The sequence below is a fragment of the Sorex araneus genome, chromosome 1, assembly GCF_027595985.1.
Source record: "Sorex araneus isolate mSorAra2 chromosome 1, mSorAra2.pri, whole genome shotgun sequence".
Taxonomy (NCBI): domain Eukaryota; kingdom Metazoa; phylum Chordata; class Mammalia; order Eulipotyphla; family Soricidae; genus Sorex; species Sorex araneus.
Window position 1 is genome coordinate 446,929,727 of NC_073302.1, and position 144,179 is coordinate 447,073,905.

A 144,179-nucleotide genomic window follows, 5' to 3' on the forward strand; every position below is an offset into this window, starting at 1 on the left:
GGGGAAAAATTATGTACATGGAACAGTGGGACGCTGGTGGAATCTCGAGCCGGAGCCGATACCAGCGCAAGACCTTCGGTTCCAGAAACTGCTTGCAGACACTCTACTAGTCTATCAACTAAGCCAGAGCCCCACGCCTGCTGATGACGGGAAATAACCATCCTTTTCGTTTTTTTTTTTCCCTTGTCAGGCAGCGTGGCGATTACTAAACAGGCATGAACTCGGTGGCGCGGGGCAAGGGGGAAAAAGAAAAGTTATGTAACAAACAGCGGGACTTAATATCTCTATATTCTTAGCAGTGGAGAACTATCAAATGCCTCCTTGGCAATAGGACTGTCTTTTTCTTTTTGGGGGGAAACCCCAACAACGGTAGTGAGTTGTGTGTTGAAACATGGAATGTAATCGAGATAAGGCGTAAACGAAGTGAAACTTATCACTTACAAGGGTAACTGGGGAGGTGGGAGGGGGCGGCAGGTATACTGGGGGGGTTGGTGATGGAAGATGGGCACTGGTGAAGGGAAGGGTGTTTGAGTATTGTATAACTGACATAATCCTGAGAACTATGTAACCCTCCACATGGTGATTCAATAAAATTTAAAAAAAAAACATTAAATTTCTACATGATAAAAAAAAAGAAAATAGAACCTAGAGGTGAGATATTCACAGGAAATATCAAACCACCCATCTTCTATCCCACAAACGACTGATCACTATAGGATCAGTTCATGTCCCATTTGTCCTCACAAAGTAACAAAGTGACAAAGAAAATTTTTCCCCTTTGGGTTTTATTACATTAAAATTATGGAAGTAAAATGGATGACATGGAATTAACATAAGACTTTTTACATTAATTAATATAAAACTTTTGCAGCTATTTTGTTAAAAAGCAAATCCAATTCCACAGATAATAGCTAGAGGGATAAAGACAGATTGCAGAGAACATGTAAAGACGTTCAGCGTCCATGAGTGAAAGCAAAGTTAATTAAAATAGCCAGGCAAATTAAAATGCCAATAAGGAGAAAAGCAGAAAGCCAGACATGAGACGCCATCCAGCTCTGGATTCTGCGGAGCCCGTTCCTCACGCAGCTTCCCTGGGCCGCGGCCACCGCCCGCCTCTGCTTCTCCAGCTCGCCCCGCACCAGGCCCAGGTAGCGCGCGCGCTGCTCCGCGCACTCGGCCCCCGCGCTCCGCTGCTGCAGCAGCAGCTGCGCCTCCCGGGACAGCTCGGAGCTCAGGAAGCCGCCCTGCAGCTCCCGCTCCAGACTCTCCACCTGGCCCATGAGCTCGGCCAGCTGCCGGCGCTGCTCGGCGCCCGTGGCCCGGTTGTTGAAGCCGCAGAACCTCCTCCCGCACTCCCGCAGGAGCCCGGGCAGCCCCGAGTCCCTCACGCTGCCCAGGTAGTCAGCCAGGGGATCGCCCCCCAGGTCCTCCTTGTGGGTGAAGAGGACGATCACGTGTCTCATGGCCCGTGGCCCAAAGACCTCCTTCACCCTCCTGACGGCCTCGGCGTCGTGAGCGGTGAAGCGGCCCAGCTGAGTGACCAGCAGCAGCACGTGGGGCCCGGGGGCGGCCAGCAGGTAGCAGTCCCCGATGTTCTTGTACAGGTCTGGAGTGGGGGGCCCGGCGTCGAAGATGGGGGGCGTGTCCACCACCAGGATGCTCCTCCCTTCCCAAGTGCCCCTGGCCTCCTGGCACTGCCTGGTCACGCTCTGGGCCCCCACGTGGGACTCAAACGCTGGCCGACAGAGGATGCTGTTCCCGGTGGCGCTTTTCCCGCTGCCTGATTTGCCCACCAGAACGATCCTCAAGGAGGATGAAGCGTCAAATCCGGCACCTGCTCTGCTGCCTGAGGACACAAAGTTTTGTACCTATGTCCAAGCTTCTAAATTTCCTTCTAGGAAAGTTACCCACTTTCCTTCCCAAAAGATGGGGATATACACGGCTTAAGAAGACCACACTGGATGCCCAGCTTGCACCTTGAGTCAAGAGTTAGAAGGGCTGTCCCTGCAGAGGGGGTGCCTCGCACTTCTTTTTGACAGGAGAGGGCAACCTGAGAGGACACAGTGCCCATGATATCGGGAGGGACTGAGACATCACAGCATGCTCAGTAAGAGGAAAGGGGAAGCCACAAAGGGGCAGACAGCAGTGCCACCCCCTACATCCACAGACTCTGGGCCACACTGTGGAAGATGCCCCACATTCACAAGGCCTGGGGGGCAGGAGGGTCTCAGGTATTGGGGTTCTGGTTTATCACCAGGCCCAGCAGAGTGTTGCCGGGTCCCTGCTCTCTGGGAGGGGGGTGTTGGGGAATGGAACGCTTGGGATTGGGAGATGGAAGGAGGTGGTGAAGGTCAAGGTCAGAGTCTTGGGATGAGCTGGACAGGCTTGGAGAAGACAAAGACCCCAGAAGTGTTGGTGGGAAGGTCACCCAGCTGGCTATCAGAGGAAAGAAATTATAACAAAAGCATAGCACAGAAAAATTCTAACAAAAGCACAGGTTGACACTGAGCCCAGCACTAAGGTCTCAGGCTGTAATGAGTGTGAGAGCACAGACTCTGACAGCTCCTGTGAAGCATGGGACTCAGGCTCCTCTTTTCAGATGAGCACAAATAGTTTCATAGTTGGACCAAATTCTCCAACTTTGGGCATCAAGATTTATTTCAACGTTTCCCACCGGTTTTCCAAGGGTGATAAATTGATGAAGGAAGAAAACTGTAACAAATGAAGTTCCTCCCCTCCACCCCCAACCCATGTCACATCAGTTAAAACAACTGGGTTTTGTACCATGCTTGACATGAGGGAGAATGTGGAGGTGACAGTGAGTTCTTTACCCAGGGGCCTAGAGCTCCTGAGAGCTTGGAAGCTTTCTTACCTTCAGCCAGAGCTCCATATTTGCTCCCCTGAAGTTCCTCCATTCTCTAGTCAAATAAAAAGAAAGGGGAAATTATAAAAAGTGAGTTTCCACGTGAGAGTTAGAAGGTCTAAAAACACTTCTAACTTAGTCACCTGAGAGTAAGTCTACTGAGATTACCAATCATGAGGTGGGGGTCTTGGTGGAGGGGTTGTAATTGATACAGTGGGAGTGGAAGGGTGGAGCAACAGATAATCTAACTAGAGGAGCACTATATTAATTAATCTCAGGTTAATTAGATTAATTATCTCAGATTAATTAATATCAGGTTAATCTAATTCACTGATTTCACTGTCACCCATTCTACAAGATATCCAGTCAAAAATAGAAAATTGGAGGAAGGGTGAGAAAAGCAGCAGATAAAAGGATTCCCAGCTAGGTTAGTGGGATGGCTCCTTCTCCTCCCACACCACACTTACCTAGGCCCAGACAGGCAGCAGAATCAGGCAATGCTCTTACACCCAGATATCAACAAGATCCTGCACACTAACTTCCTAACTTTCTAAATTTTGTATGAAAATCTTTCATACAATTCTCAAGAACCCACCAGCTCAGGAAAAAACCTCTGTTGCAGTAACACAATGATGAGGTAGACTATAAATAACAGTAGGTCTTTGGCGAGAATCTTGACCACTTTGGGGTGGTGATGTAAGGTAATTGCATACAACAAATCATAAGCATTAACACCACTGTCAATGTATTTACCAACTACAAAAACACTTAAAAATAGAAAATAAAATAAATAATAAAAGAACAAGTGTGCTTAGATTAGCCATTTTCAGAGCTAAATTCCTATCTCATTTAACTTTCAAGCAAACACATATAAGTAACTTAAGCCTTCAAGTGACACTAGACTACATTAAGATGATAAATTTTCTTTTATTTTCCTTTTTTTCCGAAAAAAATTTCTCACAAATCAGCCAATGGTCTCCTGACAATTTTAAAAAGTGTGAAGTGTGACTGGAAAGATAGTACAGTTGGTAGAGCACTTTTCTTGCATTCAACAGACACAGGTTCATTCCCAAGCATCCCACTTGTCCTCAGAACCCCACCAAGAGTGAGCCCTGAGCACAAAATCAGAAGTAATTCCTGACCACCAGTGGGTAAAAGAAAAGAATAAGAATAAAGGTAGAATTCTTAGATGGAATGAGGATCTGCCAAATAGGAAAACTTGCTGCAGTAGAGAAAAAATCACCTTGCTCTAAATGAAATTGGCTATGCAACATTCTGGGAATTTTCCAAAACCATCAGATAACTATTCTAGTGTAAACAGGGAAGTTCATTGCTTTTCACTGGGAGGGAAGATTTGGTGGTCAAGGATCTTCCAAGAACATGAGTGAGAGGAAGTAGAGAACATGGTGTAGGAGAGGACATGGTGAGCATGGCCACCTCCCCTTCTCCCATGAGCTTCTGGTTCAGATCAGATGGTGCCTTTGAGGGAAGAAGAAGGGTCAGCACTCAGGACAAATTCCATAGAACTCTTTCCTGTTCTGTCCATAACAACTGCCATTCCCCTGATGACTTTCAAATCCGGTTACCAAATAATTACCACTTTTGCTTCCTAGGTTGTAACCAGAAATCAAAACAACTAGAGGGAAATATTCCCTTTAAATGAGGTTTAATTTTGTGTTACACATCTACGTGTTAGAGAATATGTGCTTATGGTGGACAGATGATGATGCAGACAGCAGGTATAAAGATAAATTGTGATATTACTTAATTTTCAATGATTATCCAGTTGTATGTGATATAGCTATTATAAAGTGGAAGGGCCAGAGAGGTAGTACAGTAGGTATGGTGTTTGCCTTGAAAGAGGCCAATCAAACTTCTATCCCCGGTATCCCATTTGGTACTTTGAGCCTACCCGGAGTAATTCCTGAGTGCAGAGCCAGGAGTAACTCCTGACCACCACTGGATATGACCCCAACACAAAAACAAACAAAAAAATGGTGGAATGTGTGTGTGGGGAATCACCATTTGAAGTGGAGGAAAACAATTTATAAAACAGATATGCAGAGTATCAAAACAAATGTTATTCAATAGCAGTTAATACATGTAAGAATTTTGGCATTTTTATTGCAGATATCCTCTTTATTGAGACGATTAAATTACACAGCTCCGTTTAGATATATATTTTTTAAATTCCCAGTCTTAATCACCTTCCCTCTGATTTCCGGGTCAAACAGCAGTCTGAGTTTATTATGTATCATTCTATCTTGTGATTGTTTTAGATTTACATATGCCTGTCTTTATATAATAAACTTTTAAAGGGAGAAAGGGTGAGAAAAGCAGCAGATAAGAGAAAACTTAAACTACTTAAAACTTAAAGTACTATATAAATGAGACCATTTATGTAGCATTTTACTAAACTTTTTGATTGACATTTTAGGCCACACCTAGCAGTGCTCAGGGATTACTCCTGTCTCTGTGATCAGGGGTCAGGGACTATTCTTGGTGGGGCTCAGGGCACCCATATATGCTGGGCATCAAACCCAGGTTGGCCTAGTATAAGGCAAGCACCCTACTGACTCTACTATCTCTCCCCCACCTCAGGCTTTCTAAAGCACTTCTTGGAGTGGCCCCTATTAAAAATAAATTACATTTCTATGGAACAGTGTCCAATGACCCATCTAAAGTTGATAATTACCATAGACCTAAGAGCAAGACATAACTCCTGTGATCTAAGTACTCTCCAAAAGAGAAAAAAAATTGTGTCAAAGAAATCAAGCTCCTTGAGAATTCCACTTATAATATTGCCATCCAAATTAAAGTAGCTCAGCAAAGATCATCTGCCCCGGTTCTTAGTGAGACTCCCATGGACTTCAGGGATGTCACGAAAGCCAGTCACACTCAGGTGTCACGTAAGTAAGTGAGGGGATCACGTAAGTAAGGGGATCACTGAATCTTATTCTGAATGAGCCATGCTGTTGAGGGAGATGCAGGTCCTTCCAAGAAACAAATTTGAAGGCAGATATGAGCCAAGCATCAGACATGAGTCAGAAAGGAAACAAACAGATAGAGATAAGTGAGTTAAAACGAGACAAATGCTTAAAGGAATGAATGAAGACCAAAAAAGACTGGGGAACTATATTAGAGGGATGGCATGTGATCTCTGTCATTCTCCTAGGACATGAATGCAGGAAACTCTGGAAGGAGGAGGATTTCTTTTTAAAAAGAAAATTCTATCTGTCTTCTCCCAGGGTCCCTCAATAGCCCCTGATTACTGGGAAAAGCCCAGTGGGTGGAAGCTGAAACTGGTGAATATGACCAACACTGGTGAGCTTGATTTTCTGGTTTCATAAGTGGAGAAAACTGATCTGTTGGGATTTTGTTCCTTGAGACCAGGATAACTGGCTCTAGGTTTTGGATCCTTTCTGACGGTTCCAGTGCCTCACATTCACTCACCTGTCTGTCCCTAATTTACTGTCATTTGTCTTGGACTGGTGACATTTGTATCACAGGCTCAGCAAAGGGTTGCCCTCTGCTTTCTCGGGAATGGCCCTTGTCAGTACTGTGAGGGGTCACAGGAGATGTGGGGGGCTTGAGGAAAAGTGAGGGGATGTTCAAACCCATGTCAGAAGACAGCAAAAAGTGAGAGGTCAATTTTTGGGACAGGTGACAGATGGGGAGGGGACAACCAGGACTTGGTCTTTTGCGCTATGATGCCAAGACTCCATTTCCCCTCCAGAGGCTTCAGGGGGCAGGCTGCATATCAGGTTGGGAGTACAGGGAAGCTAAAGGGAAAGTGGAGAAGAATGCCTTCTTCTTCCACCCTCACCTCTTAGCAGTTCTGTGACCCCCTGGGAATCTAACAGGCGAAGTGGTTAGTCCCATGGAGAGATGAGGTGCAGGGGCAAAGGGAAAGGAAGTCTCCCCAGAAACTCAATGGTGAGTGAAATCAGAAACTTTTGATTTCTACCTGGGCCAACAGCTGGCACCACACAGGCTGGGCTGAGGGGATGAGGCAGTGTGGGGGTGGGGTGGGGGATGGGGAGGAAGCAGTCTGTGGAGTCCTGCGACCAGGGCACATTTCCTTACCAGGCACTGCGCGCTGGGACTCCTGTTCGCAGGTCTGTGAAGCCAAACAAATTGAGGGTCTCGTACTACGAAGGGACAGCAGGGACGCAGCAGGAAGGTGCGCACAGGCAGATAAGGAGGAAGCACGGAGGAGATCCCCTGGCAGCCACCAGCCAAGCTGCTGGGAAAGAAGGAAACAGAGAATTCCAGATCATCTGACCATAGATAAGGACACGCCTGAGGAAGAGGCGGGGAAATTAGTCAACAAGACCTGGATCAGGCTGGCTGTATGTCTAGGGTTTGCCTTTGAACCGAAGCTTCCTGAAGGAACCTAGTGGTGCCTTTTACCTCTCACTCTTCCTTGTGATAACAAGTTAAATTATGCAGATTCGGGGGAATACTTTGTTGATAAACCTGCCTCCAGGTTCAGAAATGCCCCCCTCACCCGGTGACATAGATCCCAGTGACACAGGAAAGGCTTTCTAGGGCACCAATCACAGGAGCATCTGCTCTGCCTAACTCCCCTGTAGCCTTTAGAATGTTTCCTTTCACATAGCACAGAGGCTTAGCTAGTCCTCAGCAAGTCTGAGGTCAGGACTTTGTGCTCTGACATGCTCTACAGACGGGTGTTGGCATGGTTTATTCTCTGTGGCTGGAAGGACGAATTAGTTCTCAGAGGACAAAGGGTTCTGAGATTTCTCTGCCCCAGTGTCCAGGTGGGAAACAGGGTCAAAGATGCTCTGCCTCTGATTGTCTACAGATCTCACATATGAGACTGAAGTGAGCATATAAAATATTTCTTTTTTTCTAAGAGAGATTAAAAAACACAATCAGGACTCAGGCAGGGACTGGGTTGTTGCGGTGAACATTTGGCTTAAAGTCAGTTTACATTTGGCTTAAAATCACACAATATTTGTCATGGATTTACTAGAGTCAGACATGTCATGGATTTACTAGTTGTCTTAAAATTTTGAGGAAAGTTTTAGAGGAATCTCTTGTCAATCCAAAAACTCTTACCACTAAACAAAAATAAGCAGTTTTATTATTGACCAAACATAAAACACATACAATGGCATCCAAAGCAGTCATCAAAAATATTGTAAATCCAAGGAATATCTTATAGTTTCTTAAGAAGGTAGGCAGGGTCACCCTAGACATACATGAACTCAGGGTATTTCTAAGGAGTCCATAAGCAGGATAACTTGACTATGCTACTAACTGTTACATATGGTTCATCTTACACTTACTGGGAGTTGGAATCAACCAACATCTATTAGCTAATCTCTTTTATCCAAAGGATAAGTGAGCTCACAGCTTTTGAGTGTATAGGACTGATTCTTAATGGATATTGTACAGGCAATGCCAAAGCAAGAGTCAAGGTCCAGTCAGGTGTAGCCTCCCACAAAGCCACCCCTCTATAAAAGAAAAAGTTAAGGCTTCAAACTGAAACTTGTGCCCTAGGAAGTTAGGATCTAGAGGAGAGGCAGCACAATTTTCCTTGGTGTTGGCAGAGGATCTCCTTGAGATTTTATTCTTTCCAGATTTTCAGGAGAATATTGATCTCTAAATTGTGTAGAGGAACTGAATGTCAGATACATTCATTGTTGGACCTGTTGGAGACAAATTCAGCCAAAGAAGTTAGACTGGAACCCAGAGATTAGACATAATCTGTGATAATTCCCATCTAAAAGAAAGTGTATCCTTATATATCTCTTTGGATGATGAGAGATAATCTGCCAGATGATCAGATATGATAATCTGAAATAATCTGCCATATAGAATGTAAATTTAGCCTGTTTTCTCTGAGGAAACTGTATTGTATGTGCTCATTGTATCCATATTTCCTATTGAATGGGGTCCTCAGTTTAAATGAAGTTTTAATTACTATCCAGTCTTTGACAGCTGTTGAACTACTTGTGTTTCAAGACAGCAACTGTTGGGCTGGAGTGGGTACTACAGCAGGTAGGACATTTTTGCCCTGCACACAATTGAGTTCAATCGCCGACATACCAATCTTATATCGTCCCCCGAGCACTGCTAGAAGCAATTCCTGAATGCAGAGCCAGAGCCAAGAGTAGTCCCTGAGCATTGCCAGGTGTGACCCCAAAATGCTGAAAAATCAAAAAGTGAAAAAAAAAATAAGATAGCAGCTTCATCATCATTCTGTCTTTGGTAGACCAAACCTGTGTATCATTTTCACCAATAGCACACAGTAATCACTTCACTTCCTATTTCATGGTGGGTGGATTGTGCTTTATAGTCATCCTAAAAAGTTGTCCATAAACACTGGTAAGTGATGGCAGTCACCTGCTTCCCTGATGTCTGTAGAAATTCACCTGCCAGTCCTCAGTGAGGAATTCTCTCTTTTACTTTGCACACCAATTTGTGGAGTGAAAATTCCTTATAAGGTCTTTAATTGGTCTCTAGACATATGAGGTATGGCTTAGTGATAGCATGATAATATAATATAGGGTTGGACCTGTTAATACTTCCCAATCTATTGGAGATGGATGCCTCTGCCTTAGTGAGATTGTTATGTGATTGCTTTAACACAGAGTACATCTCAGTACTTCTTCAGAACTAGGCCATGTGAGCTGTATTTTCCAAGATTTAGGTGAGTCTGAGACAAAGCTCCATTCTTCTGCTCTTTTAAACATCTTTATTAGACTATTTAGGTATACATTCAGAGATTTATTTGAGCAGCATGTGTTGGCATGGTTACAATTTTTCTTTTAGCAGACCCCTTACATAGTCTGTTTGTTCTCCTTTCCAACAATACTGTACTCCCTTTTGGAGTTTGGGACAATGAATCTCAGCTACCTCTGAAGGTACATGAGCAGTCGTTAGCAACTGCAATATCTCATGAGCATCTAAGGCATGATCTCTCTTACTTGTATGTGAATAGAAGAATTTTATTTCTTTGTAGGTAGCTGTTTGAAGGTAGATGGCCATAAAATCATAAAGGAAATTAGTATAAATGTTTATTTTTTTTCTCCCTCATGTAGGGTCAAGATTTTAGTGAGTGTAATTAACTGTGCCTCCTGAACTACCAGCAGATGACTACTCAGCCAATTCCAGGTGGCTGAGCATGATCTTGTAAAGTTACACTTGGTTATATATTGTAGAAACTTTATCTCTGAAAAGTGCCTTTTTAATAAAGATACTCTTTATTTTGAGTGCAGAAATTTTGTAGCTTCATGTAGTTTCACTTGTTTATATTTGCTTGGTTTCTTTGCTAATGGCATTTAATTGTTAGATATACCTCTGAAACAAATATCATGGTTAATTCTGCCAGTGTGTTACATAATAAATTTAATACATTTGGGCCTAATACCAAGATTTTAAATCAATTTTTTTCTTTTTCTTTTTTTTCGTTTTGGGTCACACCCGGCGATGCACAGGAGTTCCTCCTGCCTCTGCACTCAGAAATTACTCCTAGCAGTGCTCGGAGGACCATATGGGATGCTGGGAATTGAACCCGGGTCCTCCACGTGCAAGACAAATGCCCTACCCATTGTGCTATTTCTCCAGCCCAAATTTTAAATCAATTTTGTGTTAACACTTGTTAATGATGTGGCATAGGGTTCCAAATTAATTTTTGTATATTATTATCCAATTTTTCCAGCACTCTTTATATTCCTTGTAATGTTTCATTCACCTATCTCCTCTGTTGAAGATTAGATAAATAAATATCTGAGGGCTTATCTCTGGGCTCTCAATTCTATTCCTTTTATCTGAGAGTGCATCTTTATTACAGTACAGTATAGTCTTAGATTACTGAAGTTCAACAGTACAATTTTAAATGAGGGAGATAATACCTTATTTTTTTCCAGGATGCTTTAGTCATGCAATTTTATTATTCCAGATAAATCTTAGCAGTATTTGTTCCATGCCACTTAAAAAATGCCAAGTAATTTTGATGTTATCCTCTACATCTTGGGTCTACTGCAGGGTGAGAGTTTGGTTTTATGCTGGTTTGGGTAGCAAATTAATATTCTTGCTTAATTTAACGAATTACCTGAGGGACTTAGTTTGAGTTGCTTCCCATCAGTGCTGTGAATTTTCAGTAAAAACCAGCATTGCTTGCCTATTTTCACATTTTCTTTGGTCAAATATTGGGTGCCTTGCCCCAGTTCTTGAATTTGGACTATATACTAAAACAAGCCTTCCTTGTTTCACAAAAAGTCCTGTGCTGTAAAAATTGTACAAGTTATATGTGCTTTATTTACAGGTAGCCAACCCTGGTTTGATTCCCTGGTACTACATGTTATGTCCTGAGTATTTTCAGAAGTTATTCTTGAGCACTGAGCCAGGAGGAATCCCTGGGTACTGGTGTAACAAAACAACATAAACACACAGCCCCATGATACTAGGTAAATATCTGCTGTCAGAGCTGCTTTGCTACAGAAGGAGCAATCTTTGCGTACACCTGGCGTCACCTGTGACTTTCTGTCTACTACCTCAGCTTGAAGAACTGTTGTGTTACCCTCCTGCCTGGGACTGAAGCTTTGCACACTGCTGAAATTTCTGTCTTAGAACCCTACAAGACCCTCAGGCATCGTGCTTGTGGAGATTTATAAGGCTGTGTGTTGACTTATATTTTTCCATTAATATCACCTGGCCACCATGTGTCTGTCTATCTGCTTCATCCCTCCACCAATTCTGGGGCTGTGCCACTGGACCTTCATACTATTTTGAGGCCTTTCACATCCAAACTCTCTCAGAGCTGTTTGCTGATAACCACCAGGTACTCTCCTGTGGGGCCTCTTCCAGGATATTTTTGTCTTTCTTCTGTTGCATTTTGAACCCAGTGCTATTCGCAGGACACCGTTCTCCATAAACTTGGCCCCAGATTTTCTGAAAGAGATTTTAAAGCCTTTGGAAGCACAGTCTATTGTGATATTGGAGTATCTGTATTTCACCATTCAAAAACCAGAAATTTTATATTCCTCTTCTATTGAAATGCACAAGAATTCATACTTTAAATACTAAGAAATGGCCTTTGTTTCCTTGGATATTAGTCTATGCATGTAAATATTGGAAACCACTGTGTTTATGCCCTGTATTATTTCAGAGTCTCTTGCCCCCGCATCTGGCTGTCTTCACCAGGGACCCTAAGAGGGGGTGGGTTGAGTTTCCCTCCTTTCCCCAAGCAGAGCGCTGGCAGCCAAAGATGTCCAGAACCCAGCCACAGTCATGCTGAAGGCCTCTCTCCACACATTCGGACGAGCCTCACGTATGAAGAAACTGGCAGAGGAATTCAGGTGTGAGATCTCCAACCCTGCTCCTATTGGGACTGGGCCTCTTTCGCCCAGATCCCCCATTTTCAGAAGCTATGTGATCACACGCAGAAACTGCCCCCCCCGCCCCCCACTGCACCGTGTAATCCCTTCAAGGGCCAGCATCCAGAGACTATAAAACCAAGCTCCCAGAAGCTTGCGGGCGCTTTGTAGTGGCATGACATTTTATAGCCTAGTTCTCCCTCTTGGAGAATCTGGCAAGCTACTGAGAGTTTCCTGCCCGCATGGGAGAGCCTGGCAAGCTCTCCATGGTGTATCCATATGCCAAAAACAGTAACAATAAAGGGTCTCATTCCCCTGACCCTGAAAGAGCCTCCAACGTGGCACTGTTGGGAAGGAAGAGTAAAGAGAGGCTTCTAAAATCTCAGGGCTAGGATAAATGGAGATGTTACTGAGACCACTCGAGAAAATCAATGATCAACAGGATGATTATTTCATTTATAAACTGTAAAACCTGATAATCTTCAGTGTGTCACTTCTTTTCTGGGAATATGAGAATATTTTATAGAGATGTGCATAGTAAAATCTCTCTCTGTATATACATATGTCTACATATAATTTAATCTCTTCAACAGCCATGTCCAACTGCCCACATACCAAATTCTGCAGGATGGATATGTCATTCAGCATGATCAACCATATCCACAGGGTGACCAAGCTCATTGAGGTTTCGCGAGAGTTCAAGATGCCAGGTCTGTCTAATGTTCATTGATTTAAAGAAGGCCTTTGATTCTGTTGAGACTGAAGCAGTCATCGAAGACCTAGCCAAACAGGGTGTTCAAACTCAGTACATCAGGATTCTTCATGAGTTGTATTACGGATACACCACTAGGATCTCACAATTCTACAAGGATAATCAACATAAAGAGAGGGGTTCGACAGGGCAATACCATTTCACCGAAACTCTTCAGTGTCACCCCTGAGAACATCATGTTACGGCTGGAATGGGAAGGAATGGGAGTGAACGTAGATGGTCAGAAACTACACCACCTCCACTTCGCTGATGACATCATTCTAATAACACAAAATATCAGCCAAGTGGCACAAATTCTGGCTGATTTTGATCGTGAGTGTGGAAAGGTTGGACTGCAGCTGAATCTCATCAAGAAAATGTTCATAAAAAATGAACCAGTTCCTGACGTTCCACTTGCCCTCAACAGAACAAACATTTCTGAATGCAGCAGTTATGTGTACCTGGGTCTAGAACACAACATGACAAACTACCTGGCATCTGAACCGCACAGGAGGAAGAGAGCAGCATGGAACACCTTCAAGACCATTGAAGAAGTGGTTGACGAAGTACCTCTGGCTCTGAGCACACACACACACACACATATGTATATGTTTACTTTTTTTAAATATTTGTTTATCAGTGAATCACCATGAGTTACAGTTACAAACTTATGAGCTTTCATGATTGCATTTTGTTTACATCCCTCCACCAGTCCCCAGTCCCCTCCACCAGTGTACCCAGTATCCCTCTCACCCTCCCACTCCATCCCCCCCACCCCACCCCACCTCTGTGGCAGGGTGTTCCTTTTGTTCTCTCTCTCCTTTTGGGTGCTGTGGTTTGCAACAGAGGTACTGCGTGGCCATCGTGTTTGGTCTATATTCTATTTTCAGTGCGCATCTCCCATCTCGTGCAGGTCCTCAAACCACACTTAACCTGGTGTTCCCTTCTCTATGTGAGCAACCCCTTCCTCCAGCATGTGAGGCCAGCTTCCAAACTATGGAGCCAACTTCATGGTACTTATCTCTACTAATCTTGGGTGTTAGTCTCCTATTCTGTTATTTTATATTCCACAGATGAGTGCAATCTTTCTATATCTTGTCTCTCTCTTTCTGACTCATTTCACTTAGCATGATAATTTCCATGTTGATCCACTTATATGCAAAGGTCATGACTTCATCTTTTCTAACAGGAGCATAGTATTCCATTGTGTAGATGTACAAAAGTTTCTTTAACCAGTCATATGTTCTAGGGCACTCGGGTTTTTTCCAGATTCTGGCTATTGTAAACAGTGCTGAAATGAACATTCCAGTGCAGATGTCATTTAGACTATACTTTTTTGCCTCTCTGGGATATATTCCCAGGAGTAGTATTGCTGGGTCAAATGGGAGCTCAATTTATAATTTTTTGAGAAGCGACCATACTGTTTTCCAAAACGGCTGAACCAGTCGGCATTCCCACCAGCAGTGTAAGAGGGTCCTTTTCTCCCCACATCCGTGCCAACAGCAATTGCTTTTGTTCTTTTGGATGTGTACTAGTCTCTGTGGTGTGAGGTGGTATCTCATGGTTGTTTTGATCTGCATCTCCCTGATGATTAGTGATGAAGAGCATTTTTTCATGTGCCTTTTGGCCATTAATATTTCTTGTAGATTCCAACCAGTGCCTTGATATCAACCCCTAATATGATGGGTATTGGGTGAATATTCTTTCCCATTCCATAGATTGTCTTTGTATTTTATTCACTGTATCTTTTGTGGTGCAGAAGCTTCTTAGTTTAATATCGTCCCATTTGTTTATCTCTGTTTTCACTTGGTTGGTCAGTAGCATGTCATTTTTGAAGATAACGTTAGCTTCAATGTCATGGAGAGTTTTGACAAGCTTGTCTTCAATGTATCTTACGGATTGTGCTCTGATGTTGAGGTCTTTAATCCATTTTGATCTGAATTTTGTGCATGGTGATTGGTCGAGATCTAAACCCATTTTTTTGCAAGTGGTTGTCGTTATGCCAGCACCATTTGTTGAAGAGGCTTTCTTTGCTCCACTTCACATTTTTTGCTCCCTTATCAAAGATTAGATGATCATACATTTGGGGTTGTGTGTAGGGATATTCCACCCTGTTCCATTGGTCTGCAGATCTGCCTTTGGAGCATTACCGTGCATGAAGAAAAAGCACAAATCCCCTCATCAAGGAGAGGATGAAGAAAACAGTCCAGAAGCCTCAGCAGGGGTTTCCTACAAATGTGATCTCTCTGATAAAGAATTCAAAGAAGAAATTCTGAGAATGTTCTTAGAACTTAAAGAAACGGTGGAGCAGTCAGGGAAGAAATTATGGGAAGAAATGAGAGCAGAAATAGGAAAGCTATTATAATATGAAGCCCAATCATGAACAGCTTTGTAACTGTGCATCTCATGGTGATTCAATTTTCTTTTATTTTTAAATTTTATTGAATAACCATGAGATAGTTACAAGCTTTCATGTTTGGGTTACAATCTCACAATGATCAAACATTTTTTAAATGATATTTTAAAATAAGAGAAACAGATCAATGGAAATACAATAGTAGTGGGAGACTTCCATGCACCACTTTCCCCACTAGACATATTCACTAGACAGAGTATCATTAAAGACACAAAGGCTCAGAAAGATGCACTAAAATAATTGTGATTGAAGGGCATATACAGATACACATATTTGTGTATCTCCATAAACAAGAATACGCATTATTCTCTCATACATATGGAACATTCTCCAGGATAGATCACGTATTCTATCATAATTCAAACAGATACATATTTAAAAATATAGAAATTGTGGCGCCTCTTTCCCTCACTGAGCTTCCCAGCTGTAGGTACCCGCGTGCTGCGTGTGGCCCCCGGACCCAATCTCCAGCCAGTGTCCAGCGGACAAGGAATATGCCCCTCGCTGGGGCTGAGCCTGTGCCTCCTGCTTCCTCATCCAGGTGCCCCTCTTTCCCTCACTGAGCTTCCCAGCCATCCTGCCCGCACACTGTTCACACAGCCCCCAGACTGATCTCGAGCCAGTATCCAATGTCCAAAAGGGGCATGGACTCTGGTAGTGGGGGTGGCCCCGCTTCAGTGGGCGTGGTCGCTAGGAGCAGTGGCCGCTTAAGTGGCCACAGTATTTCCCCCTTTTCTAGTGTACTTGACAGACTTTGCAATCCCCATTAACTAACTTTGAGGAGATCTCCCCAGTTACCACAAACACAAAAGACTAAATTAACCACTAGCCTACTCCAATTGCACCAAAATATTGAAAACTCACGATAAGAGAGATTAGCTCTAGTGAACTGGAAGGTCCCACCTCCATACAACCGTGACAGCATGAAGAAACAGCGCAAGTCCCCACAGCAAGGAGAGGACAAAGAAAAGAGTGCAGAAGCCTCAGCAGGGGTTTCGCAAAAATGTGATCTCTCTGATAAAGAACTCAGAGAAGAAATTCTGAGAATGTTCATTAAACTTAAAGAAACGGTGGAGCAGTCAGTGAAGAAATTACGGGAAGAAATGAGAGCAGAAATAGGAAAGCTACATTCAGAAATGTCACGAATAAAAGACACTGTAGAAGAAATAAAAAACACAGTTGGAGCCCTCAACAGTAGAATGGCTACAGCTGAAGAAAGAATTAGTGAGCTTGAAGATGAGGAACAGAAATCCCACAAGCTACAACATACAATTGGAAAAGATCTCAAAATATCTCTAGGGTTAATCAGAGACCTAGGGGATAATGCCAAGAGGAATAACATAAGAATCATTGGAATTCCAGAAGGACAGGGAGGCAACCCAAACAAGAAAGCCACAGTTAAAGAGATAATTGCTGAAAAGTTCCCAGAGCTGGATAATGCAGATGTTCAGATCTTAGGAGCCAGAAGGGTGCCAGCTAGAAGGAACCCTATAAAAAATCCCCAATACATATCAGAGTCAGAATGATGGATGACACAGATAGGGACACAATACTGCAAGCAGCAAGGTCAAAAAAAGAAATCACATACAAAGGAGCACCCCTTAGATTCACAGCAGACCTATCAGAGGAAACCCTCCAAGCCCAAAGACAATGGTGGGATATAGTGAAAAAACTCAATGAAATGAATGCCTCACCATGAATACTTTATCCGGCTAACTCAAACTCGAAGGAACCATACACAATTTCATGGATAAACAACAGCTCAGGAACTTCATAGACTCAAAACCAAAATTAAAAGAAGGTCTAAAGGGGCTTTTGTAAGACAAGGAAAAACTCTACAAGAACAAGAAACCCCACAGAAATATGACACAAAACCCCATGACAATCATCTCTCTCTCTATGTCAATGGCCTAAACGCACCAATTAAAAGACACAGAGTGGCAAAATGGATTCGGAAACAAAACCCAACATTATCCTGCCAATAAGAAACACACCTGAACAGTCAGAACAAACACAGACTCAAAGTCAAATGATGGAAAACAATCCTGCAAGCAAACAACTCCCTCAAAAAAGCTGGGGTGGCCATACTAGTATCCGACAACATAGATTTCAGGTTGAAAAAAGATTAGAAGGGACAGCGAAGTTCACTTTCTATTTATCAAGGGATATGTACACTTGGAAGAAATCACACTCTTAAACGTATATGCACCTAATGAATGACTGGCTAAATACATAAAACAAGTCCTAACAGACTTTAAGGAGAACATTGCTAGCAGCACAACAGTAGTTGGAGACTTAAGCACTGCCTTATCACCTCTGGATAGATCGACAAGAATAAAACTCACCAAGGAAATAATGACACTGAAGGAAAAAACAGAAGAGAGAGACCTAATAGACCTATACAGTGCTCTACACCCAAAAAAGAAAGAATACACATCCTTTTCCAGTGCACACGGATCATTTTACAAAATAGATTATGTACTGGGCCACAATACCTCAATAGAATCAGAAAAATAGAAATTGTATCAACTACCTTCTCAGACCATGATGCGCTGAAGATAGAAGCTAACCACACACAGACACAGACAATCAAAGCAAACACCTGGAAATTAAACAGCTCAGTGTTGAACAGTGAGTGGGTCAGGAAGGAAATCAAGGAAGAAATCAAGAGATACCGCGAAACAAATGAGAATGAAGAAAAGAGCTACCAGAACCTATGGGACTCAGCTAAAACTGTGTTAAGGGGAAAATTTATAGCTCTGCAAGCATTCCTTAGGAAGGAAGAAAGGGCCTACACAGATAGCTTGAGTTCACAGCTCAAGGCCTTAGAAAAGGACCAGAAAAAGGAACCCAAACCAGACTGAAGGAAGGAAATAATAAAAATTAGAGCAGAAATTAATGACATGGAAACCCAGAAAATAATCCGAAAGGTCAATGAAACCAAGAGCTGGTTCATTGAGAAAATAAACAAGATTGACAAACCGCTAGCAAGACTCAGAATGAAAGAGAGAGAAAAAACCCTCTTTTTTTGATTCACTAAACCGAATCAGTAATGAAAAGGGGGGACATCACAACAGAAACAAATGAAATTCAAAAGATCATCAGAGACTACTATGAAAGTCTATATGCTGCGAAACAAGAGAACCTAAAATAAATGGACGAATTCCTTGACTCCTACAATCTCGCAAGACTGAACCAGGAAGACTTGGAATACCTGAAAAGACCCATTAATATCCAAGAAATTGAAACTGTAATCAAAAGTCTTCCCAAAAACAAAAGCCCAGGTCCAGAGGGATTCACTGGAGAATTCTTCCAAACATTCAAAGAAGACTTGTTGCCAGTTCTCTTCAAGCTTTTGCAGGAAATTGAAAAGAAAGGAACCCTCCCGAACAGTTTCTATGAGGCACATATCTCCCTAATACCAAAAGAAAACAAAGACACCACTAACAAAGAAAACTATAGACCAATATCCCTGATAAACACCGATGCAAAGATCCTCAACAAAATATTATCAAATAGGATCCAACAACTCATCAAAACGATCCTACATCATGACCAAGTGAGATTAATCCCAGGGATGCAAGGATAGTTTAACCTTTGGATATCAGTCAACATAATCCATCATATCAACAAAAGTAAAGATAAAAACCATATGATCATATCAATTGATGCAGAGAGAGCATTTGACAAGGTCCAACATCTGTTCATGATAAAAACCCTCACCAAAATGGGTTTTGGAGGAACTTTCTTTCCTCAAGATAGTGGAAGCTATATACCACAAGACTATGGCAAGCATTATCCTCAATGGGGAAAAACTAAGGGCATTTCCTCTACGATCAGGCACAAGACAAGGATGCCCACTCTCACCAATTCTGTTCAATATAGTACTGAAAGTACTTGCGATAGCTGTTAGGCAAGAAAAAGATTTCAAGGGCATCCAGATAGGAAAGGAAAAAATCAAACTGTCGTGCGCCGCTTCGACCAGCAAAGAAGCACGCAACCCGGAGATTCTTCTTGAAGCGATTTATTCAGGGACCTTCTCATGCATTAGGGAAGAAAGGGAACGGGAAAGAGGATAAACAAGGAGGAGGAACGAGGGGGAGGGACGAGGGGGAACCGGCTAGCTAGGCAGCTTCCCCCTTTATATACCTCTCGCTGCTTGTTTACGCCCAAGTGTCTGCAGCTGATAGACTAGTTACAGCTCGTGGGCATGACAAGACATCCTGTTTCCTTATCAGGTGTTGTCTACGAAGCACGGTGCAATTAAGAAGAAACAGGTGTCCACGAAGCACGGTCCCGTGGAGGCTCTCCACATCAAACTCTCAGTAATTGCAGATGGTATGATACTATACCTAGAGAAGCCTAAAGCCTCTACTAAGAAAGTCTTAGAAACAACACTCTTGTACATTAAAGTTGCAGGCTATAAAAATCAATACCCAAAAATCCATGGCCTTCCTATATGCAAATAATGAGACAGAGGAAAGGGACATGAAAAAAGCAGTCCCATTCACAATTGTGCTCCAGAATATCAAGTACCTCAGAATCAGCTTAACTAAGAAAGTAAAAGACCTCTACAAAGAAAACTATAGGACACTACTCCATGAAATACAAGAGGACGTGAGGAAATGGGAACATACCCCCTGCTTATGGTTAGGGAGAATCAACATTGTCAAAATGGCAATACTCCCCAAAGCACTATACAGATTCAATAGGATCCCTATAATTATACCCATGTCATTCTTCAAATAAATGGATCAAGCAATCCTAAAATTCATATGGAACAACCAACTCCCACGGATTGCTAAAACAATTCTTGGGAAAAAGATGATGGGAGGCATCACCCTCCCCAACCTCAATCTTTACTATGAAGCGGTAATAATCAAAACAGTATGGTATTGGAACAAAGGCATAGCCTCAGACCAATGGAACAGGGTGGAATATCTCTACACACAACCCCAAGTGTATGACCATCTAATGTTTTATAAGGGAGCAAGAAATGTGAAGTGGAGCAACGAAAACCTCTTTTACAAATGGTGCTGACACAACTGGACAACCTCATGTAAAAGAATGGGCTTAGACCTCGACCTGACACGATGCACAAAAATCAGATTCAAATGGATTAAAAACCTCAACATCAGACCACAAACCATAATGTACATTGAAGACAAGGTCGGCAAAACCCTCCATGATATTGAAGCTAACGGTTTCTTCAAAGATGTTACGTAACTGACCAAAGAAAAGGAAACAGAGATAAACAAATGGGACTACATTATAGTAAGAAGCTTCTGTACCGCAAAAGATACAGTGACCAGAATACAAAGACAGTCTACAGAATGGGAAAGGATATTCACCCAATACCCATCAGAGCAGAGGTTAATATCAAGGCTATATAAGGCATTGGTTGAACTCTACAAGAAGAAAACATCCAACCCCATCAGAAAATGGGGCGAAGAAATGAACAGAAACTTTCCCAAAGAAGAGATACGAATGGCCGAAAGGCACATGAAAAAGTGCTCTACATCAGTAATCTGCAGGGAGATGCAGATCAAAACAACCATGAGATACCACCTCACAGCTCAGAGAATGGTACACATTCAAAAGAACAAAAACAACCGCAGTTGGAGAGGATGTGGGGAGAAAGGAACCCTTGTACACTGCTGGTGGGAATGCCGATTGGTTCAGCCCTTCTGGAAAACAATACGGACTTTTCTCTAAAACTTAGAAATTGCACTCTCATTTGACCCAGCAATACCACTACTGGGAGTATACCTTGAAGAAGCAAAAAAGTAGTCGAAATGGAATCTGCGCTTATATGTTCATCGCAGCACTGTTTACAATAGCCAGAATCTGGAAAAATCCAAGTGCCCGAGAACAGATGACTGGTTAAAGAAACTATGGTACATCTATACAATGGAATACTATGGAGCTGTTAGAAAAAATGAAATCATGAACTTTGCATATAAATGGATCAACATAGAAAGTATCATGCTAAGTGAAATGAGTCAGAAAGAGAGAGACAGACATAGAAATATTGCACTCATCTGTGGAATATAAATTAACAGAGTAGGAGACTAATATCCAAGAATAGTAGAAATAAGTACCAGGAGGTTGGCTCCATGGCTTGGAAGCTGGTCTCACATGCTGGGGAAAAAGGCACCTCTGATAGAGAAGGGAACACCAAGTAAAATGTGGTTGGAGATCCCGCACGGGAAGGGAGATTCGTATTGAAAGTAGACTACAGATTGAACACAATGGCCACTCAATACCCCTATTGCAAATCACAACACCCAATTGGAGAGAGAGAACAAAAGGTAATGCCCTGCCACAGAAGCAGGGTGGGGTTTGGGGGGAGAAGGTATTAGGGGTTGGGAGGGATACTGGGTTTATTGGTGGTGGAGAATGGGCACTGGTGGAGGTATGTGTTTGCGAACATTGTATGAGGGATAAACAAACTCGAAAATGTGTGTATCTGTATCTGTACCCTCATGGTGATTCACTAAAAAAATAAAAAATAAAAAAATAAAATTGTATAAACTACCTCTCAGACCATAATATCATGAGTGTAGAAATTAATCGCAGAAAGAAGATGGGGAGACCTTTCAGGACTTGAAAGCTGAATCAGGTAGTAAAATAACAACTGTATTAAAGAAGAAACTATGGAAGAGAAAAACAGATTCCTTGAAACTAATGAGAATACAGACACAAATACCAGGATCTATGGGACAGAGAAAAAGCTATACTTAGAAAGAAAATTCATCGGAATGCAGGCCTTAATTAAGAAAGGAGGAAAATCCCAAATCAATAACCAAACACACATCTCAAAGATAAGGGGATGGGGCTGGAGCAATAGCACAGCAGGTAGGGTGCATGCCTTGAGAGAAGTCAACCCGAGTTCGATTCTCAGCATCCCATATTGTCCCCCGAGCACTGTCAGGAGTAATTCCTGAGTGCAGAGCCAGGAGTAACCCCTGAGCATCGCCAGGTGTGACTCAAAAAAAAGGGGGGGGGAAGAATCAACAAATCTAAAAATAAGTAGAAGGGAAATATTAAAATCTAGGATAGAATTCAACAACATAGGAACCAAAAGAACAACTCAAAGAATCAATGAAAGCAGAAGCTGGTTCTTTGAAAAAATAAACAAAACAGGCACCAGAGATATAGTACAGGTTAAGGCTCATGTTTGACATGTAATTGACTGTGGTTTGATCCCTGGTATCCCATATGGTACTTGAGCACCGCAAGACTAACTCATGAGTACAGAGTTATGGAAAAACCCCTGAGCATCCCCAGTTGTGCCCCCAAAGTGATAGATAGATAGATAGATATTCATATGTACATATATGAATTTATCTATATATGAATGTGAATATATAAATTTATCGATAGAGAGATAGATAAACCTTTAACTAGACTCATGGGGGATCATAGAAACAATATTCAAATAAATTTTACTAGAGATGAAGGAGAAGAAATTACAACAGTTACTTCAGAAATGCAATATATAATGACAGGCTACTATAACAACTTTTTGCTCTGAAGCTGGAAAATCTAGAAGAAATAGATTTATTGTTAGAGTAATGTAATCACTCTAAGCTGAATGGGGAGAGCAGAAAGCCTAAACAAGGCAATCACAAGTAAGGAAATTGAAACAGTAATTACGATTCTCCCCCAAAACAATAGTTTTTGTTCAGATGGATTAACTACTCAGTTCTATCAAAACTTCAAAGATGATTACGCCTTTACCCCATAGGGTCCGGGGCTCTGCTCAGGGCGGGGAGGGATACTCAACACGCCCCGCTCCGAGGGGCCCCGGTGAAGACAGTCAGGCGCGGGGGCAAGAGACTCTGCCTTAATATGATGTATATGTACAATTAATCTTTGACACAATGAAATATTCAAAGACAAACCCTCACATATATGGACAGTTAACTTTCGATAAGGGACCTGATAGCAAATAATTGAGTAAATATAGCCAGTTAACAAATGGTGCTGGGAAAACTGGATAACTATATTTAAGAAATTAAATCTGGATCCATATCTTTCAATTTACACAAAAGTCAGTTCCAACTGGCTCAAAGAGCCAATCAGAAACTAAAGCGCATTGATGAAAATATAAGTTAAACATTGAATACTACATTGAACACTTGGACCTCAAAGGTGTCTTCAATGATCTGACACTATTGGCAAAGCAACAAAATAAACAAATGGGATGACATAAAATTAAAGGCCTTCTAATGGTAAAAGAAACATGGGCTAAAGCAAAAAGACAGATAACTTGAATGGGAGAAATATTTACAATCAACACATCAGCAAAAAGTGTTTATATCTAGGGTATATATTGTATTAACAAAGATCTGCAACAAAAAGTCCAAGAAACCCAATCAAACAAGGGGAAGAGTAAATGAACAGTGCTCATCTGAGGAAGACCAACAGATTGCCAACAGGCACATAAGAAAATGTTCACCATCACTTATGAAATCCAAATCAAGACCACCATGAGATACCATCTATCCTCAGTGAGAACAACACATATCAAAAATAGTAGAAACAATTTGTATTGGTGTGTTTTTTGTGAAAAAGGATCTCTTATTCATTGCTGGTAGGAATGTTGTCTCATAAACCCACGTGGGAACAGTATGGAGAGTTATCATAAGATATAAAACAGAACTGACCCAGCAATTCAACTTTTGTACGTCTACCCACAGGACAGAAAAACACCTTCTCATCAGCACGTCTACTTTAAAGATTTGATAGAACTTGTCAGGAGACCCATTTGGACACGGGCTTTTGTTCTTGGGGAGATTTTCAAATTACCATTTTTAATTTCCTTGCTTGTGGTTATGTCTTGTCCAGGATTTTAACTCACTCCTTCTTTATTAGGAGATCACATGTTTCTAAGAATCTGACTGTTTCTTCTAGGCTTTCCAGTTTAACAGAAGAAAATTGTTCATAATAAGCTCTCATGATGTATTGGATTTCTGAGCGATATGTTGTACTATTTCTGAGTTATGTGTTGTACTATTGTATATATTTATGATCCAATTTTCTTGAGGACTTTCTGTTTTTCTGACATGTCTAGACTAAAGCTTGTCTATCTTGTTTATTCTTTTGAAGCACCAGCTCCTGTTTTCACTGACTGATTCTTCACACTGTTTTCTTGGTTTCTATATTGCTAATTTATTTTCTTGTTTTCATTATTTTATTCATGCTGCTACTCTTTTGATTATTATGTTTGATTCTCCCGACATTTAAGATGTGCACTTAGGTTGTTGATTTTATCTTTTTTTGCCCCGCCCTTTTTTTTGCTATGAGTGTCTCCTAAATATAGCTGTTGCTCTATCCCATAAATTTTGATAACTATAATTATAATTAGTTGATTATAATTAGTCTCAGTTAATCTTTTTATTTTTTTCCTTTTTACTCCTTTACAAGCTGTTGCTTAGCAGAAGGTTGTTCTGTCTCAGTTTAAGTTTTTTCACAAATTTTTGTTTTTTTTCTATCTCTGTGTCATTGTGGTCTGATAGGATGCTTGGTCTGATTTATATGTTCATGAATTTATGTAAGTTTGTCTTATGTTCTAATATGTGTCTGTCCTGAAAGACGTTTAGCGAGCATTTAAAAGAATGTGTATTCAGTTTTTTTTCCTTAATTTTACTGAATCACCGTGATTTAATTATAAACTTTTATGTTTGGTTTACACACAATGATCAAACACCCATCCCTCTACCAGTGCACATTCCCCACCACAAATCTCCCCAGTATACCCCCCTTTCCCACCCTCCCCTGCCTCCATGGCAGACAATATTCCTCATACTCTTTCTCTAATTTTGGCCATTATGGTTTGCAACACAGGCACTGAGAGGTCATCATGTTTGGTCCATTATCTACTTTCAGCACATATCTCCCATCCTGACCAATTCCTCCAGCCATCCTTTTCTTAGTGATCCCTTCTCTATTCCATCTGACTTCTCCCCTCTGCTCATAAAGCAGTCTTCCAGCTATGGGGCAATCCCCCTGGCCCTTGTATCTACTGTCCTTGGATGTCAGCCTCATGTGATGTGATTCTATACTCCATAGATGAGTGCAGTCCTTCTATGTCCCTCTCTTTCTGACTCATTTCACTTAGCATGATACTCTCCAAGTCTATACATTTATAAGCAAATTTCATGACTTCATCTCTCCTAATTGCTGCATAGTATTCCATTGTGTAGAGGTACCAAAGTTTCTTTAACCAGTCATCTGTTCTAGGGCACTTGGTTTGTTTCCACATTTTTACTCTTGTGAACAGTGCTGCAATGAAAATATAGGTACAGATGCCATTTCTACTGTGCTTTTTTGCATCCCTGGGATATATTTCCAGAAGTGGTATTGTGGGGTCATATGGAAGCTCAATTTCTAGTTTTTTAAAGATGATCCATATTGTTTTCCAGAAAGTTTGGACCAGTCGGCATTACTACCAACAGTGAAAGTGCGTCTCTGTCCCTTTCACCCCACAATCATGCCAGCACTGGTTGCTTTTGTTCTTTTGAATGTGTGCCAGAAATTTGAATGTGTGCCAAAAAGGAGCAAGAAATTTGAAGTGGAACAAGGAAGTCTTCTTCAACAAGTGGTGCTGGGAAAATTGGATAGCTACCTGCAAAGAAAATGAACTCTGACCTCTGTCTAATGCCAGGCACAGAAGTCAGATCAAAGTGGATTAAAGTCCTCAATATCAGACATCAATCCATAAAGTACATGGAGGAAAATGTAGGCAGAACCCTCCATGACATTGAAGCTAAAAGCATCTTTAAGGATGAGACACCATTGACCATGCAAGTGGAAAAAAAACATAAACAAATGGGACTACATCTAACTAAGAATCTTCTGCACTTCAAAAGAAACAGTGACCAAAATACAGAAAGAACCCATAGAATGGGAAATAATATTTACCCAATACCCATCTGAAAAGGAATTAATATCCAGGATATATAAGACACTAGTCGAATTGTACAAGAAAAAACTCTCCAGCCCCATCAAAAAATGGGGAGAAGAAATGAACAGAAGTTTCATCAAAAAAGAAATACAAATGGTCAATAGGCACATGAAAAAATGCTCCACATCGCTGGTCATCAGGGAGATGCAAATCAAAACAACAATGAATATTCCGCTTTTGGAGTATGAAAGGTTTTGCATATGTTCAAAGCTCCAATATTAAAATCAATAAGTGAAAAAATCAATTTATGTGAAAATTGTTATATCTGAATAAGGGATGAAGTTCTAGTTTAAGAGTATATTCAGCTATTTGTTGTTGCTTGAGAGGTCTGTGTTACTGTTTTTGTCTGCTGAGTTTAGTCTGATTCTGTGTTACTTTCCCATCTAATTTGTGTGCTCCTATTTGGATTTCAGTATTGAGGAATTAAGAAATGTCCAGAGATTTCAGGATCTGTGGTCTGGGCCAATGAATTGACATGGCAGTAACTTTGGGTGTGGTGACAGGGGCTTCTAGATATATAGGGACTTGGGGGGAAGCTATCCACCCTGACTTTAAAAAACACCAGAGTTCTCCACCTAAGCACTGGGTAGCTGAAATTATTTGCAGTTTGGCGTCATTGCAGAAAATAATCTATGAGCTGTGGAGGTGAACCAGTGGCATGGCTGCAGTGGTAGGGTGTAAGTGTGGCCACTGGGATTTTGGTTGGTGGGTACTTGGCCTGTGCACCTCCCAAGGGAGTACAGGTGTTTCAGTTGCAGGGACTGATGTTTCCATGTAATTAAGCTGCTTAGCAGTCATTTCCTGGTAGATATTTTTCAGGAATTGTTAGAGTAGACCTGATGGTTTAGTCAACATGGTGGTGACTGTAGAGGGTGAGCCTATATCACCTTCTTGATTTATACATACAAGCATGCACTTTTCCTACTTCTTATAATTGTCAATAATATGTTGATCTGTTAAATACTATGATTATTAATATGCAAGTGTCTGATCCTCATATTTTCAGTAATGAATTAACTACTTTTGAGAGGTATATTTATTACACTTTAGGTAGTTACAACAGTGTTAGGGTTTATAGTATTTAGTACAAAGTTACTTTATCTCGCCACAACTATAGCACCCATGACTATTAACTGATGTCATACTCATTTTGGTATTATTTCCCCAAGTTGCCTCCAACCACTGCTTAGAAATTAGTTTTGCATTCTCCACTTGAGGTTTTGTCATTGTTCCATACTTTCCATTCATTTACTTTGTCTGTTATGTAAATGAGTGAGAAAAATCTGGTATTTGTCCTTCTCCACTTGACTTATTTAATTAAAAATGATATACCCCAATCCATTTATGCTGCTGAAAGTTTCCTCTTTCTTACAGTTCAGTAGTATTCCACAGCATCTTTATCCACTGATCTTCTATCAGAAATTTGGACTTTTACCATATTCTGATTATACTACTCACTGAAATTACTATACAGGTATGCATACATCTTCTCAAATTAATATCTCTGTGTTTGGTAGATGGAAGAAATGGAGTTCCTTGGCCTTGAGAGAGTTCTATTTTAACATTTTTGTTAGGTTTTGAGCCCAGGGTTACTCCTGGTTCTCAGCGCAGATATCATACCTGATAGGTCTATGGAGCAAATGCGTGCAAGGAATCTCTCCCAGAACAGCTTCATTCAGGCTAGCACTTTGCCCTCTGTATATTTAGAACTTCTTGGAAGACTACATCATGACTACAGAGCCACAGTAACAGCCAGGAGATTTACAGACCCAGTAGACTATTTTCTATGCACAGCTCAGTCAATATGTAAAACCCGTGTTTAGACTTCCTTATTTGCATTTAAGAAACAAAAGAAGAAAACATTCATTTTGCATGTTTTAATAGTAAACTGGAATTCCAAACTGGTTGCATTAAAAACATTCCCCACAACCTCTCAAGGGTTAAGCTAAAGCACCATGGCAAGTTTTCTTACTTCAGCATCCAAAGGAAGTATAGATAAGAAGGGAATAACAGTGGAAGTGAAAGCAAAGCAATGAAGAAAGACAAGACAACTGTTCAAAATCACTTGTATGCCTGGATCTAGACTTGTTACGAATAAAAAATTTATAAATAAAACCTGGGATGTAAAATGTAATATAATAATAATGTATCTAAAACTAAGGAAGTCCATGGGACCAAACGATTCTATTCCATTTTTAACAGTTTTTACATTCATTCTCAAATTGTTTTCTAAGTTCAAATATGCAATCTTAATAAATACCCCCTTTTGCATGGAAAAGAAAACCTTGAGGGCAAGGCATCCTACATTCTCATATATTCTCATTCTTCCTGTTCCAGCACTGTGACATGACCATAATTCTCCACTCAGGGATTATTCCTAGTGGGCTTGGAGGGTCCACAGGGAATGCTGAAGATTTAATTAGGTCATCCGAGCTAGAAGCACCATACTCAAGGTACTATCACTTTAACTCCTGTCCTCTATTTTAAATTTTTAAAGAAATCTACATACTGCTTTCCATAGATACTGAACCAGACAATATTGTCATCAACACTGAATGAGGTTTCCACTCTCATAATATTATTCCCAATACCAATTGTTCCCAGAAACTCTATAAAGGTTATTCTCACTAGTGTGTGAAATCTTACTCTTATTTTGATTTTGACAGTGCAGTGCATTTATAAATATAGGTGAGAGTGGACATCAACACTGAATGAGGTTTCCACTCTCATCATATTCTTCCCAACACTAATTGTTCCCAGAAACTCTATAAAGGTTATTCTCACTAGTGTGTGAAATCTTACTCTTATTTTGATTTTGACAGTGCAGTGCATTTATAAATATAGGTGAGAGTGGACATTTTTCCTTATGCTTACTGGCCATCCATATGTCTTTTTGGGTAGGTAACATTTCATCCTCTCTCATTTTCTGAAGGGACAATTTTTTTTAATTCTTTGAGTATTGTGTGTGCTTCATATGTCTCGGATATTAGCCCTATATTTGAATCATTGGATCCAACTATTTTCTTCCATTCACAGTAGTATTTTTTTTATTTTATTTATTTTTTAATTAGTGAGTTACAGTGAGGGTACAATTACAGATTCACACATTTTTGTGCTTGTTTTTCCCCTCATACAATGTTCGAGAGCCCATCCCTCCACTAGTGTCCATTCTCCACCACCAATGAACCCAGTATCTCTCCAAGACCCCAATTCCATCCCATCCCCACCCTCACCCCACCTCTGTGGAAGGGCATTCCCTTTTGTTCTCTCTCTCCCTCCTTTTGGGTGTTGTGGTTTGCAATAGGGGCATTGAGTGGCCATCATGTTCAGTCTCTAGTCTACTTTCAGAACATATCTCCTTTCCTGCTGGTATCTCCAATCACATTTTACTTGGTATTTCCTTCTCTATCTGGGATGAAATTCCCCCAGTGTGTGAGGCCAGCTTCCAAACTATGGAGCCAACAACCTGGTATTATATACTACTATTCTTGGGTGTTAGTCTCCTACTGTTATTTTATATTCCACAGATCAGTGCAATCTTTCTATGTCTGTCCTTCTCTTTCTGGCTCATTTCACTTAGCATGATACTTTCCATGCTGATCCACTTATATGCAAAGTTCATGACTTCATATTTTCTAACAGATGCATAGTATTCCATTGTATAGAGGTACCAAACTTTCTTTAACCAGTCATCTGTTCTTGGGCATTCAGGTTTTTTCCAGATTCTGGCTATTGTAAACAGTGCTGTGATGAACATATAAGTGCAGATGTCATTTCGACTATACTTTTTTGTTTCTCTCCGATATATTCCCAGAAGTGGTGTTGCTGGATCAAATGGAAGCTCAATTTCTAATTTTTTGAGAAGCATCCATATTGTTTTCCAAAGGGGCTGGACAAGTCGGCATTCCCACCAGCAGTGTAGAAGTGTCCCTTTCTCCCCACATCCTCTCCAACAGTGGTTGCTTTTGTTCTTTTGGATTTGTTCCATTCTCTATGGTGTGAGGTGGTATCTCATGGTTGTTTTGATCTGCATCTCCCTGGTGGTTAGTGATGCAGAGCAGTTTTTCATGTACCTTGTAGCCATTTGTATCTCTTCCTTGGAAAATTTTCTGTTCATTTTCGGCCCATTTTCTGATGGGATTGGATGTTTTCTTCTTGTAGAATTCAACTAGTGCTTTACATACCCTTAATATCAACCAGTTATTGGATGGGTATTGGGTGAATATCCTTTTCCATTCTGTATATTGCCTTTATATTCTGGTCACTGTGTCTTTTGCGGTGCAGAAGCTTCTTAGTTTAATATAGTCCCATTAGTTTATCTCTGTTTCTACTTGATTGCTTAGTTCTGTGTCATCTTTCAAGATACCTTTCGCTTCGGTATCGTGAAGGGTTTTGCCGACTTGTCTTCAATATACCTTATGGATTGTGGTCTGATGTTGAGGTCTTTAATCTATTTTGATCTGTTTTTTGTGCATGGTGTCAGGTCGAGGTCTAAGCCCATTCTTTTGCATGTGATTATCCAGTTATGCCAGCATCATTTGTTGAAGAGGCTTTCCTTGCTTCACTTCACATTTCTTGCCCCCTAATCAAAGATTAGATGATCATACATTTGGGATTGTGTGTAGGATATTCCACCCTGGTCCATTGGTCTGCGGCTCTGCCTTTGTTCCAGTACCATGCTTTTTTAATTGTTACCGCTTTGTAGTAAAGCTTAAGGTTGGGGAGGGTGATGCCTCCCATCATCTTTTTCACAAGAATTGTTTTAGCTATCCGTGGGCATTTACTGTTCCATATGAATTTCAGGGTTGCTTGATCCATTTCTTTGAAGAATGTCATGGGTATCCTTACAGGGATTGCGTTAAATCTGTATAATGCTTTGGGGAGTATTGCCATGTTGACAATGTTGATTCTCCCTATCTATGAGCAGGGGACATGTTTCCATTTCCTCATATCCTCTTTTATTTAATGGAGTAGCATTTTATAATTTTCTTTGTAGAGGTACTTTACTTCTTTAGTTAGGTTGATTCTCACATATTTGATTTTCTGGGGCATGATTGTGAACGGGATTGTTTTTTTCATATCCCTTTCCTCTGTCTCATTTTTTGCATACAGGAAGGCCATGGAATTTGGGGTATCGATTTTATAGCCTGCAACTTTTCTGTACAGGTCAATTGTTTCTAACAGTTTCTTAGTAGAGGTTTTAGGCTTCTCTAGATATAGTATCATATCGTCTGCGAATATTGAGAGTTTGATTTCTTCCTTTCCTATCTGAATGCCCTTTATATGTTTTTCTTGCTTAATGGCTATTGCTAGTACTTCCAGTACTATATTGAAGAGAAGTGGTGAGAGTGGTTATCCTTGTCTTGTGTCTGATCTTAGAGGAAAGACCCTTAGTTTTTCCCCATTGAGGATAATGCTTGCCGTAGGCTTGTGGTAGATGTCTTCAACTATCTTGAGGAAGGTTCCTCCAAAATCTATTTTGGTGAGGATTTTCATCATGAACGAATGTTGGATCTTGTCAAATGCCCTCTCTGCATCTATTGATATGATCATATGGTTTTTATCTTTACTTTTGTTGCTATGATGGATTATGTTGATTGATTTCTGAGTGTTAAATCATCCTTGCATCCCCAGGACGAATCCCACTTGGTCATGGTGTATGATCTTTTTGATAAGTTGTTGGATTCTATTTGCTAGTATTTTGTTCAGGATCTTGATATCGGTGTTCATCAGGGATATTGGTCTATAGTTTTCTTTGTTAGTGGTGTCTTTATTTGCTTTTGGTATTAGGGAGATATATGCCTCATAGAAACTGTTCGGGAGGGTTCCTGTCTTTTCAGTTTCCTGCAAAAGCTTGAAGAGAACTGGCAACAAGTTTTCTTTGAATGTTTGGAAGAATTCACCAGTGAATCCGCCTGGACCTGGGCTTTTGCTTTTGGGGGTACTTTTGATTACAGTTTTGATTTCTTTGATATTTATGGGCCTATTCAAGTATTCCAAGTCTTCTTGGTTCAATCTTGGGAGATTACAGGAAACCAGAAATTTATCCATTTCTTCTAGATTCTTTTTTTTTTTTCGTGGCATAAAGACTCTCAAAGTAGCCAGATAAATCCGGAGCTGCTGAGAGCGAAACGGACCCTCTGTGACTAAAGACTTTGATTCCAGAGACCTTCTAACACATTTTGGCATCCAGCGCAGCTTCTTACAGCAATGCACTGGGACTGTGAGATGGGCTACAACTCTGCGCTGCCTGGCGATTGATCTTTCCTCTCAACCCTGTCTTTCTGCATGGAAAATAGCGACAGCAGCCATGTCCACGTGGCAGGAGCCATCTTCTAAGACTCCTAACCCAGGGGTATACGGTTTTTACACTTTGGGGCTCCTAGGAATCATGGGAAGTGGGTGTAACCGGCACGCCCAGGGCCCAGATAAATCCGGAGTTGCTGAGAGCGAAATGGACCCTCTGCGACTAAAGACTTTGATTACAGAGAACTTCTAATACATTTTGCCATCCAGCGCAGCTTCTTACAGCAATGCACTGGGACTGTGAGATGGTCTATGCAATTTATGGTAGAATTTTACCTGGATTTTACACAGAAATCCAAAACCAGAGACTTAACATCGCTTATTTGTCAGCAACGTGAAACGGTTCCTTTTTAGCAGGTCTGACTTTGGGGGGAAACTCCAAATAATAACAATGAGTTTTTTGTTGAAATATTGAAGGTATTCAAAGTAGCAGCCAATTCTCTATACTGTAAACTAAGCAACAGCCCCACGCCAGCCGAGAAGAGGAAATATCCCTCTTTCCTGGTTGTTTCCCATTTTCGGGGAGAAATGCAGTGTTGGCGTCCACCATACTATGAGGTGCGGGAAGGGGGATGAGGAAAAAAAAGGAAAAGGAAAAATAAAAAAAAAAACAAGAGTTCTGTACTTGGAGCAGTGGGGCTACACATCTCTTCATTCTTAGCAATGCAAAACTAATTATCAAATGCTTCCTTGTTAGTAGGGCTGTCATTCTTGGGGGTATACTCCAACAACAATAGAGAGCTTTGTGTTGAAATATAGAATGTAATCAAGGTAAAGAGGAAATTAAGTGAAATTCATCAGTTATGCAGTTGGGGGTGGGGTCGGGGGCGGGAGGTATACTGGGGTTTTTGGTGGTGGAATATGGGTACTGGTGAAGGGATGGGTGTTTGAATATTGTATAACTGAGACATAAGACTGAGAACTTTGTAACTTTCCACATGGTGATTCAATTAAAAAAAGACTCTCAAAGTAGTCTCTGATGATCTTTTTAATTTCATTGGTTTCTGTTGTGATGTCCCCCTTTTCATTTCTGATTCGGTTTAATAGGGTTCTCTCTCTCTTTCTTTGTGAGTCTTGCTAGCGGTTTATCAATCTTATTTATTTTCTTGAAGAAACAGCTCTTTGTTTCATTGATCTTTCGTATTGTTTTTCGGGTTTCCATATCATTAATTTCTCCTCTAAGTTTTATTATTTCTTTCCTTAGATCTGGTTTGGATTCCTTCTGCTGGTCCTCTTCTAAGATCTTGAGCTGCAAAGTCAAGCTATCTATATAGGCCCTTTCTTCCTTCCTGAGGAAAGCTTGCAGAGCTATAAATTTTCCACTTAACACAGCTTTAGCTGCGTTCCATAGATTCTGGTAGCTTGTGTCTTCATTCTCATTTGTTTCGAGGTATTTTTAGGTTTATAAACCTTAAGAGAAAGCGAACCAAGAGATAAATCACCCCTGGGGGAAAATCCTCTGTGAGCCTGGGGAACAGTTAAACAATGTGTTTGGTTTCCTCATCCCTCCTGGCTGGTAATTATTTTGCTCAGTTGTCCCTGAGTAGACAAAGCAGCTGGGTTGCAGCTATATGTCTGAGGAGGGCAGGCGGTCACTGCTGGAAATTCAAGGGAGTCCTGATGTCAGAGAGACCACCTACCACTCATGTACTTGGGTCAAGGCTCAGGGGTTTATCCTCAACTCAACCCCAGTTGTTTCACCAATCATTTCCTGCAAGTGCCCCACAAGCAAGGAAAAGAACAACTGAGGCTTATGCACCTGATTACTGCTTCTTCACTCACCTAGGGAACTTCAGTGATCCTTCTGTTAAGTGACAATAATTCAGTCTCCAGTCACCTGTCTACTGTATGCAAAAATTATAAGGGATACTCTTGGGAGTGTTTGGAACTAAGAGTTCCACGTGGTTCAGAACTAAAACTAACTAAATAAAAAATTACCACTATTGTATCAGTGTCTCTGACCATCAGAAATAGCAATGCAAGAAAGAGTCAATGAATGAAATTATCAGCAAAAGGAGCATCTCTTTGTGTTCTAGGTGAGAGCCAGGTTACCTTCCATACTCCCATATGATCCCATGTGATCTCTTAATATCCACCAGGAGTAATTCCTAAGTCCATAGCCAGCAGTAACCCCTGGGCATTGCCTGATATGGCCTTAAAAGCAGAAATAAAATGAAATAAATTAAGCTAAAATAAAATGAAAGTTCCTATCTGTTCAGTGATTGCTTTAAAACCAAAAGGGCATCCAGAGGAACAGAGACAGCATTCGGTTAAATAAAAAAAAATTAAACTGTTAAGTTAATCATCTGATTGATACTTGTAATCACAAGCAACATTAGAAATGACTAAAATTAATGATAGGTATGCTTGTGAGAAGTAACATTCCATATAGTACATTCTGGTAGACTTCTGGTAAAAATATAAATAATCCAGCAGGTAGGGCATTTGATTCACGTGCTGCACACCCAGTTTCCATCCCCGGAACCCCATATGGTCCCCCGAGCCTGCCAAGGGTGATTGCTGAGTGGATAGTCAGGAGGAAGCTCTGAGCCCCCAAACAAAACAAACATAAACAAATATAATTTGTTTCTGCAAATAATGGTTAAGATATCTCAAAGATGCCAACAGAAACATAAAACAAGTATCAGAAGTCATTCAGAAAAATAAAAGCTAGGAAGCAAAAGAAAATGAAAGTTATCAGAGTAAAATTATCAAGAATGGGGAATGTGCACTGGTGGAGGGATGGGTGTTTGATCATTGTGTGATTATAACCCAAACATGAAAGCTTGTAACTATCTCACAGTGATTCAATTTTTTTTAAAAAAGATACTTTTAAAAACTATAAAAATCTACACATTTGAATCTAATGCAGCAACAAAAATATTTCACCTTTGTCTTTATTGTCTTCATTGATGGAGTAAAACACTTTAAGACATCTCCGTGGTCCTTGTACTGAAGAGTTTCACTTAATTTCACTTCCATGATTTTATGGATTCTGTTCTATATTCCAGGACTTTAACCTTTAAATCAACTTCTTGTATGATGTCAGATGTGGATGCAGTTTTTGTTCTTTCTTCCTTCCTTTTTCTTCATCTTTCTTTCCTTTCTTTCTTTCTTTCTTTCTTTCTTTCTTTCTTTCTTTCTTTCTTTCTTTCTTTCTTTCTTTCTTTCTTTCTTTCTTTCTTTCTTTTTTTCTTTCTTTCTTTCTCTCTTTTATGTGGTTTTCCAATTTTAACAATACCATTTATTGAGGTTTTCCTTCATGTACCTAGTTTTTTTAATCACACAAATTAATTATAGTAATTTATATCTAGGGACTATCTCTGGGGACTCAATTCTATCCCACTGGTCAGAGTCTTTTTTTATAGTAATTTACTGCATGTATCCTGCTAAATAGTTCTGGCAGCCTGGCCACAACTGAACTGGTCACAGGGAACAACATAATAACCAATCACACACACAAGGACTTTTCACACTTTAGAATCACCTAAGCAGCCATCAGTGGTCTCACCTGCAATGAGAGACCACTAAGTCTCTCACAGGCAGGCTATATATTTATCACCATATCCTTTCCCAACCCAACTCCTAAGACATGAGCCATTGTTTTAGTGAACACATCAACATAAAATAGGTACATAAAGAGTAAAGACTGGGTATTTCACATACCTATCAAAAGGCATCCTTAAAATATAAAGTACTGGCAGATTCCTATTCTACTTTGCCTAAAATTTAAAAGACCCTAAACAGTCTTATTTTATGATTATCTAGCACATGTTTTCAGTCAGCATATATTTGGTCCCTATTCTATTCTTTCCTGATATTCCGTTCTTTACTGGGTACAGGTTTGCAAATATTTTGTATTCTAAGACCTAAATTATTTTACTTAGGGGAATAAACACCCCAATCTTGGATTTTGTTTTTAATTAGCAGCACGATATCCCAGAATATACTATTTTGTTTAATATAGCTATCTGAAATGAATTTAAAATAGCATTGTGATATCACCCATACTCATTTTTCTAAAAATTGCTTTGGAAGTTTGGGGAGAGTTTTATGCATCCATACAAATTTTAGTTCTAACCCTCTGAAGAACACAGTAGTAATTTTGATGGATTTTTGCATTGAATCTATATAAAACTTTGAGAAGGATGGTCGTTTTCACAATTTGCTCTTTTAAATCCTTGAATGTGGATAGCTTTTCCATTTCCTGCATCATTTTTTCTTTCAAATGTGGCTTCTAGTTATCAATGTCTACAATTTTTAACTTCCTTGTTTAGTTGATTCTTAGGTACTTGATGCTTTGGAGCACTATGTTAAATAATATTTTTTCCTTTCTCTTCTGACAATTGTTTAGATATGAAAATGCAGCAGGCTTTGTAGCCTGATGATTTTTTGTATTAGTTTATTTGTTCTAAGAAATTTCTTGGTGACTCTTTTTAGGGTTTTCTATGTATTTTATCATAACATCATGGATGATGATTGTTAACCTCTTCCAATAAAGATTATTTTGATTATTTTTTAAGCTTGTTGGTAGTGACAAGGACTTCCAAACCTACATTAAATAAAAATGAAGAAATTGGTTATCTTTATCTTGTGCCTGATCTCAGTGGAAAGTCTATTGGTTTTGCTCAGTATGATGTTGGCTGTGAGTTTATTGTATATGGTCATGAAGCCCGCAGGCAGGCAGATAAGGAAGGGACCTACCCATGGGAATGGATTCTTGAGAAGTAATAAAACAACGAACACTAACGCTCTCAGAACCCACCTTGTGGACATAGGAAATAAGGCCCGATGAGACTTTTACCTGGACTTTTGCCTGCGCAGACCCAGAGAAGGTTGGCTAACTTCCACGTGCCCCACACCTGTCCCCAGAAGCTCCAGCAGGAACAAGACTAGGAAAGTAATAACAAAGAAAACGATCATCAACTGTTCTCAACTCTACCCCTTTGGCAAGTGCCCTGGAATGAATGATCTCTCACCTAGGTAGAAAGCACCACAGGTGGGGCTGCTTGGGAAACCCTGCAAAAGTCAACTTGGAACAAGGGACGCATGTGCTGTCCAAGCCCATGTGCTGCCTGTGCCCATGTATTGCTGCCGAGGCATGTAGTTCCTGAACATGTGGCTACCACATTTCCTCTCAGGAGGTGTGGATTTTGATGCTTTAAGGCAGGATGTGTACATGGGCTATTTCTCCACCCCAGGGAAAGCTTGTGCTGTATTTTAAGTGCATCTCTTTCTCCCTCTCCCTCTCTCCCTCTCCTCTCTCCCTCTCACTCTCTCTCTCTCTTTCTCTCTCTCTCTCTCTCTCTCTCTCTCTCTCTCTCTCTCCCTCTCACTACCCCTGCCCCCGATCTCCTGAAATTCATTTTTGTGAGCGAAACACAAGAACCTGAAAGGCCTAGGTAGTGTCTAGAAATGACTTTTCTTTTCCTGCAAGGAGATAGACTCACCACAGACTCTTATCAGTCTATACTTTACAATCCATTCCCGTGATGACAGACATGGATAAAGAGAATATGGCAGATTTCCTTCTTGAGGCTGTTGCCTCTCTCCTTCCCACTTCACATAAGTCACCCAAGAAGCCCATAGGCAACAGGCTAATATCAATATTATCTTGGGTCATTACAGTATAATATATTCTATTATCTAGAGTTGCAATCTTGAGGTACGCTCCACCTATGCCTGTGTTGCTGAGGGTTTTTATTATGAGTGATAGAGAATGTTGTCAAATATTTGCATAAATTTATAAAATTTTAATATGCTTAACATTTACTTTTACTGATGTGTGTATATGTACACACATCATTAAAAGTATATATACATATATATGTATATAGTATAATATATATACACACATATGTATATGTATATATTATATATATATATATATATATCTACGCGCCAGGCTGTTTTCACTCGGGGCACCCCAGAGGTGGGACAGGTGAGTACCTTCCCTGCCCCAAGGAACCCAGCGCTGACAGCTAACCTCCACTACCCAACCGCCGCTACACTCCTGACCACTTTCCAGACACTCCAGTCGAGGCTCACACATGAATGAAGTCCCACAGAACTCAAATAATGCGGAACTTTATGACCTTGGACTCTGGACTCAACAGGACCTGGCTTCATGGCCGTGCAACACATTATAAGACACTTGTTACCCATTTTCCATAATTACCACACCATATTTGATGGAGTTCAGACAGTAAGCAACAGATCATAGAGAGTAACATACATATTGTATATAAATCAGCAAACAACAGGATAAAGACTAATATTTAAGATTTTCAAAACACTTAAAAGCTCAACAAATATTCCTTTATAGATGAGAACAATAGAGGCACAAGCCTCTCTTTGAGGAGGATATCTATAGTCTGCTAGTAAACCTGTGGGGAATAAAAGTCCTTAAACTATGGTTAAATTGTAAACGTATTTAAATAATTATTAAAGTATTGTGAAAATATTAAAAACAGTTAATACAAATGAAATAGAAATGAAATATCTCACAGCACTTAGAATGGCATTCATCATAGGAAGCAACCAGCATTGGTGGGGATGTATTGAAAAAAGAATTAATTTTCCTTCTCTGTCAGTGGGAATATAATCAACAAATAGTACTCTGAGCGTTAGGTGTTGTAAACTCTCTTATCTTAACTACACAGCTATTATCCAGAAGTAATACCTGTGTAGTCAGGAGTAAGCTCTGGGTCTGGAGCAGCCATACAGCAGGTAGTGCTTACTTGCACGTGATTGATCCAGGTTAGATCCTTGGCACCCTATGGTCCCCCAAGCAACTCCATAAGTAATTCTGAGTGCAGCGCCAGGATTAAGCCCTGAGCACCACGAGGGATGGCCAAAAAACGAACAATAGGAGTAAGCCCTAACACATCCAGGTTGATTCAACTCTCTTGTATGAATTTAAAAATATATGTAAAATAAGAATTTATATATTATAACCCTTTGATCTACATAATTGCTATTAATCCCAAGAATACAAAACTATGGTCACTGTATTAACAAGTAAAATAGCCAGGATCTGGAAGAGGCCCAAATTGTTAACAGATGATTTGACTTAGAAATTTATATATATGCATGTATCTTTATATATTCATGTAAATTTATATGTAAAATACATACATAATTTATATATTTATGGATGCGTATGCATAAATATATCTATAGATCAATAGATATGAATATTCTATAACTATATGGATCTATAAATATATAGAAATCTATATATCAATTGAATTTCTGTAGATCTGCATATCTAGATTATCTATAGATCTATCTAGAGATATATAAATATATATAAATATATATGCAGACACAATGAAATGCTACTAAGCTTTTAGAAAAGATGAAATATAGCTTGCAACAAACTGGATGATACTGGAAAACTTCATGTTAAGTGAAATCTGTCAGAGGGAGAAGAAAAATACTTGAAGAGCTTTTTCATCTGTAGTGTATAGAGTAAGGAAATAAGAGAATTGAAAATACCCAATGAGAACAAGCTCTTGGTCTTTGAATGAAAAACTGAGATTATCAATGTGGGAGAGTTGGGAGGGGCCAGACCATGTATGGAGGACAGAGACAGTGATGGAGAGTCCTGGGCACCTGGTGATAGTGAAGGTAAAATCATTTCGTTGATACAAACCATAAAAGATAAAACTATCACAACAATTTTAGAAAGATAGCAGTAAGAAAGAATTTTAAAACAAACATTGCTTTCTTAGAACCTTTTATTGTTCAAATTTAACAATAAAATGTTATTTAACGATACATTTTTATCATAAATGCTTGCTGGATCTTGTCAATTCTAATTCTTTTTCTAATTCACAAATAAAATAAAATTTAAATTTCATAACAGTTGAATATTCTAAAAATAATTGTATTTCCTCTAAATGTTTTCTACAACTTAAATGAAACAAGAAAAATATATCATCAATTTGATATGTACAAGGGATTACTACAAACCCAGAGATATTTTCCCCCTTTTCATTCTTGATGTGGCAAATCTGGTTCATATCCTCTATTTTTCCTCCTCACTGGGATCTTTCTCTGATCTGTCTTCAGAGCTGGCGGATTTGATATTCAAGAAATCTGAAAAGGCTTAGTCTAGTTTTCCCAGCACCACTTGTTGAAGAGACTTTCCTTACTCCTCTTCTTATTTCTTGCTCCTTTATCAAAGATTAAGTGATCATATACTTGAAAGGCTGTGTCAGAATATTCAACTCTGTTCCATTGGTCTGCAGGCCTGTTTCTGTTCCAATACCATGTTGTTTTGTTCCTGCTGGTTTGTAGTGCAGTTTGAGATTGGGGAAGGTGATGCCACTCATCTGCTTTTTCCCAAGGATTGCTTTGGATATTCATGGGGCATTATGATTTCATATGAATTTCCGGAGTGTTTGTCTATTTCTTTGAAAAACGTCATGGGTTTACTTATAGGGACTGCGTTGAATCTGTACATTGCTTTGGAGAGCATTACAATTTTCACAATGTTAACCCTTCCATTCCATGAGCAGGAAATATGTCTCCATTTTCTAGTGTTCTCTTTTATTTCTTGAAGTAGTGTTTTGTCATCTTCTTTGTAGAGATCCTTGACCTCTTTAGTTTAGATGATTCCAAGCTATTTAATTTTCTGAGGAACTACTGTGAATGGGATTGTTTTTTAATTATCTCTTTCTTCTTTTTCATTATTTGTGTATAGGAAGGTCATGAAATATTGGTTATTGATTTTGTAACCTACCACTCTGCTAATCAGACCTATTATTTCTGGGAGCTATTCGAGAGAGCCTTTAGGGTTCTCTAAGTATAATATCATGTCATTTGCAAATAGTGAATGCTTGACTTCTTTCCTTCCTATCTGGATGCCTTTGATAGCCTTTTCTTGCCTATGTGCTATGGCAAGTACATCTGGTACTATATTGAATAGGAGTGGTGAAAGTGGGCAACCTTGCCTTGTGCCTGATCTTAGAGGGAAGGTTTTCAGCTTTTCCCCATTGAGAGTAATGCTTGCTGTGGATTTGTGGTAGATGGCTTTGATTATATTGAGAAAAGTTCCTTTGACTCCCATTTTGCTGAGAGTTTTTATCATAAATGCGTGCTTGTCTCGTCAAATGCCTTCTTTACATCTAGTGATATGATCATATGTTTTTTTTTATCTTTCCTTTTATTAATATGGTGTATTGTGTTGACTAAGTTGCGAATGTTAAACCATCCTTGCATACCTGAGATGAATCTTTCGTCATGGTGTATGATCTTTTTGAGGAGTTGTTGAATTCTCTTTTCTAGTGTTTTGTTGAGGATCTTTGCATCTGTATTCTTTAAGGATATTGGTCTGTAATTCTCTTATTTTGTGGTGTCTCTGTCTGCTTTTTGTATGAAGGTGATATCTGCCTCACAGAAACTGTTTGGAAGTGTTTCTGTTTCTTCAATTTTTTGAAAAAGCTTTAGCAGAATTGGGAGTAGGTCCTCTTTGAAGGTTTGGAAGACTTCACTAGTGAATCCATCTGGGACTAGGCTTTTGTTTTATGGGAAACTTAATCAAAAGTCTATTTTTATTTTTTAGATGATGATAGGTCTACTAAGGTATCCCAAATCTTCTTGGGTTAGCTTTGGGAGATTGTAGGAGTCTAGGAATTTATCCATGTCTTCAAGGTTGTTTAGTTTTGTAGCATAAAGTTTTTCAAAGAAATCTCAGATTAGTCTTTCAATTTCTGTTGCTATGTCTCCCTTTTGTTTCTGATTCTGTTTATTAGGCATCTCTCTTTTACGTTTCTTGTGAGTTACACTAGAGATTTTTTGATCTTGTTTTTTTTTTTTCATCAAAGAATCAGGTCTTGGTTTCACTGATCTTTCAATAAATTTTTGGCTTTCCATGTCATTAATTTTCTCTAAGTTTTATTATTTCTTTCCTCCTGTCTGGTTTGGGCTTCTTTGTTGATCGTTATCCAATATCTTAAGCTGTGATGTTAAGGTATTTATTTTGGGTCACTATTCCTTCCTGAGGAATGCTTGTAGAGTTATGAAGTTTCCTCTTAACACCACTTTTGCTGTGTCCCATAAGTTCTGGAAACTTGTGTCTTCATTCTCATTCATTTCCAAGAATCATTTGATTTCATCTTTGTTTTCTTTTTAAGCCACTTTTTATTCAGTAGTGAGCTGCTTAATTTCCAGGTGTTTGGTTTGAATTTCTGTTTCTGGGTATGGATTGCTTTGATTTTCAGTGCATCATGGTATGAAAAGAATGTTGTACCATTTCTTTCTTTCTGCTTTTTGGGTCACGCCCAGTGATGCACAGGGGTTACTCCTGCCTTTGCTCTCAGGAATTATTCCTGGCGGTGCTCAGAGGACTGTATGGGATGCTGGGAATCGAACCGGGTCAGACACGAGCAAGGCAAATGCCCTACCTACTGTGCTATTGTTCTAGACCCAGATTGCTATTCCATTTCTATCCTCTTAATTTAATTGAGGTAAGTTTTGTGGCCCATTATTGTTGCTGTTTAATGGGCCACATGAATGCCGGCCAACTTTGACTGTGAGTGTGGAAAGGTCGGATTGTAGTTGAATCTCACAAAGACAGTGTTCATGAGAAATGAACTAGTTCCTGCCGTTCCATTTGCTCTCAATGGAACAAACATCTACGAATGCAGCAGTTATGTCTAGCTGGGTTGAGAACTCAACACGGTGAACAACTTGGTGCAGAACTGTATAGGAGGAAGAGAGTGGTGTGGAATGCCTTCAAGAGCATCGAAGAAGTTGTTAAGAGGACGAAGAACCTCTGGCTCTGGGCACATCTTTTTGACCTCACTGTTCTTTCTGCACTAGCATACACCTCAGAGACCTGGGCCCTACAAAAGCAGGATGAGAATGCAATTTGGATTTCACAAAGAGGAATCAAAAGAGCTTTGCTTGGAGTATCACGCTTTACTCAAGTGAGAGAAGGGATCTAGAGTTCCAACCTCCATCGACGATCGAGGATCAGGGATGCTGCTTCATTTGTCAAGGCTTCGAAAATCAGATGGACCGGACACATAATGTGATTTGGAGATGACCACTAAACTAGAGCCATTACCGACTATTCCGTGGGACGTGTAATGCTTGGCTGTCAATCTACGAGACGGTAGAATTTCTTGTCAAGACCCTGAATGAACAGTGTCATGCTCTTCGCGTTTCTGGAGTGACCAGATGCCATTGGGCTACACTAGCACACTACAGGGATGAATGGAAACATTACTGGTGCCTACTCGAGCAAATTGATGAGCAATGCGATAACAAATGATACAAGTTTTGTGGCCTAATATGTGGTCTATCTTGGATAATGTTCCATGTGCACTTGAGAAGAATGTGTATTCAGCTTTTTTGGGGAGTAAAATGTCCTATGTATATCTACTAAACCCTTGTCTTCCATTTCTTCCTTCAGATAAAGTATAGCCTTGCTGACATTGAGTCTCGATGATCTCTTAAGAGGCGCTAAAGTGGTGTTGAAATCTCCAACTATAATTATGTTGCTGTCAATGTCTTTTTTCAAGTCTATAAGCAGTAGTTATAAGTATTTTGCTGGTTCCTTGCTAGGTGCATATACATTTAGGAGCATGAGTTCTTCCTGGTGTACAGATTCTTTGATCATTAACGAATGACCTTCAAAGCTGAGATAGAGAAGGGAACATCAAGTAGAGGATGTTGGGAGGGCCCATGCCGAAAGTAAACTATAGACCAAACATGATGGCCACTCAATACCCCTATTGCAAACTACAATACCCCAAAGGAAAGAGAACAAAGGGGAATGTCCTACCGCAAAAGCAGGGTGGGGTGGTAGGGGATGGGGTGGAAGTGGTGGAAGGGATCCTGGGAACATTGGCGTAGGAGAATGGGCACTGGTGGAGGGATGGGTAAAGGATCACTGTATGGCAGAAATGCAAACATGAAAGTTCATAAGTTTGTAACTATCTTACAGTGATTCACTAATAAAAAATTATGAAAAATAAAATCATTCAGCCTGCATCACCCTTCCCTCGCATGACCTCCGACCGCATTATACTTGGTGATCCCTTCTCTGAGTTGCCATCTCCCCAGAATGTGAGGCCAGCCTCCAAACCATGGAGTCAACCTCCTGGTACTTATTTCTACAATTCTTGGGTGTTAGTCTCCTACTCTGTTATTCTATATTCCACAGAGAGTGCAATCTTTCTATGTCTGTCTCTCTCTTTCTGACTCATTTACTTAGCGTGATACTTTCCATGCCAATCCACTTACACGCAAAATTCATGATCTCTTTTTTTCTAACAGCTGCATAGTAATCCATTGTATAGATGTACCAAAGTTCTTCAACCAGTCATCTGTTCTGGGACACTCGGGTATTTACCAGATTCTAGCTATTGTAAACAGTGCTGGGATGAACATGTAGGTGCAGATGTCATTTTGACTATACTTTTTTATTTCTCTAGGATATATTCCCAGCAGTGGTATTGCTGGGTCAAATAGGAGCTCAATTTCTAATTTTTTGAGAATCGTCCATATTGTTTTCCAAAAGGGCTGAACCAGTCAGCATTACCATCAGCAGTGTAGAAGGGTCCCTTTCTCCCCACATCCTCTCCAACAGTGGTTGCTTTTGTTCTTTTGGATGTGTGCTAGTCTCTGTGGTGTGAGGTGGTATCTCATGGTTGTTTTGATCTGAATCTCCCTGATGATTAGTGATGTAGAGAACATTTTCACTTGCCTTTTGGCCATTCGTATCTCTTCCTTGGGAAAGTTTCTACTCATTTCTTCGCCCCATTTTCTGATGGGGTTGGATGTTTTCTTCTTGTAGAGTTCAACCAGTGCTTTATATACCATTGATATCAACCCCTTATCTGATGGGTATTGTGTAAATATCCTTTCCCATTCTGTGGATAGTCTTTGGATTCTGGTCACTGTATATCTTGCTGTGCAGAAGCTTTTTAGTTTAATGTAGTCCCATTTGTTGATCTCTGTTTTTACTAGATTGCTTAGTTCCGTGTCACCTTTGAAGATACCTTTATCTTCAATATCCTGGAGGGTTTCGCCGACCTTGTCTTCAATGTACCTTATGGTTTGTGGTCTGATGTTGAGGTCTTTAATACATTTTGATCTGACTTTTGTGCATGGTGTCAGGTCAAGGTCTAAGCCCATTCTTTTGCATGTGGTTGTCCAGTTGTGCCAGCACCATTTGTTAAAGAGGCTTTCCTTGCTCCATTTCACATCTCTTGCTCCCTTATCAAAGATTAGATGATCATACATTTGGGGTTGTTTGTAGGGATATTCCACCCTGTTCCATTGGTCTTCAGCTCTGCCTTTGTTCCAGTACCATGCTGTTTTAATTGTTACTGCATTGTAATAAAGTTTTAGGTTGGGAAGGGTGATGTCTCCCATCGTCTTTTTCCCAAGAATTGTTTTAGCTATCCTTGGGCGTTTGTGTTCCATATGAATTTTAGGATTGCTTGATCCATTTCTTTGAAGAATGTCATGGGTATCCTTATAGGTATTTCGTAGAATCTGTATAATGCTTTGGGGAGTATTGCCATTTTGACAACATTGATACTTCCTATCCATGAGCAGGGTATATGTTTACATTTCCTCATGTCCTCTTGTATGTCATGAAGTAGCGTTTTATAGTTTACTTTGTAGAGGTATTTTACTTCCTTGGTTAAGCTGATTCCGAGGTACTTGGTTTTCTGGGGCACAATTGTGAATGGGACTGCTTTTTTCATGTCCGTTTCCTCTGTCTCATTGTTCGCATATAGGAAGGCCATGGATTTTGGGGTATTGATTTTGTAGCCTGCAACTTTACTGTATAAGTCTATTGTTTCTAAGAGTTTCTTAATAGAGGCTTTAGGCTTCTCTAGATATAGTATCATATCGTCTACAAATAGTGAGAGTTTGATTTCTTCCTTTCCTATATGGATGATCTTAATCTCTTTTTCTTGTCTAATGGCTATCGCAAGTACTTCCAGTACTATATTGAAGAGAAGTGGTGAGAGTGGGCATCCTTGTCTTGTGCCTGATATTAGAGGAAAGGCCCTTAGTTTTTCTCCATTGTGGATAATGCTTGCCATAGGCCTGTGGTAGATGGCTTCGACTATCATGAGGAAAGTTCTTCCAAAACCCATTTGGGTGAGAGTTTTTAACATGAACCAATGTTGGATCTTGTCAAATGCTTTCTCTGCATCTATTGATATGATCATATGTTTTTTATCTTTACTTTTGTTGATATGGTGGATTATGTTGATTGATTTCCGAATGTTAAACCATCCTTGAATCCCCAGGATGAATCCCACTTGGTCATGGTGTATGATCTTTTTGATGAGTTGTTGGATCCTATTTGCTAATATTTTGTTGAGGATCATTGCATCAGTGTTCATCAGGGATATTGGTCTATAGTTTATTTTCTTAGTGATGTCTTTGTTTGCTTTTGGTTTTAGGGAGATGTATGCTTCATAGAAACTGTTTGTGAGAGTTCCTATTTTTTCAATTTCCTGGAAAAGGTTGAGGAGAACTGGCAACAGGTCTTCTTTAAATGATTGGAAGAATTAACCAGTGAAACCATCTGGGCCTAGGCTTTTGTTTTTGGGGAGATTTTTTATTACAGTTTCAATTTCCTTAACATTGATGGGTCTATTCAGGTATTCCAGGTATTCTTTGTTCAGTCTTGGGAGATTGTAGGAATCAAGGAATTCATCCATTTCATTTAGGTTCTCCTGTTTTGTGGTGTATAGACCTTCAAAGTAGTCTCTAACGATCTTTTGCATCTCACTGGTTTCTGTTATGATGCCCCCCTTTTCATTTCTGATTCGATTTATTAGAGTTCTCTCTCTTTCTTTCTTTGTGAGTCTTGCTAGCGGTTTATCAATCTTATGTATTTTCTAGAAGAACCAGCTCTTTCTTTCATTGATCTTTCGGATTGTTTTTTTGGTTTCGATGTCATTAATTTCTGCTCCAGTTTTTATTATTTCTTTCCTTCGGTCTGGTATGGGTTCCTTTTTCTGGTTCTTTTCTAAGGTCTTGAGCCGTGAAGTCAAGCTATCTATGTGTGCCCTTTCTTCCTTCATGAGGAATGCTTGGAGAGCTACAAATTTTCCCCTTAACACGGCTTTAGCTGCGTCCCATAGCTTTTGGTAACCTATGGGATTTGTTTCTCATTTGTTTCTAAGAATCTTTTGATTTCTTCCTTGATTTCCTTCCTGACCCACTCATTATTCAATCTTGAGTTGTTTAATTTCCAGGTGTTTGATTTAGTTCTCCGTGTCGGTGAGTGGTTAGCTTCTATCTTCAGTGCATCGTGGTCTGAAAAGATTTACAATTTATACAATTTCTATTTTTCCGATACTATTGAGGTACTTTCTGGGGACCAGTACATGGTCTATTTTAGAAAATGTTCCGTGTGCACTCAAAAGAATGTGTATTCTTTCTTTTTGGGGTGTAAAACCCTGTACAGGTCTATTAGGCCTCTTTCTTCAATTTCTTCTTCCAGAGTCAGTGTTTCCTTGCTGAGTTTTGTCCTTGTCGATGTATCTAGAGGTAATAAGGCGGTATTGAAGTCTCCAACTACTATTGTGCTGATAATAATGTCCTCTTTGAAGTCTGTTAGGAGTTTTTTTTTAATATTTAGCCGGTCATTCATTAGGAACGCATACATTTAAGAGTATTATTTCTTCCTGTTTTACATATATCTTGATAAACAGAAAATGACCTTCGCTGTCCCTTTTAATTGTTTTCAACCTGAAATCTATGTTGTCAGATACTAGAATGACCACTGCAGCTTTTTAAGGGAGTTGTTTGCTTGCAGGATTGTTTTCCATCCTTTGACTTTGAGTCTATGTTTACTCTGTTTGTTCAGGTGTGTTTCTTCCAGGCAGCAGAATGTTGGGTTTAATTTCCGGATCCATTTTGCCACTCTGTGTTTCTTGATAGGTGCATTTAGGCCATTGACATTGAGAGAGATTATTGTGATGGGGTTTTTTGTCATCTTTCTGTGGGATTTGTTGTTCTTATGGGGTTCCTCCTTGTCTTACAATAGCCCCTTTAGACCTTCTTTCAAGTTTGGTTTTGAGTCTATGAAGTTCCTGAGCTGTTGTTTATCCGAGAAATAGTGTATGGTTCCTACGAGTTTGAGTGAGAGTTTAGCTGGATAAAGTATTCTTGGCGAGGCATTCATTTCGTTGAGTTTTTTCACTATGTCCCACCATTGTCTTTGGGCTTGGAGGGTTTCCTCTGACAGATCTGTTGTAAATCTGAGGGATTCTCCCTTGTATGTGATTTCCCTCTTTGACCTTGCTGCTTGCAGAATTGTGTCTCTATCCATAGCATCTGTCATTCTGATGATGATATGCCTTGGAGTCTTTTTTACTTGGGTCTCTTTGCTGGTACTCTTCGGACTCCTTGTATCTGGATGCCTGCCTTCTCCATCTTTGGGAATTTCTTAGCAATGATGTCTTTGACTGTGTTTTTTTCATTGGGGTTACTTCCCTGTGCTTCTGGTACTCCAATGATTCTTATGTTCTTTTTCTAGTCTTCCCCCAGGACTCTGATTCGCTCTATAGCCATTTTGAGGTCTTTCGCCATAATTTGTTGTTGTCTGTAAGCTTTCTGCAGCTCATCCTCAAGCTCGCTGATTCTGTCTTCAGCTGTAGCCATTCTACTGTTGAGGGCATCTACTGAGATTTTTAATTCACCTACCGATTCCTTTATTTGTGTGACTTCTGTTCGTAGCTTTGAAATTTCTGCTCTCATTTCTTCCTGCATTTTCTTGTTAGTTCGTTCCAGTGCTTCATTCATCTCCTCCCTTAGTTTATTGGATGTCTGTTCCATGGTTTTTTGGAGTAGGTTGACTCTCCTCCAGATTTCCTCTCTGAATTGTTTATCTGAGAGGTCGTAGATGTGAGTAGCTCCTGTTGATGTTTCTGGAGTCTTTTCTTCTCCCTCTCTTCGGGGAGGGGATTTTCGCTGCTTCTTCATATTGTTACGGAAGTGTAGAGTTGGAACTTTGTAGTTATTTATTCCTGTTCCCTCTTGTTGTGGGAAGGAGGGGCTCTGGTTGTGCTAAGCTTCCTTACTCACTGATAGTTTTTATAAAGTTTGACTAAGCTAATGAGAATTTTGCATAAATGGTTGAAATGACTAAAGTGATTTTCAAAGAAATAGACAATACCTATGGTGCTAAGGTACAAAATAATAACTGCAGCCCCGTTAGCCACTGCTGCTCTGATGGGACGCCACGTCCATTTTGAGACCACGCCCACTGAGATACAGGCCACGCCCCCAGTATGTTCCTGGCGGGGTCTGGGTTGATGAGCGGGGTAGCTGCAGGACGTCGGGGACCTGGGCGGCTACGGGAAGCAGGGAACGGGGAGGCGTGGCCGGGGGTTGGTCTCAGTACCTGGGCAGGACGTGTGAATTAGGGTGGCGCTGGGCTTGACTGGCAGCGGCGGCAAAGTGGGGGTAGGGTCCAGAAGTGCCCAAGCCGGCAGGACGCGGACATGGGGACCAGGGCCGCGGAGCGCTATCATGCTAATTTTTGTTCAAGAGCTGTGATACAAATCTTATGCTATCCCATTCTATTTGAGGCTTTGTATTTCTCTTGCCAATTTAAGTATTCTATATAATCTTTGGTTCTTGCCCTTTTTATTATAATGTGTCCTGATGTTGTTCCATTTCATTTTATTTTCTATTATAATATTTGGACTGGCTAATCAGTGTAGAAATCTCCTTCCTCACAGTGGGGTTGCTCTCAGCTATGATCCCTTCTCCTTGGAATTCTTCCCTTTCTTATTGATTCTCCTTCTGAAATTATTTCTGATTATTAGAATTGAATATTGAATTTAATTTTGATTTAACTCTTTTATAAGTTTTGAGATGTTATTCGAGTTCTCTTCTTTTGCATGAGACTTCCTGGTTTCACCATCATTTATTGAAAAACTCTTCATTTAAAATTTTATTTTCTTGACTTGGTTAGTATAAGTTAACTGTCCATGTGTGTAAAGATTAGGGGTTTACATTTTTGTTGTCTCATTTGCGTATACTTTTAATTGTTTTCTTGTGAAGTATTTTTGTTAAGTAAGTTTACCAATTTTGATGAAGCTGTGCAAGGTTACAGAGTGAATGAGAATCTAATAAGTAAAGGAATAAAAATTACATAACAGAGATTGTATATATGCAACTCCAGAGTGAAAGAGATTATGTTTTTATTCTGAATCCTGTTGGATAACATTGGGTTCACCTTGTTCCTCTCGTAGGGAGTTTAGATTCATTAAGTTACTCCCACAACAGTGCCCCTGAGGCACACCCAAATCCATCAGGCACTAATAATCCTTACATTGCTTTACTCTTTCCTTAAGTCATTTGCATGGTTTAGTAATGTCTTTTCTGTATAAACACAGGAAGACAGTTCATGCTATGCTTTTGTAACATGGGAATTGATTCACTCCAAAATATATTTACTCCTTGGCATCCATATTTACTTGACTTAAGCCTCAGTTGCCCTTATTTCCTAGCACTCCAAAAGCAGAGTCCCAATGAAGGAACCAGATGGACCCAGTGCAAGTGATAAGCTCCTCTGGCATAAAAAGGAGACAAGCTAAATACCATGAGTATAATAAGTTAAGAGCATGATCATGGAACAAACTCTTTCATAACCCTTGAAGTAACTGAATAAGGACGCTGCTGGGGTTAGGAAAGACTAACCTGGGCTGAGTACTCTAGCTTGGAATATATAGAGGGATGTCAACAGAATAGCCTTAATGTATCTCTTACTGTGTTCATACCAAATTACTGGAAATAGTATTACTTGTGTCACTTGTCACTTGTCATCCCATTGATCATTGATTTGCTTGAGCGGGCGCCAGTAATGTCTCTATTTGTCCCTCTCACGTGCTAGTGTAGCAATGGTATCTGCTTATTCCAGGAACATGAAGAGCCTCAAACCGTTCATTCAGGGTCTTGACAAATAAATCTGACCATCTCATAGGTGGGTGGCCGTAGGGCCTTTAGACCATGGAATCCAGTCGGTAACAGCTCTAGTCCAGCAGTCATCTCTAAATCACATTATGTGTCCAGCCCATCTGATTTTCAATGCCTTGGCAAACAAGACAGCATCCTGAATCTTGGTAGTTGATGTCAGTTGGAACTCCGGATTCCTTCTCTCATTTGAGTAAAGTGTGATATTCCAAGCTTAGCTCTTTTGATTCCTCTTTGGGAGACAGGAATAGCATTCTCAGACTCTTTTCATAGGGCCCAGGTCTGTGATGCGTATGTTAGTGCAGGAAGAATGGTGGAGTCAAAAAGATGTGCCCAGAGCCAGAGGTTCCTCGTACCATAAATTACTTCTTCGAAGCTCTTGAAGGAGTTCCATGCCACTCTCTTCTTCCTAAATAGTCAGATGCCAGGTCATTCTTCATGTTGAGTTCTTGACTTAGGTACACATAACTACTGCATTTGGAGATGTTCATTACATTGAGAGCAAATGTAACGTCATGAACTAGTCCATTTCTCATGAACATTGTTTTTGTGAGATTCAGCTGCAGTTCGACCTTTCCACACACATGGTCAAAATCGACCAGCATTTGTGCCACTTGGCTTATATTTGGTGATATTAGAATGATGTCATCAGTGAAGCAGAGGTGGTGTATTTGCTGACTGTCTATCTTCACTCCCATTTCTTCCCATTCAAGTTGTTGCATAATATTCTTAAGAATGGCACTGAAGAGTTTCGGTGAAATGGTATCACCCTGTCGAACCACTCTCATGTCTATGATCACTTCCTTGTAAGATGGTGAGATCTTGGTAGTGAATTCGAAATACAGCTCGTGGAGGATCTTGATATAGTATATTTGAACGTCCTGTTTGGCTAAGTCTTCAATGACTGCTTAGTCTCAACAGAATCAAAGGCCTTCTTTAAATCAATGAATGTTAGACAGAGAGGCATCTTGAATGCTCATGAAACTTCAATGAGTTGGTCACCTTGTGGATATGGTCGATCATGCTGAATCCTTTTTGAAACCTGGCTTGCTCACATGGTTGTCCTTCGTCTAGTGTTCTGCCAATCCTATTCAGGATGACTCGAGTGAATAACTTGTAGATGACGAACAGTAAAAGATCTGGCAATAGTTCTTGATGTCATGGATGGCTCCCTTCTTGTACAACAGGAAGGCCCTGTTAGTTTTCCATTAGGACAAAATCTTGCATTTAGACAGGTAGTGTGTGAAGAGCCAAGTCAGTGTATTGCCGAGTTCTGATGGCAGATTCTTCAGATGTCCGGGCCTGACCTTGTCTGGACCGTGTGCTGTATGCCAACGTGTTGCTCTTTACCAGTGAAATGGCATGCCACATTTCTAAAGGGAGAACTCTGGGAATGACATATCATCCTGTGAAATTCGGCTATTAAAGAGATCCGAGTAAAAGTCTTGGAAAATCTTCTCCATTGCCATTCTGGAAGATGTGGTAGATCCATCAGGACACCAGAGGGCAGTCATCCTGGTCTTATAGTTGGCAATGGGCAGGCGGGCTTTGCAAATACCTTAGCGGCTTCTGCCACATCAACCAACACTGCTGCTCTTCTCTCTTTGAGGTCTTCCTTTATCACTTCTCTGCACAGCTTTGTGATTTCAGATGTTAGCTTGTGAAATAGTCACTGTCACTGTTATACCGTTGCTCATCGATTTGTTTGAGCGGGCACCAGTAACGTCTCTCATTGAGAGACTTATTGTTACTGTTTTTGGCATATACAATATGCACGGGTAGCTTGCCAGGCTATGCCGCGCAGGCTCCATACTCTCGGTAGTTTGCCGGGCTCTCCAAGAGGGGTGGAGGAATCATACTCAGGTCGGCCACGTGAAAGGCGAAAGCTCAACCTCTGTGCTATCGCTCCAGCCCTGTGAAATAGTATAAGAAGTAAATTTACTATGATTGTTTAAATGGATTATTGATGAGGAAAGGAGAAAGCAATAAACTCTGGATGGAATCAAGCCCTTCAGTGGGTCTCCCAGTAATCTGGAGTTCTGAACCCTCAGATGAGATTTTGTTCTTGAGTTCGTCTCCTAAAGACTAACTTTGTTATTATGTTTGTTATTATGATAATGCTATTATGATAATTATTATGATAATGTTCAACCCCACCTATGTGGACCCCCATCATGATTTTTATATGTGCTATAAGGGGACTAGGGAGGAAAAATGAAGACTAGGACTATGACAATGTGACTTTGAAACTAAAAATATGACTTGGAGGATGATAACTGAGACCAGATGAACTATGATGAAAATAACGACTAGATATGGATGAGAACTGAGACTTTGAGGACTGTGAAGATATGATGAGACTAGGAAGGGAATAACAAAGAAGAGGATTTTGAGTTCTATGAGGAGACTAGGAAGGTGGAACTATGATGACTGGGACTACGACCTAAATTATCACTGTGATTGTGCAATGACCAGAGAGATTGGACTACTCTGGGGAGGAGAGAGAGATAAACTGACTGCTGATTGCCCTGGGGCCCAATTCCTGTTCTACTGTTCCCTGGTCCTTCATCCACCCATTTCTGTGGGAGAACCAGGGAAGCAAGTCACAGCCACCAATTGCGCTAGAGTTCCTCCGCACATGCAACTGCTTCTCTTTTTTTGTTGTGTGGAAACACAAAATCCAATGTCAAATGATACATATAGCTTGACATTGTAGTTTGAATTTGTGTTTTCTGATGATTTTATTTCTTTTTATTCTTTTATCTCAGTATTACTTTGTCTCTTTGTGGGTACGGGTTTCATGTGTGAGCATAATTCTAAGGAAACTTCATTTCTTCCACATACTTGACTTTTATAGTATCTGTAGTTGTTTATATGTATAAATGAAACAAATTTTTATTTATTGAATTTATATCTTGATGATTTAGTATATTGTTTTATTATTTATTGTTGGTATACAACATCCCATAATCTCAGGCCTAGCTAGGCCTGGATGTAAACGGTTTATGTTTTGGTTACTGTAACTTTAAATGGCGGTTAGTTTCCGTTGGTTGATTTGCATATTTGCCTATGTGGCTGAATATGATTGGTTTATATGTTAATTTAATAAATAAAAGGAGGTTGAACAGGCGGCTCTCTGGCAGGCCACAACACAAAACCTCCAGGCAGTCCTGTGATTCTCCCCCCAAAATGTATATTTCTTCTGGGAGTAAAGTGCCTCTGAGTCTCCGGTAAAATTGCAACATTGTTGCAACAATTTATAATGGATGTTTCATGATATCCTTAGAATTATCATTTATTTTTTGGGGAGAGAGTGAGGACTAAATTCTTACCATACCTAGGCTCTAACCTCATGTTGTGCTCACAATTTAACCGTGAAAGTATTCAGAGGACTACATGTATTACTAGAAATTTAACTGTAATGAGTGGTATATGAGGCAAAATTCTTAATCCTTGTGCTGTCTCATCCAGGGTCTTTAAGATTTTCAATAAAACATTGAAATTTATTGTTTAAAATTATTTAATTGAGATTACTTAATTGAGATTCTGTGGTTTACAATGTTTCTCATGTTCATAATTCCAACACCATCCCCATCCCCAGTATATCCCTCACTCTCCCAAGAATTCCCCACACCCTCTCTCTTAAGTTCCCTCCAACTCAATTGTGTGGATGAGTCTTCCCATTATGCTGTATTTTGACCCTTGTTGCTACCTTTCAGTATTTCTTTAAGCCCCACATACGAGAAGATCTTTTGGATTTCTGTGTATAATATCATGCAATGCACCAATAATGATCATTTATTTCTTTTAAGTTTTAATTTTTAATTTTATTTTCTAGACTTCTTGCATTGTTGGAATCTCCAAAACAAAATTTAGTACTAATGGCAGTGGACATCCTTTAGATGTGCCTGATCTTAGAGGAAAACCTTCGAGTTTTTCAACATTGAATATGATGGCAGGACTGGTTTTCATGAACATGTAATTTACAATTTTGGCATCTGTTCTTTTGATCCCCACTTAAGTATCATATACTAACTTTTGACAAAAGCTTTATTGGAACCTATTGATGTAATTATGCATTTTTTCTATTTTCATCTGCTTGTGTCATGTATAACATTAAGTAATCTATGTACATGTTGAACTACCCTTTCTTGTCTGTAATTAATCATACTTGAAAAAGATATATGAACCATTTATTATGTATGGTTTTTTTATCCATGTTCATAAAGTACATATTTTTAGTTTCTCTTTGTTCTGATCACTATCCAATTTGGTATAAGGGTGATTTTTGTTTCACAAAATATGTTTGTGACAATTCTTTTTTCTTGGAAGAGCTTTGAAGAATAAGTAATAAGAAATCTTTGAAGATTTAGAGGAACTCAGTAGCGAGCCCATCCAGTGTTGAGAACAGAAGAGCACATATGGTGTTTACCTTGCACATCACTTGTATCACTTCTCATCCCATTGTTCATCCATCTGTTCTAGTGGGTTCCAGTAATATCTCCATTCATCCCTGTTGCATGCTAGTGTAGCCCAATGGCATCTGCTCGCTCCAGGAACACGAAGAGCCTCAAACTTTTCATTCAGGGTCTTGACGAAGAAGTCTGACTATCTTGTAAGTGGACAACCATGCATTCTATTGACATTCAGTGAAATCAAGTCGGTAATAACTCTAGTCCAGTGGTTATCTATAAATCGCATTACATGTCTGGCCCATCTAATTTTTGACGCCTTGGCAAACAGAGCATCCCAGATTCTTGATCGTTGACAGAGGTGGGAACTCTGAATTCCTTCTCTCACTTGAGTGAAATGTGATATTCCAAGCATAGCTCTTTCGATTGCTCTTTGGGAGACCTGAGTAGCGTTCTCGTCCTATTTTCATAGGGTCCAGGTCTCTGAGGCATATGTTAGTGCAGGAAGAACGGTGGAATCAAAAAGATGTGCCCAGAGCCGGAGGTTCTTCATCCTCTTAACCACTTCTTTGAAGCTCTTGAAGGCTCTCCACGCAGCTCTCTTCCTCCTGTGCAGTTCAGGTGCCAGGTCGTTTGTCATGTTGAGTAGTCAACCTAGGTACACATAACTGCTGCATTCTGAGATGTTTGTTACATTGAGGGCAAATGGAACATCAGGAACTAGTCCGTTTTTCATGAGCATTGTCTTCATGAGATTCAGCTGTAGTCCGACCTTTCCACACTCATGGTCGAAGTCGGCCAGCATTCATGCTGCTTGGCTTATATTTGGTGTTAAGAGAAGGACCTCAAACTCTTTCATTTGTCATCAGTGAAGCACATAGCTGATTGGGATTCAATCCCTGTCACCCCATGTGCTCCACTGGGCACCACCAGAAATGGTTCCTGACTAAAGAGTCGGGAGTAAACCTTGAGCACTGCCAGATGTGCCCCAACTTCTCACCTCCCAACACCCAGGTTAAAAGCTAAAGTAACCATTCTCCTCTGCTGCAATATGAGTTGGAATTAACTCTTGATTTTAACCTCTAGCTAGTGAGCAAGGAGGAATAACTGATTTAGGGCAAATTATTTTTGTGATAAAAGGGGCCTTTAGTTTATGCACTACAGCATGATTGAGGAACTAGAAAAGGAATATTCACACCCAAGGAGGATTACATTCTCCTTCTAATCTCTAACACTTCTGGGACCTTACTTGGAACATTGTTGAGGAAGGATAGAATAATTGCTTTACACCCATTCTCTAGATGACTTTCAGGCTCGCCCTCCCAGCTCCAACATCTTCAACATCCTCTGCCAATTGTATCTCCCCTCCAAAGATACATGGCAGAGAAACAATCCACATGGTTCAGGTGGAACAAGACAGAAACTGGGTATTTTCTGTGACATTATAGCTGTGACTGCGTTATGTCATTGTGTCTCCCTGTTGTCTTCTATCTCATTCTCCCCTCTCCATTTGACCTCTGTTACTGCACCTCAGGCCATGACTGTGGAGATGGAGTTTTCTCTTCGTGTGATCCCAGTCCTCAGCTTCCACTTACTTTTCCAAGGGCCACATTCCAGCTGTGTACTTTTCCTACAATGCAATAAAGTCGATAAAAGCAGCCAGAGACGTATTTTGCCCTAAGATATAGCTCCTGAGGACACAAATAGTCCACAATCTATGGACTGATTTTTAGTCCTTTCCTTGAAATTGATTTTTGCATCAAATGACTTCACAGAAGAACCGGACAATCTTTAGACAATAGCACCTGTGCAGGGAGGCTCTGCTGAGCCCACACAGTCTCTTTTCTACACAAACGATTTTTATAAACATACTTCCATCTCCTTTTGAAGTGTTAATCTTATAGTAGTTAATTGTTATTCTTGATATGAACATAGACTTTCACCTTCAATGTGCATATGTGCATGTTATAAATGTCTGTGCTGTAAGATAAATGATAGAAAGAATGAACAGGTAGGTTAGTTTGGGAAATCTGATAATGCTGCATGGAGGAGGTGGTTCTTAGTCTAAGAAAAAAAAATTCCTTAGGATTAAAGAGTTTGAGGTCCTTTGACATAAAACTGCTAAATGTGCATGGAACCAAGTGTATGAATCAGCTCTGCAGATCAACTTAACACATATGTCATGAATAGAGGTTTCAAGAATTGTGCTGAGGTCATCATAAGTAGCATGAAGTAGGCTTCCTATCAATTTCTTGACAACCAGAGGTGACAGTGTATCTCTCTTACAGGGAACAGAGGAGTGGAAAATTAATGGGTAGCTTCCAAAAAAAGAGGAATTTAGATGACTATATTTAGGACTTTTATATCTTAAACCCCATTTCCAGGAGTGCATGGTCTGCTTGAAATCACCTGGAAATGGGGAACAATGTTATTTTCTCAACCTTCTAAAGATGCCACACAAGATTTTTTCTGAGTTTGCTCTTAAAGATGTTGCCTTACCATGTAGTGCAATCCACAAAAGAAATATTACTCTAAGAAAGGAAAGAGCACACAATATCCATTGGATAAAAAAAATCAAAAGAAGGATAACACTAGAAAATAGTTAAATCTGCATTTTCTGAATTTTAATGTTTTCTAGAACTCAAGTCTCACACCATACTTATACTTCTCACCCCACAGGCAGAGTTGAGTAACTGTCTCTGAGACCACATCATTTATGAGGCCTAAAGTGTGCAATTCTCAGGCCTGCACAACCCAGCTCTCAGCAACCAAATTTCTTCAGTCAGTCTCTGGGATTTCTCTCTTTTTAAAAATTCAATCACCATGAGATACAATGTAACTAAGATCCTCATGACTAAATTCCAGGTGCACAATATTCCAACATCAATACTTTCATGAGTGTCAACTAGTTTCCGTCCTGCCCCCTTCAGCCTGCCTTCGTGGCCAGTGCTTTCTCCTTCCACCATTGTCCTACTGTTCCCTTCCATAAATTACCCCCAAGTTGCAGATCCTACTGAAGACTAGCTCTCCTGCTTTTATTTCTCTAGCTTTTGGGCATTTGATATTCCCTCATGGGAACTCTCTATATCCCACACATGAGGGGATCATTCTGAGTTTGTTCCCCTGCCTCTTACTGTCTCCACTCTGCATGATATTCTCCAGATCAATCCACACGACAGTATACTGTATGACTTTATTTTACCTTGTGACCCAGGAGCATTCCACTGTGTATATGTTACATAGATTCTTTATCCACGTGTCTATTCTTGGAGACTCAGGCCGTTTCCGGATTTTGGCTATTGTGAATAGCCAAAGAACTGTAGGAAGTACAGATGCATTTCAAAGAACATAGGAAGTACAGATTTCTTTTCTGTGCTTTTGGACCCTTGGGGTATGTTCTGAGGAATTACTGGGTAATAGAGTTGCAATGGACTTAGATATACATGTTTCTTTTAAAATAAGTTTTCTAGATTTTTTGGATTGATATTCAGGTGTAGAATTGTGGAATATATGTTAGTTCATTGTTTCATACCATGTCTATTTTTACTTTTTAAGTTATACTTTACGTGAAATTGTTTTAAATATCCCACACTGTGGTTTACATAAACATTCATTGGCAAATTTCAGATGGACACTTCCAATACCAACCCTATGTTCCCTCCCAAACAAAACCTGTCTTCTAAAAAATCAAATTTTTAAGTTTTTTGTTGTTGTAATTGAGTTTTGATCTCAGCATTCAATATTATTGACTCTGAAATTTATATTTATAAATATACAAGATCTACACAACACTGATTTTCTGGGAACCCTGACTTCTACACCTGTTACCTCCCATTTATCTTTTCTTCATTCTCATTTTTATTAGCCAGTGTCAAGGTTAATCTAGGTATCCCCTCTTGGATGCCTTCCATTCACTCATCTTGTTATTATTTTATATAGCACAGTTAAAGTGAGATCATTTGGTATGTGTCTTTCTTCTAACTCATTTCATCTAAAAGAATATCCTCCTCTTCTATCTTGTTTAGAGTGATTCTCCTTCTCCATTTATGTTCATCTCATATCCTAATTATTGTTCTGAGAGGTGCAATGAATAATGGTGTGCATATGTCCTTTTGAGTATGTTTTTGTCTTTAGGAGGATGAGATCAAGAAGTTGAATTAGTGAGTCATACAACAATTCTATTTTCCGAGAATTCTCCATGTGTTTAATGACAAAAGTATCACTGTATCAGTGTCATCCCGTTGTTCATTGTTTTGCTTGGGCGGGCACCAGTAACGTCTCCATTGTGAGACTTGTTGTTACTGTTTTGGCATATCAAATGCACCACAAGGGTACTTGCCAGGCTCTGCCTTGCAGGTTGGATACTCTCAGTAGCTTGCTGGGCCCTCCACAATAGAGCTGGAAGAATCGAACCCGAGTCGGCCTCATGCAAGGCAAACGCCCTACCCACTGTGCTATCGCTCCAGCACAAGTAAATAGATATCCCACTAAAAATTAGATCACAGATTATCTTACTTCCATTACCTTTTCTTGGCTATTTATAACTTTCCATAGCTGGTATTTTATACACCAAACTATTTTGAACCTACTTGTAAATAACACTTAAATTTTTTTTTCCCCTCAGGGTCAAAGCAATTGTACAGCAGGTAGGGTGCTTGCCTTGCATGCAATCAACCCAGATCTGATCTCCAGCATCAAACCACATGCAAAAAAAAAACACATGCAAAAGTAAAGTGTTTATGCTGGGGGAAAGTCATCCCATATAGAGAAGGGAACACGAAGTAAAATGTGATTGGAGATTCCACGCGGGAAGGGAGATGCGTGCTGAAAGTAGACTAGAGACTGAACATGATGGCCACTCAATGCCCCTATTGCAAACCACAACACCCAAAAGGAGAGAGAGAACAAATTGGAATGCCCTGCCACAGAGGTGGGGTGGGGTGGGGGGATTTGATTGGGAGGTGGGAGGGATACTGGGTTCGTTGGTGGTAGAGAATGGACACGGGTGGAAAGATGGGCTCTCGAACATTGCATGAGGGAAAAACAAGCACAAAAATGTGTGAATATGTAATTGTACTCTCACTGTAATTCACTAATTAAAAAATAAATAAAAAATAAAAAAGTAAAGTGTTTAAATCTTCCACTATAATTGTTTTCATTAATGTGTTTCTTTAGGTTTCTCATAGATTTTATTAAACTTTCACTTTGCATATAGACGTTTACCACAGTTGGTACTTTCTGATATACTGTGTCCTTAACCAGTTGTGATCATGCCACTAACAAAAAAAGAGGAAACAGAGATAAACAAATGGGACTATCTTAAACTAAAAATCTTCTGTACCTCAAAAGAAAGAGTGACCAGAATACAGATACAATCTACAAAATGAAAAGGATATTCACCCAATATCCATATGATAAAGGGCTGATATCAATAATACACAAGGCACTGGTTGAACTCTACAAGAAGGTAACACCCAACCCCATCAGAAAATGGGGCGATGAAATGAACAGAAACCATCTCAAAGAAGAAATTTGAATGGCCAAAAGGCACATGAAAAAATGCTCTTTATCACTAATTATCAGGGAGATTCAGATCAAAACAACAATGAAGTATCATCTCACACCATGGGAACATATCTAAAAGAACAAAAAGAAACGATGTTGGCATGGATGTGGGGAGAAAGGGAGTCTCCTTCACTGCTGGTGGGAATGCCCACTGGTTCAACCCTTTGGAAAACAGTATGGACGCTTCTCAAAAAATTAGAAATTGAGCTCCCATTTGACCCAGCAATACCACTTCTGGTAATATATCCCAGAGATTCAAAAAAGTAGAAATGACATCTGCACATATAAATGACATCTGCACATATATGTTCATTGCAGCACTGTTTACAATAGCCACAATCTGGAACAAACCCAAGTGCCCAAGAACAGATGACTGGTTAAAAAAAGCTTGTTACATCTACACAATGGAATACTATAGGTGGATCAAAATGAAAGTATCATGTTAAGTGAAATGAGTCAGAAAGAGAGGGACCAACATAGGAAGATTGCACTCATCTGTGGAATATAAAGTAGCAGAATGGGAGACTAACACCCAAAAATAGTACAGAAAAGCACAAGGAAGCTGGACCCACACGAAAGAACCTCAGAACCAAGAGGTGCAGCAGAGATGCCGTTGGACCCAGCATCAGGCTGACCTTAGCAGGGAGCCTCAGAAGGGGTGAGTGCCATCTCTCCACATGCACCTGGTGGCCGTGATCTTTCAGAAACGAGTGTAATGCCCAGGTACCCGGGACCAAAGATGGCAGACTCCAGGCCCCATGGGTAGTGTTCGGGTCGCTACTTTCCATCCCCTCAACCCCCGCTCTTCAGGACCCTGGATGCCGCACATGCGATTGGCCTCCACTCACCATTTGGGCACATTAAAGTTGTGATCTGGACTCACACAAAAGAATCTCCGAAGTGAGCAGTGAGCTGTAGAGATGCTTCTGTACCCTAATCATGTGACATTTTAGGATTCCAAAAGGGTGTGATATCTCAGACTATTCACAGCAAGGAGTACGGGATAAATTACTTAGCATCTGTCTCTTTGATAGGCCTGAATGGTGGTTGGAAAATTAAAAAAATATGGTGGTAGAAAGGTGTAATGGTGGTGGGACAGGTTGAGATATGGAAGGTGATTCATTATTGTGAACAATTTTATAAAATCAAATTTGAAAAAATGCTCAGTGAAATGAATGCCTCACTAAGAATAATTTATCTGGCTAGATTCTCCCTCAGACACTAAGGAATGATACATTTGATGGATAAGCAACAGTTTAGGAACTTCATGAACTCAAAAGCAACCTTAAAAGGATTGAAGAGGCTACTGTAAGACAAAACAAACCCCACAAGCACAACAAATCTCTACAGAAATATGGCACAAACACCCATGATAATAATCTTTTTAATATTAATAGTCTAATTCAACCAATTAAGAGACACAGAATGAAAAATGGATTCAAAAACTAAACCCAATGTTATGCTTCCTACAAAAAACACATTTGAACAGTCAGAGCAAACACAGATTCAAAGTCAAAGGATGAAAAAAAATCCTTCAAGCAAACAACTCCCTCAAAATAGCAGGGGTGGCCATACTAGTGTTTGAAAACTTAGATTTCAGGTTGAAAAAGATTAGAAAGGAGAGCAAAGGCCATTTCTAATGATCAAGTTATATGTACATCAGGAAGAAATCACACTCGTAAACATATGCACACTCAATGAGTGTCCAGAAAAATACTTAAAACGGCTGCTAACAGACTTCAAGGAGAATATTGATAGCAACAAAATAGTAGTCAGAGACTTCAACACTGCCTTATCAGCTCTTGATAGAGCAACAAGACTAAAATTCATCAAGGAATTACTGCCTCTGAAAGAAGAAATGGAAGAGAGAGGGATAATAGGTATGTACAGGGCCTTTTATCCCCCTAAAACCAAATACATGTTCTTTTCCAGTGCATATGGCATGGAACATTTTCCAAGATAGACCACATGCTGGGACACAAAACACACCTCAATAGAATGAGAAAGATAGAAATTTTATCAAAAATCTTTTACTATGCAGTGAATAGAGTTAATCACAAATAGAATCAAATGAAACACCTCAAAATTAAACAGCTTATTGTTGAAAAACCAGTGGGTCAGAGAAAAAAATCAAGGAAGAAATCAAAAGATTCATGGAAACATATGAATGTGGAAAGCATGAGCTACCAGAACTTGTGAGACACAGCTAAAGCAGTGTTAAGGAGGAAATTTATAGCTCTGCACCAATTTCTCAGGAAGGAAGAAAGGGCCCGCGTAAATAACTTGACTTCAAACCTTAAGATCTTAGAAAAGACCAACAAAAGGAGCACAATCTAGGCAGAAAAAAAGAAATAATAAAACTTAGAAATTAACGAGCTGGGTTCTAAAAATAACAATCCAAAAGATCATTGAAACCAAGAGCTGGTTCTTTAAAAATATAAAGAAGATTCAAAATGCTCTTCATCAGTAATCATCAGAGAGATGCAGATCAAAACAACTATGAGATACCACCTCACACCACAGAGACTGGCACATATCCAAAAGAACAAAAGCAACTGCTATTGGCGAGGATGTGAGGAGAAAGTTACTCTCCTCTGCTGCTGGTGGGAATGCCGACTGGTTCGACCCTTTTGGAAAACAGTATGTACATTTCTCAAAAAATTAGAAATTGAGCTTCCATTTGAACCAGCAATGCCACTTCTGGGAATATATCCAGGAGAGGCAAAAAAGTATAGTCAAAATGATATCTGCACTCGAATGTTCATTGCAGCAATTTTTACAATACCCAGAATCTGGAAAAAACCTGAATGCCCGAGAACAGATGACTAGTTAAAGATATTTTGGTACATCTACACAATGGAATTCTATGCAGCTGTTAGAAAAGATGAAGTCATGACCTTTTTATATAAGTGTATCAACTTGGAAAGTATCATGCTAAGTTAAATGAGTCAAAAAGAAAAAGACAGACATAGAAAGATTGCACTCATCTGTGGAATATAAAGTAACAGAATAGGAGACTAGCACCCAAGAATAGTAGAGATAAGTGCCAGGAGGTTGACTCCACAGCTTGGAAACTTGCCTCACATGCTGTAGGAAAAGGCAACTCAGATAGAGAAGGGAACACCAGGTAAAGTGTGGTTTGAGGACCCGGTGGGGATAGGAGATGCACGCTGAAAGTGGACTATGGATCAAATACTATGGCCACTAAATACCTCTATTGCAAACCAAAACACCCAAAAGGAGAGAGAGAACAAAAGGGAATGCCCTGCCACAGAGGTGGTGTGAGGTGGGGTGGGGTGGGCAAAACCCTACACGACATTGAAGCTACAGGTATCTTCAAAGATGATTCGCCACTAACCAGGCAAGTGGAAACAACAATAAACAAATAGTACTATCTTAAACTAAGCTCTTTGAGGAGCTTATGCACCTCAAAAGAAACAGTGACCAGGATACAAAGACAGCCTGTGGAATGAGAAAGTATATTTACCCAAAACCAATCTGATAAGAGGTTGGTATCAAGGATATACAAGGGCACTGATTGAACACAAAAAGAAAAATACAAACCCATAAGAAAGTGGGGCAATGAAATGAACAGAAACTGTCTCATAAAAGAAGTTAAAATTGCCAAAATGTACATGAAAAAATTGCTTTTCATCACTAATCATCAGGGATATGCAGATCAAAACAACAATGAGATATCATCTCACACCACACGGACTAGCATACATAGAAAAGAACAAATGCAACCAGTGTTGGCGCGGATGTGGGGAGAAAGGGTCTCCCTTCACTGTCGGTAGGAATGCCAACTGGTCCAACCTTTGTGGAAAACTAGAAATTGAGCTTCCATTTGACCCAGAAGCATCATATCTGGGAATATACCCTGCGGACTCCAAAACACACAGCAGAAACACCATCTGCACTAGTATGTTCGTTGCAGCACTATTCACATAACCAGAATCTGGAGAAAAAACAACCTTAGTACCTGAGAACAGATGAATAGATAAGCTATGGCATGTCTACACAAATGGAATACTGTGAAGCAGTCAGGAAAAATAAATTAATGAAGTTCCTGTAAATGAATGGACATGGAGAATATCATGCTGAGTGAAATGAGTCAGAAGAAAAGGGACAGATACAAAATGACTGCATTCACTTGTGATATATAGAAATATATATAGAAGAAGAATATCCTTGGCCTTGGAAAATAGGGGTATGAGGACTTTCCAATGTTTGCAACTGAACACAAGTATGTGTGTGGGACCGAAGGTAGGTAATATAGAGAAGAGACCTCTATGACAATAATAGCTGGGAATGATCACTCTGGACAAGACCTGAAGGTTAAAAGTAAGTAAGGAATATTCTTGATAATCTTTCAGAATCAATATTGCAAACCACAGTGTCCAAATGAGAGAAAGAGGGAGAGAAGGAGGAAGGGAGGGAGAGAGGAAGGGAAGAACGGAGGGAGAGAGAGAAGGACTTGCCATAGAGGCAGACAGGTGGTGGGAGGTGAGGGGTGATGGGAGGGAACCTGGGGATACTGGTGCTGAGAAATGTATATTGGTAGAGGGGTGGGTGTTGGAATACTGTATGACTGAAATCCAATCATGAACAGCTTATAGTGCTCTATCTCACAGTGATTCAATAAAAAAGTTTAAAAAATTATAGGCAGCAAAAAGAACTTATATTCACAATTTTGTTTCTGAAAATAAAGAACCTCAGAATCAGCCTAAATAAATAGGTGAAAGACCTGTACAAAGATAACTAAAAGCACACTCCTTCAAGAAATAAGAGAGAACACAAAAAATTGAGCCATGTACCCTGTTCATGGATGGGGAGAATTAACTTCGTCAGAATGGCAATGCACCCCAAAGCATTATGCAATTTCAATGAGGGCCCTATACATATAACTATGATATTTTTTTCAAATAAATAGATAAAACACACCAGGAATTCATATGGGAAAATAAACCCCCATGATTCGCTAAAGCAACCCTTGAGAAAAGAAGACAGAAGATATCACTTTCCCCAGCTTCAGACTATATTACAAAACAATAATGATCAAAATACCATGATATTGGAATAATGGCACACCCTCAGACCAATGAAATAGACTTGAATATCCTAATACAATCTTCAAACATATGATCACTTCATCTTTCATAAAGGATCAAGAAATCTGACGTAGAGCAAGGAAATCCTTTCAACAGTATTGCTGGGGGGAAATTGTATGGCTATATGAAAAATAAAAATGAATTCAGACCTCTCTCTAATTTCAGGCAATAAAGTCTGACTAAAATGGATTAAAGACCTCAGTATTAGACCTGCATCTATAAGGCACATTGGGGAAAACATATGGAGAACCCTCCATGACACTGAAGCTAAAGGCATCTTGAAAGATGAAACATCACTGATGAAGCTAGTTGAAGCAAAGATAAACAAACTGGACTACACCGAACTAAGAATCTTCTGCTCTTTAAAAGAAATGGCAACCAAGAAACAGAGACAGTCCACAGAATGGGATAAATATTTACCCATAAGTTAAGGGGTTAATTTCCAACATAAATAAGTTCTGGTACAACTTTCACTTGTATCACTTGTCTTCCTATTGATCTTCGATTTGCTCGAGCAGGCACCAGTAACGTCTCCATTTGTCCCCATCGCATGCTAGTGTAGCTAGTGCTTGCTCCAGGAACAGGAAGAGTGTCAAATCATTCATACAGGGTTTTGACGAAGAAGTCTGACCATCTCGTTGGTGGGCAGCCACGCAGTCTTTTGACATCCCGTGGAATCCAGTCGGTAACAGCTCTAGTCCAGTGGTCATCTCTGAATTGCATTACATGTCCGGCCCATCTGATTTTTCATGTCTTGGCAAATGAGACAGCGTCCCTAATTCTTGACCATCGATGGAGGTAGGAACTCTGGATTCCTTCTCTCACTTGAGTGAGACGTAATGCTCCTAGCATAGCACTTTCGATTCCTCTTTAAGATACCTGAATACCTTTCTCATCATGTTTGCATAGGGCCCAGATCTCTGAGGCATACGTTAGTGCAGGAAGAATGGTGGAATCGAAAAGATGTGCCCAGAGTCAGAGATTCTTCGTCCTCTTAACCACTTGTTTGATGCTCTTGAGGCATTCCACGCTGCTCTCTTCCTCCTGCGCATTTCTGGCGCCAAGTCATTCCTCATGTTGAGTTTTAGGCCCAGGTACACAAAGCTGCTAAATTTGGAGATGTTTGTTCCATTGAGAGCAAATGGAGCATCAGGAACTAGTTCTGTTTTCATAAGCATCGTCTTGTTGAGGTTCAGCTGCAGTCTGACCTTTCCACACTCACGGTCAAAGTCGGGCAGCATTTGTGCCGCTTGGCTAATGTTTGGCGTTATGAGAACAATGTCATCAGTGAAGTGAAGGTGGTGTAGTTGCTGACCGTCTATCTTCACTCCTACTTATTCCCATTCAGTTGTCGCATGACATTCTCAAGTGTGGCACTGAAGAGTTTCAGTGAAATGATATCGCCCTTATGAACCCCTCTCTTTACATCAATGATCACTTCCTTGTAGAATGATGATATCCTGGTGGTGAATCCATAATACAGCTCACAGAGAATCTTTATGTATTGTGATTGAACACCCTCTTTGGCTAGGGCTTCAATGACCCCTTCAGTCTCAACAGAATCAAAGGCCTTCTTTATGTCGATGAACATCAGATAGAGTGGCATCTTGAACTCTCGCGAAATTTCAATGAGTTTGGTTACTGTGTGGGTATGGTCGATCATGCTGAATCCTTTTCGGAACCCAGTTTGTTCAAGTGGTTGTCCTTCATCTAGTGTTCTGCCTATTCTATTCAGTGAACAAGTGAACAACTTGTAGACGACAGACAGCAGGCAGAATGGGCTGTAGTTGCCGATGTTGCCCTTCTTGTACAACAGAACGGTCCTGCTGGTTTTCCACTGGGATGTAACCTTGCATTCAGACAGGTAGCATGTGAAGAGCCAAGCCAGTGTATTGATGAGTATTGGCAGCAGATTATACAGGTGTTCGGGTCTGATCTTGTCTGGACTGGGTGCTGTACGTGTCTTTACCGATGAAATGATGTGTCAGATTTCAGAAGCGAGGACGTTGGGAATGACATATCCATCCTGCGGAATTTGGTATGTGGGCAGGTGGACATGGCTGTCAAAGAGATCAGAGTAGAAGTCAGGAATAATCTTCTCCATTACCTTTCTGGAAGATGTGATAGATCCATCGGGACGTCGGAGGGCAGTCATCTTGGTCTTGTAGTTGGTGAAGGACAAGTGAGCATTGTGAATACTTTTCCCGGCTTCTGCCGCATCGGCCAACACTGCTGCTCTTCTCTCTTTGATGTCTTCCTTTATCACTTCTCTGCACAGCTCTGTGAGCTCAGATGTTAGCTTGTGGTTGCCTTAGGCTCGTGCCAAACCACGTTGATGAATGAGCTCGAGAGTTTCCAGAGACAGGCATCTGTTTGTGACTTTCTCACTCTTGTCATTCTTCGTGCTGTCATGGAGGTGCTGAACCAGTACAACCTTACAAGAAAAAAATCCAATCCCATAAAAAATGGGTAGAAGAAATGAACAAAAACTTCCATTAAGAAGAAATAAAAATGAGAAAAAGGTACTTAAAAATACTCTAAAATGCTAATCAACAGGAAGATGCAAATCAAAACATTAAGATGCCATCCCATACCTCAGAAAATGCCACACATCAAGAAGGAAACAACAACCAGTGTTGGAAAATATGTGGGGATAAAAGAACTTTCATTCATTGTTCATGGGAATGCCGACTAGTTCAACCTCTCTGGAAAACAATATCTGCACTCCTCGAAAACTAGAAATTGAGCTTCCATAAGAACCAGCAATAGCACTTCTGGTAATATAACCCAGGGGTCCAAAAACACACAGCAGGAGTGTCATCTGCACTTCTATAGTCATTGCAACAATATTCACAATAGCCAGAATCTGAAAACCACCAAAGTGCCCGAGAATAGATGACTGGTTAAAGCTGCTATGGTACAGCTATACAATGGAATACTGCAAAGTCACCAGGAAAAATGAAGTTATGAAATTCGCTTTAAATGGATGGACATGGAGAATATCATACTGAGTGAAATGAAACAGAAGGAGAGGGACAGACATAGAAATATTGATCTCATTTGTGAGAAATTTAAAAAGAACATAATATGAGACTAATACCTAAGGACAATTGAAACTAGGGCCAAGAGCCTTGGTCCATGTCTGGAAGCCTGCCTCAATGCGGGTTGCGAAATCAGTTGAATAGAGAAGGGACCACTAGGACATTGATAGTTGGAAATGATCACTATGGATAATAACTGTGTGCTGAAAGTAGGTCAAGGAACAAACAGGATAACCTCTTAGTAGCTGTATTTCAAATCATAATGCAGAAAAGGAGACAGAGAATGAGAACGAGAGAGAGAGAGAGAGAGAGAGAGAGAGAGAGAGAGAAGTTCCTGCCATAGAGGCAGGCTGGTGATACTGCATGGCAGCTGAGGGAAACTGGGGACACTACACTGTGATGGGAAACATACTCCAGTAGTTGGAGGGGTTAGAATATTTTATGACTGAAATCCAATGATGAACAACTTTGTAACTGTGCATATCATGTTGATTAGATAATAAAAATTAGTCTGGCTTTGCTAGTGCGGCCACTCGGCCTCATATCTCTTCATTCTCAGCAATGGAAAACAAATTATCAAATGCTTCCTTTTCAGCAGGTCCGACTTTAGGGGGAGAAACTACAAACAATAATAGTGAGTTTTTTTGTTGAAAAATTGAATGTAATCAAAGTAAAGTGAAAGTAAAGTGAAATTTATGAGTTACACAGGCGGGACGGGGGCTGGGGAGGTGGGGGTGGGGGAGGTATATTGTGTTTCTTGGTGGTGGAATATGTGCACTGGTGAAGGGATGGGTGTTCAAGCATTGTATAACTGAGACTTAAACCTAAAAGCTTTGTAACTTTCCACATGGTGATTCAATAAAAGAATAAATTAATAAAAATAAAATAAAATGAAATTTAAAAAGAAGGTATTTAGCAATAAAAAATTAGTCTGGCTTCATATCACTTCAGAACTCTCCTTAGCTGGCCTGTCTCCCACAACACTGTCACCCAATCTAATCTCAGGGCTCTGTGGCTTTCTTCAGGTCCCTGTGCTCTCCCTCTTACCCATTATCAGAACGGAGATCAATTTTCCCCATAGAAATACAGATATGTGAACACGATGAAGTTGAGGCAAAACATCCTATTGTATAGAAACCACCCAGACTGAGACATTTTAAAATCACTGTCTAGGATGTGGACAGGGAAAGGGGAGGCAAAAGGAAGGGGAGCATGGCTGGTGATCTGTCTGAAGTTGGTAGAAGAAATACCTCTTCCCTGCTCTGTCTCAAGGCTCCTATAACCCCTGCATCCTAAAATTTCAGCACAAACATGGGGTTACCCATGTACTTTGTGAAACACAGAAATGGACTGATTTCCTTAATCCTGGCACCCCAGGGAGATGTGTCATCTCATTTGGATGCCTGAGAGCTCCAAAGCATGCAGGAATTCAGTAACTGTTGCAGCATCTCAACACTGGGATAGTGGAGCTGGGATTGGAGCCTCGTTTGTCCAGTAGGAAGATGTGCCTGGATTAATTCTGAAGCTGGGCTGACACCGGGCATCCCTGGCAACAGCTGCTTTCAAAGGGTGTGAAACCTCAGAGTGGTGGCCAGCCCAGTCAGAGGTGCTCAGAAAGTATGAGTTTGTTTGTTTGTTAATGAATAGGGGCTGGAGAGATATCACAGTGGGTAGGGTGATTACCTTGTACAAGATTGCCCTAGTACAATGATCCATATGGTTCCCTGAGCATCACCAGGAGTGATCCCTTAGCACTGAGTCAAGAGGAATCCTGAGTACAGCCTGATGTAGCCCCAAAACAACAACAATAACAACAAAAACAAAATATTAAGGGGGTTGGGGTGTAACTCAAGTTGTTGAGCAAATGACTTTTCCGTGAAAAGGCCCTGGTTTAATTTCCAGCACTGCCACATGGATCCACAACAAGGAAATCTGCTTCTGAAGGAAGCAAACTGGAGAAATACTGAGATAAGTCACTGCCTTTGCATGCAACACACCTATTTCTAATCTCAGTATGGCATAGGGTCCCTGAGCACTGTGTGAGCCCTGAGAAGGGCCAGGAGTAAGCTCTAAGCACCATTAGTTGTAAGCACAAAACAAACAGTTAATGAAGATGTTACAGAGGACATTGTTGTAGTTTTTCATTCGTTCTTCTTTGGGGGAAACAATACCCTGCAAGTGCTCAGGAATTATTTCTGGTTCTGCAATCAAAGAAAATTCCTGGAAGGAAGGGGTGGAGGGGGGCATAATTTGTTCCAGGGATTGAACCTGGGTCAGCTACACATGGTCAAGTCCTTACCTACTAGACTATCTCTCTAGCCCACTGGGGAGGTTTTTTGTTTGTTTTGATTGAGTCACCTTGAGACAGAGCATTACAAATCTGTTCAGGGGTTTCAGTCATATAAGCTTCAAACACCCTCCCTTCACCAGTGTGCATTTCCCAGGAACAATGTCCTCTGTTTCCCTCTCTCCACCCAACAACTTCCATCCACCCCTAGACTGTCTCGATGTCAGGCACTTTTCTTCTGTCTGTTGTCTCTCTCTGTGTCTCTGTCTCTTTTTTCTGTCTCTCTGTTGCTGATTCTCTCTGTGTTACTTTGTCTCTGTGTCTCTGTGTCTGTCTTGCTGTCTGTCTATCGCTCTCTCATTTTGAGGAATGCACAGGAGTCCTTCAGATTCCTGCCTTAGGGGCAAGAACACTATTGAAAGTCTCCGTGGGGCATAGGGTCTAACTGGGACAGCAGAGAAGGGACTGAGTTTAGGGTGTGTCAAAAAATAATAATAAAATAATAATAATAATAATAAAATGACATTCTAAATGGATGAAGACTGGATCTAAATGGAGGTAATTATATGCCGGGTTTCAATGCTCAAAATGAAAATCATTTTCTTTTATGAATCCAAATCTGCCCATAGTTTTATTATCCCCAGCCCCCTCCCGAGGAAAAAGCTGCATCAGCACGAAGACATTTCAAGGATGTCTTTAAGTGGAACAGATTTATTGTACACATGCGTGTCTATCGTTAAAAGTGACATCTCGGGCTGAAAAGGTCAGACTGTTTCTCTCTGTTGTGCCGGACACGCTCTGATCCGTCTTCTGCTCCGGGTCACGGCTCCTTCCAAGCAGGTTCCCACACTGTGCATCTGCTCTAAGTATCCCCAAAGTGGTCCCGAGCACTCCGGGACCCCTGAAGCAGGTAAAGCAGAATGATGACACAGAGCAGCAGGGCCAGGCCCACCCACGGGCGGTTGGCGGGGGCCAGGCCCACCCACATGCGGTTGGCGAGCGCACGGCTCCAGGCCCACAGCCCTACCAGCAACCCGAGTAGGAGTAGCAGTAGGGACTGGTGCATGCGCGCGTTCATGCTCGCGTTCATGCTTGCGTTCACACTCCCGGCCACCCTGCGCAGCTGGTCCTGGGCGCTGCCCAAGCCCGGGGTCTGTGCCAGCTGGAAGGGCCCGCCGGTGTAGGGGCCGCCGCCCTGGGCCCTGAGCAGCTGCTCCACCTGCGCCATCAGCTCGGCCACCTGCGCCTCCCGCTGGCCGCCCGTGGCCCGGTTGTTGAAGGCGCACACGCGGTGCCCGCACTCGGCCACCAGCTCGCGCAGCGCGCGGTTGTCGCCGTCGCGCACGTACTCCCGCAGGGACCCCCCTGCCAGGTCCTCCCCGCGCGTGAAGACCACGATGGTGCGCGCCAGCACGGCGTCCCCGAAAATGGCCTTCATGGCGCTCACGGCCAGCTGGTCCCCGGGGGTGAAGCGGCCCAGCTGGGTCACCAGCAGCAGGACGTGGGGCCCCGGCGCCGAGAGCAGGACGCAGCGGCCCCGCTCCCACCACCGCGGGTCCGAGTCGGGGATGCCGTAGCTGAAAAGGTCCGGCGTGTCCAGGACCTCCAGGTGCCACCGGCCCCACCTGCACGTCCCCACGGCGCAGGTCGTGGTCACGGGCGTGGCGCTGAGCCGGGACGGGAAGCAGTCCTGGCCCAGGATGCTGTTCCCCGTGGCGCTCTTCCCGGTTCCCGATTTCCCCACCAGGAGGAGCCTCAGTTTGGGCTCCTGCAGGAGCTGCGCGGCCTCGGGATCTAGGGGACAGAGAACTCATTAGCTCCCTGCCTCAGGCACCAAGTCCCCTGGTACACCGGGTATCCTTGTTATTGGTTCAACAAAAGACCATGAGGTCTTTTCCCTTCAATCAATCTTGTCAGAGCTTTTCAACTCCTGGGGGATGTTTCCAGTCTTTTTTGTATCTTTATTTCAAAGGCAGCTGTAGATACTCCTGCGGCTGGTGGAGATTACTACAAGGGATGCCCCATTGTAATTCCAGACCCTTCCTCACTTGATAATACCGATGGCCATGCACATCTGCTGAGCTGCTCTATGTCTGACAACACTGTGACCTGTGCAGTGCCATATCCCCTTCCACGAACGGTTTGAGGGCTGTGGGTGAAACTGCACCCCGGTATCAATTGTCACAGCTTTTAACAGCTGTGCAACCTTGGAAAGTTCTTAATCTAAGTGTTAATTCTCCACTGTAAATGAAATAGTGGGGAAGGGATTGTGCCCAAATACTGATGAGTTTAAATAATATTTTTTCACAATTGATGTTAAATAGTATTAGATAGTAATGGTATTGCTATTATAATATGTACATTATTATTCACTGCTGCACTTAGTACAAAAGCTGTGAGAGGCAATCAACCTAGGTGTCCAAGAATAGGTGAATGGATTATGAAGGTGTGGTATATATGCACAATGGAATGCTGTGCAGCTGCAATGGAAGGTTAAATCATGAGATTTGAGGCAACCTGGATGGAATTGGAAGATATGTTGAAAGATGTGAGTAGAAAGATATATCCTCACCGTAGGCATTTTCTCCATCTCTTGCCATCCTCCGTCCTCCCATGCTCACCTGGAAGAGTGCACATGCAGTGGGTTTTTATTCACTTATCTCTCCATCTGATAGAAAAACCACATATAATATGCCAGACCACGTTCAGAGAGGTAGTGACGTCCAGGGAAAGTTTGCGGGCCTGCCTTCCCCTCAACACCAAATTAGGGAGGAATGCAGGACAAACCCTACATCTAGGGTTACACTGGGAGACCATTTGATGGGCTGGTTTTGTCCTCTCAGGGACTTCACATTCACAGAGCTGAGGGGACATGAGAACATTCAGTTGAGGAAGTGAGAATTGCAATGACGTATTAGTTTCCAGAGTCCCCACATCAGGAACATGCCCTGCTAATGTCAAGTTTCCCCTGGATATCCAGCCTGGGAGACTGGAAAACCTGAAAGACAGAAACAGCTCAACGACTTTAGCAGCTTAGGGTCTTAGCTTGGAAAACAAGCACAGTGAAAACTTGAAAACTGGAATTTTGGTTTTAGAAATTTGAAAACAGGCCGATCCTTCATGAAGGTCTGGATTCTGCTCTCAAAGCGCTACACTTTGCTTTGTCTCAATGCATCAACATAGGATCTGGATGCCAGGCAGACTGAGACCCTCCCATCTTTTTCCAAGGTGTCTCCTCAAAGATTTGACTCCCAAATGCACACTGAAGGCAAGGGAGCCCCTATGTCAGGGTTGGGATTCCAGGGTCCCTGTGCTGAGGCATCTTCTCTCCTCACACTACTTCTCCAGCCCTTTTCAGGCAGCTTCTCCCCGCAAAGCTATTTCAGGTACTTTTTCAGCCCACCCTGTGCTTTCATATCTGTGAGTACTGATCCCCTCCTTTGTCTGTCTTAATTCCTGTTTGAGCTTTTAGACTCTTCATACTGTCCATTTGTCACTGACAAACAACTGTGCTACCACCCACTGGCCCCCCAACACTCTCCAGCCCCTTGAACACACACACACATGCACATTGGGGTTATAGTTTGGCATGGTCCTCAATTGGGGGGTTTGTACCTCTGTACTCAGTTCCCTACCACCTCCCCAATTCTTCAGTGATGTGTTTCTCTTAGGTCTGATCTTATTACTAATTTTGAATCATTAGAATACTTCATATTAGAATGCTAGTCACTATTTCTATGAATTCCCATTATTGGCACCACTACAGAAAGGAGGAAACATCCAGGAGATGCATAGTAAAGAACAAGAATTTAGTTAAAGAAAATAGACCATGTTGAAGATTGAAAGAAGAAAGCGGGCTCCAGGGACTACAAACCTTTTGAGGAATTACCTAAATTTTCCAAATACTTTGGTAATGTGAGGTTGAAATTTTTAAATGGTTTATAAAAAGGGATAGAAAGCCTGTGTGCAATCTGAGTGAGGAGTATAGATGTATGTAGAGAGTCGGGAATTCTATATTCTGAATATTCACAGCTCTGAAGCTCATCTTGTTTGGTGCTTGCAACTTGCTATATTTTACTACTGATTGAATGTTCTTTAATAAGCAAGCAAACATTTTTGGAACCACTGTCAGAGATTCTGTTTCATAAATCATATGGTTTTTAAATAAAATCAGAACACAAAGCAGAAACTAAAACATCATTTATTTTAATTCTCATTATACAGAAGGAAACAGAGTATCTCTGGGTGCAGAAAATTTTGTTTAGGGAGTAGATTTTAAGGTGTAGTACAGGTAAAGGAGGTGCAGGTCACAAGATCATATGTTCCCCGAAGAGTCCTTACAGTGTTCAGAAAGGAGAGAGAGAAATGCTCATTCTAATGATATAGCTTGCTCTGAGCTTAGATCTAGATATAGGTATGAAGAAATGTCTTTTCCTTCCTTACTATGAATTCCAGACAGTGTTTGATGCCTATCAAAATATATTATTTTCTGAAATGTTACATGATACTTTTTTACTCTATTACCATAGTGAGAAAAAGGCAGGTTTTGCTCCTAAACAAAAATTGTGACCTTCAGGCAACATGTAGCTAATGCTATCTCTGAACAAGTCCGGGGGAAATATATCACAGTAATAGTATCATGCTAGCTGTCCTTACTACATTGGAAACTGGCAATAACTTTAAAATTATTGAAGCATGATCTTTATTATCTTGAAGCTTACTCACCACGCAGAGCCTTGTGGAGTGCAGGTGTTCAGGAAGTTAACACTCTGCAGACGTTTTTCCTTCTGGTTGCTAGCAGCTACTTCTCTCCTTTTGAGTCTCCTTCCAGGTGGCAGGCTCTATGTCTGCTTAGAGAAGCTTCTGATCCTGCCTCTACGGGGCAGTGGCTGGCTCCCCCCCGCTAGAGGAAGTCCCACCAGGAGAACACCTGGGTGTTCTCTAAGCTCAGGAAGTCAGGGGAGGGCAGGTACAGGTTGAGGACTTAAAGGGACAGAGACATTTTGCACTGAGTTGTGTGTTTGCAGCATTTATCTTACAAATCTCCCATCCTTCTATGATTCAGGCAGAGTGTGGAACAGCATGGCACTGATACCAAATATCTTGTTATACCTGAGGACAGGAAGGGTATTACATAAATCCCTGATATCTGATTTTAATACTGCATTGATTATTAATCCAATTTACATATTTTTTGCTCCCACAGGTGATTTTTGCCCTATAAATGGATCTAGGGAAAATATGCCCCATTAATAAGGTCAAGTTAGCTGTTGTTGTTCTCAACACCTGCTCATTTTAATGGAAATCCCTGTGTCAATGCCACTCTGGGTCTACTATCAGAAGAGTGTGAAAGCAGAGTGCAATCATTTTCTGAGAAAGGAAGTTTTCCAAGATACTGAGAAATTGTGAGCTGGGTAGTATATAGAGAGTGGATATCTTTATCCAGTCCTCAGGTTGGCTCCATTATAAGGTTGGTGTCACCAATTCTAATTATTCTCTCCTCTCTAAAGAGGGTTACAGGAACAAGACCAGCAAATGAGACAATATTAGTGATGAACAGATTACAAAGGATTGACCATTGACCTAGCAATAACCAACAATGTGACATTACCTAATTCACTGAAATGTCCTGAATGTGTGCGTTCCTCTAAGGAAGATAATATGAGTTACACATTGCCTGTTGGCTGGGATGTGATTTTTCATTTCTTTTTTTCTTTTTTGCTAACCCAGAGGATTTCAAGTAGGAAGTGACCCAACTTCTCTATTTTCCCATCCTTTTATCAGGGGCCAGTCTTACATTACTGGAACTCCCACTGGAACTCCCACTGAGAACATTTCAGTGAGAAAAGGATATGCTTCAAAGCATATAAAGAGTCATTTTGATTATTAATCATTTTAAAGAAAAATTATTAGTAAGTTTTATTTAAAGCAAAAAGTCTAATGTCAAATAATAATGATATTGGTCTCCCAGGTGACTACAGCAACACAGACCCCCAGGACATGGCTGGAGCTTTCCTAGGCGGCCACCTTGGGGAAATCCCAATTCACTGAACTCTGCTAATGCCCTGCCCCCAGGTTAGAGTTCCAGTGGACATGGTCTCCTCAGCAACATAATGGCCCTGTATAACCCATAAGATCCAATTCAAAGAGGCGCCACATAGTTACACAGGAACACCAAAAAAAGAAGGGAATATACTAGAAGGGAAATAAGAGATCACCACCTCCAGATTGCAACGATGGGAAAACAGGGCAGAACCCCAATATGAGGAGTGTATAAAGATAGAATCCCTGAAGTCTGTGTGAAGAATATCCACATGCAAAATCTCTCTGATAAAGAATTCAGAGAGGAAATGGTAAGAATGTTTAATGAGCTCAAAGAAACAGTGGAACAGACATCTAATACAATACAGAAGGAAAGGAGAATAGCAATAAGAATACTACAAACAGAATGCCATCAATAAAAAGCTCTGTAGATGAAATGGAAAACTCAGTGGATGCCCTCAACAGTGCCATGACAACAGCTGAAAATAGAATCAGTGAGCTTGAAGATGAGGTGCAGAAAACATCCAGGCAACAACAAAAGATGGAAAAAAATATATCTCAGAATCTCTAAAGGACAGAAAAGAGAACTATAAGATGAATTCAAAAGGAACACCATAAGAATCATGAGAGTCCCAGAGGAACAGGGAGGATGCCTCAGTGAGATAGTAACAGTTAAAAGACATCATTGTTGAAAAGTCCCCAGAGCAGAAGAAGGAAGGCATCCAGATCCAAGAAGCCCAAAGAGTACCAGCTAAAAGAGACCAAAATAAAAGACATAGGCTAATGAGAATGAGTAATACTATATACAGAGTTACAGTACTGCAAAAAAAAAGAAAAATCGGTTCCAGCCTGGTTCTCAGACCCTGAGCACCCCAGCCCTTCCCACCCTCCGAACTGCCGGCCAAGCAGCCGGCACACCGCCCTCAAGCACTGTGTCCATTCTGTCTTCCGGCACAGGTGTGTGACATCCCTTCAACCCGCCCTTCCCCGTTGGGTTGTGGAGAGGGGCGTGGTCTTACTGTCAGGGGGTGTGACACAGGCAAAATTGGGCGTGGCTTATTTTCTGGCCAGCAAACGCTAACGCGGCTGCAGATATTCTTCTCAAACCCATCAATATGCTGTTCCATCTGAACCTTCATTACCTATGTCATGTCCAAGAGTAACATCATATCTATCTGTAAACAGTGGGACAATAAAACACAAGACTACACATAAGGATTAAAGGAATATCTGAGTGGTAGGCCATGTTCTAGAAGGGGAAAATTAAAAGGCAACCACCGTTGACTGAGACCATCCAGAATCCTTTTTCGCAACAAGAGGGAACAGGGATACTGATCTTCAAGGTCCCCCTTCCATACCACCACAACAACATGAAGAAACAGTGCAAATCCCCACCACAACCAGAGGACTATAAAAGGAGTCCAGAAACCTCAATTAGCATTTCCTGCAAACTTGAGCTCTCTGAGAAAGAATTCAAAGTTGAAATCCTCATGATGTTCACTGAACTCAATGGAAAGATTGACAACTTAAAGGAGGACCTGACAGAAACACTACAACAGCCAGCCAACAAAATACGGGAAGAAATGAGAACAAAAATAAAAAAAATCTACAAAAAGATATGAAGGATTCGCTAGATGAAATAAAAAACTGTGGCTGCCCTCAACAATAGAATGAATGCAGCGAAAGACAGAATCACTGCACTTGAAGATGAGCTGCAAGAAGCCTATAGGCAACAAAAAACAATGGGAAGGGACCTCAAAATGGTTCTAGGGAGACTCAGAGTCCTAGGGGATGATTTCAAGAGGAACAACATTAGAATCATTGGAGTACCAGAAGCACAGGGAACCAACCCCAACGAAAAAGACACAGTCAAACAAATCATTGCTAAAAACTTCCCAGAGCTGGACAATGCAGGCATCCACATTCAAGGTGCCCGAAGGGTGCCAGCTAAAAGAGATCCGAACAGAAAAACCCCAAGACATATCATAGTTACAATGATGGACGTCATGGATAGAGACACAATACTGCAAGCAGCAAGGTCGAAGAAGGTGTGTAAAACACAAAAATAAAAGGAAAGGAACGGGCGAGGGAAAGAGCGCCTCACCGCACCAAGCCAGGCACAGAGCCTAGGGCAGCAGCGCTGTCTCTCCCGCCACCTGAGTTCGGTAGTCTCCGCCCGCTTCCCCCACCCTGGGGAGGTTGATGGCGATGATGTGGCAGGCGAAGGAAGGAACGGAGCCAAGATGGTTGGTCTCACCGCAGTTTATTCCAAACTCTTTCTCCATTCTCCTCTGATTCTCCTCCTGCTTCTTCCTCTCTCATCCTATTTCATTCTCTCTCTCTGCTCCTCATTCTCTCTCTCTGCTTCCACTGGAACTCGCCCCAGCCGCCTAATACAGCTACCTTAAGTCTTCCGCATCCGCTCCAGATGCCGCAGGCCGGGGCTTACAATCCATAGGGGGTGAAGTTCTATCCCTTAGGGGATGCTTTCACTAGGACAGAATCTCTCTCAGCGGGACATCCGCCCAAGAGCGGAATTCCATGGGTGTGTTTCTCCTCTCTTTGTCCGACTAAAAATAAGTATTCATATTATAAATCATTTTGTAAGGACATAGCAAGAGACGCACTAAGCTTATAGAATTGCTCTCCGGGGGTCACCTCGATCTCAGACTACAGCGCTCAGGCCAGAGTAGTCTTTCCTAGCCCTAGCAGGGCCCAGTCTCGTTGTTGCTTTTGGATCATTACATGACACCCCATGACCAAGCTCTTAACATATAGTTAAGCATTAGGCGTTTTGGCCAGGCCCATCTCGATGCCAGGGTAGCATACAACTCACCGCTTGCCCTGGGTCCATCTCGTCCCCCGTTGGGACCTTGATTTTGAGGGTGCTAGGAAGTAAGGGCAGCTGAGGCTTAAGTCTAGAAAGCAGATACCCAGGAACGAATAATATTTGAAGCCAATTAAATCCCGTCACCAAAGCATATTAATAAATGTCTTTCTTTGTCCATACAAAAAGGATATTGTTTTAAGGTAAACTATTCAAAAGACATAAGAGAGGAGAAAGACAATATTAACTTAAAGACAATGTTAACTTACACTGTCCTAGCAAGGTCTGACCTTACAAATTAGGAGTTTGATTAGAGGAAGAGCAGATAAACTGGTAGAAGTGTTTATAGATAAACAAAGGAATGGGAGTGACTCGGGAGCACTTTGATGGATGTGACTGATAAACCTAAGCTCCTTGTGGCAAGGGGAGCAGGACAAACCAATGATATCCAACAGAAGGAAATCGCATACAAAGGAGCACCCCTTAGATTCAAAGCAGATCTGTCAGAGGAAACCCTCCAAGCCCGAAGGCAGTGGTGGGATATAGTGAAAAATCTCAATGAAATGAACGCTTCACCAAGAATACTTAATCCGGCTGAACTCTCATTCAAACTCGAAGGAATGATACACTCTTTTGGAGATAAACAACAGCTCAGGAACATCATAGACTCAAAACCAAACCAAAAAGAAGCACTAAAGGGGCTATTATAAGGCAAGAAGAACCACTACCAGCACAATATACACTTACAGAAAGATGACGCAAAATCCCATAACAATAATCTCTCTCAATGTCAATAGTCTAAATTCACCAATTAAGAGACACAGAGTGGCAAAATGGATTCAGAGACTGAACCCAACATTTACTGCCTGCAAGAAACACATCTGAATAACCAGAACAAACACAGACTCAGAGTCAAAGGATGGAAAACAATCCTTCAAGCAAACAACTCTCTCAAAAAAGCTGGGATGGCCTTACTAGTATCAGACAACATAGATTTCAGGTTGAAAAAGATTAGAAAGGATAGGGAAGGCCATTTTTGTTATTAATCAAGGGATATGTACATCAGGAAGAAATCACACTCTTAAACATATATGCACCTAATGAGCGACCAGCTAAATATTTAAAACAACTAACGCTCGCCAAAATGGGTATAGAAGGGACTTTCCTCAATATAGTCAAAGCCATCTACTACAAGCCTATGTCAAACATCATCCTCAATGGGGAAAAACTAAGAGCCTTCCCTCTGAGATCAGGGACGAGACTAGGATACACACTCTCTCCTCTCCTGTTCAAGACAGTACTGGAAGTACTTGCAATAGTGGTTAGGCAAGAAAAAGGTATTAAGGGCATTCAGTAGGAAAGGAAGAAATCAAACTCTCACTATTTGCAGACGATATGATAATATACTTAGTGAACCCTAAAACTTCTACCAAGAAACTCTTAGAAACAATAGACTTGTATAGTAAAGTTGCAGGCTATAAAATCAACACCCAAAAGTCCATGGCTTTCCTATACAAAAACAATGAGAGAGAAGAAAGCGACATGATATAAACAATCCTGTTCATAATTGTGCCCCAAACGGTCAAATACCTTGGATTCAACTTAACTAAGGAGGTAAAGGACTTGTATAAAGAAAACTACAAAACACTACTTCAGGAAATAAAAGAGGACATGAGGAAATGGAAAGATATTCCCTGCTCATGGATTGGAAGATTTAATATTATCAAAATGGCAATACTTCCCAAAGCATTGTACAAATTCAATGCAATCCCTATAAAGATACTCTTGACATTCTTCAAAGAAATGGAGCAAGCGCTCCTGAAATCCATGTGGAACAATAAGCCGCCAAAAATAGCTAAAGCAATTCTGGGGAAAAAGAAAATGGGAGGAATCAACCTCCCCAACTTCAAACTCTACTACAAAGAGGTAGTAATTAAAACAGCATGGTACTTGTTGGAATATTTTCCCTTTTCCTGCTGCCTTCTGGAGTTAATTTCAGAGGCAGTTTCCCTTTTCTCACAGAAGCCTGGCTGATCTTTGACCCACAGAGCTTAGGTGCTAGCCAGGCCTGACTTGACATTGTAGATTCCAGGCTCTGGCCCAGCCTAGTCTTTGAGATGTAGATTTCAGGTGCTGTCTCCTTTGAAATTGACATGTAGATTTCTTGTGGCAGCCCAGCCTGGTCTTTGGGATGTAAATCCGAGTGCTTTCAGGCCAAGGAAAGAGTAGGTTTTGGTTTTGTATCTTCTTTCCGGAGGCCTAGATTAATGGCCTGCAGATACAAGAGAATTATGTTGCCTCAATGTTCTTCCTGTAACATCTTTTGGTGCCTTTGATGATGTCAATGTATTGCGCCCTTTGGAAGTGTCATGATCCATAAAAGGGGTTCGAACAGAAGGAGAGGGGGCGGAGAGTGTATAGAGGGAAGATTGGAATAAACTGCAAGTGAGACCAACCATCTTGGCTCCGTTCCTTCCTTCGCCTGCCACATCATCGCCATCAACTTCCCCAGGGTAGGGGAAGTGGCCCGAGGCTACCGAACTCGGGTGGCAGGAGAGACAGCGCTGCTGCCCTAGGCCCTGTGCCTGGCTCGGTGCGGTGAGGGGCTCTTTCCCTCGCCCCCGCGGTCTTCTTTTTATTTTTGTGTTTTACACAGTACTGGAACAAAGGCAGAGATGCAGAGCAATGAACAGGGTTGAATATTCTGACACACCGCCCCAAATATATGATCATCTAATCTTTGATAAGGGAGCAAGAAATGTGAAGTGGAACAAGGAAATCATGTTTACCAAATGGTGCTGGCAAAACTGGACAGCTATATGCAAAAAAATGGACTCAGATCTCCACCTATCACCATATACAAAAGTCAGATCAGAATGGATTAAAGATCTCAACATTAGACCAGAACCCATAAGGTACATTGAAGACAAGTTCGGCAAAACCCTCCACGACATTGTAGTCAATGGTATCTTCAAAGCTGACACGCCATTGGCCAAGCAAGTAAAAACAGAGATAAATAAATGGGACTACCTTAAACTAAGAAGCTTCTGCACCTAAAAAGATACAGTGACCAAAGCACAAAGACAGCCTAAAGAATGGGAAAGGATATTTACCCAATACCCAACCGATAAGGGGTTGATATCAAGAATATACAAGGCACTGGTTGCACTCCACAAGAAGAAAACTGCCAACCCGATCAAAAAATGGGGTGATGAAATGAACAGAAACTTCCCCAAAGAAGTAATCTGAATTGCTGAGAGGCACATGAGAAAATGTTCAACATCACTAATCATCAGGGAGATGCAGATCAAAACAACAATGAGATACCATCTCACACCACAGAGACTGGCTCACATCCAAAAAAACAAAAGTGACTGGTGTAGGCGCAGATGTGGGGAGAAAGGGACTCTTCTTCACTGCTGGTGGGAATGCCGACTTGTTTAGCCCTTTTGGAAAACTATGTGGACAATTCTCAAACAATTAGAAATTGAGCTCCCATTAGACCCAGCAATACCACTCCTGGGAATATACCCCAGAGAGGCAAAAAGGTATAGTGGAAATGACACTTGCATTTCTATGTTCATTGCATCACTGTTTACAATAGCCACAATCTGGAAAAAAACAGAGTGCCCAAAAGAGATGACTGGTTAAAGAAACTCTTATACATCTACACAATGGAATACTATGATGCTTTCAGAAAAGATGAAGTCATGAAATTTGCATATAAGTGGATCAATATGGATAGTATCATGTTGAGTGAAATGAGTCAGAAAGAAAGAGACAGACATAGAAAGATTGCACTCATATGTGGAATATAAAGTAGCAGAGAGGTTTGAGATAGCAATGATACAACTTCTGTCAGAACTCCCTCTGGACTTAGTTGCTAGAATACTAAAATACAGAAATCCAGAACCTCGCGGCCGCTATTGTGACCACATAACCTCATATCTCTTCATTTTCAGCAATAGAAAACAAATTATCAGATGCTTCCTTTCCAGAAGATCCGACTCCGGGGGCGGGGGAAAACTCCAAACAACAATAGTGAGTGTTTTGTTTGAATGTAATCTAAATAAAGAGAAAGTAAAGTGAAATTATCAGCTATACAGGTGGGGTGGGGGGGCTAGGGGGCTGGGGGAGTTGGGGGGAGGTTTACTGTGGTTCTTGGTGGTGGAATATGTGCACTGGTATAGGCATGGGTGTAGGAGCATTATGTAACTGAGACTAAGCCTGATAGCTTTGTAACTTTCCACATGGAGATTCAATAAAAAAATTTTTAAAAAATCAGAAAAGGAAATTACATACACAGGAGAGTCTATTAAATTTAGAACCCACTTTTCCTATGAAATTCTCTAAGGCTGAGGTATGTGGCACTGTAGCACCATTGTCCTGTTCATTGATTTGCTTGAGTGGGCATGAGTAACGTCTCCATTGTGACTTGTTACTGTTTTTGATATATTGAATATGCGACGGGTAGCTAGCAGGCTCTGTCGAGTGGGAAGGATACTCTCTGTAGCTTACCGGGGTCTCTGAAAGGGATGGAAAATTTGAAACTGGGTCAGTCACATGCAAGGCAAATGCCCTACACACTGTGCTATCTCTCCAGCCCGGGCTGAGGTCTGTGATAGGATATTCGTTTTTTTTTAAATTTATTTATTTTTAATTAGTGAATCACCGTGAGGGTACAGCTACAGATTTATAAACTTTTGTGCTCATGCTTCCCTCATACAAAGTTCGGGAACCCATCCCTTCACCATTGCCCATTCTCCACCAAGTAAACCCAGCATCCCTCCCACACTACCCAATCCCATCTCCCCCCACCCCACCCTGCCACTGTGGCAGGGCATTCCCTTCTGTTCTCTCTCTCTAATTAGCTGTTGTGGTTTGCAATAAAGGTGTTGAGTGGCCACTGTGCTCAGTCTCTAGCCCTCATTCAGCCTGCAACACCCTTCCCCCGCATGGCCTTCGACTACATTATAGTTGGTGATCCCTTTTCTGAGTTGCCATTTCCCCAGAATGTGAAGCCAGCCTGCAAACCATGGAGTCAACCTCCTGGTACTTATTTCTACAATTCTTGGGCGTTAGTCTCCCACTCTGTTATTCTATATACCACAGATGAGTGCAATCTTTCTATGTCTGTCTCTTTCTTTCTGACTCATTTCACTCAGCATGAAACTTTCCATGCCGATCCACTTATATGCAAAATTCATGATTTCGTTTTTTTTCTAACAGCTGCATAGTATTCCATTGTACAGATGTACCAAAGTTTCCTCAACCAGTCATCCGTTCTAGGGCATTCAGGTTTTTTCCAGATTCTGGCTATTGTAAACAGTGCTGCGATGAACATATAAGTGCATATGTCGTTTCGACTATACTTTTTTGACTCTCTGGGATATATTACCAGCAGTGGTATTGCTGGGTCAAATGGGAGCTCAATATCTAATTTTTTGAGAATCGTCCATATTGTTTTCCAAAAGGGCTGAACCAGTCGGCATTCCCACCAGCAGTGTAGAAGGGTCCTTTCTCCCCACATCCTGTCCAACAGCGGTTCCTTTTGTTCTTTTGGATGTGTGCTAGTCTCTGTGGTGTGAGGTGGTATCTCGTGGTTGTTTTGATCTGCATCTCTCTGATGATTAGTTATGTAGAGCACTTTTTCATGTGCCTTTTGGCCATTCGTATTTCTTCCTTGGTAAAGTTTCTGTTCATTTCTTCGCCCCATTTTTTGATGGGGTTGGATGTTTTCTTCTTGTAGAGTTCAACCAGTGCTTTATATATCATTGATATCAACCCCTTATCGGATGGATATTGTGTAAATATCCTTTCCCATTCTGTGGATAGTTTTCGTATTCTGGTCACTGTATCTTTTGCGGTGCAGAAGATTTTTAGTTTAATGTAGTCCCATTTGTTGATCTCTGTTTTTACTAGATTGCTTAGTTCCGTACCACCTTTGAAGATACCTTTATCTTCAATATCATGGAGGGTTTTGCAGTCCTTTTCTTCAATGTACCTTATGGTTTGTGGTCTAATGTTGAGGTCTTTAATCCATTTTGATCTGACTTTTTTTCATGGTGTCAGGTCAAGGTCTAAGCCCATTTTTTTGCATGTGGTTGTCCAGTTGTGCCAGCACCATTTGTTGAAGAGACTTTCCTTGCTCCAAATCACATCTCTTGCTCCCTTATTGGAGATTAGATGATCATACATTTGGCGTTGTTTGTAGGGATATTCCACCCTGTCCCATTGGTCTACGGCAGTGCCTTTGTTTCAGTACAATGCTTTTTTAATTGTTACTGCTTTGTAGTAAAGTTTGAGGTTGAGGAGGGTGATGCCTCCCATCGTCTTTTTTCCCAAGAATTGTTTTAGCTATCCGTGGACGTTTGTTGTTCCATATGAATTTTAGGATTGCTTGATCCATTTCTTTGAAGAATGTCATGGGTATCCTTATAGGGATCGCGTTGAATCTGTATAATGGTTTGGGGATTATTGCCATTTTGAGAACATTGATTCTCCCTATCCCTGAGCAGGGTATATGTTTCCATTTCCTCATGTCCTCTTTTATTTCATGGAGTAGCATTTTATACTTTTCTTTGTAGAGGTCTTTTACTTCCTGGTTAAGCTGATTCCGAGGTACTTGATTTTCTGCGGCACGATTGTGAATGGGATTGCTTTTTTCATGTCCCTTTCCTCTGCCTCATTGTTTGGGAGAGTTCCTTTTGTTTCAATTTCCTGGAAAATTTAGAGGAAAACAGGCAACAGGTCTTCTTTAAATGTTTGGAAGAATTCTCCAGTGAAACCATCTGGGCCTGGGCTTTTCTTTTTGGGGAGGTTTTTGATTACAGTTTCAATTTCCTTAACATTGATGGGTCTATTCAGGTATTCCAAGTCTTCTTTGTTCAGTCTTGGGAGATTGTAGGAATCAAGGAATCCATCAATTTCTTTTAGGTTCTCCTGTTTTGTGGCATATAGACTTTCTAAGTAGTCTCTAATGATCTTTTGAATGTCACTGGTTTCTGTTATGATGTCCCCCTTTTCATTTCTGATTCGATTTATTAGGGTTCTCTTTCTTTCTTTCTTTCTTTCTTTCTTTCTTTCTTTCTTTCTTTCTTTCTTTCTTTCTTTCTTTCTTTCTTTCTTTCTTTCTTTCTTTCTTTCTTTCTTTCTTTCTTTCTTTCTTTCTTTCTTTCTTTCTTTCTTTCTTTCTTTCTCCCTTTCTCTCTTTCTTTCTTTCTTTCTTTGTGAGTCTTGCTAGCGGTTTATCAATCTTATTTATTTTCTCGAAGAACCAGCTCTTTGTTTCATTGATCTTTCGGATTGTCTTTTTGGTTTCCATGTCATTAATTTCTGCTCTAATTTTTATTATTTCTTTTCTTCGGTCTGGTTTGGGTTCCTTTTTCTGGTCCTTTTCTAAGGTCTTGAGTCGTGAAGTCATCTGTCTATGTGGGCCCTTTCTCCTTCCTGAGGAAAGCTTGGAGAGTTATAAATTTTCCCCTTAACACGGCTTTAGCTGCATCCCATTGGTTTTGGCAGCTCGTGTCTTCATTCTCATTTTTTTCTAAGTATTTTTTGATTTCTTCCTTGATTTCCTTCCTGACCCACTCATTGTTCAACATTGAATTGTTTAATTTCCAGATGTTTGATTTGATTCTCCGTGTCGGTGAGTGGTTAGCTTCTATCTTCAGCGCATCATGGTCTGAAAAGATGGTTGATACAATTTCTATTTTTCTGATTCTATTGAGGTATGTTCTGGGGCCCAGTACATGGTCTATTTTAGAAAATGTTCCGTGTGCACTGGAAAAGAATGTGTATTCTTTCTTTTTGGCGTGTAAGGCCATGTATAGGTCTATTAGGCATCTCTCTTCAATTTCTTCTTTCAGAGTCAGTGTTTCCTTGTTGAGTTTTGTTCTTGTTGATCTATCTAGAGGCGATAAGGCCATATTGAAGTCTCCGACTACTATTGTGCTGTTAGTGATGTCCTCTTTGAAGTCTGTTAGGAATTGTTTTAAATATTTAGCAGGTCGTTCATTAGGAACGTATACGTTTAAGAGTGTGATTTCTTCTCATTTTACATATATCTTGATAAACAGAAAATGATCTTCGCTGTCCCTTTTAATCTTTTTCAACCTGAAATCTATGTTGTCGGATACTAGGATGGCCACTGCAGCTTTTTTAAGAGAGTTGCTTGCTTGCAGGATTGTTTTCCATCCTTTAACTATTTTTAACTATTTTTACTCTGTTTGTTCAGGTGAGTTTCTTGCAGGCAACAGAATGTTGGGTTTAAATTCCAGATCCATTTTGCCACTCTGTATCTTTGATAGGTGCATTTAGGCCATTGACATTGAGAGAGATTATTGTGATGGGGTTTTTTGTCATCTTTTTGTGGGATTTGTTGTTCTTATGGGGCTCCTACTTGTCTCACAGTAGCCCCTTTAGACCTTCTTTCAAGTTTGGTTTTGAGTCTATGAAGTTCCTGAGCTGTTTGTCAGTGAAATAGTGTACGGTTCCTACGAGTTTGAGTGAGAGTTTAGCCGGATAAAGTATTCTTGGTGAGGCATTCATTTCGTTGAGTTTTTTCACTATGTCCCACCATTGTCTTTGGGCTCGGAGGGTTTCCTCTGACAGGTCTGCTGTAAATCTGAGGGGTGCTCCTTTGTATGTGATTTCCTTCTTTGACCTTGCTGCTTGCAGAATTGTGTCTCTATCAATAGTATCCGTCATTCTGACTATGATATGCCTTGGAGTATTTTTATTTGTGTCTCTTTTTGCTGGTATTCTTCGGACTCCTTGTATCTGGATGCCTGCCTTCTCCAGCTCTGGGAATTTCTTAGCAATGATGTCTTTGACTGTGTTTTTTTCATTGGGGTTACTTCCCTGTGCTTCTGGTACTGCAATGATTCTAATGTTGTTCTTCTTGAAGTCATCCTCCAGGGCTCTGATTTGTTCTATAGCCATTTTGAGGTCTTTGGCCATTATTTGTTGTTGTCTATAAACTTTCTCTAGCTTATCTTCTAGGTTGCTGATTCTGTCTTCAGCTGTAGTCATTCTACTGTTGAGGGCATCTAATGAGAGTTTTAGTTCATCTACCGATTCCTTTATTTGTGTGATTTCCGTTCATAAGTTTGAAATTTCTGCTCTCATTTCTTCCTGCATGTTTTTGGTAGATTGTTCCAGCGCTTCATTCATCTCCTCCCTTAACTTATTGGATGTGTGTTCCATGGTTGCTTGTAGTAGGTCAACTATCCTCCAGATCTCCTCTCTGAATTGTTTATCTGAGAGGTTGTAGATGTGGGTAGACCCTGATGATGTTTCTGGAATCTTTTCTTCTCCCTCTCTTGGTGGAGGGGATTTTCACTGCTTCTTCAACTTGATATGGAAGTGTAGAGTCTGAGCTTTGTAGTTCTTTATTCCTGTTCCCTCTTGTGGGAAGGAGGGGCTCCGACAGGAGGCCACTTCCACTTTGAGACCACGCCCACTGAAATACAGGCCACGCCTCCCGTATCTTCCTGGCGGTGTAGCTGTTTCTCACATGTCCGCGCAGCACAGGGAAGCGTTTCCTGGTTGGTCATTACCTGGTCAAGACGTGTGAGATGGGGCGGCATTGGGCTTGATTGGCAGCGGCGGCAAAATGGGGGAGAGGATGCAGAAGAGCCCAAGCGGGCAGAAAGCCGACTTGGGGGGCATTTTCTCGCAGGGCCACGCAGCGCAGGGCAGTGGTGGGATATTCTTAAAAACCTTAATGAAATGAAGGTCTTACCAAGAATCACTTACCTGACTACACTCTCGTTCAGATTTGAGGGAATGATACACAACTTTAGGGATAAACAACACCTTAGGGATTTCATTGAATCAAAACCAACTTTCAAAGAAGGACTAAAGGGGCGATTGTAAGGAAAGACAGATTCCACAAACACAACACACTTCTACAGGAATATGGCACAAAATCCCATGACATTAATCTCTTGTAATGTCAATGGTCCAAATGAACCAGTAGAGAGACACAGAGTGGCAAAATAGATTTAAAAACGGAATCCAACATTTTGTTGCCTATAAGAAGCACGTTTGAATAGTCAGAGCAAACACAGACTCAAAGGCTCGAAAACAATTCTTCAAGTGAAGAACTCCTTCTAAAAGGCTCGATTGGCCATGGTAGTATCCAAGAACATATTTTTCAGGCTGGTAAAGGTTAGAAGCTTCATGAAGTTTATTTCTTAATAATCAATGAGTAAATAAATCAGGCCCAATGGCCCATCTGATTTTTGTCAAAAATTTTTTTGACAAAAATCAGATGGGCTGGACATGTAATGCGAATTAGAGATGATTGCTGGACTAGAGCTGTTACCAACTGGGTTCCACCGGACGTCAAAAGACCATGTAACTGTCCACCTACGAGATGGGCAAACTTCTTCGTAAAGACCCTTAATGAACGGTTTGAGGCTCTTTGTTTTCCTGGAGTGAGCAGATGCCATTGGGCTACACTAACACGCGACAGGGACAAATGGAGACGTTACTGGCACCCGCTCGAGAAAATTGATCATCAACAGGATGACACGTGATACAAGTGTTAAAAATCAGGAAGATATTACACTTCTAAACATATACACCCCCAATGAGAGACTGCAAAATACTTGAAACAACTGATAATAGACTTCAATGAAGTCACAATGAGACTTCAACACCACCATGATAAAGATGCAATATCTGGGAGTCCAACTGATAGATCAATGAGACTAAACCTCAACAAGGAAATACTGGCTTTGAAGGAATAAATGGAAGAGAGAGGAGTTGTGGATATATACAGGGATTTTCATGCACCAAAAGCAGAAAATATGTTCTTACCCAGGGTGCATGGCACATTCTCCAACATAGACCACATTTTGGACCACAAAACCACCTCCATAAATTATCTTTATGCCACAAAACAGTAGTATATAAATTATATCAACTATCTTTTCAGACCATGATGCATTGAAAATAGAAGTGAATCACACAGAAACTGAGAATAAAACCAATCACCTGGAAATCAAACAGCTCACTATTGAATAACCAGTGAGTTAGAGAGGAAATCAAAGAATCAATAGAAGGATTCCTGGAAACAAACAAGAACAAGGACATGAGATAAAAGAACTTGTGAGAAACAGCAAAACAGTGTAATAGGAAAGTTTATAGCTCTGCAAGCATTCATCAGCAAGAAAGAGCCCAAATAAACAACTTGACTTCACAGCTAAAGATCTTAGGAAATGACGAACAGAAGAAGTTCAAACCATGCATGGGGATGAAATAATAAAATTTAGAGCAGAAATTAATGAACTGGAATTCCATAAAGCAATCCAAAATATCCATGAAACCAAGTCCTGGTTCTTAAAAAAAAATTAACAAGATAGACTCACAAAGAAACAGAGAAAACACCAATAATCATATAAATCATAAAAATCAAATGGGGGAACATCACAACAGAAACCACAGAAATTCTAAAGATCAAAAGGGAATAATTTTATGATCTTTATTCCACGAAACAAGAGAACCTAGAAGAAATGGATAAATTTCTGGATTCTTAAAACCTCAAGAGGCCAAACCAAGAAGACTTGGAATATCTGAACAAACATATCCTATAGAAGAAATTGAAATGGTCATCAAAAGTCTTCCCCCAAACAAAAGTCCAGGCCAAAATGGATTCACTAGTGAATTCTTCCAAAGTTCTAATGAGGATCTATTGGCAATACTTTTCAGATTTTTCCAAGAAATTGAAGAAAGAGAAAGACTCCCAAACAGTTTCTATGAGACCAAAATCACCCTGATTCCTATCATTTGTTACTTACTTTTGCCTAAATGCTAATTAGTCTGATACAAATATGATACTACTTTTTAAAATCTATCATTAGCCTTTCAAAACTACTTTGTAGGGCTGGAGCGATAGCACAGCGGGTAGGACGTTTGCCTTGTACGCGGCTCACCCGAGTTCAATTCCTCCATTCCTCTCGGAGAGCCCGGCAAGCTACCGAGAATATCCCGCTAGCATAGCCAAGCCTGACAAGCTATCCGTGGCATATTGGATATGCCCAAAACAGTAACAACAAGTCTCAAATGGAGACATTACTAGTGCCCGCTTGAGCAAATTGATGAACAACAATGGGACAACAGTGCTACAGTGCTAACTACTTTTTAAAAGTCCTCATTGTCTTCTATCCTTTCTCTGATCCTGTGTTTAGTGTAAGACTTCAAATTGGTCTTTTGGAAGCAGCAGAGGATTGAATTTTGTTTTCTCTCCCCACCCCAGGAGAACTCCGGCAGCCAAAAATCTCCAGAACCCAATAACCAGCATGCTCATTGGGTTCATGGGTGAGGCTAGAACAAGCCTCACCCATGAGGAAACCTAAGAAAAAATACAGAGGTATGGGATCTGTTACTGAAATTTCTAAGCTCTCAGACTGGGCCTCCTCCCCCCCCACTCCCAAGTTTTCCAGAAGCTTGACAGTCACACCCACAATCTGCCCTTGGCTCCATCTAATCTCATCCACAGCCTAGACCAGAGACTCTGAAATAAAGCTCCCAAAAGAGAGCAAGATAGGCCTTACCCATGAGTGAATCTGCTCTATAGTCGTATTCTAAATTCCAGAATTACTGGAGCACACAGCTGCGTGAATGCAGCCATGCAACTCTCACTACCCCACTGATGTACCAAGAGTAGCACACATTTGTTTGCTTTTAACATACACATTTCTAATCTCCTGTATGAGGGCTTAATGGCTCCAAAAATCTTTACACACTTTCCTCTTATGGTGGTGGTGGTAGGAAGTTGCCATGTTAGTGGGATTGGTGTTTGAGTATTAAATGTAATGAATTATTGTGAACAACTTAATAAAAATAGAATAAAATTTCATCAGAATTTAATTTGAGAATCTACATGCCACCAAAGAACAGAACCTAGAAGAAAGCCAGAATAAATCCCTGGATTCCTATAATCTCGCAGATATTGAACCAAGAAGATTTGGAATGCCTAAACAAAATTGCCACTATAAAGGAACATGAAAAGGAAATTAAGCCTTCCCCACAATAAAGGCCAGATCCAGATGGATTCAGTGAACCCTTTCAAACCTTTAAGTTGGGCCTGCTGTCAATCTTTTTAAGCTTTCCCAAGAAACTTAAGAAACAGAAACATTTTGAAACAGCTTCTATGAGGCAACTATCACTCTGCTACCAAGAACAGATGGAGACACCACAGAAAAAGAGAATTACATTCCCATATGACTTGTGGTCAAAAATGCAAAGATCCTCAACAAAATTCTAGCAAATAGAATCCAATGAGTCATAAAAAAGTCCATAATTATGACAAAGTAGGATTCATCCCGGGGATACAAGAATGGTTTAACATTCTGAAGTCAAACTACATAATATATGATATCAATTAAAGAAAAATAAAAACTATATGATCATATATGCTCATATCAGTAGATTCAGAGAAAGTATTTGGATTTCCACCAACCATTCATGATACAAATCTCCAGAACCCAATCACAAAGTGAGAATTGACAGAATGTTCCTCAATATAGACAAAGCCATCTCTCATAAGTAGACAGCAAGCACTATTCTCAATGGGAAAGAAAAGTAAAATGCTTCCCTCTATGATCAGGCACAATAATACCAGGTCACCCAATCTGAACACTTCTATTCATTATAGTACTGAAATTACTTACCATAGCAGTTAGGCAATAAAAGGATATCAAGGGAATCCAGATAGGAATAGAAGATGTCATAGCTTTCAATACTTTCGGATGATATATTTAACCTATACAAAGAAAACTATGAAACAGAACTTCAAGAAGTAAAAGAGGACATGAGGAAATGTAGACACACCCCCTGTTCATGGACTTGGATGATTAACATTGTCAAAATAGAAATAGTTTCCAGAGCATTATACAAATTCAATGAAGCCTCTATAAGAATATTCATGAGAGATTAAACAATAAGTCTCTTGGAAGACAGCTCAGAACAACACTCCATAGAGTTGCCTCCCAACCCCTCACCAGGTTGTCTCATATGGAACAGTTATTCAGCAAGTTGATAAGGCTAAATAGTAGATTTTTTTTTATTTGTCTACACTAGTTTGGGCATGTCTGCTTGGTTCCATTACTTGAATAGGAGAACTCATATATAGGATATTTGCTATCTGTTTGGGCCTCAAGTATATTTATTCCCAACAGCATACATGCTGGAGACAAATTTACACTGTGATAGACACTGCTACTTCCTAGCCTCTTTCTTTTTTAAAATTTATTTTTTTATTAGTTAATCACCATGAGTTACAGTTACAAACTTATGAACTTTCATGTTTGCATTTTGTTTATATCCCTCTATCAGTGCGCAGACCCCTCCACCAATGTTCCCAGTATCCCTCCCATCATCCCACCCCATCACTACCACCCCACCCCACCTCTGTGGCAGGGAATTCCATTTTGATCTCTCTCTCCTTTTGTGTGCTGTGGTTTGCAACAGAGGCACTACGTGGCCATCGTGTTTGGTCTATATTCTGTTTTCAGAGTGCATCTCCCATCCCGTGCAGGTCCTCAAATCACATTTTACCTGGTGTTCACTTCTCTATGCGAGCTGCCTCTACCTCCAGCATGTGGGACCAACTTCCAAGCCTTGGACAAGCCAACCTTCTGGTACTTATCTCTACTATTCTTGGGTGTTAGTATCCTATCCTGTTATTTCGTTTTATATTCCACAGATGAGTGAAATCTTTCTATGTCTGTCTCTCTCTTTTGACTCATTTCACTTAGCACGATACTTTCCATGTTGATTCACTTATATGCTAACTTCGTGACTTCATCTTTTCTAACAGTAGCATAGTATTCCATTGTGTAGATATACCAAAGTTTCTTTAACCAGCCATTCGTTCTAGGGCACTCAGGCTTTTTCCAGATTCTGGCTATTGTAAATATTGCTGCAATGAACATTCAAGTGCAGATGTCATTTCCACTATACTTTTTTGCCTCTCCGGGATATATTCCCAGAAGTGGTATTGCTGGGTCAAATGGGAGTATATTCAAAGATGACATGCCACTGACCAACCAAGTGGAAACAGAGATAAATGAATGGGACTATATTAAACTAAGAAGCTTCTGCACTGCAAAAGATACAGTGACCAAAGTACAAAGACAATCTACAGAATGGGAAAGAATATTCATCCAATACCCATCAGATAAGGGGCTGATATCAAGGATACAAAGGCACTGATTGGAATCTACAAGAAGAAAACTCCCAACCCCATTAAAAAATGGGGGATGGAAATGAACAGAAATTTTCTCAAGGAAGAAATACGAATGGCAAAAAGGCACTTCAAAAAATGCTCTTCATCACTAATCATCAGAGAGATGCAGAGATGCAGATCAAAACAACTATGAGATACCACCTCACACCAAAGAGAATGTCACACATCCAAAAGAACAAAAGCAACCGCTGTTGGCATGGATGTGGGGAAAATGGGACCCTCCTACACTGCTGGTGGGAATGCCAACTGGTTCAGCTCTTTTGGAAAACAGTATGGTTGCTTCTCAAAATTAGCCTCTTTCTTTTTAAAAATAATTATTAATGAATCACCGTGAGATACAGTTACATACTTACAAACTTTCGTGCTTGCATTTCAGTCATACACTGATTGAGTACCTATCCCTATACCAGTGCCCATTCTCCACCAGCAACGATCCCAGTATCCCTCATCCAACCCCCAACCCCTACCCCACCCTGCCTCTGTGACAGGGCATTCCCTTTTATTCTCTCTTTCCTTTTGGGTGTTGTAGTTTGCACTAGAGGCATTGAGTGGCCATTGTGTTCGATCTATAGTGTACATTAGGCTCGAATCTCTCAACCCGAGTTGGTCCTTCAAATACTTCAAATATTTGGTGTTCCCTTCTCTATCTGAGCTGCTTTTTCCCCCAGCATTTGAGGCCAGCTTCCAAGCCATGGAGTAGACTTCCTGGTCCTTCTCTCTATTATTCTTGGGTGTTAGTCTCCCATTCTGTTAATTTATATTCCACAGATGAGTGCAATCTTTCTATGTCTCTCACTCTCTTTCTGACTCATTTCACTTAACATTATACTTTCCATGTTGATCTATTTATATGCAAATTTCATCTTTTCTAAAAGACTTCATATTTTATAATAACTGCATAGTATTCCATTGTGTAGATGTACCAAAATTTCTCTAACCAATCATCTATTCTTGGACACTCATTTTTTTCCCCAGATTTTGGCTATTGTAAACAGTACAGCAATGAACACACAAGTGCAGATGTCATTCCTACTATAGTCTTTTGCATCTCCAGGATATATTCCCCAAAGTGGTATAGCTGGGTCAAATGGGAGTTCAATTTCTAATTTTTGAGGATCATCCATATTGTTTTCCAAAAGGGATGAACCACTGGGCATTCCCACCAACAGTGTAGGAGAGTCCCTTTCTCTCCACATCCTCACCAACACCGGTTGCTTTTGTTCTTTTTGATGTGGGCCAGTCTTTGTGGTGTAAGAATCATTCATTCATTCATTCATTATTCATTCATTCTCATTCTCATTCTCATTTGATCTGCATCCTCTGATGATTAGTGATGAAGAGCATTTTTTCATGTGCCTTTTGATCCAGCCTCTTTCTGACAAATTGGATGTAGACACAAAGCTGCACCTCTGTGAACACTTTTCATTCAATGTCCTCCAGATTCAATCTTAAACTGGAAATAAATCTTTAGTTCTGAGCTGATTATGGTTACAAACTTGTAAGATTATACCTCAGCTCTGAAGCTCTGTAATGATTGCTCTCAGTTTTTATTAAAAAGGTGTGGTCATGTCCTTTGCCAAGTTAACAAGTCCTAGAATTCTTTTCAACCCAATGAGCTTTAGTACAAAACTCATTTTGTTAAAAAAAATGAAAATATACCCTTCGTGCTCAGCACCCAGAAAAAACCCTATTGGGTGAGGTGTGACCATATCTACTTAGGAAATGATCCTGTCATGATGCAGTTGAGATTGAAACCCTGTTGCTAGGACTATCCTTCAGAATAACTTTCCCTTATTCGTTTTGTTCATTACAGAAGAGACAAGCCACTGTGTTGGGGTTAGCAAGGCCTAAGGTGCCTAAGTGTTTTCAACTTGCCAAGTTCCAGTCTAAAGCTGAAGTTCTGTAAAACCTTTGCATTTGGCACCTTCCTACATTAGAATGCTATTTTATACCCATTATTATTTCATATTCCCTTTTCTCTTTTAGTCCCTGTTTCTCCTATACCCCGCCTAGGGGAAGTGCTTAATAGCTCTGACCTTGTCCCTAGTTCTGTATTGTACAGAATCAAAAGACCCTGACTTGAAGGTTATGGTCACTGGAAAATTTTCTTAGCAAGGTTCTTCATAGCATACTGTGTTCAGTTCACTTTTAGGGGTGTGGGGGGGTTTCATCCCCTAAAAGCTGAATAAACATTCATCCTCAACACACATGAAACATTCTCCAAGATATACTATATGCGGGGACTCAAAATATATCTCCATAAAATCAAGATAATAAAAAGTATAAACCACCTTCTTAGAACATGATGCATCGAAAATAGAAGTTAATCACTAACAGAAGTGTAGAAATAACTCTAACACCTGAAAATTAAATATCTCACTACTGAAAAACCAGTGGGTCAGAGAGAAAATCAAAAGATTCCTAGAAACTTGATTCCCCTTTCTGCCTGATGGTTCAGCAGCCACCAACTATAACTCACACACTCTGACTTAGAAACAGCTCAGCTTCACATCTTATTTCAAAAGAATGATGAGTATTTGATATTTTCCAGATGGGATCAGTCTTTGGGCTGAAAAGTCTGGGGTGTTCTCAGAATGGAAGTGTACTGTATCCCCCAACACCCCCTGGCACAAAAAAAAAAAACAGCAACATTCACCTGCACCTGCCATCTTGCAGGCAGAGAAATGGTCCAGCATCACTGCCCCAAGAGAATGTGATAATGCTGAATCAGTAGACTGGACCAGGCTGAGAACTCTAGGGCCTACTGAGAATGGGGGCAAGCTGATTCCCCTTTCTGCCAGAAGGCCCAGAATCTCACAGGCATACCCAATGACTTAGAAACACCCCAGCTCCACAACTGAACCTTATCAAACCACCAAGAGACAAAATTTACCTAGATCTTTAGCTCATTGATCATGTGGCCACATCTATGGCCATGTAACACTTCAAATTTCTAAGTACTATCAGCCTAGTAGAATTAAGGCAAATAAAATAGGAGAGTTTCATGGAAGACCACCAAGCTCAATGAGTTTTAACAATAACACTGAAGGCTCGATTATCACTAGCCAGCACAGAAGATCCTCAGACAATGGCTTTAGGAACATCATTGTGAGATATTACAATTGTCACAAATTGACTGTAATTAATCTCAGATTTGATAATGCCATTGGTCTCAGTGGTGTAACAAACAACATGAACTAAGTTGGATATGCCTGCAAAGGGTCAGGCTGGGATGACAGATATGAAACTGGGGACATTGGTAGAGGCAAGGACACACTGATGGTGGGATTAGTGTTAGAACATTTAACACCTAAAACTTCTGCATTAGAAACAAGTTGATGAATCACGGTGCTATTAAAAAACCTAAAATAAACAATAAATAAGCATTTTAAAAAAAAGATTCCTGGAAACAAACAGAAATAAGATGACTTACCAGAATTTGTTGGACACAGCAAGATCAGTGTTACAAAAAATGTGTATAGTTCTACAAGCATTTATCATGAAGAAAGAAAGGGCTCATATAAATAACTTGTCTGTACAGCTCGAGGAGAAACTGGAAACTAACCAGCAAAAGGAACCCAAACCAGCAGGAAGAAGGAAATAACAAAATTTAGAGCAGAAATTAATTATACTGGAACCCAAAGAGTAATCCAAAAGATTAACGAAAATTAAAATAATTCACTAGGAAGACTCACAAAGAAAGACAGAGAGATTCTTAATAAATCAAATCAGAAATGAATAGGAGGATCCACAGATACCGCAGAAAGTCAAAGGATAATCAGTAATTGCACTGAGAATATATATGCCAGTAAACAATAGAACCTAAAGGAAATGAATAAATTCTTTGATACCTATAACCTCTTAAGGCATGACCAAGATAATTTGGAATACCTGAACTGACTTATCACTATTGAGGGAATTGAAATTGTAATGAGAGCTCTTTCCTAAAACAAAAGCTCAAGAGCAGACAATCACACTAGTGAAATCTTTAAAACTTTCGAAGAAGACCTATTGCCACTTCTATACAGGCTCTTCCAGACAATAAACAAACATTCCCATGCAGCCTCTAAGAATAAAACATCACAATTACACCAAAAAGCAGACAGAGACATTACCAAAAAAGAGAGAATTACATGCCAATATCCATGATGATCACAGATGCAAGGATCCTCAACAAAATACTAGCACTGGAATCCATCCTGGGGTGTGGGGATGGTTTCACATACACAAGTCAATCAGTGTGATACATAATATCGATGCAAGAAAAATAAAATATGGTCAAATCAGTAGTTTTCCAGAGAAAACATTTTACAAGATTTATCACTTATTTATGGTGGAGAAAAAAGTCAATAAAATAGGAGATAAAGAAATATTCCTCAAAAATAGTAAACATTTGTTAGCACAAATATTATACTGAAGAGGAGGGCAAGTTAAGAAAGAGTCAAGAACTGAAGGGCAGGTTAAGGGTTAACCGCTGAAGTAGCCCTTTGTAACTACTTGACTGCTTTGAAAGATGTCTTCAGGACCTACCGCTGGGCAGGACTCTGTCACCAAATGGGCCAACAAACTGCCCCAGGAACTGTAAACAAACATTTGCTCGGAATGGTCAACAAATGTTGAAATTAGCATATTAAGTGAAATAGGTGTGGTTTTCCCTTTTGTATGGTTTCCTATGGTTTCCTATGGTTTTCCTATTGATCCAATACCTGTGATTTTCTTTGATATGTATGATTCTCCTTTGATTCAATACATGAATTTTCCCCCAATATGTGTGATCCCCTTTGATATATAGATGTGATTCCCTTTGATATGTGAGATTTTCATTTGTCAACAAATGTTTAGATATGCAAATTAAGTGACCTATGTGATTCCCTTTGATATGTGAGATTTTCATTTCTCCCCCAAAAGGGTATAAATACAGCCTGCTTTTTGGAGGTCGGGGCCTTCAGTTATGCCACGCTATTGAGGCACTATTGAAGGTCCCAATATAGCTATATTGGCTTAAATAAACCCCATGCATTTGCAGAAAGAGTTGTCTTGGTTTTGTTCTTTTGTCTCTCCGAGCCTCCCCCGGGCAGAGATCTGCCGACCCTAACATTTGGAGGTTCCACCGAGATCTGACTCTGCCTGAGGGACGCCGGACAGTCCCGAGCTTCTCTTTGGGGTAAGTACTGGCGCCTATTTTTTTTTTTTCGGTACTGACTTTATGTGCACAATTATTCTGTATCTGTGTATCTGTGGTATACCGGTCCTGGGATCTGAAGTAGCTTTGTGTCTGACAGACGTGTCTGGTTGACATTAGCTACAGCCCTGGGGGACGACCCAGGATGATAAAGGGAGACCCAGGGACGCCTGGCTTGCCTCCATCTGGTAGGTCCAGAGGATCTACGTCTGGTCTATCCCAGGACATCGGCCGCTTTAAATCTGAACATCGGCCGCTTTACTATTTGTCCCTCCTTCTGGCATTTGGGTTTGTTCTATCACCTTCGGACTCCTTCTCCACAGAGATCTCCTGAGGATGGGACAGTCCACCTCCACCCGGCTGTCTCTGACTCTCTCTCACTGGTCTGAAGTCTGGTCAATGGCTCAGAATCTCTCTCTCTCTCTCTCTCTCTCTCTCTCTCTCTCTCATAGTTAACTCTTTGTTCTGCTGAATGGCCTTCCTTTAATGTTAACTGTCCCCCTGAGGGATCTTAATGTAAACATTATACTCAATGGTGAAAACCTAAAAGTCTTCCCTCTAAGATCAGGCTAAAAACAAGCTTTTCCACTTTTATCACTTCTATTCAAGAAAGTATCGAAAATATTTGACTCTGCAATCAGGAAAGAAAAGTATATTAAGGGCATCCATATAGGAAAAGAATTCAAGCTCTCACTAGCTGTGGATGACATGATACTGTACTTAGAAAACCATAAAGCCCACAAAAAAAGCTCGTAGAAATAATAGATTTATTTAATAAAGTGTTAGTACACTAAAACAACAAGCAAAATTTTGACTTTTATGACTTTTCCATATGCAAATAATGAAATCAAAGAGTTAATTTTTAAAATCCACAACGTGTCTAGCAAAGTCAAGACCTAGAAATAGCTTAACAAAAGAGGTGAAAGATATATAGAAAGAAAGCTACAAAATACTAGAAGAAGAAAGAAAAGAGGACATGAGGAAATGGAAATGCATCCCCTGCTTTTTGATTGGGAGGTTCGACATTACCAAAATGGCAATACAACTCAAAATACTAAACAGATTCAAAATAGTCCCTATAAAGACTCCCATGACATTTTTCAAAGAAATAAATGAAATAATCATGAAATTCATATTGAGCAATAAACTATCCTACAACTATCTAAAGTAATCATTAGGAAAAAGAAAATGGAATAGGAGGTATCATTTTACCAACCTTCAAACTGCACTACAAAGTAGAAGCAATTAAAAGAGTATGGTACTGGGAAAAGGACAGGCTCTCAGATTAATGGAATAGAATTAAAAATCCAGTGACAGGTCCTTGGGTATATGGTCAGTTAATCTTCAACAAAGGAGCCAAAAATATGAAACAGAGAAAGGAAACCTTCTTCAACAAGTGGTGCTTTGAAAACTGGTGGTGGCCAAGTGCAAAAGAAAGAAAGAAAGAAAGAAAGAAAGAAAGAAAGAAAGAAAGAAAGAAAGAAAGAAAGAAAGAAAGAAAGAAAGAAAGAAAAAAAGAAAGAAGGAAGGAAGGAAGGAAGGAAGAAGGAAGGAAGGAAAGAAGTGTAAAAAACTAAAGAACGCTGAGGGGCGAGTGCACTCGCGGGCTCTCCGGGCGGCTCTTTCTCACCGCCCACGTTCGGTGCCCTGCAACCGCAGTGTGTGGGCTGGATCAGGACGGCCGGTGATCAAGGACAGGCGAAGGAAGAACGAGGACCAAGCTAGTTGCTGATTAGTTACCGTTTATTCAAACTTCAAACTTTCTCATCTCCCGCACTCCCAGCTCCGGCCTCTCTCTGGATCTACTGCTCAACTGCTGCCTCTCTCTGGCTTCTCTCTCTCCTCCTACTTGTCTCTCCCAGTGGATCTGCCCCGTGGATCCGGCCCCTGGAAAGAAGATACAAAACCAAAACCGAAGCCCTCTTTGGGCTGAAAGCACTACATCCCAAAGACCAGGCTGGGCTGCAGCAAGAAATCTACATGTCAATTACAAACTAGACAGCACCTGAAATTTACATCCCAAAGACTAGGCTGGGCCAGAGCCTGGAATCTACAGTGTCAAGTCAAGCCTGGCTAGCACCTTAGATCTGCAGATCAAAGATCAGCTAGATTTCTGTGACAAAACTCCAGAAGGCAGCTGGACAAAGGGGAAATATTCCAACAAAGAAGGAAGGAAGGAAGGAAGGAAGGAAGGAAGGAAGGAAGGAAGGAAGGAAGGAAGGAAGGAAGGAAGGAAGGAAGGAAGGAAGAGAGGAAGGAAGGAAGAGAGGAAGGAAGGAAGAAAGGAAGGAAGGAAGAAAGGAAGGAAGGAAGAAAGAAAGGAAGAAAAGGAGGAAGGAAGGAAGTAAAGGAAGAAAATAAAACCAATTAGACCTCTTTCTAATGCCATGCACAAAGATTAAATCATAATGGATTAAAGACCACTATAAGAGACTTTAATTCATGAGCTACATGGAAAAAACAAACACAAATCCCTTCATGACATTGAAACTAGAGGCATTGTTAAGGATACAAGACCTTTGGCCTAGCATTGAAAATAAAATAAACAAATAGAACTGCATTAAATTAAGGAGCTTCTGTACAAAAAAAGAAAATAGGATCAGAATACAAAGAAATCCCACAAACTAGGAGAAATTATATGCCCTTCACTCATCTGATTAAGGATTAATATCAAAGGCTTATAAAACACTGGTTGAAACTTACAAGAAAAAACACCCACAACTATCAAAAATAGGAGAAGAGAAGAAATTCCTCAAAGAAGAAATACAAATAACCAAATGGCATATGAAAAAATGCTCTGTATCTCTAATCATCAGAAATGCCAATAAAAATGATACATTACCTCACACCAGAGATACTGTCACATATCAAACAGAAAATCATCAGCATTGTTGGCATGTGTTCAGAGCAAAGACAACCCTCATTCACTGCCCCTGAGAATATTGGTTAATCCAACATTTTTTGGAAAAACTCTGGTCATTCTGAATAAAGAAGCTATAGTACATAAACACAAAAAAAATACTACTCAGTTGTTGGAAAAGATAAAGCCGTGCAATTTCCTGCTTTATGGATGGATCTGGAGTGTATTGTGCTGAGTGAAGATACTTAAGAGAGAGAGAAGGACACAAACAGAATAAACTCTTCTATGTGGGATATCAAGAAAAATAACTGGAGGATAATAAATCCCCAAAACAGTAGACATGAAGAGAGTGAGAGCAGGCTTTCAGAAGGAAGCTTGTATCAGAGTCATAGAGTTGTGGCTGGGAATGGGGAATGGAGTGGTGGTCAGTGAAGGGAACACTGCTACAGTGATGGAGAGAAGTTGCCGCTGGGGAGGAGAAGGTGTGTTGAGTGAGAAAAAGTGATAGGCATAATCCCCTATCAGCAACAGTATTGTAAACCACAGTGCTTAAAAAGCAAGATAGAAATGAAGAAGAAAAAAAGTAGACGCATGTTGAGAGGGAAACTAAGGACATTTATGGAGTGAAGTGGACACTGGTTAAGGGATTGGTGTTGAAACTTTGTATGTCTAAAATTCAATCATAAATAACTTTGTAACTTTAAAATTCATAGTGATTCAGTGAACAAGTAATAAAATAAAACACACTGGAAACTGTTACATTCATATGTAATAGATTCATAGTGATATAGAAGAGAAAGAAAGAAAATTGATGTTTCCATTCAAAATAGTGTACAAAAGCATTAAGTACCTAAGAATCAACTTAATAGAACAGGAACAGGTTAAGACCATTCTCCAGATAACGATGTGTCACTTAAGAAAGAAATTGAAAAGGACACGAGGACAAGGAAATATAGTCTATGCTCACATAGACTGGAAGAATCAAAGTTGTCAAAATGATCATCATAACTAAAAAACTAAATTGATTCAAAACAAGCCCCATCAAAATTCTGAAGGCTCTATAGAAAAAACTTTGAACAGGTACTGATAAAATTTCTATGGAGCCAAAAAGACATCCTACATACACAAAGCCATTTTGAGAAATAGGGAAGTAACAAAGAAAAAAGTGTGAAGATTGACAAGCCCTTAGCTAAACTATTTATATAAAGAGAAAATAAGAAAGAGAAAGGCCCAAATATGTCAAGTTAAGCATAGAAGTAAAGAAATTACATACCTCAGGAATGAAAACAAATTTGGGATGAATAACTCAATATCTCCAAGCTAGAAAATCTAGATGAAATGACTGAACTATTAGAAGCATGTAGCCTTCTAAGATTGAATCAGGATGAACCAGAGATCCTGACAGAACAATCTCAAGAAAGGAAATTAAAACAGTAATTGAGGACCAGAGTAATAGTACTTCAGGTAGGGCATTTGCTTGCACTCAGCTAAGGAAGCTTTGATCCTTGGCATCTCATATGATTCCCCTAGTTTGCCAGGAGTGATTATTGAGCACAGAGCCAGGAGTAATCCTGGAGTATCACTGGGTGTGAGCCCCTAACATAATAAAAATTTAATAAAACAGCAATTTTAAATCTCCAGAAGAACAATACTCAGGTCTAGAAGGATTCAGTAGTGAGTTCTACAAAAGCTTCAAAGACGAGGTACCACATAGACTCCACAAGCTCTTCCAAAATGTCAAAGAAACAGAATCTATGCTAAAAGCTTCAAAAAGGCCAATATTACCTTGATACTAAGTGCAGGAAGAGATGTTACTAAAAACAACAATAAGACTTATACCCCCTGATAAACATTGATTGATGAAAAATCAACAAAATTTTAGCAAGTCAAACTCACAAATGTATTAAATGTATTATACTCATAATGATCCAGGGTACATCCTGGGATGCATTGATAGTTCAATATGCAAATAAATCAATGTAGTACATCATATCAATAAAAGGGAGGATAAGAGCATATGAGCATATGAGTTAATACAAAAAATATTTTGTATTTTGTAGTTTGTATTTACATTATTCAGCACCCATTTATGAATTTCAAAAAAGAACTCAATGAAATAAATTGCTATAGATAAAAGATGAATTATTCCTACAAATAGTAATAGCCATTTACAACAAATCCATAGCCAACATAATGCTCAATACCATAAAAATTAAAGCGGTGCCCCTTAGATCAGACACAAGGCATATATGGCTGCTTTTACCATCACTATTTATAGCTTTGGAAGTCTAAACTAAAAGTCTAAAATAAATAAAATGGTGTCAAATTGGAAAGGTAGTCAAACTATTGCTATTGAGATGAAATGATAATATATATATATACAATTTCCTAAAAAAAATCTACTCAAATACACCTCAACCAGTACAATGTACTACACTGATTTATTTGCATATGGAAAACAGCAGGTTATAAAAACAATCCCCTACAAATAAAAATAATAATGAGACATTATTTCATGCACAGAGACTAGATTACATCAAAAAGAACAAGAACAGTCCAGTGCTGCTGTGGATGTGGGGAGAAAGGGACTCTCAGTTGTTGGTGGGAATGCTGTGGTGCAGCCTTTTTTATAAAATAAAATTTGCATTCCTCAAAAAATTGGATTTTAAAAAATATTTTGTTTTTTGTCACTTGTATCATTTTTCATCCTGTTGATCTTTGTTTTGCTACAGCAGGTACCGGTAACGACTCCATTCGTCCCTGCCCCATACTAGTGTAGCCCAGTGGCATCTGCTCACTCCAGGAACACAAAGAGCCTTAAATCCTTTGTTCAGGGTTTTGATGAAGAAATCTCGCCATCCCATAGGGGAGCAGCCACGAGTTCTTTTGACATCCCATGGAATCCAGTTGATAACAGCTCTAGTACAGTGGTCGTCTCTAAATCATGTTACGTGTCTGACCCATTTGATTTTCATGCTTTGGCAAACAGTGTCCCTGATTCTTGATCATCTACAGAGGGAGCAACTCCGGATTCCTTCTCTCACTTGAATGAAATGTGATATTCCAAGCATTGCACTTTCGATTCCTCTTTAGGAGACCTGAATAGCATTCTCATCCTGTTTTCATAGGGCCCAGGTCTCTGAGAAGTATGTTAGTGCAGGAAGAATGGTGGAGTCGAATAGATATGCCTGGAGCCAGAGCTTCTTTGTCCTCTTAACAACTTCTTCAATACTCTTGAAAGCATTCCATGCTTCTCTCTTCCTCCTGCACAGTTTTGGCACCAAGTCATCCCTCATGTTGAGTTCTCAACCCAGGTACACATAGCTGCTGCATTCAGAAATGTTCATTCCATTGAGAAAAAATGGAACGTCAGGGACTAGTTTGTTTTTCATTAACATTGTCTTCATGAGATTCAGCTGCTGTCTGACCTCTCCACACTCACAGTCGAAGTCAGTCAGCATTTCTGCCGCTTGGCTAATGTTTGGTGTTATTAGAACTATGTCATCAGTGAAGCAGAAGTAGTATAGTTGCCAACCATCTATCTTGACTCCCATTTCTTCCCATTTCAGTCATCGCATGATATTCTCAAGGGTGGCACTGAAGAGTTTTGCTGAAATGATATCACCATGCCGAATACCTCTCTTTACGTCAATGATAACTTCCTTGTAAAACGGTGAGATCCTGATGGTGAATCCATAATACAGCTTGCAGAGGATCTTGATGTACTGAGTTTGCATGCCCTGTTTGGCTAGGACTTCGATGACCACTTCAGTCTCAACAGAATCAAAAGCCTTTCTTAAATCAATGAACGTTAGGCAGAGTGGCATATTGAACTCTCTTGAGACTTCAATGAGCTTGGTCACAGTGTGGATATGGTCGATCATGCTGAATCCTTTTTGAAGCCCGGCTTGCTCGCATGGCTGTCTTTTGTCTAGTTTTCAACCTATTCTACTCAGGATGACTCGAATCAACAACCTGTAGATGAGACAGACAACCGACAGATTAGGCAACAGTTGTCAAAAACATGAATGTCTCCCTTCTTGTACAACAGGACAATCCTGCTGGTTTTCCACTGGGATGGAACCTTGCATTCATACAGGTAACATGTGAAGAGCCAAGCCAGTGTATTGATGAGTACTGGTGACAGATTCTTCAGGTGTTTGGGTCTGACCTTATCTGGACCCGGTTCTGTACACCTCTTTACAGACAAAATAGCTTGCCAGATTTCGGAAGGAAGAACATCGGGGACGACATATCCATCCTGCGGAATTTGGTATGTGGACAGGGGGATGTGGCTATCAAAGAGATCCAAGTAGAAGTCATGAATAATCCTCTACATTGCCCTTCTGGATGATGTGACAGATATATCAGGACATCAGAAGGCAGTCGTCTTGGTTTTGTAGTTGGCAAAGGACAAGTGAGCATTGCTAATGCTTTTCCCAGCTTCTGCCACATCTACCAACACTGCTGCTCTTCTCTCTTTGAGGTGTTTCTTTATTGCTTCCCTGCACAGCTGTGCAAGCTTGGATGTTAGCTTGTGATTGCCTGAGGCTCACCCCAAACCACGTTAGCAAATGAGCTTGAGAGTTTCAGAAGAAATGTGTCGGTTTGTGCCTTTCCCATTCTCCACATTCCTTGAAAGGTCATGGAGGATCTGAACCAGTGGATCATATTCCTCATCAGTGTTGTCAATTATGGCATCTTTCCACATTGCCGTAATAGTACCCAAGAGCTCTCAGTTGGTGGTCATCCTGGGAGTTCTCTTCTTAAACTTAAACCTTGCAGTCCTTTTTCCCTGTTATGAGAAGTAGAATTTTGCATGAAGGAAACGATGGCACTATCCCGTTTGAAATTTTGGACAACAGCTACATTGGTCAGGCAAAAACATCGATTGAATATGATATGGTCAATTTCATTTTGGAACTGTCCACTGGGAGACTCCCATGTCCAAAGTTTAGATTTGGCATTCTGGAATTGTGAGTTACCATGATGGTCTTGGTCGACATGTTGAACTCAGTCTCTCAAACTGTTCGTTCTATTCTAGGACATGGGTCCCAATGTGGAGTTTTTCAGGAGACCTTCTAGATCCTATCTTGGCATTAATATCACCAGCAATGATCTTGTAGAAAGTGTGGTCTTCTTTATAGAACTTCTCCAGCTCCATATAGAACTTCTCAATTTCCTCTTCATCAGAGTTGGATGTTGGTGTTGTGTAGACGACAAAGATAGAAACTGCCGGCAGTAAGCCACATCTATTCAAGCATAATCATCCGATTTGGGTTGTTAGGGATTCGGACAAATCAATGCTCATGGCCAAGTTCATGTTGACAAGGACACCGACACCACCAATGCCACTGTTGTCGCATGTTCTGAGGAACAGTTCTTCTCCATGTCGAAAATGGTGTAATGTGATCAATGCTTTCTCATCTCAGTCAGACCAATGATGTCATACTTGATCTGCGCTTGACCATCAGGTTCTCGATGGATGCTTCTGATGCCAGCATAAGTGCATTGAAAGTACAGTCATTTTAGTCCTTCTTAGTTTTGGCAACCTAGTTTGTCCCTCAGATTTTATCAGCCTCTCCTTGCTCATCCTTCTTAACACAGCTGTATTGCGGGCACTCCCAGAGTCAGATCAATAAGGCTAATTGTTTTTACTGTTTTTGACATTTAATATGCCATGGTAGTTTGCCAGGCTCTGCCGTGAGGGTGGAATACTTTTGTTAGCTTGCCAGACTCTCTAAGTGTGATGGAATCTTTTAGGGTGGCATTTTTAATTGCTCTTACAGATGTTCCCATGGTTAACACCATGTTTGAAGCACACACATCAGAAATGGTGTAGTATTTATGGAAAATGGATTTTAAGTGTTTTATGATACGGAAAGCATCCTGGAGTGTGGTGGCAGCTCAGTAGTGGAAGTAGTGGAGGTCAGCAGATGATATATTTATCTGGCAGTGGTAGGGTATGTCATCTGGGTGTGATCATTGGGTCACTGTGAATTGGTGGCAGCAGAAAAAGGATCTCTGTTTCTGGGTCCCATTGAGCCCAGAATCCAAGGTCACAAAGTTATGCTTTACCTGGTTCTGTGTGGCTTCAATCATGTGTGAGGCTCGGCCCGAGCATCGGGAAACCGGCCTGGAGTGTGGCGGCAGCTGGGGGACAATATGAGATGCTGGGTGTAAAGTGCATTCCATGCTGCTGGCCCAGGTTTTAAACCTTAGGGTGCGCACACACACAAAACACACACACACACACACACACACACACACACTGTACTTATCCTTACAGTTCTGAGTTCTGTAATAAAATAAGGATGCTCTTTTATTTTTTACTTTTTGGGTCACATCTGACACCCGGCAATGCTTAGGGGTTACTCTTGTCTCATGCACTCAGAAATTACTCCTAGAAGTGCTTGGGGGACCATATGGGATGCTGGGAATCTAACAGAGATAGACTGAGTGCAAGGCAAATGCCCTACCCACTCTGCTATTGCTCCAGCCCCTGATATAAAATAATTAAAAGCAGAGACAGCACAGATGTAAGTTGCTTGTCTTGCACATGCCTGACCCAGGTTCTATCCCAAGCATCCTCAATGGTCCCCCAAGCATCACCAGGAGTAAACTCTGAATGCAAAGTAATACTGCTTGGTTGCCCCCTACCCCCAACAAAAAACCAACCAAACAAAAAACAGCAGAACAACAACAACAACAACAAAAGAATAAAGGTGCCACAAGATACGTCAGGATCTGGAGTGCAAGAAGAGCCTGGAATTTGAGTCTAGCACTGTTGCATGTAGCCCAAATTTAAAAAAAAAAACTGCCATTTTGAGGTAGGGAATGTGGCTCAGTTTAGAAGGAAGGAGGACATGGAGGGAATAAACTGAGTAGATTAATTTATATCGAGTTTTACTTGCTCCACATATCTGTTAACAGTTATGCAATAGACCCCCATCTTCAGAGGCTGGAGTGACAGTACAGCAGGTTGGACACTTGCTTTCCAGGCAGCAAACCTAGGTTCAATCCGCAAGACCCCATATGGTCCCCCAACCATCTCCAGGAGTAAGCCCTGAGCACAGCTCCTTGTGGGCAAGAAACAGAAAGCAAAACAAAAACCACCTTCCTTATATTTTGTCCCCCTAGTCCCAACCCCTCATGTTCTGTTTTAAATAAAGTCACACATTCAGCTTTGGTGATTATTAAAATCATAAATGCACACAATTTTAAGTAATTCTACTTCTAAGAATTGGCCCAATGCATATAAGCTACTCAAACTGTCACTAACAGTGATTGTGTAGATGTACAATATTTTATTTAACCAGACATCTGTTCTCAGGCAATTGGATTATTTCTGGATTCTGGCTATTGTGAGCACTGCTGAAATGATCGTACAAGTGCAGATTTCATTTCTTCTGTGTGTTTTTGCACCCCTAGGTTATATTCCCAGAAGTCGTATCGCTTGGACATAAGAAGCTCAATTTCTAGTTTTTTTTTAAGAATCCATATATGCAAACATTGTTTTATGCATTTCCATCAACAATGAATGAGAATCCCTTTCTTCCCTCATCTACACCAGCCCTGGTTGTTCTTTCTATTTAATATGTACCAGATATGTGATGTAAGACGATAACTCATTTTTGTTTTGATTTGATCTCCCTGATCATTAAAGACATAGAGTATTTTTTCATGTGCATTTCTGATATTCGAATATTTTTCTTTCCGGAAGTTTCGTGTTCATTTCTTTTCCCCATTATTTGATGGAGTTGGAGGTTTTTTCTTGTAGAGTTCTACAAGTGAGATGTCGCTGTTGTCCCAAAATTCCAAACGGGATCGGACCACCGTCTCCTTTGTGCGAAATTCTACTTAACAGAGCACGGAGAAAAGTCTGCAAAATTTAAGTCTAAGAAGACAACTCCCAGAATGACCACCAATTCGGAGCTCTTTGGCACTATTGCAGCAACGTGGGAAGATGCTGTCCTTGACAACATCGATGAGGAATACAGTCGACTGGTTCAGCACCTCCATGTCTGTGCGAAGAATGCTGAGAGTGAGAAAGCCACAAACAGATGCCTTTCTTTGGAAACTCTCGAGCTCATTCATCAACGTTGTTTGGCGTGAGCCTCAGGCAACAACAAGCTGACGTCCGAGCTCACAAAGCTGTGGAGAGATGCGATAAAGGAAGACCTCAAAGAGAGAAGAGCAGCAGTGTTGGCCAGTGCAGCAGAAGCCGGGAAAAGTATTCGCAACGCTCGCCCGTCCTTCGCCAACTACAAGACCAAGATGCCTGCCCTATGACATCCTGATAGATCTATCACATCCTCCAGAAAGGCAATGCAGAAAATTATTCACGACTTCTACTCAGATATCTTTGACAGCCATGTCCACCTGCCCACATACCAAATTCCATAGGATGGATATGTCATTCCCAATGATCTCCCTTCTGAAATCCAACACACCATTTCGCTGGTAAAGACGCAAATAGCAGCTGGTCCAGACAAGGTCAAACCTGAACACCTGAAGAATCTGCCGCCAGTACTCATCAATACACTGGCTCAACTTTTCACACGCTACCTGTCTGAATGCAATGTTTTGTCCCAGTGGAAAACCAGTAGGACTGTTCTGTTATACAAGAAGGGAGACATCCATGACATCGGCAACTATCGCCCAATCTGCCTGTTGTCTGTTGTCTACAAGTTGTTCACTCGTGTCATCCTGAACAGAATAGGCAGAACGCTAGACGAAGGACAACCATGCAAGCAAACCGGGTTCCAAAGAGGATTCAGTATGATAGACCATATCTACACAGTGACCAAACTCATTTAGGTTTCGCAAGAGTTCAAGATGCCGCTCTGTCTAATGTTCATCAACTTAAAGAAGGCCTTCGATTCTGTTGAGACTGAGGTGTAATCGAAGCTCTGGCCAAACAGGGCATTCAAACTCAGTATATCAAAATCCTATGCGAGCTGTATTGTGGATTCACCACCAGGATCTCACCATTCTACAAGGAAGTGATCATTGATGTAAAGAGAGGGATTCGGCAGGGTGATACCATTTCACCGAAACTCTTCAGTGCTGCCCTTGAGAACATCATGCGAAGACTGGAATGGGAAGAAATGGGAGTGAAGATAGATGGTCAGCAATTACACCACCTCCGATTCACTGATGACATTGTTCTCATAACGCCAAACATTAGCCAAGTGGCACAAATGCTGGCCGACTTCGACCACGAGTGTGGAAAGGTCGGATTGCAGCTTAATCTCAACAAGACGATGTTCATGAAAAACGAACTGGTCCCTGAAGCTCCATTTGCTGTCCATGGAATGAACATCTCCGAATGCAGCAGCTATGTGTACCTGGGTTGAGAAATCAACATGAGGAACGACTGGGTGCCAGAACTGCTTAGGAGGAAGAGAGCAGCATGGAATGCATTCAAGAGCATTGAAGAGGTGGTTAAGAGAATGAAGAACCTCCAACTCCAGGCACATCTTTTCGATTCCCCTGTTCTTCCTGCACTAACATATGCCTCAGATACCTAGGCCCTACGCAAGCAGGAATAGAATGCTATTAGGGTATCCCAAAGAGGAATCAAAAGAGCTATGCTGGGAATATCATGTTTCACTCAAGTGAGAGAAGGAATCCAGAGTTCTGACCTTCACTGACAGTCAAAAATCAGGGATGCTGTCTTGTTTGCCAAGGCATCTAAAATCAGATGGGCCGGTCATGTAATGCAATTCAAAGATGACTGTTGGACTAGAGCTGTTACAGACTGGATTCCACGGGACGGCAGAAGACCTTGTATCCGCCCACCAACTCGATGGTCAGATTTCTTTGTCAAATCTCTGAATGAATGATTTGATGCTCTTTCTGTTCCTGGAGTGAGCAGGTATCATTGGGCTACAGTAGCTCTCGACAGGGACAAATGGAGATTTTACTGATGCCCGCTCGAGCAAATCGAAGATCAACCTGACTACAAGTGATACAAGAGTGTAGGAAGCCGTATTTCAATCCTGGCTCTTATCTTCAAGTAAGACAGAGCCTGGCACTTCTCAAACAGGGGCCTAATTAAAACTTCTCTAACAAGGTCACCGTTACTGACCTTACTTACCTTACCATTCCACTAGCCGATACCCGTGCCTGACATGATAGATGAACATGTCACAATCTGTGATTGACTACTGTTTGTACGGGGTCCGGGCACGCATACCACTACCTGCCTCCCAGCAGGCAAGTATAAAATGCTGTAGCTGCCAGTAAATAAAGCTTTCTCTCTCCTTTTCTCCTCCTTCTGTCTCTGCGTCTGTTCATTCGGCTGCGTCCCCTCCTCAGCCCCACAAAGGGTCCTACCTGCTGGACAGGGCGGGGCCCCCACACAAGAGATTAGTTTCTCATGTGATGAGTTTTGGGTAAATAATTTATCCCATTTTGTAGGTCTCTCTGTATCTTGGTCATCCTTTATTTTGAGTTGCAGAATCTTTTTAACTTAATGTAGTCCCATTTGTTTATCTTTGCTTTCACTCGCTTGGACAGTTGTGCTTCACCTTTAAAGATTTCTTTACCTTCACTGTCATGGAGAGATTGCCTATATTTTCCTCCATGTATCTTATAGGTTAAGGTCTGATGTTAAGGTCTTAAATGAATTATACATGACTTTTGTGCCTTGAGTTAAAGAGAGAGAGATGGCTTTATTTTTTGCACGTAGCTATTCAGTTTCCTCAGCACCACTTGTTGAAGAGGATTTCCTTTTCCCCCTTTACATTTATTAATTCCTTATAATATATTATTTGATCATATATTTAAACATCTGTGTCAGTATACTTCATACTATTTCACTGATCTATGGATCTGTCTTTATTCCAATATTGTGATGTTTTATTTATTAGCAACTTGTATTAAAACTTGAAGCTGTGGAAAATGATGCCTCTCATCTTCTTTTCCCCAAGAAATGCTTTGGCTATTCTTTGGGCCTTTATTGTTCCTTATACATTTTAGGAATGTTTTGTGCATTTCATTGAAAATTGAAATGGATATCCTTATAGGGATCGCATTGAAATTGTATAATGCTTTGAGGAGTATTGCCGTTTTCACAATCCCATTCCTCACAATCCATGAGCATGGAATGAGTCTCCACTACTTAGTGTCTGCTCTTATTTCTTGAAGTACAGTTTTTGTATTATCTTTCCATGTATCTTTCACCTCTTTAATTAAGATTATTCTGAGGTATTTGATTTTAAGTGGCACAATTTTGTATGGAAGTGTTTTTTAAATATCATCTATCTTTCATTACTTGTACATAGGAAAGTAATGGACTTTTGGGTATTGATTTTGTAATATGTAATTTTGACACATTACTGTACAAACTTATCATTTCTATGAGCATTTTGTTTGAGTCTTTAGGATTTTCTAACTATAGTATCATGCCACCTGCAAATACTGATATCTTTTCATTGCCTAATTGCTATGGAAAGTACTTTCAGTACTACACTGAAGAATAGTGACAAGATTGGGCAACTTTGTCCGGTTCCCAATCTTAGAAGGAAGCTTTAGCTTTTCCACATTGAGACTTATGCTTGCTATGGGATGGTTATAGATGACTTTGTCTATTTTGAAGAAAGTTCCTTTAACTCTCATTTTGTTGAGAATATTTTTCATTAATGGATGATGGGTCTGGTCAAATGTTTTCTAAAAATCTGCTGATATGATTATATGGTTTTATATTTTCTTTTATTGATGTGGTGTATTATGTTTATTGATTTGCGAATGTTAAACCATCCTTGCATCCCCACGACGAATTCTACTAGGCGATGTATATGATTGTTTTGGTGCATCATTGGATTCTATTTGCTAGAATTTTGTAAAGAGTCTTTGCATCTGTGATCAACAGGGATACCACCTTGCAATTCTCTTTTTTTTTGGTGATATTCCATATGATTTTGATATTGGTGTGATATGTGATTCATGAAAACAATTTTGGAGAGTTTCTTTTTCTTCAATTTCCTGGAAAAGCTTGAAAACTATTGTGAATATGTCCTCTTTGAATGTTGTGAAGAATACATTAGTGAAATCAGCTGGGCCGGGTTTAATGTTTTGTAGGAATTTTTTATTACCATTTCAATTATCTTGATAGTAATGGTTCATTCAGATATTTAAAATCTTCTTGGTTAAACCATGGGAGGTTATAGGAATCAAGAATTTCTATAACTGGGGGCATGGTGCTGCCAGCAGGTCAACTGTGGGGCGAGTGCATCAGTGGACTGATGGTGCCTTCAGACTTCCAAATACCACAAAATCACTGTTGTGCCTTTGGGCAGACCCTAACAACTTTGGGCCAAGTTTACCAAGAAATTAAATAGTCAAAAGTTAGGTATGTGGGAGCCACACCTACTAACCACCTCTGGCTCAGCTATAGAAGCTCACTTATTGGCCTTATTTCAAAGACCCATAAATCTCTAAAGAGATCAAAAGATGCAGTGAGGGCTTGTAGCGCAGAGGTAGGTGGGAACTTGAGATCTCCAGACCCACTTGGATCTGGACTGGTCCTCCTCCCCCCAGGTTCCCAGTTTTCCAGTAGCTTTGCAGTTACACCCACAAACCACCCCAAAGCCATGTTATCTCATCAGTGGCCAAGACGCAGAGACTATAACCTAAAGCTCCCAAAGAGATTGCCGCAGAATGTCCTGACCCTGCACCAGGCTGTCCTCACCAGGGCACCTAAAAGCGGGCCCCAGTAGCCGAAAATCTCCAGAACCCAACCACCATCATGCACAAGGCCACTCTCCACATGCTTGGAGGAGCCTCACCCAAGAGGGAATAAGCCTCAATCAAGACAGGATGAACCTCACCAAAGAGTGGACCAGCAGGAAAACCCAACTATGAGGGAACTGGTGCCTGAGATCTCCAAGCATGCTTGGTTTGGGACTTGGCCTCCTCCCCCCATGTCCCCAATTTTCCAGAAGCTTTGCAGTCACGCCCATGAACTGCCTCCAGAGCACCATGTAATCTCATCAATGACTAAGACCCAGAGGCTATAAACTAAAGCTCCTGGAAGAGAACACAGAATTTCCTGGACATTATATTCTATCCATAACAAGCAATACAAAACAAATTGTCTAGCATTGCCTTTTGGGCAGGTTTGAGTTGTAATGAGACTGGTGTCAAAATATCGAATGTAACCAAAGTAGGGAAAGAGGAGGGGGGAAATTGTCTGCCACATAGGCAGGGGAAATGATGAAGAAAACAGAGGATTTTAGTGGTGGAAAATATGCACTGGTGAAGGTATGGGTGTTTGATTATTGTTTAATCGAAGCTCAAATAAGAAAGTTTTGTAACTCTATCTCACGGTGAATAAAGAAGTGGGGATAATAATAAAGTAATAAAATGAAATTAACTCTAAATAAGAAAAAGAAAAAGTAATGTGGAGTTAATGCCCAATTCAATCAGCTTAATCAATGGCTGAGTAAATAGCAGTACTCCTACATTATTAGAAAATAAAAAAATAATTTCTATAACAATTTCTTTGAGGTTCTATTGTTTCATGGCATAAGATTATCAAAGTAATCTCTGATTATTTGTTCAATTTTTGTGGTTTCTTTTGTGATGTCCCACTTTCATTTCTGATATAATTTACTCACATTCTCTCTCTCTCTCTCTCTCTTTCTCTCTCTCTCACTGTCTTTGTGAGTCTTGTAAGTTTATCAATCTTGTTTATTTTCTCAAAGAACCAGCTCTTGGGTTCTTTGATTTGGGGTATACTTTTTTGGGTGGGGAGATTCAGGACATTGGTTTTTGCTCTAAGAATTATTATTCCTTCCTCCTGCATTGTTTTAGATCTTTTTGTTGGTCATTTTTCAAGACCTTGAGCTGTGAGGTGAAATTACTCGTGCGGGCTCTTTTCTTATTCATGAATGCTTGCAGAGTTATAACCCTTCTTTTGATGTGTCCCTTAAATTCTGTTAGCTCATGTTTCATTCTCATTTGTTTCCTTGAATAATATTATTTTCTCTTTGATTTCTTCTCTAAGCCATTAGTTGTTCAGTAATGAGTTGTTTGATTTCCAGGTATTTGATTTGATTCTCCATTTCTTGTCTGATTCACTACTGTTTTCAGAGCAGCATGGTCTGAAAAGGTAGTTGATACAACTTATATCCTCTTTATAGAAGTATGATTTATGGTCCAGCATATGGTCTATCTTGGAGAATGCCCATGCGCACTGTTGAAGAATGTGTATTCAGTTTGGGTGAGATAAAAACCCTGTATGTCTACTAACACTCTTTTTCTGCTTATTCCCTCAGATAAAGTATGTCCATGCTGAGCTTTAATCAGATTGATCTATCAAGAAGTAACAAAGTGGTGTTGAAGTCTCTAACTATTTTTGTACTGCTATCAATATCTTTCTTCAAATCTATGAGCACTTTTCTAAAGTACCTTGCTGGCTCCTCATTAGGTGCATCTACATTTAGGCATATAAATACTTCTTAATGTACAGATCTCTTGTTCATTAAGAAATGACCTTCACTATTAATTTTAACCCTATTCAGACTGAAATCTATGTGGTTTGATACTAGTATGTCCATCCCTACTTTTATGAGGGGGTTCTTTATTCTTAGGCTTGTTTTCCAGTCTTTGAGTTTGAGTCTGTGTTACTCTTACTGTTCGAATGTGTTTCTTTCAGGTAGCAGAGTGTTGGGTTCAATTTTCTGATATATCCTGCCTTGCTATGTCTCTGAGTTGGGTATTTATCTATTGACTTTGAGAGATTATTGTTATAGAATTTTTAATATCTTTCTGAGGAATTTGGTGTGTTTGTGGGGCTTTAAAGATCTTAAAGTAGCCCTAGTTTAATTTTTCTTGTAATCAACATTTTGAGTCTATGAGGTTTCTGAGTTGTCTGTGAAGCTGTGTATTTTTTCTTTAAATATAAATGAAAATATGACTGGGTAAAGATTCTTGGTTAGTCAATTGTTTCATTGAGAATTTTTTCACTGTAATCCACCACTATCTTTGGACCTGGAGGGCTTTGTGAGATAAGTCTGCTGTGAATCTTAAGGATGCTTCTTTATAAGAAATTTCTTTCTTGGATCTTGCTGTTTACAGTTTACCTCTATTGATGTTTTTATCATTCTAACTAGGATGCATCTGTGGTATTTTTATTTCTATTTTTTTTAACTGGTACCTTCTCACCTCCTGGATTTGAGTCCATGAACTCTTCAGCTCTGGGAACTTTTCAGCAATGATGACTTTGACAGTTCCTTCTTCATCAGAGTTTTCTTCTTGCCCCTCTAGGATCCCAATGATTCTTATGATGTTCCTCTTGACTTCATCCTGATGTTGTCTTGTCATCTGTTAGTTTATTTTGACACTCTTTTCCATCTTCTACTCTTGTCTGGAGATTGTCTGCACATCATCTTGGAGCTCACTGATTCTGTCCTCAGCAACTGTTATTGTGCTGCTGAGCTCTTCCAGTGAAGTTTTCATTTCACCTATCAGGTTTTTCAGATCTGTTATTTCTGCCTGTAATTTCATTTATACTTTCCTCGTTTCTGCTCTCACATTCTCCTGTAATTTTTTAGTGCTGTTCTCCACTTTATTGAGCTCCTTATGCATCTTAGAAATTCCATCCTAAATTCTTTATCAGAGAGGTTATATAGCTCATTATTACTGGTTGGGTCCACTGGGCTAGCGTCTTCTAAGCCTAGTGGGTTTCTGTGGTGCTTCACCATTGTGACCTTTGCAGTTTGGATTCTTGCACTCCCCATTGCCTTTGTGGTTTTGGTGTAATGTTAGTTGGAGTGAGCACTAATGGACTATTGGCATAATGTGGTCTGGGCAGTCAGGCTGCCCTAGAGAGAGTTCCATATAAGAGGCTATATTGTAGTTCTTATGGGATCTGGGGGTTGGGGGAGATTAACTCCAGCCACAATGGCTGCTACTCAGGAAGCCACTCCTACTGGTCCTCTGATCTGTAATTTCAGGTATTTGGTTCATGCAGTTTGTGGTCCTATTTCTGAAATGCCTCCAGCCTTTGGTGCATGGCTCATGCTGCTCTGTCTCTTGATCCCAGCCCAGCCTGAGACAGTCACTGTTCAGGAAGCCACTCCCACCACAATTAAAATCTTGAAATTGACCTCTCATTTGACCCAGCCATATCACTTCTGGGAATATGCCCTGGGGACCCAAAAACACACTGCAGAAACACCAATGAATACACAAATGTGTTTTGTGAATATTCTTTCGGTCAGGGAAACTGAAATAAAAGACGTGAGAGAAATGAGATTTGCTGGAGAGGCTCCTTGCTCTTTTCTGGAAGCGAAGCAGTAAAGAAGCACCCCACAGCCTCTTTTATTCACTATCCTACATACACATATCTAATGCACTCAGCACAAAAAAAAAAGCATTAATGGAAAAGGGATTACAGGAGGGACATCAAGACATCAAGGCTACATTGTTCTGTCACCAATGGTCTCAGTTTTCAAGGAGGAACGCAAGGCCAAGCAACCTGGCACCATGATCTACAGCCCCTTGCACCTGGAGTAATAAGGGAGGTGAGACAATTTCTGCATTTCAAAGCTGAGCTGCCTTAGGGTTTCCCTCTGTGACAGAGGGTAAATTGCTTCTATGTAACACTAATAGCTAAAAGGCAGCGAAAGGAAGAGATGTTAACACTCTCTAGACCAATCCGGACTCAGTAATCATGGCTTGTGCATTTTCATGGGGCCTTTATTTCTGCCCGGAGGCTCATCTGAACAGTTCTGATTGGGCATGAACATCTCCCTTTTTTTGTTTATGACGGATTTTAGTCATCATAACAACGTCAGCTGCTGTCTTTGTTGGGTCTCATCTTTGTACCACTTTAACTTAAAATAAAAGACCACAAACAAAACGGCCAGTAACAAGAGCAGAACCCATTCCAACAGATCCTTCCATCAATCCCTTAATGCTGGTCATAAGGTTGAGTGAATTTAAACCATCAAAAATTCCCTGGCATACTTCTGGAGACCCCAGAGTATAAAGATGATCTTTAAATGTAGTATGAATCTTACATTGTAGTTCTAGTATTCTAGATGCCATATTTTTATGCATTAACAAGTGTTTTTAACCTTACCCCATGGAAATTCAGTCTTGCTATATGGTACAGGTGTTTTACAAAATGAAGTAGTATTCCAATCACATTTTAAAGACAGTTGTCATTGGAGACTGGCCAGTTGGTCTCCAGTAAAGTAACATTTTAATAACAACAGCCAATTAAGCATGCAGTTCAGAGTCAATTTGACTTTGGGTGCTCCATAATTTCTCAGATTCTCGTGCCACTCCTGGACAAATTTTGCAGTCTGTGTCCCATGCTACAGAGCCACACCTGCCACAGCCACCATAGCTGTCACTGCGATTATTCCCGGTATAACAGTGATAAACAAACCCAGGAATCTCTTGGTCCACTGGGAAAGATGGATGAGCAGTTGACAAAAGATTCCAAGGTCGATTATCCTCCCATGGTCGATGGAGAATCACTGGCATCCAGATACCTATTCGGGCTCTGAGAAAACAAAAATCTTTCTCCGTCAAGGAGGCTCATAGATGGGTTAATACCAGTGTGCATGGTACACTGCCTGCAAGCAATAACTCCTTCATGTTTATCCCAATTGTTTTTTCCTTTTAAGATCACGTACGCAAGAGGCACACAATCTAAGACAGGGTGGGTTAAATTTCTGTTTAAATACATCGCATAAACAGTGCCATTCTTAGTTTGGCCACCCTGCCAAGATGCAAATTTATATAAAGCAGAGCCAATTTTCCAGAGATGAATTTATTTTGCAAATCCTGGCTGAAAGGGTGTTGGAGGGGCAAATCTCTCATTTTCCCACTATATAGTGTCTTGTGATAAAGCATCCATATATTGATCACCTTTTAATGGCCATTTTAGGCTTCTTTTTATGTCCTTTTGTCCTTCTAAATAGCATAACTTTTAGGATTCAAATCTATAATTTTAACAGAATCATCAATATTAATGTTTGCAATCAGTCCTCTACAATTTTGCTAAGAGGCCCAATGATATGTCTTGTACTGCCTCCAGTATGCATGGAGTTATATTTGGAATGGATATCTTAGTAGCCAATCCAACAGTGCTGAAGCCTGTGGTGAAAGCATTGAAAGTCTACATTGCCCAAGCTTTTTATTGAGGAAATATGACGTCAGCCAAACTTGAATAGTCAATTGCAGAAAATGGTTTCCTGCTGCAATGCAAATAGGCATCCCTTCAATCCTGTCTCATATTAAGAAAAAAATGTTCCTTCTTCCTCAGGTTTTAGCAGCCTATGATTGTCATATGGGCCAGGCAGCCAAGAGGTTTCATTATTATAAACAGGTATCACTTTGTCCTGCCAGGACACTCCCCTTAGTGAAGGGGAGTTAGGAATATAAGCTCAATATGTTAAATTTTGAGGAGAGGCACTTACCTGTGATAACAGAAGATATATGATAGTTAAAAAAAGAACTTCAGGAGTTTTCTGTGTTTAGTGTTATGTACTACCTTATCAGCACAGTTAATCAGGGCTTTAATGGTTCCCCATGTTGGAATCACTGCTTGCTGTATTGTCAGAAGACTTCTGATTTGAGGGGGTGCGTTTTTGTCTGGATTCTGATCACTGGTCCAGAGTCTTTTCATTCTTTTTCACAGTCATTGTATCAGTTTCCTCTTAGTGTGATTCATGGAGAAGTTTAAGTCTTTTGGTGGGGCACTAGAAGCTTTCTTTATCTGTGGAAACAATAGCAAAACTTCGCCCCACCTTTCTACTTGACTGGCATCCAATTACATGAAACTGGGTCTTTAAAAAGAACTTTGTGTTTCTGAACCTTCTCTGAGTTATTTTTAATTACATTAGAGTGGGTAGAGCCTTGCACACTGGCAGACCTGGGTTCGATTCCTCCGCCCCTTTCGGAGAGCCTGGCAAGCTACCAAGAGTATGTCACTTGCACAGTAGAGCCTGACAAGCTACCAGTGGCATATTTGATATGCCAAAAGCAGTAACGACAAGTCTCATAAAGGAGATATTTTTGATGCCCGCTCCAGCAAATCGATGAGCAATGGGATAACAGTGACAGTGACAGAGTCCATTTCTGGGTTGGTTTGGACTTCTTATAGTCCCTCTTTGGCTTAATGTTAAACGTTCTTACTTGTATCAAATCATGAAATCTTTCATACTAGACACTTTAACAATTTCACAATATAAACACGCTGTCAGACACACACCCAAAAAGGCTACTGGTACTTCACTGAACTTTTAAATAGCAGCAAAGAAAACACCTAAACTGATTTTATCTCTGCACTATCCCAAAAGCTCTTGTTTTTAAGTAGGCAGGAGCTCTCAGCTAGTTCCTGCCAGACCAGGATGTCTTGACAAACAGTGCCCCATTCCTGGGGTGTCCAGGGGGCAGTGGGAATGTCTCCCACACTCCCTAATCAGCGACCATCCAGTGCGCCATGCATTTTGCGGAGTCATCACACTCACCACATTCTTTGGGGTGGGGGGGACAAATGACAAGGCTCATGCTGAGGAGCCTCTTCCAACTGGAGTCGGACTGGAAAGGAATCACAAAAGGAATCAGGGTGATTGTGACAAAACTATATGCGGCCCATTCCTCCGCAGGGATTTTGGTGAGAACAATGCAGTTCCTTTACTACCTTTCTCCACATTTCTAAATCGAACTGATCTCAGTCTATGGGCTTAAAACACTTGCAATACTTATGGACCCTCTCTGGCTGGAGCTCTAGTACAGCGGTAGGACATTCGCCTTTCATGCAGCTGACCTGTGTTTGATTCCCCCGCCCCTCTTGGAGAGCCCTGCAAGCTACGAAAGTATTGCGCCCCCATGACAGAGACAGGCAAGCTACCCGTGGCGTATTTGATATGCCAAAACCAGTAACAATAAGCTCAAACAAATCATGAGCCGTTGCTCACCGGGATGACAGTGACAGTGACAGTAATGGACTCTCTCTAGGAGGCGTCGCAAGACATGTTCTTTCAAAGGTAGAGCAGATGCTTTTGTCAAGGAGCTCAGGATATCAAAATAGGCATTCCGGTGTGATGTTCAGTTACCCATGTCTGTCTTATGTCTCCAGATACCAGGAGGCTATGCAAGCTTGGTGCAACGTTATCCCTCCCAGTTTCTCCCATAACCTACTCTTACCTTTGGCCCCCATGTTTGGGTGCCAGATGTTGTGTGAAAATTCTATTGGTCGGGGCCACTGAGATAAGAGACGTGAGAGAAATAAGATTTGCTGGAGAGGCTCCGTGCTCTTTTCTGACAGCGAAGCAGTAAAGAAGCACCCCACAGCCTCTTTTATTTACTATCCTAAGTACACACATCTAATGCACTCAGTACAAAAAAAAGCATTAACGGAAAAGAGGTTACAGGAGGGACAACAAGACATCAAGACTACATTGTTCTGTCATCAATGGTCTCAGCTTCCAAGGAGGAACGCAAGGCCAAGCAGCCTGGCACCATTATTTACAGCCCCTTGCACCTGTAGTGATAAGGGGCTGTGAGGGAATCTCTGCATTTCAAAGCTGAGCTGGGTTAGGGATCTACTAGAGAGGGAAAATTGCTTGTGTATAATACTAACAGCTAAAATGCAGCCAAAGGAAGAGATGTTAGCCCTGTCCAGACCATTCTGGACACACAAGTCATGGCTCACCGATTTTCTTGGGGCCTGTGTTTCTGACTGCTTGAGAATCAGTTTCCACAGGCTCATCCTATCAGTCTGGTTGGGCACCAACACAAACGTATATTCATCCTAGAACTCTTCATAATAGCCCGAATCTGGAAACACCCCGAGAGCACCAGAACAGATGGCTGGATAAAAAAAACTATGGTACATCTACACAATGGAATACTATGCTGCCACCTGGAAAAATTAAGGCATGAAATTTGCTTATAAATAGATGAATATGGAGAGTATCATGCTGAGTGAAATAAGTCAGTAAGTCAGAGTAAGAGGGACAGGCATAGAACTATTGCACTCTTTCGTTGGATATAAAAAAGGGACAGAGCATGCAGCTGATATCCAAGGACTGAAAAAAACAGGGGCCAGGAGGATAGGTCAAAGATTGTCAAAGTAAAACAAGTGCATGCGTATGGAGGTAAGGGAGCATTGAACAATTAGAACAGAGATGGGGCCATTATGGCAATAATAGTTGGGAATGATCACTCTGGACAGAACTAAATGCTGAAAGCAGGTAATGGGATATGCATGATAACCTTTAAGTTACTGTACTGCAAACCATACTACCTAAAAGGAAAGCAAAAGAGAGATAGAGAGAGAGAGAGAAGAAAAGTGCCTGACATATAAGCAGGCAGAGAGAGAGAGAGAAGAAAATGCCTGCTATATAAGCAGGCAGGTTGGAATGGGGGTGGTGCAGGAGGGAAACTGGTGATGTTGCTGTGGGAAATGTACACAGGTGTAGGACAGGTGTTGGAACATTGTACAACTGACTCAATCATGAAAAATTTGTAACTCTGTATCTCACAACAAGTCGATACAAATAAATAAATAAATAAAACCTCCCTAAAATCTCTAGTTTTACATACGGAAAAAAAGTTAGTTAGAAGACATGGAATCAAAAAGTTTTCTCCAGATGCCAGAGTGATAGTGCAGCAAGTAGGGCTCTTGCCTTGCACGCAGCCCACCTGGGTTTGATACTGACAGCACATAAGGTACCCTGAATACAACAGTGAGTTATTCTTAAGCACAGAGCCAGGATAAGCCTTGAGTACTGCCAAGTGTGGCCCCAAAACTAAAAAAAATAGTTTTCCTGAAACAACACTAAGGATACAATGTTAAAATTTTGTGAAAGACTTATACCACAAAAATTATAAGTTACTTATGAAAGAAATAGAAGGAACACCAGGAAATACAAAGCATTCCATTTTGATGATTTAGGAGAATTACTATTGTGTCAATCCCATACAGAACATACAGATTTAATGAAATTCCCATGAAAATTCTGATGGCTTTCTTCAAGGAATTAGAATGAATACTACTAAAATGTGTATTGTGCATAAAGTCCCATGAATAATCAAAGCTATCCTGAATTAAAAAATTTTGGTGTTATGACATTCCCTGTCCCTATACCATACTACAGAACTATAGTAATCAAAACAAGAAGGTTCTAGACTACGGAAAGAATGACAGACCAATGGATCAGAATTTCGACCCCAGTAGGAGTTGGTACATGAAGTGGGGCAAGGAATACCTCACCAATAAATGGTGTTAGTAAATCTGGATAACGGCTTATAAGGAAGTTAAATTGAATCAATATCTCAGAAAATTCATACAAAAATAATTGCAAGTGGTTGAATGATCTAGCATTTAGATCAGAAATCATAAAATGGTTATGGAAAACATAGGAAGAACTTGCTATTACCTTATCTAGACGTGAAAGAAGGCTGTAATGGCATGATTTCATTGGCAAAGTTAACAAAAAACGTAAGCATGTGAGACTAGCTGAAGTTGAAATTTTAAAGCATGACAAATAAACTATGCTAAGGACATCCATTTGCCTCAAGAAGATAATTGCACACACATTCAAAAGGAAACTAATTTTTTAAATCAATTTAAAATTTCACAAAGCTCAACAACAACAAAAATTCTATTGAAAAGTGATAAGAAAACACGGATAAATACTTCTACAAAGAATATATGAATGCTCAGCACACATGAAAAAGTGCTCATTATCACTTTAAGAAGTGGGAAAAAAATCAAAATGGCAATGGCGAATTACTTCACACCAGTGGAAAGTAATATATCAAAAACATGAAAATAACAAATGTTGGGTGGGTTGTGGAAAAAATAAACTGTTCTTCACTACTGGAGGAAATCTTACTTAACCTGGCCTCATAGAGAAAATATGATTTTTCAAAATTATATGCTTATAAGAATATAGTTCACATTTGACTGAGCACAAAACGAACTCAGATTCTATCCACAGAATCACATATAGTTCTAGAGCAACTCTAGGAATGATCCATGAGCACAGAACCAAGAGTAAGCCCTGAACAGAGCCAGGTGTGGCACAATAAACAACATATTAGTTAGAATATATGAATGAATATCCTGTAAACTTTAACTTTTAGTATAATATTCAGAAAATGAAAGCAACTCAAAGGTTCAACAATAGATGATTGGACAAATAACTTATGAGATATGTACACAATGAAACACTATGGGGCCACAAGAGAAAAAAATAAGTCATGCAGTTCAAATCAACTTGGATAGAATTAAAAAATATCAAGCTGTATGAAATAAGCCAGAAGAAGAAAGATAATACAGCATTAAAGCACTCATAAGTAGTATATAGAGATCAAAGAACAGGAATACTATTAATAACTTTGAAACTGGAATGGACATACAGATATGAGTGTGCTCAGTTTGAGAGAGAGGGGTGAGTTGAATGATTAGATTTACTGGAAGTAGCTCAGGAGTATAGGTGTACAGTCTCAAGCACATGGGCAATGCAAAGGGAAGTAGTAGCACACACTAAAACCTATATTATCAATTAACAAATGGGGAGGGAGAGGAGGGCAAAATAATCTGACTGGAGGTGACATAAGGATGGTGAAAAAGTTATGGGCACTTTTAAGGCAAGAGAATGGCATATGTTTGCACGTCAGCTCTTGAAATTTGAGTACTATTGTAACCCTACTACCTAAACTATAATAAAAAATAAAAAGTTTAAAATGAGAAGAAAAATTTTCCGATTTGAAAATAAATTGTGGGTAGACAGATATCCTCTGAGCATGTCTTGAATTAAGGTTTAAGTTACTTCCTGGACTGTTTTGTGAATGAAATTAATAACAACAGTTTATAAATCTTTTTATTTATTTTGATTATATTTTATGTACAATAGCATTGATGGTCTAGTATTACTATATACACTTACCTCACCTTATCACAAGAGTTCTCCAGAGACACACTTCCAATATGCTTAATACTTAAAGTTTACTACATCCATTACGCACACCTAAACACACACACAGACACACACACACACCACATTCTTGGTATTGTCAATCTGGTAATCCAAAGAGAAAGTTTTGTTACTATTTGATACTGACTATTTCACCTTTAACCAAAGTGACTTATCTGTTATTTGTTCTTTACTCTTTGGCTTATTTTCTGGAACATGTTCTCCTCCAGTTCTATCCAAGCTAAAATATTTCAGCTTATTCTCTGACTGCATAATATCCTATTGTGTATATACATTACAGCTTCATGCTTCTATATCCATTCATCTGCCAGTGGGCATTTGGGGCATTTTTCTACAACCTGACTGGTGTATGAAGTGCTGAAATAAGCACAGCCACGCATATAACATTTTTAAAATGATAGTTTTGTGTTTGAGGTATGAATAGAGGTGGAATCACTATGCCATGAATATTCTGTCCTTACTTTTTAATGGCAAATTACTTTGCTTATGCAGATTTCTGGAAGAAACTGGAAATTGCTAAAATACTACTAGGAATGTATGTATCTATACATAACAGGAGGTTCAGAGATTCAGAATGGAATGCATTCCACAGTACCTGAAGAGGAAGCTTTATCCATTAAAAACTGCTGACCTAATTTACTTTGGCTTACTCATGGCTCAGTCATTGATGGCCACCAGTTGCATAGCAAAAGGGTTCCATTTCCCTGTGGACAGGGGATAAGAGGACAGCTGGTAAAGTGCAATCAGTAGATGGGCATGATGGTCACAACACGTGGGGTACTTTAAGGGATACTCTGGTTTGTTTAAGGGAAAACTGCTGATCATTCTATACCCAATTTGAGCTTTTAAGAATGGATACCATTGTAGACAAAGTAACATTCTGGTGGTCAGAGTGATAGATTAAACTTGAAGACACATTTATGTTAGGAAAAGGCAAGAAGCTATAACTTGGGGTGTTTTCCATTGTGATGATACGTCTGAAGATGATATCATCAGACTAGATCCAGAGGTATTAAAACCTGAACTAAGATTAAAGACGGTAATCACTTACAAAGTACCACGGACATAGACCATGTCCAACCAAAGCTTATTTGAATTTTCTCCTGATAAATGTAAATGCAAAATTACAGCTTCTGTCAACTTCAAATGACAGTCTATTTTATGTTTAGAAAAGCATAAAAAGCAGATTCTTAAAGACGTTTATTTCTCAAGTTTTACCCCAGCCACGTGGCAGAGCCTGGCAAGCTACCCATGGCATATTCAATATTACAAAGACAGTAAAAACAATGGGCCTAATTTGCCTGACAGAGAAAAAGCCCCCCAATACAGCAGCATTAAGAAGGATCAGCAAGGAGAAGCTGATAAAATCTCAGGGACAAACTAGACTGCCAAAAGGAAGAGAGACTAAAATGACTGTACTTTCAAAGCACACATATATTGGCTTTGGATGCATCCGTCGAGGACCTTATAGTACAAGCACAGAAGATCAAGTATGACATATTGGCCTGATGTAACCAAGAAGGCATCAATCACATCATGCCATTTTCGACACTGGAGAAGAATTGTTCCTCGGAACATGTGACAATAGAGGTGTTGGTGGCATAGGTGTCTCTGTCAACATGAACTTGGCCATGAGCACTGATTCATTCAAATACCTAACAACCTGAATCAGACGATTGTTGGGGACTGTTCAGGACCCTGAACAAGAGAGGACCCCGAAACCTTTACCCTGGATAAACCGGAAAATTCCATTACCAGCTTTGCATGACCTGAGGCACAGGTGCCCTTGTGACAAAGGAAATAGCTAAACTCAAGAAGTAAAAGTAGCCCAGGGCAGGTAACCACGTGACCCCAAAAAGCCCGTAAAGTAGAGTGCCTTCCTCTACACTAAAAGCCTTGTGCATTCCTCCTGACAGATGCTCCTGCCAGATAAACCCTTGCCTTCCTCTCCCCACTATTTCTCAACCTACTCTTGGAGCATGTTGTAAGCCCACCAAAGTACACCCGAACCTTTCGTTAATTGGTCTGAGAAGACACTTCCCTGATGATTGACAACTTATGTACCAACCCCCTGCTAAGAAAAGTATAAAACCAGCATGGCTGTTAATAAAGTTGCTCTTGATCGGTACTTATCGTCTTGAGCCCCCTATTTATTATCCTCACCAGTTTTATTTCAGATCAAGACCGCTCATAGAATCCACCCAATTAGGAGTGCTTTCCACTGTTGTCTCTCCGAGGGCCAGAGAGATCTCCAGGGGAACTCACAGACGATTATGCTTGAATAGATGTGGCTCACTGCTGGTACTTTCTATCTTACAATAGCATACCAAATTCGGCAGGATGGATATGTTGACTCCAATGTCCTCCCTTCCAAAATTTGACACGCCGTTTCGTCAGTCAAGACTCATACAGCACCTGGTCCAGACAAGGTCAGACTCAAACACCTGAAGAATCTGACACCACTTCCATCAATACACTGGCTCAGCTCTTTACACAATACCTGTCTGCATGCAAGGTTCAATCCAAATGGAAAACCAGCAGGATCATTCTCTTGTACAAGAAGGGAGACATTCACATCAGCAACTATTGCCCAATATACCTGTTGTCCATCATCTACAAGTTGTTTGCTCGAGTCATCCTGAATAGAATAGGCAGAGCACTAGATGAAGGACACACATGCAAACACGTCTGGTTCTGAAAAGGATTCAGCATGATATACCATATCCACACAGTGACCAAGCTCATTGAAGTTTTGCAAGAATTCAAGATGATGCTCTCTCTAACATTCATCGATTTAAAGAAGGTCTTTGATTCAATTGAGACTGAAGCGATCATCGAAGCCCTAGCCAAACAGGGCATTCAAAATCAATACATCAAGATCCTCTGCATGCTGTATTATGGTTGCACCACCAGGATCTCACCGTTCTACAAGGAAGTGATCATTGATGTAAAGAGAGGGGTTCAGCAACGTGATATCATTTCACCGAAACTCTTCAGTGCCACCCTTGAGAACATCATGCAATACTGGAATGGAAAGGAATGGGAGTAAAGAGATATGGTCAGCATCTATGCCACTTCCACTTAGCTGATTACATCATTCTCATAACACTAAACATCAGCCAAGTGGCACAAATGCTGGCCAATTTTGACTGCGAGTGTGGAAAGGCCGGAATACAGCTTAATCGCAGCAAAATGATGTTCATGAAAAATGAACTAGTCTCTGACGTTCAATTTGCTCTCGATGGAACAACATCTCTGAAAGCAGCAGCTATGTGTACCTGTGTCATATAATCAACATGAGGAATGACTTGGTGCCAGAACTGCGCAGGAGGAAGAGAGCAGCGTGGAACACCTTCATTAGCGTGAAGAAATGGTTAAGAGGATGAAGAACCTTCAGCTCTGGGCAAATCTTTTCACCTCCACTGTTCTTCCTGCAATAAAATATGCCTCAGAGATCTGGCCTCTAAGAAAACAGGATGACAATGCTATTTGAGTATTGCAAACTGGAATCAAAAGAGTTATGCTTGGAGTGTCACGTTTCATTCAAGTGAGAAAAGGAATCCAGAGTTCTAACCTCTATCGTGGGTCAAGAATCAGTGATGCTGTCTCATTTGCTAAGGCAACAAAAATCAGATGGGCCGAACATGTAATGCAATTCAGAGATGACTGCTGGACTAGAGCTGTTACCGACTGGATTCCATGAGACCTCTAAAGACTGTGTGGCCGCCCACCAATGAGATGGTCAGACTTCTTCGTCAAAACCCTGAATGAACAATTTGAAGCTCCTCGTGTTCCTGGAGCATGCAGATATCATTGCGCTATACTAGCAAGTGACAGGAATGAATGGAGACGTTCTTGGCGTCTGCTCTAGCAAATCGAAGATCAATGGGATGACAAGTGACAAGTGATCCATTTACTTAAAATGTCTTGATTATATTAACTATCAAATTGTATTACATTCTCTGTGATTTCAAATCAATGAATAAATATGATGTAGAAAGTGGTAATGATAGTAACGAAATTATCATCATTGTTATCAGCGTGATACCAGAAGGAGGAGTAGTCCTTCTCCTCCCCTCTTCCTCCTCATCATCACCATCATCTCTGTAAAACTCTTGATATTTCAATTCTGACTCTGGGTCTGAATATGGTTAATATATTTAAACAAGGACACATTGGTTTCCCTGCATATCTGAGAGTCATGCATAAGTAGTCGCTTAATGAGAGAGTGGAATAGGGAGGAGAAAGAGGCATGAAAACACTTTTGTATCTGAAATATACTGTTTATTGTTAGTGGGGATGTTTTCAGTGCCGTTAGCATACATAAAATTATATATTTAAAATATTCCAAATGTGGACAGTTTATGACAGCAGTGATTAGTAATATTTGGGGGTTTAAAAAAATTAAGCTTAGTGTTTACTACATAAAAGCTAAGCACTCTTCTACCAAGGTTAATCATCAGCCAAAAGTAGTTGTGTGTTTTTTTAACTGAGCCACTTTTTTTTCTATGTGGCTTTTTTTTATACTATGTAGGCACTCCATATCAAATGTTGTGCAAGTTGATTATCTTTACATGAGTCACAAGTATTTTCCATCACATTGTAACTTGTTCTTCTTTTGATCATTTACTTATTTCATAAGATATAAGTATTGCTCACCATTTTTCTCTTTCCTTATTGCTTTAGACTTTAATATATAGCTGATAACTTTTATTTATTTTCTTGTCATTCAAAGACATATTACTCATGTTTTTATTTATTTATTATATTCTAATTATGTTGGCTGGAATGATAGCACAGTGGTAGGGTGTTCGCCTTTCACACGGCCAACCCATGTTCGAGTCCTCTGCCCTGCTCAGAGAGCCGGCCAAGCTACCAAGAGTATCGCGCCCACACGGCATACCTGGAAAGCTACCCGTGGTGTGTTGAATATGCCAAAAACAGTACAATATGTCTAACTATGACAGACGTTACTGATGTCCGCTTGAGCAAATCGATGAGCAACAGGATGACAGTGACAGTGATTCGAATTATGTCATATAATGTTTTAATGTAATATATGCTGTAGCTATATCACATAAATTCTGGTTATTAATATCTGTAGTTCTGAGAACTTTATTGTGTCTTATATTAAGTAAGAGATATTTAAAAATCTTTTCAGACACTGTTTTCTCTCCAGACAGTATAAGACTTTCACCTTGGGGAAAAATTATTTCACATGTTGTCAAGTACATGGTATTTTATTTGTCTAAATTTTGCTTACACTGGGGTTTGTAAATGATATTATATTCTTTCAAACGTACAAAAACCTTAGGGCACTTTTAAGGAATCCAATGAGGACAACGCTAAAAAATGTTTCTGTGTACTGAAAACAGATGACTACAAATTGTTCAAAGATTATGTACATAAGTTTAAGTTCATCAAACATTGAAAAAGTCTATTTTGTTATTAGAATGTTTAAGAAGTTTGTTAGAATTTATTTAGCATGGTTATTTGTATCATTGTATCACTTGTTGTCCCGTTGATCTTCGATTTGCTCGGGCAGGCACCAGTAATATCTCCATTTGTCCCTGTCACATGCTAGTGTAGCCCAATGATATCTGCTCGCTCCAGGAACAGGAAGAGCCTCAAACCATTCATTCAGGGATTTGACGAAGAAATCTGACCATCTCGTTGGTGGGTTACCACACAGTCTTTTGACATTTTATGGAATCCAGTCGGTAACAGCTCTAGTCCAGCGGTCATCTCTAAATCGAATTACATGTACGGCCATCTGATTTTTGATGCTGTGGCAAACGAGATAGCGTCCCTGATTCTTGACTGTCGATGGAAATCTGAACTCCAGATTCCTTCTCTCACTTGAGTGAGACGTGATACTCCAAGCATAGCTTTTTTGATTCCTCTTTGGGATACCTGAATAGCGTTGTCATCCTGTTTTCATAGGGCCCAGGTCTCTGAGGCGTATGTTAGTGCAGCAAGAACGGTGGAATCAAAAAGATGTGCCCGGAGTTGGAGGTTCTTCCTCCTCTTAACCACTTCTTTGACGCTCTTGAAGGTGTTCCACGCTGCTCTCTTCCTCCTGCGCAGTTCTGGCGCCAAGTTGTTCCTCATGTTGAGTTCTTGACCCAGGTACACATAGTTGCTGCATTCGGAGATGTTCATTCCGTAGAGAGCAAATGGAGCATCAGGGACTAGTTTGTTTTTCATGAGCATTGTCTTGTTGAGATTCAGCTGCAGTCCGACCTTTCCACACTTGCGGTCAAAATTGGCTAGCATCTGAAGCTTCACAAAATAATTCATCTATGATTATAGTAAATAATTCCTCTTTTCTATTTATTGTTTTTTCTTTCTATGTAATTTTCTCCTCAAAATATAAAACTGGTGATATTAGTCTCAAAGATCATTAACCTCCAATTCTGACTCTAGTTAACCAGATAGTGAGGGATTAGATCTTGGGATTTATGGTGAAAAATTTTCCTTAGATGCCCATTGAATGAGCCCATGATTCATTTCTTGTAAGTGAATCATTGAAAATTTAAAAAAAACTCTCTTTCTAACTATATTGTCATGTTCCCAAGGGGATTTTCAGTGGTTTTCCTCTTCTTCCAGTATGTTGTCAACCCTAAATTGTTTCCTGTCTGAAAAACATGTTTTCTTGTGTGTTTGTCCAGGTTTCCAGAGAAACATAAGTAATATTTACATTAACTTTGGTTAATATAATTAAGTGCATTTATAAGTAGATTCCAGAGGTAAAATACATATTTAAAATATTTAGCACTGTGATTTACAAAGTTGTCAATAATAGTGTGTGTGAGGCACACAGTGCTACATCTGCAATCCTATCACAAGTGCTAGCATCCCTCGACCAACGTCCCAAGGCTCCCTCCTGTCCTGCTGCTAAGTCTGCCTCTGTAAAAAAGTGTATTGGTGTTAGTAAAGCAAATGTTTATCCATGTACAAAAGGGAAGGGAGTGGATAGATGGATAAAGATACATGCTCAAGAGAGAACATGGGCTTCCCCAAAGTGGGGGAAATGTAAGTACACATCCAAAGAATGGATCTGTGGGCTATTTCCCCAGAATAGGGAAATGCACCCTAAAGTAAGAAAGTACACTTCTCAAAGAGGTCAAAGAGGACAGGCTCTAGAGTAAAGGGAATATGTGTCTCAAGAAGAGATGTTAGAAAGAATTTCACTAGGCACATTTTAGACTTTGATTATTGTAGTTTGGGTCCCTGTTTGATTATAGTAGTTTAGCTGCATACAGATAGCTTGCCTCTTCACCGTGGATATGTCAAGACCCCTGATTTTTGACCTATGGTACCTTCAGACCACCTCTTGTTTTACTTTTGTCAGGGGAACACTCAGCTGTACTCAACGTTTAATCCTGGTTCTGTGCCCAGGAATCCCTCCTGGGAGTGCTCAAGGAACCATATGTAGTGCCATGGATTGAACTCAGACTACCTGCATTCAAGACGGTTGATTCTGTATACTAGTTGTTACAGTAAGGACTGCAGTGAACATAGTGTGCATATGTTCTTCCCCTCACTTTGTTTAAACACTGTCATTTACAAAGTTTTTCATGATGGCTTGTTACAGGTATTCAATATTCCAACACCAATCCCTACACCACTGTCAACTTCCCTCCACCTTGGTATCCAATTTTCCAAACACCCCTTAAACCTGCCCCATAAGAGGCCATAATAATTTAGTTTATATTGCTTGCTACCATGAAATGGCTAAAGGAGTGATCAAAAAATACTCCATTAAAGAAAATTTGTGTAAATTGCTTTATCTTTCCAGGGGGCTTTACGTCATTGCCTCAGAGTATGCTAAGCTGTTTTTGCAAGTTAAACCTTCTGTGTTAATGTTTTTGTTAGTCGAGATTAGTTGACTTCTACTTTACATTCCTATCCAATCTGCTGTGCTCTTACTACTTATTGTAGAGTTTGGAAATGCCTCAAAAATCCAAAGTAGGTAACTGAGTGGTCCAGCCAGAGGCATGGTGCAGCTGTTGGGGAGTGAGATCACTACCTGGCTTTGAGAGGCTTTGGCCATCTCTGCTTTGGAGATTGCCACCAAGATCTCAGCTAGGTCCAGGTATCCAAGAAATTTTTGTGGCTAGTTATCTATTTCGAGTTTTAATTATGAGTCTCTGTAACAGGGTGAACTTACATGATGGTGGTGTTGGGACATGGTTAGCTGTGGGGCTTCCAGAAGTATGGGAAGGTTGGGGGAGGTTACTCACCCCAACTCCAAAAAGGTCCAGAATTTTCAACCAAAAAATTCCCCCTCTTTTATTTACCTGAAATTTTCAGCAGGTCAACTTCTATTACTGTGGACTCACTTGTGAGGCGGTGAAGTCCTGCTGAAGCCATGGCAGCATCTCTTCTCAAATGCTTTGATGTCTTGGGGTAGTGGAATTTCTGAACCTCTTGGGAGTTCTATTCTTTCCTTTTTTTGGTCCTTTTTTTTGAGATATCTTTATACTGTTTTCCAGATGACTGAACAGATCACATTCCCACCAGTAGTATGTGAGAATTATTTTTCGTTCATGCCATGAACACAGGTTTTTTTCTAGGTTTGTTTGTTTTAGTTGGGAAGAGAGGTGGGTAGAGTTAGACAACTCAGTGGTGCTCAGGGATTGTTCTTAGACCTGCACACAAGGACCACTCCTGCACTCCCGGTTATGATAAGGAAACATATGTGGTACCAAGGATGAAACTCAGGTTGGCTACATTCAAGGCAAACACCCTGCCTGCTCTACTACTATAATACCTCTCTCTGGTTCCATGTATTTTTGATAGATATGTTATTAATGCTGAGATGGTACCTCATTATCATGATTTTATATTCCTGATAATAAGTGATATTAACACTTTATCACATGTCTACATGCCATCTGTTTTCAGAGAATTGTCAGGCGATTTTCTATCCCCATTTTACAGTAAAGATATTAGATTTTTTGTTGTTGTTTATATACTTGGGTGCCTTATATATTTTGCATCTTAACCCTTTATATGACATAGTGTGTGCAAGTATTTACTTCCACTTGGTAGGGTGTCTTTTAATTTTAGTGTGGGCCACTGTTGTCCTAGAGAAAATATTTGACTTGTTGCAGTCATATTTATTTCTTATTTTATTTATTTTTAAATAAAGTATCAAAGCACCATGATTTACATAGTTAATCCTAATAAGATTCAGGTGTACAATGTTCTAGCACCAATCCCAACATCAGTGTTAACTTTGCTTCAATTGTTCTAGGTTCCCTTCCATTCCCACCTGCCTTCTTGACATTCACATTTTAAAGTTTGGTGTTGTGCTTTGAATTCCATACTTATAGTATGTTGTCTCTGTGGTTTAGATATATGAATATCTCCCTTCTGTGCTTGAGGTCTTCCCTAAGGTTACCTACTACCATCTATTCCTTCTTGCTTCCCCTCTACATCCTACAGGTTTATTTATTTCCTTATTTATAGTATCTGTGATAGAGAGTCACGGATCATCTGGGTACCCTGTCTTTGGTATCATGCATCCCTCCTCTTATTATTTTTCTATATATCACAGATAAATGAGATCATGCTGTATTTGTCCTTATTATGACTCATTCACTTAGCATTCCAGCCTCTAGTTCTATTCAACTTTCAGTAAATGTTATGATTTCATCCTTGCAGCTGCATATTATTGCAATGTTTAGAAACATTGTTTCCAATCATATTTTCATTATACACACCTCTGTCATTGGACACTTAGATTGTTCCCATATCCCATCTATTGTGCTGAGTGCTGCAATGTATGTTGGTGTGCATATGTTCTTTTGAATGATATTTTGTGCGTGTTGGATGTTCACTAAGATTTTATTGAGGATTTTAGCATAACTGTTCATCAGAGAGATTGGTCTGAAATATTTAAAGTAGTGTATCTGCTTGGGGAATTAGTATAATCTTGTTTCATAGAAACTTAGGAAGAATTTGTATTTCTTCAATATTTTGGAAGAGATTGAGAAGTAAATGTAGGTAAGTCTTCTTTGAAAGTCTGATGAAAGTCAATAATAAACTCATCAGGACCTGGACTTTTGTTCTTCGTGTTACCCTTAATTACTGTTTTAAGTTTCTTGCTTGTGATATTCCTGTTAAGGTTCTTTCCACCTTATTAAATTTGAGGAGCTTACATGATTTTAAAAATCTGAACAGGGGCTGGAGTAATAGTCCAGCAGGGAGGTCATTGGCCTTGCACACGGCCGGCCCAGGTTTGATTCCCAGCATCCCATATGGTCCCCTGAGCACTGCTAGAAGTAATTCCTGAGTGGATAATCCAGGAGTAACCCCTGAGCATCACCAGGTTTGACCCAAAAAACAAAACAAAAAAATCTGTACATTTCTTTTAGATTCTCCATCTTAGTGGAGTAGAATTCTTCATAGTAACTATCATGACATCTTGCATTTTTGAGGGTTATGTTGTAATTTCTCTCCTTCCATCTTTGATTGTCTATTTGGGTCTTTTTTATTTTTTACCTTATGAATTTTGACAAAGGTTTATTAATCTTGTTTGCTATTTTCAAGAACCGGCAGCTTGTTTTATTGACTCATTGCATTTTTTTTTCATACCATAGACTTATACTCTAATTTTTATTATTTCCTTATCTGTACTACCTTTGAGATTCATTTGTTCCTCTTTCTCCAGGTCTTTAAAATGTTTAAAGATTGATAGAGAGTTTTCTTCTTCTCTAACATAGGTCTGTATTGCTATGAATTTTCTCTTTAGTACAGCTTTTGCTGTGTCTCACACATTCTTATAGTTTATTTCTTCATTGGTACTATTTTCCTTGAATTTTTATATTTCCATTTTGATTTTCTCTTTAATTCATTTTTAGTTTAGCAGTATTTTGTCCAACTCCCACTTTTTGGAGTTTTGTTCCATATTTTCTGATGATCTCTTCTTAAGTTGTGTACATATCTTTGTAAAAATGGAATGCTATTTGTTCTAAGTATGACAATCCAAATATTTTCTCTGCTTTTTTTTACCCCTTTGAGTGGTGCTCAGGGCTTACTCCTGATTCTGCACTCAAGGACATTACTGGAAGGGTTCAGGGGAATATATGCAATGTCAGTGAGTGAACTCAAATTTTCTTTTGCAGGGCAAATGTCCTCCCAGCTGTACCACTACTTTGGCCTAGTTTTTAAAATTTTGTCTACTAGATTTTGTGTGATTTTTTCCCCATCCTTTTACTCTTAGTCTGTGTTTTTCCTGTAAATTTAGGTGTGTTTCCTGTAAACCGCAAATAGATAGACTTTGTTTTCTATTCCATCCAGTCACTCTTTGCCTCTTAATAGACAAGTTTAGTCTATTGAGAAATTATTTCTATACTAATAATTTTTGTCAATAGAAAGGACCATGTTGCCCTTTTTCTCTGTGTGTGGTTTAGCTATTATTTTTCTATTTGCCTTTTTATATTTTATAGGTGGTCTTTTAGTAATTCTTGCAGGGTTCCTTAGTTCTAGTGAATGTCTCTATCTCTTTTTCTGTGTAAAAATGTTTTGTTAATCTCCCTTAAATACAAATGACAGTTTTTCAGGGCAGTGTACTCTGAGATGGAAAACGTTTTCTTTCAGTACTTTGAATTTGTCATCGCATTCTTTTTTTCTTGCACAATTTCATAAATGAGATCTGTTGTGGTTCATATGCTTTTTTCCTGTATTTGAGGTTTTTTCTCTCTATTGATGTTTTAAGTAGTCTGTTTCTCTCCTTCTGCCACTATGATTGTGATGTGCGTTGGTGTTGTTCTGTTTGAGTCTGTTTCTATGTGTACTCTTTGGCCTCTTGAATCTGTGTAGAAATTTTCCTCCAAAGATTGAGGGTAATATTCCAGTAGTCATTTCTAACCTTTTTTCCCTCTTATTTTGTCACTTAATTGTTTATGAGTTGTATTTTGTCTTCAAGATTGCTATTGTAGCTTTCCATATTTAGAATTCTACTTCTGTGGCTTGTTATTCTATTCTTTCTTTTTCAATACAATTTGTATAAATTCTTCCATGGTTTGAATTTTAACTCAAATTCTTCTTTGAGTTGATGAATTTATCTTCCAATAATTGCTTAATTTCCATTGCTGGTGGTTGTTTATTTCCATTGCCATTTCCCACTGCAGATTTGATTTTGGTCCCCCTCACCGAGGCTTGGTATTTTGAGAAACTGGAGACCTACTTGGACTTAGCAGTCTTTGTCTACCAATAGAAGTACAATAGTAGCAAGGAAGCATTGGTATCCGCATGGTAATGGGTATTCTTTTATTCTATTAGGACATGTGCAGGATGGCTCCAGGAATTCAGAAGTCCCCAAATTTAAGCAGGGACTGTCTTCCCCTCGTGGAGTGGGGGCCCTTCAACTTTACTGGCAGGGAGGTTTTTGTAGCAATATCTCATGATCTTTTGTATTTTAGAGGATTCTATTGTAATTTCCCCCCTCTATCTGTGTTCTTATTTATTTTGGTACTTTCTCTTTTTTCTCCTGAACGTGGTCATTTTATTTATTCATCCTGTTTATTTTCTGAAAGAAGTTATTCTCCTGATTTTATTGACTTGGTATTGTTTTCTTTGTTCATTTGTCCTATAATTTTTATTTTCCCCTGCTACTAATTTTGAAATTCATTTATTATTTTTTACGATGTGTGTTTAGGTTGTTGATTTGAGTTTATAAGAATATTTTATAATTTACATTTTATAATTTATAATTATAAATTTATATTTTATAATTTATAAGTATATTTCCTAATGTAAGCACATATTACTATGGATTTCTCAATTAGTGCAGCTTTCTGGTGCCCCATAATCACTAATAGTCTTGTTTTCTTATTATTATCCATTTTGAGGAGTCTTTTTATTTCTTCTTTTAGTTTGCCATTGATACAGTTGTTATTGAGCAACATTTTATTCAGTTTCCAAATGTAGGGGTTTACCCCTACCTTCTACTCATGTTCTGTTTCTACCTTCATAAGATTGTTATCTGAAAAGACATTTGATATACTACCTAGTTCTTTAATTTTATGTGTCTTTGAATTATGGCCTATTATGCAGTTTATGTTGGGTAATGTCTTAAGTACACTGGAAAAGAATGAATATTCAGCACTTTGAGGGTGGAAGGCTTGTATATGCCATCAACTTCTAACTCTTCCAGTTCATCGTTTAGGGTCCTTAATACTTTCCTGAAATCAAATTTTTGTTCTGTCTAAAGAAAAAAGTGAGGTGTGAAAGTCTCCCATTTCTATTGTGTTTCCATTAATGTGTCTTTTTGGTCTGTGAGTGTAAGTTTTGGAAAGCCCTCTTCCCCTTCATGTGGCACAGGTATGCTCTTAAGTGTTGTCATGAATCCAGGTACCAGCCCAGGTCGGCGCTCCTACCCCGGCCTGCGTTCTTGCCCGGTTCCCAGGAAAACCAGTTTTCATCTCTGCTCTTCGGGGGACAGGAATTGAGGGACACTGAACCTCATCCAAAGCTGAATGGTTCTGCGTGCTCTCTGCCACCTAATTCAGGTACCAGTCCGGGTAGGGGCTCCTGCCGGGAGCAGCGGCCGCTAATGCGGCCTCAAGTTTTTTCTCTTCCCTCCATATTCCACAAGAACCAGCAGTTACCCTTTTAGCTAGAACTTTCGCTAGGTTGGCTTAACCACAGAAACACATTAGCCAATATCTCATTAAGTCCACCTAAATTAATATTGCATCATAAGCAGAATAATATCAGTGAGTGTGAAGGGCTGAGCCACATTGGTCCCAATGGTAAAGCAACTCAGATTCCCACCAAGCTTACTTGTTGAAGAGGCTAGCCCAGAAGACCTGACAGCAATGAAGTGCTGTACAACCTCTCTGACAAGGAATTTAGAAGGGAGCTACTGAGGATGTTTAGGGAGATAAAAGAAACAATGGAAAGCAATACCAATAAAATACAAGAATATTTGAAGGTATAGATGCGGAAAATATAAACTGAAATGTCAGACGTGAAAAACCTGGTAGGAGAATTAAAAAACTCACTGGACGGTCTCAGCAGCAGAGTAACAGCTGCTAAGGGCAGAATTAATGAGCTCAAAGATGAAGTACAGAGACTCTCTAGAAAACTACAAAAAATGGAAGAGAGATTGACAGTCCAGGAACAGATGGCAAGAGAAGATTGTAATGAAGCCAAGAGGACACCAATAAGAATTATTGGTGTCTCAGAGGGACAGGAAGAAAACAACCTGATGAAGAAGAAACTGTCAAAGACATCATTCCTACGATGTTCCCAGAGCTGAAGAAAACATGTGACTATATTCAGGAGGCCCGAAGGGTACCAGCTAGAAGAAATCCAAATAAAAATACCCCAAGACACATCCCGATCAAAATAACCAAAACCATAGATAGAGACAAAATCCTGAAAACAGCAATATCAAAGAAAGAAATTGCCTATAAAGGAGCATTCTTAAGATTCACAACCGACTTGTCTGATGAAACCCTCATGGCCCAAAAACAGTGGTGAGATATAGTGAAAAAACTCAATGAAATAAATGCCTCACCAAATATACTTTACCCAGCTAGACTCTCATTCATAACAGAAGGGAAATCACAGTTTCACAGATAAAAAACAGTTCAGAAACTTCATAGACTCAAAACCATGGCTACAAGAACAACTGAGTGGGCTACTTTAAGACAAGACAGGCCTCTCAAATACACCAAACTTTAGAAGAAAAATGGGACAAAACCACATAACAATAATCTCTCTCAACATCAATAGGTTAAACGCACCAATTAAAAGACACAGAGTGGCAGGATATATTAGAAAATTGAACCCAACATTCTGCTGCCAGCAAGAAACTCATCTCAACAGTCAGAGCAAACACAGGCTCAACGTCAAAGGCTGGAAAACAATCCTACAGGTGAACAACTCTCATAAAAATGCTGGTGTAGCCATCTTAATATCAGACCACATTGATTTCAGACTGAAGAATTTCACAAGAGACAGTGAAGGTCATTTCTTATTGATAAAGGGATCTGTACAACAGGAAGAACAAACAATACTAAATATATATGCACCTAATGAAAGACCAGCAAAGTATTTAAAACAAGTACTCATATACTTAAAGAAAGACATTGAGAGCAACACAATACTAGTGGGAGATTTCAACACTGCTTTATCACCTCTTGATAGATCAACAAGCCTTAGCAAAGACATAAAATATCTGAGGGAAGAAATGGAAGAAAGGGATTTAATAGGTATGTGCAGGACATTTCATCCTCAAAAACCTGAATATACATTCTTCTTAAGTGTGCATAACATTCTCCAAGATAAACCATATGCTGAGCCACAAAACATACCTTCATAAAATTAAGAAGATAGAGATTGTATCAACGATCTTCTCAGACCATGATGCGCTGAAATTAGAAATAAATCACACACAGAAACAGAAAATTAAATAAAACACCTGAAAATTAAACAGCTCACTATTGGACAATGAGTGGCTTAGAAAGTAAATCAAAGAGGAAATCAAAAGATTCCTGGAAATGAATGACAATAAGAACACAAGTTACCCAAACCTATGGGGCACAGCAAAAGCTGTGTTAAGAGGACAGTTCATAACTCTACAAGCATTCCTCAGGAAGGAGGAGAGAGCCCACATAAGTAACCTAACCTCACAGCTTAAGAGCTTAGAGAATGACCAACAAAAGGAACCCAACCCGAACAGGAAGAAGGAAATAATAAAACTCAGAGAATAAATTAATGAGATGGAAACAAAAAAAACAATCCAAAAGATCAATGAAACCAAGAGCTGGTTCTTTGAGAAAATAAACAAGATTGATAAATCTCCATCAAGACTCACAAAAAAAAAGGGAGAGAGAAAACCCTAATAAACCGAACTAGAAATGAAAACGGGTACATTACAACAGAAATTATAGAAATTCAAAGGATCCCCAGAGATTACTTTGAGAATATTTATGCCACGAAACATGAAAAACTCAAGGAAATGCAGAGA

At 40.2% G+C, this 144,179-nt stretch overlaps 1 protein-coding gene across 1 annotated transcript; it reads right to left on the reverse strand.

Moving 5' to 3' along the window:
* Positions 1-953: 953 nt before the first annotated feature.
* Positions 954-74,658, reverse strand: LOC129403258 (uncharacterized). The gene is made up of 5 exons (XM_055129790.1): positions 74,616-74,658; positions 73,071-73,837; positions 6,950-7,165; positions 2,873-2,918; positions 954-1,846 (listed from the first exon to the last, which is right to left on the reverse strand). Exons 1-5 carry the CDS (start codon positions 74,656-74,658, stop codon positions 954-956), a joined length of 1,965 nt encoding a protein of 654 aa, XP_054985765.1.
* Between the last annotated feature and the right edge of the window lie 69,521 nt (positions 74,659-144,179).

Bases quoted from the DNA above. Each gene is read 5' to 3' on its own strand.
- LOC129403258 (XM_055129790.1), bottom strand. From the start codon at position 74,658: ATGGGAGGACGGAGGATGGCAAGAGATGGAGAAAATGCCTACG. The intron at 73,838-74,615 runs GTGAGGATATAT...TCTGTCCCCTAG, and splicing joins AGATGGAGAAAATGCCTACG to ATCCCGAGGCCGCGCAGCTC. The intron at 1,847-2,872 runs GTAAGAAAGCTT...TTGTGTCCTCAG, and splicing joins ATATGGAGCTCTGGCTGAAG to GCAGCAGAGCAGGTGCCGGA.